The 144179-nt window shown below is 42.2% G+C and overlaps 5 protein-coding genes across 7 annotated transcripts; 3 read left to right on the forward strand and 2 right to left on the reverse strand.

The window, feature by feature from the left end:
* Positions 1-5032: 5032 nt before the first annotated feature.
* On the forward strand, positions 5033-34153 carry itga4 (integrin alpha 4). Its single transcript, XM_070838169.1, has 30 exons — positions 5033-5088; positions 13771-14039; positions 15243-15440; positions 16507-16625; positions 17827-17927; positions 18294-18426; positions 19279-19346; positions 19566-19698; positions 21808-21893; positions 22200-22262; positions 22346-22486; positions 22605-22713; positions 23759-23853; positions 24451-24541; positions 24643-24688; positions 24965-25119; positions 25206-25360; positions 25462-25614; positions 26655-26731; positions 27208-27349; positions 27536-27637; positions 28163-28239; positions 28333-28422; positions 29166-29253; positions 29362-29469; positions 30027-30152; positions 30805-30930; positions 31445-31543; positions 31632-31748; positions 31938-34153. The coding sequence occupies exons 3-30, from the start codon at positions 15256-15258 to the stop codon at positions 32046-32048; spliced, it is 3096 nt and encodes a 1031-aa protein (XP_070694270.1). The 5' UTR covers positions 5033-5088; positions 13771-14039; positions 15243-15255; the 3' UTR covers positions 32049-34153.
* An 892-nt stretch (positions 34154-35045) lies between these two features.
* cerkl (CERK like autophagy regulator) lies at positions 35046-65109 on the reverse strand. Its single transcript, XM_070838530.1, has 14 exons — positions 64955-65109; positions 64198-64307; positions 55618-55848; positions 47944-48075; positions 46362-46425; positions 43405-43535; positions 43199-43273; positions 41002-41179; positions 40556-40612; positions 40295-40326; positions 40101-40209; positions 38868-38964; positions 36271-36500; positions 35046-35124 (listed from the first exon to the last, which is right to left on the reverse strand). The coding sequence occupies exons 1-14, from the start codon at positions 65107-65109 to the stop codon at positions 35046-35048; spliced, it is 1680 nt and encodes a 559-aa protein (XP_070694631.1).
* A 3626-nt stretch (positions 65110-68735) lies between these two features.
* Positions 68736-73992, reverse strand: neurod1 (neuronal differentiation 1). The gene is made up of 4 exons (XM_070838141.1): positions 73901-73992; positions 72247-72513; positions 70878-71107; positions 68736-69799 (listed from the first exon to the last, which is right to left on the reverse strand). Exons 2-4 carry the CDS (start codon positions 72495-72497, stop codon positions 69240-69242), a joined length of 1041 nt encoding a protein of 346 aa, XP_070694242.1. The 5' UTR covers positions 72498-72513; positions 73901-73992; the 3' UTR covers positions 68736-69239.
* Positions 73993-78946: 4954 nt separating this feature from the next.
* Positions 78947-115920, forward strand: itprid2 (ITPR interacting domain containing 2). The gene is made up of 23 exons (XM_070837795.1): positions 78947-79057; positions 86011-86138; positions 87422-87586; positions 89299-89341; positions 92011-92060; positions 92280-92333; positions 96818-96857; positions 96985-97080; positions 100053-100200; positions 100534-100594; positions 105136-105243; positions 106445-106835; positions 107801-107852; positions 107949-108056; positions 108312-108363; positions 109002-109084; positions 109740-111527; positions 112145-112201; positions 112518-112642; positions 113401-113515; positions 114282-114347; positions 114439-114825; positions 115497-115920. Exons 2-23 carry the CDS (start codon positions 86096-86098, stop codon positions 115602-115604), a joined length of 4140 nt encoding a protein of 1379 aa, XP_070693896.1. The 5' UTR covers positions 78947-79057; positions 86011-86095; the 3' UTR covers positions 115605-115920.
* A 4403-nt stretch (positions 115921-120323) lies between these two features.
* Positions 120324-135304, forward strand: cwc22 (CWC22 spliceosome associated protein homolog). Of its 3 annotated transcripts, none has more exons than XM_070838329.1 (21): positions 120324-120405; positions 121343-121399; positions 121486-121709; positions 123095-123168; positions 123217-123378; positions 123587-123826; positions 124697-124825; positions 125201-125369; positions 125494-125547; positions 125630-125765; positions 126411-126617; positions 126707-126769; positions 126862-126957; positions 127961-128042; positions 128396-128456; positions 131243-131320; positions 132258-132410; positions 132535-132662; positions 132807-132908; positions 133495-133688; positions 134530-135304. In XM_070838329.1, the coding sequence occupies exons 2-21, from the start codon at positions 121345-121347 to the stop codon at positions 135063-135065; spliced, it is 2943 nt and encodes a 980-aa protein (XP_070694430.1). In that variant the 5' UTR covers positions 120324-120405; positions 121343-121344; the 3' UTR covers positions 135066-135304. The 3 variants fall into 3 exon arrangements, with proteins under 3 accessions (XP_070694430.1, XP_070694431.1, XP_070694429.1); XM_070838330.1 differs by having other exon boundaries at positions 123095-123114; positions 123169-123378; XM_070838328.1 differs by having other exon boundaries at positions 123095-123378.
* Positions 135305-144179: the final 8875 nt, after the last annotated feature.

A 144179-nucleotide genomic window follows, 5' to 3' on the forward strand; every position in this document is an offset into this window, starting at 1 on the left:
GCGTGATTCAAATTAATTGAAAATCATCATTTTTATCCCCGTTTAACTTAGCGGAGAGCTAGCTGGCTAGTACTGCACGCTCTGTGGGCCCAACAATGCGGAAGATCCGGATACTTCTACACTCAGGAAGTCGAACCTTTTTGAGCCTCATGCACCACTGAGCCGCTCTAAGTAATGACCGTAAGCAGGTGTCTCGCCGCCCGTGCTGTAGTGTTGCCTTGTAAACCGCTCGAATGACGAGCGTAATGTGGACGCGACTTCTCGTGTCGCAACCAAGAGCTCACGAGTTCCATTTAATAGGCAGCTTAATACAAGAGTTGGAGATTCACGGCACAGATGTGAAGGAAAGTCTGTGTGGAATTTGTCAAAGTCAAAACAAATTATCAACCAGCTTTGAGCCAGTTACTGAGAAATGTCTCTATTTTTGTATCGTCTCTTGGATTCATGTGTCTGTGGTCATGAAGGGAGACACACACACACACACACACAGTGACTAAACACCGTCATTGTGTTACATTCATACGTGTTGATGAATCTTCCTGTTGAACGGCAGTATCAGAGTCAGACTGCACCGACCGACCCTCAGAGGGGAAAATGGACCGTGGGCAGGAAGCTCACTTCCCGTGGAGCACAATGGCCGTTGTCCCAGACAGGACGTGACATCATCCTGGAGGACTTCGGGACGGGAAGGAGCTCGTGTGGGTGAAACTCCTGCAGTGAAGTGGAGGACAGAGTCGTATCTGTCAATCCATCATCCATCAGCCGAGGTCAGAGATTCATTGTTGTAGCTCGGCTGATGTTTTGGATCTTTTTGTGTATTCAAATTAATCCTGTTTACATTCTTTTATTCACTGTGTGGACGAGAGGAAGGCTTATGGAAATGGTTTTACAGTTTTTGTAAGGGACTGAACGGCCAATTTTAAATAAATTCTATATTATAAAACAAAGAATGACATGAATAAATGTCTAAATGACTAAAAACAGTACAGTTAAGTCATAAATTATGAAAACAAATCTCATTATTATGAGATTTTCTTAATTTTAACGAGTTCATTTTGATTCAGTTAGAATATTTGGGTTTTTGTACGTTTAATGTTTTGTTTAACACCTTTTTATTTTGTAACGTCGATTTTTAAGATGGTGATGATGTCACCAGTGACCGCCCCTCCTCAGCCAATCGCAGGCCTCCCTCATCTCTTAGCGAACCCGACGTAAAACGAATCATCCAACTACCTGCTAACGTAAATAAATACAGACGGAAAACATCTAACTTCTTCTTTTATTACAGTAGTGAGGATACGGATGCTGCCTTGCTAGCCGGCTAACTAGCTAGCGTGAAGCTAACTGATGTGCTCCCTTAATTAAAAAGTGCAAAAAACTTTCCAGAGAATCAAATTAAATAGATTCTTTTCCTTTTATTCTGTTTTCAGAGTCTAAATTTAGCACAGATTTTTTCCTGTTGTTGCCCATATTCGTTGAAATCAGTCATAACATGAATATTTACATTATATTGGGTAACGTACAATAACAACTTGTTATTGAAATTATAAATTAAACAGCAGAAGGAAGAAAAGTGCTTATCGATACCAGATTTCTTGTGTGAACAGCAGCATTTCTGCTTTTATTACTAAGCAATATTTGATGTTTTCTGTTCTCTTTTTAATGGGAACTACAAAGTAAAAGTTATTTTCTATATTTCAGATTTCTTCCTCTAGATACAAATAGTACTGGAAAAAAAACAGAAGTAAATTAATTGTTTATTCAATATTTATCAGTTTTTGGTCTGTTTAGCCATATAATTTAATTTTTTTTATTTTAAATTCATTATCAGAAGCATGGAGGAGGAAACACAGGCTGACCAATCACAGCTCTCCTGCTCTCCACGAGGTATCCTGCAGCTCTGGTGTGTTGTTACAGGTTTGTGCTGCAGAGTCTCCACACCAGCGTGACACAGTAGGAGCATAAATCCAGCTGCGTTTAGTTAAATGTGTGACGGCTGGTGCATCATTGTCTGAACTGTAAAAATAACCGACAGAAGGCAGAAACACACCAGACTGCACAGTTATCACACTTTAACGACTGAGAAGCTTGTTCGCGATGGTTCCTAAACCTTTTCACACTGTTAAACAAATTTACTTTTCAAATTAGTAGTTTTATCCTGCTGATGGGGCGTGAGATCAGTTTTAGATGGCAGATACAAACGGCACTATTTTGTTGTCAGCTTTCATGGACTTCTCCGTCTCTTCATGTCTGACTAAAGCTGTAACAGACACCTTTTGTCTGAATGGCAGAAAGATACTGAAGCTGGTAGATGAAGCTGATGATATTACAGAGTCGACGCCTGAAAAGAGCTTTTGTTTGGAGCTGGTTGACTTGAACAAGCTGTGATTATGTGACTCAGCTAAATCTCTTTTTTCAAAAATCACATTTTGTTCAATAGATGAACTTATTTGTGAAACTGAGAGCTGTGTTTCACTGTGTGTGTGTGGGGTCACTTCCTCAGTCAGCTGTGTGTGTGTGTCTGTGTCTGTGTGTGTGTGTGTCTGTGTGTGTGTGTGTGTGTGTGTGTGTGTGTCTGTGTCTGTGTGTGTGTCCGAAGGCATCTTCTTCAGTAACAGCTTGTGTTGCCTGTGGGACAACACACATACACACAGTATAACTGCTGCAGGCCTGTAGCTCATTACTGATTCAACATATGGCTACACACACACACACACACACACACACACAGAGTAAACAGTCTAATTCTTCTGATTTTATCGTTAATTACTGTCGTATTGAACGTGAGATGATGTGAACTCTGACCCAGTTTATTTCTGTTGAATTTGGGACTAATTCCTCCTCCATTCTGCGATCAGGTTTCAGTTTTCTGTCAGCAGGAAGCAGAAGGTGCTTCTTCATCTTCTTCATCTATAATAAATTCACCTTATTCAGGATATTGAATGTTTATTGAACAGTTTTCTGTCAACAGCTGCAGGGTTTGCAGTTTTATTCTGGAGGATGTTTTTCTTCTCATCTGAGACGTTTCCTCATTTCTCCAGACTGCTGAGAAGTCCCCGACATTTTAACCTGTTAACTCTATTTATATTTTGGCATTTTGCCACATTTCTGCCCGGTCTGTAACATCCAGTCCTTATCTCTCTAAAGGCCACAACAGAGATGTACAAGGCTCTGTTTACACAGCGCCGCGGGCGGCCATGTTCACATCTGCTGTCGGTGTGTTCGGGCATCTGCAAAATGTCCTTGCAACTCTATGCAGACATGGACACATGACATCATGTGGACCCTCATGGTTATGCAGACATACGTGACATATAATGTGCGCTTAAAGGAATAGTTCAGTAGTTTGGAAAATATGCTAGTTTGCTATCTTGCCAAGAGTTAGATAAGATATTCCTTTATTAGTCCCACGACGGGAAAATGTACAATATTACAGCAGACACGAGGTGATATAAAAGAATATAGATATATAGATAGAGAGATATAGAGATAGAGGAAGTATAAAAAAATAGAAACACTATAGTGTACAAGTGGGAGATATTACAAAGTATTGCACATTGTGAGGTGAGATTGAATAGATGTATTGCACAGTTGGTGTACATTATGGTGCTGTTGTCAGTTTTGGTGCAGATAGCAAGATCAACAGCACTCATATGTGTCTGTTAAATATGAAGCTACAACAGCTTAGCTTATCTTAGCTTAGCTTAGCGTAAAGACTGGAAATGGTGGCAGCTGTATATCCAAATAAAACATATCTTGTTTGTTTGGTCAGAACAGATTTTAAATACTTAAGTAATTTAACTCTATGCTACTTTATACTTCTACTCTCCCGTAGAAGAACTTGTTAAGCTCCCATATGGTTCTTTAGAGGTTCTCTAATGGTTCTTCAGCATCGTTTACTTTAGTTGGGTAACAGTTTTCAGGTGCTCTGTAGCACCTGTGTGTCAGTGCACGACAGGAACCTCGTAAAGCGCTTTAGATAGAAGTGCTGTATATTAGGGACGTGCACCACGAGCGTCTTGATGCTTTGGTCACGATCCGATAAATCAAAGATGCATATGAAGTTGCTACCAATGCGACACTATACGATTGATCCCTATTGTGATGCAATGCGATTTGATACAGTTCGATTCAACACAATGCGTTTCAGTGTGATACTACATGATATAAAACACTTTGCACTTCAACATGATGGAGAGTCTGATTTTAGTTCTTAGACAAACAAATGAAGAACTGACAAAGTTACATTTTACTTGCACGACATGTCTTTAAACACAAATGACCTCATTTTGGAAAACATTTGTGTACAATAAAACATGTTTATAGCTGAGATCTGAACCTTTGATTTGCTGCTGGTTATAATCTTCTAATATAAATGTTGCCAAAGACATTCAAGAGTGAAAACTGTTCCAGCCAACCCCTGCTGTCAACATGCCTATCCATCTCATATCATGCCCGACGTCAGTGCACCAAAGTATAGTAGTCCCTCTTATTGAATTAATTTGCTGATACTCAAACTTTTCTGTGGATATCACTTTTTAAGCGTTGGACAGACGGATGGATGCAGGCACACACACAACCGAACACATGGTTCCCTCTTGGCTTGGCCGCGACTATAAATCGTATTTTATCGATTTGCAAAGATTTTAGAAATGATGTAATGTGAGTTCATCCCAAATTGTATCCAGTCCGGTTTCTACCAGTGTATCGATGCGACTCTTTTTAAACTAACCATTCCTACTGTATAAGTATATAACCATTCCTTTAATTTCTGCTGAGTATGTCTGGTGTGAGTGTTGAGTGAGTGCGGTCACAAGTGAGACAGGTCACGCTGCAGTCGAGCGAATCGAGGTGTGAATTGGCGTGAAGCCACCTGTGGAGGATGTGAGGACACGGTGTCGGACTCTCGCCTTTCCACCACCAGGGTGAACGTCTCTCTCCGCCTGCACCGTCTCCTCTGTGGCCTCGTGTTCACTGACGGCAGCCGATGAGGTTCGACACCACAGCTGCTCGTTTCCTCGCTCGTCTTGTCCACGGGAAACGATGACTTTTGCTTAGAGAAACCCAGAGGAAACATACTTGCAAGCTGTGAGTAATTGTGAGTGTGAGATGGTTCAGCTAGTTATTGCAATCTCACACACACACACACTCACACACACACACACACACAGAGGCCTGATGGAACCAATTAGCAGACGTTATCATGGCCTGGAGACGTCACAAGCTGTTCAGACACCCCCCTTCCTCCCCTCCTCCCCCCTGGGGGTCTCTGTGTGTGTGTGTGTGTGTGTGTGTGTGTCATGGCACATACATCACTGCTAAAATATTTACAGTCCTCTGTGTTTTACAGTTTATATTACTGACCTACATTCATCTGTGTGTGTGTGTGTGTGTGCCTGATGTCATGGCTAACTGTCCGTGAGCTCAGCCGCAGGAACACGTCCATATAAGGCTGCAGACGCACACAGACCTTCTGTGTGTGTGTGTGTGTGTGTGTGTGTGTGTGTGTCCTCATGTTTAAAATGAAACCGTTTTCTCTCCGTGATCTGATCTGTGCGTGTAAATAGCGCCTGTTTACCGCTGTTGCCAGGAAACGACGTCACCATCTGTTTTTTGACGTACGCAGGTAACGTTCAGAGCAGCTTTACCTCCTCAGGAAACTCAGAGGCCTCGGTGTTAGTCAGCGGGTTTCATCAAAAGTGGATAAAACTTTTGTTGAGAACGTTTTAACTTCTCACCGTCCTGATTGGTGCAACAATAAATGATCAGGACTGTATCAATGCTGAGCAAAATAATGGGCGAACCCCAAAAAAGCCCTCGACTCAGGGCAGAGGACGAGTCCCTCTAGCAACGAAATACATATAAAAAGTCATCAATTAAACAGCAATCAATTAAACAACTGCAGCTTGTCCAGAATGCAGCAACCATCACATCTTCTCTTAAGCTTTAAGTATTTATTTGCTTGTGCTTTTATTATCTTTTACATGCAATTTTAGTGTTTTTAAAGTTTCTGAATCTTGTTTTTATAGTGTTTCATTTCCCTGTAAAGCACTTTGAGTGGCCTTGTGTCTGATTGGTGCCTTTCCTAATAATAACACTTTACTCACAGAGTTAATAGCTGAGATCAGCTTCCTGTTCAATGAGAAGTGATTGTAGATATTTTCCAATGTCTTAATTTAGAGTTTGATGTCCGCACACAAAGACGAGACACTCTGGTGACAGTCTGTTGGTTTGTTTACTGTCCGTCTGATCATCTGCTTGCGTGTTTCATGACCCGTCTGACCTCTTTTTGGTGACGTCTTTGTCGGTACAATGTTTTTATTGCTGATAGAAGTGAGCCAAGTTGTAATAAACCAGATTTACACTTTAGAAATTCTCTTTCCTCAGAGAATCTTAAGTTTCTTAACTGAATTTCAGTTGTTTCAACATGAAAGAATGACACTGATGCTGTCGTCGTGTATTATTTTGTTTAGTGACACATCGTGAAGTGTGTAAATACACTCATTAGTGCAGGGATTCCTAAAGTGTGGTGCGTGCTCCCCGGGGAATGCGTGAGCGGCCTGTAGAAGAGAAACATAACGGCGGTGTAACGGCCTGTGCCAATATATCATCTTTTTGTCTTGCAGAGGAGCTCTAGCAGGCGGCTGGGGAGCGCTGGGACGAAGCGCTTGGGCGGTGAGAGGGAAAAAACACCATATGTGGGTTTGGTTTCTATGACAACATAACCATATCCATATCTGTCCTACTGTTAGTAAAAAAAAAAAAAAAAAAAGCAGCGTCAAACAACTTGATAGAAATAGATAGTAAAAAGCAGAGAGCTGCTACTAGTCTGTCATATAATGGTGGTGATATGTTGCCAAAAACACAAATAAAATGTGATGAAGATATGACAGCATTTACTCCATTCATCCTTCTCTCATCTCGGACATGAGCGTGTGTCCTCTCCCGTCCTCTTTGGTCTTTAAAAGCGGCTTGTGTGCGACTTTGTCCCAATTTAGTTTCATTCAGATGTCAAGAGCACATTGTTGTGATCTCATGGGGGTTTTTGCAGTGTGTCCTGATTATTTGTGCTAATTATTGCATATGTACTGTATATAATATGTATATATGTCGTGCTTATAAGACATCTAAGGAAAGTACACAATATTTCAGTCAGTCAGACACCACAGTCAATGCGTTCTTTAGTTCTCTATATACAGATCCCATTCATCAAAATCTGCACATAACTGGCGGAAAGGACTCCTGAAGCCATGGAGTGAACTCTCAGGGTAAATTCCCCTGCAGCTCCACTGGTCTGCCTCTTCTCGGGTAGCCTGTGGATAAACAAAAACACATTCCTCATCAGATGACCCCCCACCACCACCACCACCCGTGGACTACATCTATTTCTATGAAGCCCCAGCAGCTGATTTCACTTGTCAATCAACACAATTATGAAGATGATTTCTTCAAAAAGGGTTTGCTTCTGCTTCTGTGTCTTGATATGTAGCTAATTAGCTAAAGTCGCAACAAGACACGCCGATTTACCAAAGTCTAAAAAAACATCAGATCAACTTATAGTAACATATGGACCTCAGTCGAAAATCATATTTAACAACAAACAAGTCAGAAAAACAGACAAGTACTGATACAAATACAAAATACTGGAACCTGTATATGGTCATCTCATAGTTGTGCTGTGTTAGTGTACTGAGATGAATAGCTATGCTAAGCTAATGGGGATCTTAAACAAACACACAATAATTTAACTTACTATTATAATTTTTTACTACTGTGTGGTTCTTATTCTATCAAGGCAAATTAACAACATATTTCTGACTTTTACCATAAACATGCAGAACCACTTCCAGTTTCCAAACTGGATGAAATTGTACTAAATGCTAAAACGGCGTGACGGCTGGACATCCAAACTTGAGGGTCGCAGCCAGCAGCCAATCACAGACAAGTATTTCCTGTTACAGTGGTACAGCGAGGGATGCTTTACTTAAAGGAAACATGAAGGGACATTTTGAAATATCGTGTAGTCAGTAGGTCTGTGTGTGTGTGTGTGTGTGTGTGTATACAGAGGAATAAACGGTAATTTCCGTCCATTTTCAGTAATGTCAGCAGCCCCGCCCACCTCGTCCATCCTGTCCCTCCCTGTCTCCTCCTGACCCCGATACAGCCTCTTCGTCACACACACACACACACACACACACACACACACACACACACACAGACAAACAACCCCACTCTGAGATCAAAGCCCCGTATCTGATCAGACTGATCTGTGATCATTAGATGTGACTGTAGCAGGGATCAGCTGTGCATTAGCATACCACAGATAACAGACCTGTGATCTGTTTGTTCGTCCGTTTGATGGTTTAAAGATATTCCTTTATTAGTCCCATTTACGACGTCACAGCAGTGCAACAATACAAACAGTAAATAATAACCTAGTGGACAGTGATATAAACAGGAGGAGAAATAAAAATATGTACAGTTTAGACGAGAGGAAGTATAAAATTAGAAACGGTATACACAGGGGGAATATAAAAAAGAAGGGAGATATAAAAAAAAAAAAGTATTATGAAGTGAGGTTTGATTTTGTTTTGGTTTATTTTATTAAATCTTGTAGTCGCACTTGGTTGTAAATTAAATTGTCAATGTGTCACCCCCGACACGTTAGTAACCACTTAACTAACCCAATTTTATAAAATTAGACAACTTTTTTCTTTTGAGTAAACATCAAAACTCTAGAAAAGATAATTAAACAGACGTAAAAATAAACTATACAGCTGACAAACTGCAGCAAACTGGAAGAATTTAAAATCTAAATCTTAATCTAAATTCTGCTAAAGCAAATTAAACAACTACACTGAAGAAAACTAATAATAAATAATAAATGAAACTAAAAATAACAACAGTAACCAACTGATTTACATGGAAAAAATCAATTCTACTAAAGTAAACAACTATAACAAGTAAGTACTCTAGTAAATTAAAATAAGATAAAACACAAACTAAAGTAAATTCATCAACTAAAAGAAACTGACCTTTAGGAGGATAAATAAACTAAAATAAACAAACTACACTAAACCAAACCAGAATATAGATAAACTAAGTTAAACTCTGTTATCTGCAGAAAGGAAACATTTAAAATGTTTAGAAAATCACTGAAGTCCGTTTTGTTGCCTCTAACAGTGTTCAGTGTTTAAATAAATAGAGACTTTACTCTGAAGTAACTTCTGTTGTTTCCTGTTCTCTGATTTTGTCTTTCAGTGTCACATCATATGTGTGTGTGTGTTTGTGTTTCTGTTGTCATGACGACGTCGCCACCATTATAAAAGTATTTGAGAGAAGCTGCTGAACGCTTGGCTGCTGCAGTGAGGAAGTTTGCTTTCTTGATGTCACACATCAGCATTTCAGGAAATCGTTGAACGAGGGAGGAAGAAAAAAAAAAAAGCAGATTCAATGTGCAGCCAAACAGTCGAGTTTTCATATTCGTCTGACTGATCAAATGCATCCCCTCCTGACCTCTGTTGACAACAAAGACCAGCTGATAAAATGCACGTACGCTCAGTGTGTCGTTATTGTTGTTTGTGGTGGTATCCTGGTGTAATGAAGCACAGGGACATGACGAAGACGGCTCATAAACCACCTCTGCAACTGGTTAGAAAACATGAGATGAAAACAATAGCCAATAATCTAGAAAAGAAGAATAAAAAGAGGTGTGGCTCTGAGGAACACGTCTATTATAGTGTGGACGGAGGGCTAAAATCTGAAATGGTTTAGTGTTTAGATGTTCCTCCAGGATGTGTTAACACTTTAGGATCTTAATACTTCCTCCAGTCAGTCTCCTCCTGCTCTCTGTGATCACCACTACTGTGTTTTAATACAGCCGATTTCACAATAAAGCTCTGTTTCCACGTTTACATTTCCACAACTAGTCGAGTATGAAATGGCGTTTTAAAATTCATACTTGTGCTTGACAACCTTTCAGAAAAGCTCAATTTCGCGGGAGGAAAACGCCTATTTAAGTCCGGACGGAGAGGGCTGAGAGATAAACGGGTGATAAAATTTTAACTGGTTTGGTTTGGATGTTTTTCCGTGAGAAAAAGAAAGAGAGAGAGAGAAATGAAAGAGAACAGAGGAAGCGTCAGAGCTGCGGGTTGCCATCTGAAGCAAACATGCACACTCAATTAGCACATGATGAGTGCATGACTGACAATACAGCTGCTGCTTCCTATGTGTGTGATTGATGGAGATGAACCGCTCACACTGGTCTGAACTGGTCTAACTGGCGTCTTTCCGGGATACATTATGCTTTCAATCCTTTTAGAGTGGAAAACAGAGAAAAAAAAATAACTCTGGACTCCCTGCAGCAGTTTATCTGCTTCACATCTCCTGTCCTCCCATCTATCTACTGTCTGCTTTGACCTCTGACCTCCTAATTGCTGGCCGAGCGGAGGTTCACAGTGACCTCAGTGGGACCATCACACAGCTAAAGGGATGCTTTCAGTCATCTCACGAGCTGGACGGCAGTCTGTGTGAACCACAGTATCAACGTTTTAACTTACTATGATGATGTAAATGTTGACTGACAGCGTAATGGGTGTAGAATAAAGACACCATCTGAGTTTAGACTGGTTAACTTTGTAATTTTGTCATGATCTTTGTATCAACCCATTGCTTACTTATTAATACAACCAGATGTTTTACACTGTCTTCATGATGGTACTGAGATCAGGATTTTTTTAGTACAAATTGGGATTTTTAAATTTTTGTTCTTGCTTTGGACAGTTAGCCTGGCTGCTAGCAGTAGCGTTAGCCGTTAGCAACATGGCATTGTTTCTAAATAACACAACCTCCTTACTTACAACAAGATGTTTTACTGTGTTTATTGTAGTACTGAGATCAGACTGTCAAGCACAAGTTGTGTTTTTTCCTTTTGTTCTTGCTTTGGACAGTAGCCAGGCTGCTAGCATTAGCCGTTAGCAACATGGCATTGTTTTTTACTTGATCAGTAAATAATACACCTTTCTTACTTACTAATGCAACCAGGTGTTTCACCTGCCTTTATTGTGGTAATGAGATGAGGCTTTCTGGTTCAAATTGAGATTTTTATGGGTTTTTTTCTTGCTTTTGACATTAGCCAGGCTGCTAACAGTACTGTTAGCCATTAGCAAGATGGCATTCTTTCTACTTGATCCGTAAATCAAGTAGATCTGCAACCAGATGTTTTACTCTGTCTTACTCGTAGCACCTGAGATCAGGGTTTGTAGTTCAAAGTAGGATTTTTACAGGGTATTTTGTTTCTTGCATTGGACAGTAGCCAGGCTGCTGTTAGCCACGGGCCTTTTTCACAGAGGACATTTTGCTTTGGAAAACACAGTTGGAGAATCACAGGTGTCGATAATCAAATGAATGATGGCTGAATTCCATTTAGCTGCTTCAGTTTCGGGATGCTGGCGTTGTGCAGGCCGGCTCACTGTCACAGCTTACTGGGACAGAGCCGTCGTTTAATGTTATTAGCAACACTCGTGCTGTTGCTGTCAAAATGTCTAATGTGAAAAAGGCCACACTGTTTTCTGACACTGAGACAAATACAAAGTCTAAATAGTCTTTCTCTCATCTCTGTTTCTGTTTTAGATATAATGTCACTCATAATGTGTCTAAATACTTGGGAAGTCTCATTAATATTTGCCTCATTAATATTTAGAAATTTAAATTAATACCAGAGCCAAGGAAAAAATCCTGCAGTGTGACTGGATCACAGATTTCCGTTAAAACCATCGTCTCTCAGGATATAATCAGCCAATCTTTGATCCTGTGGTCAGGGAACATGTTATAAGAGACTCCTGGTGTTTTGGTATCACACAATAACGCGCTCAGAGGAGGAAACACGACTCTGTTTGGTGTCGTGGTTTTTTTTTTTAACCACATAAGGACTGTGTGGGAGGGTGGGAACAGTAGCTGGTCAGATTCCAACATAATAACTGCAGGGTCATTAACAGGAAATACCAACAAACACACCAAGTGAATGTTTATGTGTGTGTGTGTAGCACATAGTTCCTGTCCGACATTCGCCCAAACAGTCTGTTGGCTCCACAACTGCCTTTCTGTCTGGACCCATTGTTATCAGAATGGTTAAAGTCTGAATGATACTTCATGTAGAAGATGTTGAAGTATTTTCTCTGCTGATCAGGACAAGCTCAGGACAAACCTGAGTGATGAATCACAGAGTGGTTTGAGTTCCTCAGTGACTCTTCCAGGACAAATTTCCCCTGAACAACTGAACACAGTTAACACAGTAATCACTTCAAGCTCCAAACTACTTCTAAAGTCATTGTTTATAGTAACACTGGATTAAACCAGTCTGATTCAAACAGAGCAGCTCTTCTGTCTTATTCATCTTTGGTGCATATTTACACAGAACCAACTACCAGTACAGAAGAACTGAAGCTCCCTAGTGGACGTGTACGTGTATATGTGCATTACATATTGTTGGTTGTTATTATTTTCACCTTCTTGTATATATTTCATATTTAAATGTTTATTTTTTATCTTCCTTTGTTCAGCTTTATTGTTCTTTGGGCAACTGTAACAATTTTTGGTTTGCTTTTGGTTGTTACTCAAGAACGTCTTGAACTATTTGGATACAAGTAATTTGCATCTGTCCTCTACTTGTAAACAGTCCTCAAATGTTTCTACAAGCTATATTAGTCACGATATTGAATTAAAACACAATCAATCAATCAGTCAAATCTTTATTTATAAAGATCAAATGGAGCAGGTCAGGACCAAACTCCTTAATTAGGTGACACCCAAACATTCCGGAATTCAAAATGAAGGATTCTAGAATCCCTGCGTGAGCAGTAACTAGGCAACGGTGACAGGTAGAACCCTCAGAACACTAGAAGTCAGATGTTAAAAGATTCGCCCGTTGAGTTTGGCTCCAGTTTCCTGCAGAGACGGCTTCAGCGAAAGTGTCTGTGAAGGGGAAGCTCAGCACTGACGGTCTGTGCTCACGTTCCTGACGGTGTTGGATCAAACATGGAGTCACCCAGCCGGAGTCTGGAAGCTCTACGACACGACTCGACGCGCTACACAGAGCTGACTGGTACAGTTTGAGATGTTACAACTGCCCCTTGTTACAGTTGCCCCCAGTCTGCCCCTCTGTCTATTTCTGTGTACTGAGAGCATCTTTGATCAGGAGTCACACTGCCTGTAACGTATATTCATGAAAAGCCAGTTCTGATTCTTAGTGGCTGGTTTTCACATCTGTAACATCTGCAGAGTCGAGCTGAGCTGGTGTTCATGTTGTTTGTGTGTATGTGTGTGTGTGTGTGTGTGTGTTTAGCGTTCAGACAGTTAAAACAAATTACAGTCACACCAACCCCATTCACACTGTAGTGATAACTGAGGAGGAAACACACACACACACACACACACACACACACACACACACACACACACACACACACACACACACACACACTGAAACACACTCACACTCGCCTAAGCGACTTTAAGCGGACATTGCGGAGGTGGAGAGGAAACACCGTTACACACACACACACTGAAACACACACATACACCCAAACACACCCACTCACACACACACACGTACTCGCGCGCAAAGCGAGGGAGGGAGGGTCTCCGCGCGCTCAGCCCTCAGTTTCATTGACTTCACCTCAAACTCAGATGAACTTTAGTTTTTGCTCTTTTTCTTTTTCCCTCCTCGGTTTCTTTCCCTCCTCCGTTTTTCTTTCTCCGGTTTCTTCTCAGCACTTTTCTGTCTGTCCGGAGCCTCGTGCGCTTCCTCTCGAGCCGGTTTTACGCACGAGCTGGTTTAACGGAGCAACAGGAGGTTTCACACCGGGAGCAGGTCGGATTTACCGGGAGACCCGAGAGACTCACCGCGGCCCCATGAGCCCGGCTGCCCGGTACTGATCCAGCATCTGGACGGTACCGACTGGACTCGCTGTCTGACCCGGGATATCTGCGGTCTGTTCCGGGATATCTACCATCTGACCCGGGATATTCATCACTGAACGGTACCGTTAACCATTAGATAATTACTGACCGACAGTTTTCGGTCATAAAAACACTGAATTAAAGTGTTAAATTAATGTTTTAAACTGTATGTTGGTCACATTAAGAAAGAAGATACAAGTAAATATATGGTGATTTTTAAGAATATTTAAACGTCTATTGATGAATCAAGATTAATCCGTTAATATTAATTAATATTAATATTTAGTATAAAAATGGCCCTCAAATCTTTTACTTCACTTAAACTAAACTAAAAATGCCAGTAAATCAAACTTTTAATAGGCTGATTTAAAAATATTAAGAGTTCAGTGGACACAACTGATTTAATGTGACAGTCTGAGATCTTAATAAGCTAAACTGTAGATTAAGTTTTGAATAATGTGTTTCTCTGTATAGAAAGTGCACTTATAGCTCTTATAGGTGCGGCCGAAGTGCTTCTGAAATGAAAAGAAAACTCCACGAAATGTAAAAACAAAATGTTCTATTACAACAAAAAGAAAAAGAAGTTAACTGGTCAGTATTTTGGGTAAAAAAAAAAAAAAGCGTATTTAGCTTTTTCGCTCACATTTAAATAAAGTGTTGTTCGATATGAAGCAGATAGTTAGCTTAGCTTAGCATAAAGAGTGTAAACAAGGGGAAACAGCTAGCATGGCTCTCTCACTAATTAACACAGTTCAACTAATTTTATCACGATTGTTTAACTTAAGTGCAAAGACAACAACTTTTACAGTTTTATCAAGTTTACGTTTCGGGCTATTGGCTAGCATGTGTGGCTAGGAGCTGTTGCCAGGCAACCAGCCAGATCAGGAAGTTGTTTTTATGCTTCATTATTTTTGTACAGAACTTTATTTAACGTCTTCATTAGTGGGTTTTAGAGGGTTTTAGACAGAGCTGAGCTAGCTGCTCCCCCCTGCCTCCATTCTTTATGCTAAGCTAAGCTAAGCTAACCTGTAGCCTTGTGTTTTACCATACAACCGTGAAAGTGTCTTCAATATTCTCATCTAACTTTTGGCAAAAAAGTGAATTAGCGTGTTTCCCCAAAATGTTGAAGCGTCTGACGCTGTATGTTTTTCACTGAAGCGCTGAAGCTTCACTGTCGGACAGATTTGGTCTCATTGGGAACTTAATGTCCACAGCGTTTAAAGTGTATTCTGATCTCATGTGTATTGATTGTTATTGATTTGTGGCTCTCTCGTGTCCTGCAGTGTGTCCTCCATCATGCATCGCTCAGTGAGGTGCAGCCTGACACTGAGCCCTGTCCTGGTTCAGGTCCTGGTCCTGGTCCTGGTCGACCCTGCGGCAGGATACAATCTGGATCAGGACCACAGTCTGGAGTTCAGCGGTCATCCCTCCTCCATGTTTGGATACTCGGTCCTGCTGCATCGTCACGGAGCTCACAGCTGGTCTGGATCTATACTGTTCATCTGATATTGATCTGTGATTGAACCTCTGCCGATCTCCTATGCATCCTTTATCGATCCTGTGTTGATCATATATTGATCCTTTATTGATTTATTGTTAATTTGTTTGTCTTATTTTGATCATCTGTTGGAGCTTGTATTGGTTGTCTATTGAGGTACTATTGATCCTCTCTTCCTCTGCTTTCATTGTAATTTGATACCTTCTTGAACTGTTATTGATCCTTTGTTGATCTATGACTGATCTGTTGATCCTCTATTGATTTCCTATTGAGCCTCAGTCCCCTTGCTATTGATCCTCAACTAAACATCAACTCATCTTCTATTGAACCACTGTTGATCAGTTGTCAGTATTTGATTGACAAATGATCTTCTATTTATCTCCTATTCAGCCTATTTTGGCCTAGTATTGATCTTTTATTGACATTTTGCTGTTGGTCTTCCATTGATCTTCTCTTAATCTACTTTGCTGAACTGTTATTGACCCACTATTAATCCTCTATTGACTGTGTTGATCTTCTTTTGAGCCTCTATAGTTATCTACTCTTGAACCTTAGTGGTTCTGCTATTAATCTGCTGTTGATCCTCTACTGATCTGATCTGATTATCTATTAATCCTCTATTGTTGCGTACACTACACCTTCTGTTTCCTCAGATGTTGGGTGTAGTTATGTATTAAGGTACAGATTATTGGAGTATTTACCAGCTTTTATTAGTGTGTTACATTTAACAACATTTCAAAGCATTTTCTGTGTTAATATTGTTGATGATGAATCTCCTCAGTATTGAACTTTGACCCTTAAATGGTAGAAATGAATGACTGCTGCAGAGATCGGTGCATTTAGATAAATGTAATTACGCTCAATCAGCTGCGATCGTCACAGTAGGACTGTGTGTGTGTGTGTGTGTGTGAGTGTGTGCATGCTAATGAGCCAGCTCTTCTTAATGAGAGGGGCTCTTTGAGGCTTCAAACACAGATGCCATTCAGACACTGAACAGGCAGACAGGCAGATCCTGTCTAACTTTCTCTCTCTCTTTCTTTCTCTCTCAGGTTGGTTGTTGGAGCCCCGACAGCAAACTCGTCCTCCAGTTCATCGGTTCGATCTCCAGGAGCTATTTACCGCTGCAGCATCACCCCTGAGTCCCGCCGCTGCCACCACATGCAAGCTGGTGTGTTTCTGTCCGTCTGCGTGTGTCTGTTAAGTCGTCTCTCCAGTATTTGATACCAACATTGTCCTCACATCAAACATGCAAGCGCACACAGAGCAAAAGATAAAGAGTGTTATCTAAAGCATTACCAGTCTTACAAACTGTGACACAACTAACTACTTCAGCATGTAAGCAATTACAATATTCCTTTTTTGTAGCAAAATCTGCCTCGTCTTGTCCTGCCTGGTCTTCATGCTGAGCCAAGCTAAGAGGCTCCACCTAAATACTCAATGGACTGATAAGATAAGATAAGATAAGATAAACCTTTTACTGATTCTCAGCAGGAAATTCAGTTGCTGCAGCAGCACAAGAACAGAAATAAGTACAGTTAAGTATCAACAGTGAGATAAAGAAATAATAGGAGAGATATAAACTAAAATAAGAATAAAATACAAATAGGAAACTATAAAAGAGCACTTGGAGACAGAATTACAATATAACAAGGTCAACAAGGTTCATTAAGAATCTTTACTGTAAAGTCCTGATGGGAAAGCGGAGTAATGTTACATAACTTTAGGAATTTATTTTTCTTGTATTCTCCTCTACAGAAAAACCAAACATCCGCCATCCATCTTCTGTGGCCTGAAATATGCCGACTCCCACGGCACATTTTAGGTCAAAGTTTCTATCAGAATGGCTTGTGCAGCGGCAAATTACGGCCTTTTCTTTGTGCAGCGCCAGACTTTCACAGTCGGTGTGACAGTCTATTGAAGCTGCGTTCAGACTGACACCAGCATGTCGAGTCGTAGAACACAGCTTCCTTCATTTTCACTGGATTGTTGCTGCGGAAAAGTTGATCCTGGCTCAACTTTTTCCCCAAAGTGTGGCATCGTCATCTGGCAACTTGCTGGATTGGCCACTCAGATATGTTTCTTAAGAAACTGTGGGCACGGAGTGAACAATGACTGATGTGCCTTGTTTTTTTTTTTTTTTGGAGGCAATGCTGTTGGTCTGAACACGACTTTACACAGTCATTGTTCAGACATGTTGGTATTTTCACATCCTGGCCACAGAAGGAGTCTTGTCTTGCTCGTGAGGGGGGCTCAGCTAATCAATATTAATCAGCTGGCGCCTTTAGCAGTAAGACACCACTGAATTACCAGAGAAGGCTGCATGTGTGAAGCATTTGAATTAATGTGTGTGTGTGTGTGTGTGTTTGCAGAGGTGCTGAGCTGTGGGAAGACGTGTGAAGCAGAGAGCGATCACCAGTGGCTGGGAGTCAGTCTGTCTAGACAACCGGGAGACAATGGAGGACACATCCTGGTAACACCAGAGCACATTACGTCAATAGATAGATGAAACCGGCCGTGTTTAAGATTTCCACTTGTGAAAGAGGCTTTTTTTCATTTAGTGATGGAGAAAAACTACTCGTAGCTGTCTCCTCACTGTGGCGGTCTCATTTTGTAAACACTTCAGTAATAAATATACAACAGGGCCGGTGATGCTACACACACACACACACACACACACACACACACACACCACACACACAGTGTCTCAGTGAAGGGTCATGGGAATCACGACACTCTGCTGCTAACTTGTGATTGTGCTGTTGTCAGTAATGAGTCCGTGTCACATGTTGTGTGTGTGTGTGTGTGTGTGTGTGTGTGTGTGTGTGTGTGTGTTCAGGCATGTGCTCACCGCTGGAAGAACGTCTTTCACTCAAAAAAAGACAGTCAGAACCACAAGCTGCCTAATGGAGTCTGTTATCGCTACGGCAGCGACCTAACACACGGTCAACCCATCATCCCCTGCTACAGAGGTACACACACACACACACACACACACACACACACACACATCTGAAAGCAACTGAAGTGGGCAGGGCTTTTTTTCTTTTCTTTTTTTTAATGTAATTTCCACCTACTCAAAATGTAACAATGTCCACCTTATTCCCAACCCCATGATACCTTGTATGAATTATGGGAGTGACTTCTGGTTATGTATCGTACCACTAACTTCGGTGGGAATAAATGATGACTGAGTCCAATTGTAGTTTACACAGAACACAGTATTTCATAACATGTCAGCATTATTCATTAGATGACTAATGTTTTACAAGTGCAGTGAAAACGTTGTTTATTTCTTCTAAACTGGCAGTAACTGATTTTCTTGGTCACGTTGAAGAAGTGAAAACGAGCTGTGACCACAACGTTTACATATTATCACCATTTCATAACTTTTTTTCAAACATTTGTGGGTCCGACATCTAAACAATGAGCTGAAAATCTTGACAAAGCTCTGTAAGGAGATGATTCTCTGTAGGTTCATCGCTACGCATGACATTCACATTGTTGTCACATTGTTGTCACATTGTTATCATAAAAATATGAATGATTGTTTGGTCACTGTTGCTGCTACTACTTCTATATCTCCTCCCGTCCGCTGTGACATTGTAAATCGTGGGACTAATAAAAGGAATATTTTATCTTACTGCTAAAATATAGTCCCCTCGTCATTGTCATGTTTTTGAATGTGGGGTCACATCAGGGCCTCACTTCTTTCATTTCCGTGTGTGTGTGAAAGCAGCAGCTGTCTGTCTGCAGGAGTGAAACGTTTTTATCTCGCTTGTTTACACCTTTTCATCGTGTCTGTCTCTGTTTGCCTCTTGCAGACCACCAGAGGAAGTTCGGTGAGGATTATGGGTCATGTCAGGCTGGTATTTCGAACTTCCTGACGGAGGTCAGTAACACAGACGCAACTTCTTCAAGATCCTGTTTGTCCTCACTGTTTCCACCAGCAGAATGAATGTGATCCATCACTGCTGTCTGATTTAAAGTCTGCTCTTTCTTGCTCCTCCCATTTTGTGATATTTAGAGATATGTTAGATGTATGATGGAGATGTAGGTCACATCGTATCGCACAGACTCAGGATTCTGAATCTGCCTCTCTCTCTGTCAGGATCTGATCATCATGGGAGCTCCGGGGACGTCTTATTGGACGGGTTCAGTTCTGGTCTTCAACACGTCCAGCGGAGGGATGTCGGTGTACCTGGACGACAGCACTGAAGCCGTCAGCTTCGGAAGCTACCTGGGTAACTGACACAGCTGCTACCGCTACTGTGCTTGTACCGCTAATACAATACTAGGGTTTAAGGGAGTTCAGCTTTAGCCGCGGTGTGCCAAACTGAACTTTTCCCGCTTCTGCTGCTGCATCACGATAAAACCTTTCCACCGGTGAACCAGCAGGATGCTTCAAATGTGAACCACCTGTAAGAAAGATTAAGCGTTTCTTGTGAGCCGCATAAATGAAGACATCATCAAGATAAACGTCTCTCACCAGGCCATGCTGTCCTGTGCCAGCGTGACTTGAATGACCGTGGTTCTGTGGTTGCTTATCGCTCTTCTCTACATGAGTATTGCCTTTTGAAAGTAGTTCCCCCATGTGTCATTTATCTCGGTTTCAGGTTAAACTCTCACAGCTTAAAAGGAGAATCTGACCTGCAGGAGTCACACATAAATACACACACACACACACACACACACACACAAACAATATAAATTTAAGATTAGAAATAAATACCAAGTGGCTCCTACAAGGCATACGGAGAGCAGAGATACGGGCTGTCGTCACTCAGTCTATGTGTTGAGGAAAGGAGTTTTTAAGATCTTTTTAATACCACGTAGAATTCCATTTAATACCTAAGAGTATTTAGACACCATGATGCCCTGATGATGTCCTCTCAGTATTAGTGCTGAACAGGAAGCTGAGCAGAAAGGTGTGATGTTCTTCAGATGAGTGTGTTTCTCTGCTCTGATTCTAGAGGAGGAAAACGTCTTCGCTGTTCTCACCGAACACATAACACATAAAAAGACCGACCAGCTAGAGATAGCAAGATATCGTCTGTTCAGTAATGCTGTGAGTTAAAGCTTGTAAGTGTGTGTGTGTGTGTGTGTGTGTGTGTGTGTGTGTGCCTGCAGGAGTTTTAAGTCACTCATCAACACAAATCAGCAGGAAGTAACAACATCTAAGAATGAGGTTTGGTTTGAACACATTTTAAAGCTGTGGTTGTGTTTGTTTGACTTTCTCTCACAGCCAAACACTCATGCTCGCACAAACACACACTCACACACTCACACGCACACACACACACACACACACACACACACACTTGTTTTTGGCATGAACTGATATTCATCACGACCACAACCTCTAACCCTAACCAGAAACCAAGCTTTAACCCTTTGTGATGGAAGTTTATCATTAAACCGGATGTGCGATTTATACTTTTAAAATCTCATTTTGACATTTGACAAACATAATGCACACGAGAGAAGATAAAGAACAAAGAGTAAAAACAACAAAACAAGTTGTGGTGTTACGAGGTGTTATGCCACAGAGGCCAGGCACAGTGAGTCGAGTGGAGGTGGCGTTCATCAGATGGAAACGTGTTCTTGCATGTGAAGTGTTGATCTGTGGTGAAGTCCTACTCATGTGAAAGTATCAAGCATAAAAGTACTTGTTCTGCAGAAAGAAATGTCTCCTTAAATACGTGGTTAATAAGTTTTTGGACTAATCTTTGGTATATATTGGTATAGTATAAAACATTTTAAATTTAGTATTTAAAATGTTTGGTCCTCTAACAGTTATTTAAAGGAAATCATGTTTGAGGTTTGTTAGAGCATCTGCAACATGTCAAGGAGCCCCAGCTCCACTCTGCTTTTTGTAAAGGGTCACAAAAGGGCCAATAAGTTTGTGAATCACTGGTCTGATCATGAGAAGCACTGTTGACTCACAGCAAGAAGCTTCCAGGTTTGAATCTGCTGACCAGCTGGTTTGTGGTTTGAACCTGGAGCCTTTGCATGTTCTCCTCGTGCTTGCGTGGGTTTTCTCCTCCTCCCACAGTCCAAAAACATGCAGGTTGGCTTAATTGGTGACTCTAAATTGAACTGTCAGCCCTCTAATTGGCTGGTGACCAGTCCAATCAGGTCAGCGATGCTCAAAGATAAGCGGTATAGACAACAGATGGATGGTTTAATCACGAACAGTGTGCTGTATAAAAGTATCGTATGTATTTTATGTAAAATCTTAATCTGAAAAGTAACGAGTAGCTATAGCTGCTAAATAAATGTAGTTAATTTCCTCAGTGGAGTAGAAATATGAAGTATTTTGATTTCTGTACTTGTGTGCTGCTGCTGTTCAGGTTACTCTGTCGGAGCAGGTCACTTCCTGAGTCCTGCTACTGTAGAGGTGGTGGGCGGAGCTCCGCAATACAACCAGAAGGGCAAGGTAGGGCCTGTCTGTCTGTCTGTCTGACTGACTTCATGTCTGTCTGTCTGTCTGTCTGCCTGTCTGTCTGTCTGTCTGTCTGTCTGTCTGTCTGTGTAACAACTGCTCTGAAAGTGTGTGTTTGTATTTGTGGACCAGTTTGAGTTACATTGACAGTTTTGTCAGATTTGTGATATAATTTGAGTCATTTTGATGTTTTTGATATTATGTAGTTGTGATGGTTAAAGAGTGTGTGTGTGTGTGTGTGTGTGTGTGTGTGTGTGTGTGTGTGTGTGTGTGTGTGTGTGTGTGTGTGTGTGTGTGTAGGTCTTCATCTTCACGACAGACAACAACATGCTGCGGGTCGTCTCCGAGGTGTCTGGAAAAGAGGTGAGGGGCCACTTAGCATTAGCATCCTCCATTCAGAACAATGGAATACTTAGCACTTAGCTTGTGTGTCTTTGTGTGCCTAGCTGGGGTCTTACTTCGGCTCCAGTGTGTGTGCGGTGGATCTGAACGCCGATGGTTTGTCAGACCTGTTGGTCGGCGCTCCCATGGCAACAGGCGTCACCAGAGAGGAGGGAAGAGTCCATGTGTACATCAACCAGGGTCAGGTGAGCGTGCACACACACACACACACACACACACACACACACACACACACACACACTCTCACTGTCTGTCTTCTGCAAAAAAAGACCTAGTGGGACATGTTTGTCTGTGTTGTCTCAGGCGAAGCTGGTGGAGGCAGAGTTTCAGCTGACTGGCAGTGACGCCTACGCCGCCCGGTTTGGAGAGACCATTGTTGACCTGGGAGACCTGGACGACGACGGTTACCCCGGTAATAACCACACCTGCACAGTCTGACCAATCATCTAGCTGAAAACATTTCAAGTATACACAGCACTGCTAACACTACTGCTGCTAATACCATAACAAATCCTACAATACAGCTTCAGCATTATAATACTACTAGTTCCTTACTCAAGGGCAGCTCATCGGGGGTAATTAGGGATGTGTGGTCTCTTTCTGCTCAGGTTTGCTGCCTCACAATTTACCCTACAATGCTACAAATACTACTACAACACTTTGATGACAGATGCTGCACTGAACAACCAAAAACTGCGTTTTCGTTTTTTCACCAACATCCCCACCAACTCACAACCCCCCACCAACAGCACCAACAGTAACTGCCACTTCCTGATAAGAGAGACAGATCAGATCGGTCGCACGCACGCAGAGTGTGTGTATATATGTGTGTGTGTGTGTGTGTGTGTGTGTGTGTATGTGTGAAGGGTGGAGTGTGTTTTGAGGTTCATTAAAACTGTAATGACAAACTGTTGCAGGCCTGTAACTGAACCTGCCTTCTAATCTGCTACAGCCTTATAAAAGGGTGTGTGTGTGTGTGTGTGTGTGTGTGTGTGTGTGTGTGTGTGTGTGTGTGTGTGTTCCAGTAGCTCCGTCTCTCTGGAGAAGAAATAACTGTTTGACTTTCAGACCTCCACAACTTCAAAAGACTCAGGTTAAATATTAAAGGACCAAGCTGGTGTTTTCTCATGTTTATGTACCAACTACTTTCATCCGGCTGAACATTTTCCAGCTGGTCCGTAGTTTAGAAATACTGAGGTCTCCAACTCACCCTTTACACCCCCCCCCCCCCCCGAGGATCAATTAACAATCGATTTAACAATTTTCAGCAAGTTACAAGTCTCTGAAAGTCTAGTAACTAAAGCAACATAAACCAGTGACTTCCTGCATGAAAGCAAACCAATTTGTATATTAAAGGTTGATGGGTTACTGAATACAGGCAGTAAGGGTCCTCACTAGTGCAGTAATATAAACTTCTATATGTGTGTGTGTGTGTGTGTGTGTGTGTGTGTGTGTAGATGTAGCGGTTGGTGCCCCACAAGAGGACGACCTAAAAGGAGCTGTTTACATTTATAACGGCAGGAAGGAGGGCGTCTCACCAACTCCATCTCAGGTACAAACACCGGCAGCGATCAGACGACCAGTCTGATGATAATACAACACGTCATATCTTGAGCAACATCTCTAATAACTATGATCAATCTCTGTCTGCTCCTCAAGGAGTCTGTGTAGCTGAAAAAGGAGGGGAAAATCAATAAATAGAATATTAGATTCAATATATAGAATAGATAAATATCAGTATTAGTAGATCTAGAAGTTTAGGGATTGAAATGTAGTCGAGAAGAACTCAAAACAAGACCAAATGAACGCTTCCTTTAAGACTCTGATCAAACCGTCATTGTTTATAGGGGACACGGTTCTTGTGTGAGCGTAACCTGTCATTTCTGCCGAACCATGTCATCAAAGTGGGTGTTATTTTTACACTGAAGGTTTTAAATGGCGGGCAGTGAGGACGACGTGGGGCTTTTTCAGGAAACTTATAATACTATCTGATTTAATCCTCTGATTTAATTTTCCTTATGAGGAAAATTAACGTGAAATTTAATCAGGACTGACTTTTTTTCTGATATCCAACATGCTGTGTGTGTGTGTGTGTGTGTGTGTGTGTGTGTGTGTGTGTGTGTGTGTGTGTGTGTGTGTGTGTTTTCAGAGGATTACTGGATCCACACTGGGCCGTGACCTCAGGATGTTCGGCCAGTCGCTGAGCTCTGGCATCGACATGGACGACAATGGCTACCACGGTAAGCTGGGCTGTCAGAGTAACCGCTCCTGTCCCATATTGAACACGTCTGTTCTCCTCAGATGTGCTTTAAACCAGGTTAAACTCCCTCTGTCTCTGCAGACGTGGCGGTCGGTGCGTTCCTCTCGGACGCCGCCGTGGTTCTCAGGTAAAGCTATGCTACATCTTTCTCGTCTAACAGGACCTGCAGATGCTTCAGTTGTAGTTGTCTCCCTTCATAGAAATGCACGGGAACAAAGTTTCCTTATTTAGCTTCCTCATTTTGGCTGATTTGGCAGGAAATAACACGGCAGGGGAAGCAGGACAAGATTGTGAAATCTTTGCTTTGTGGAATAAGATTTCCTAGAAGCAGATTCATGATTGTAAATAATAAAAATCCATCTTCTGTCAGTCAGCGTGCTGTAATAATGTCTCTTAACTGTAGGACCCGTCCGGTGGTTCAGGTGAGAGCATCTCTGACTCTGCCAGAGCAGATCGACCAGCGGGTGGCGCTGTGCCAAGAACACAAGACTCCAACTGTGTGCTTCAATGTAACCGTCTGCTTCAACGTCAGATCCAGACACTTCAAAGGAGCCATAGGTGCTGTAAACCCAGCTGTCCACTGTATGAGGCTCCCGTCTGTGCACGACTTGCGTGCTGACTCTTGATGTTCTTCTCCTCTTCAGATCTTCAATATAACTTGACTTCTGACCTCCTCCATAAGCCATCCTTCCCGCATCGTTTCTATTTCCATGGTAACGGCTCATCCAATAGCACAAGAGGACGTGTGAGAGCACGACCTGGCCAGCTCATATGTAAAACACACGTGGCGTACCAAAAGGTAACACACTCACTCAAAACGGAATAAGGTCACAATGGGTGTAATAGCGAGCTGGATGTGTTAGCCTTAGTGACGCTAACAACTGTTACTTCCTCCTACAGAAAGACGTGAGGGACATTTTTACTCCGGTCCAGTTCGAGGTTTCCTACAGTCACAGAGAAACGAGCTCCCACAAAGCTCCTTCCAAAACCTTCCCTCCACTAAAACCCATTCTGCAGCAGAGCGCAGGACACCAGAACACAATCATCAATCAGGTACCGACCGGCGCCGACACCGACACCACCACACACACCACCACTACCGTGTGCGCTGCGCTGTGGTTCTCTTATTAGAGCAACGAGCTAAATTAAAGCGAGACACGTCAGGCAAGAGCCTTATTTTGCCTCCGTAACAAGTCTTCTTACAGAGTAGTGGAAAGAAAACCTCCAAAATACACACTAAGGTGTTTATTTTACTACACTTTGCCTATTTACTGTAGATTTATCTGTAGATTTTTCCTAAATTCACATCTTAAACGGCAGTTTTTTCTCAAACTCTGAGCCAGAAATCTCCACTTCAGTAACACTTACAGACACCAAACTTTCCAGTTTTATTCCTGTCCATATCCTGAAGGTCGTTACAGAGCGATTTGTTCATATATCATTCAGAGCCTGATTTATATAACATTTTATTCCTAAATATTCTTAATTCCCAATATTTCCTTTGTAAAAACTCTGGCTCACAAAGTGAAACTATACTTCTGAACCTGGCTTTATTCAGTGTTCATATTTCTGTTCAGGAAATGTATGCAAATTAGCGCATGTTTAATTAGGTAATTCTTCGTTTGCATATTTAAACATACAATTTCAGAAAGCTTGTAGCTGGATAGGTTCCATGGTGATAAGATCACTGTCAGGTTTGTCTGTCCATCTCCAAACTGATCTGGTGTCAGGGGAAGGAAACAGCTAATCTCATGTAAACTCCACCACACACGCTGATAATGACTTCCTGCTAATCCAGATGTGTTTACAGCTGCAACACATCATCTGCAGCACATTAACCAACATCAGTCAGCTCGCCCTGTGTCGACGCCGTGTCCCCCTGACTCATAAAAACAGAGCAGGAGGAGTTAACACATAGGAATTTACAGCTGGAGTTATACATCAGAGCATTATTCGTCATCTGCAAGGCCCGGGTCAGGGGTCAGAGGTCACATGAGTCGCCTGCGACGTCTCTAAAGAGGAAAATTATGAGTGTTCAATTCGTTTTTATAACTCACGTCATCCATGAACTCCCCGCCTCTTTGTTCTGTCAGACTCGGTTCGCTCGTTCCTGTTTGCTGGTGAACTGTTCGACCAACATGCAGCTATCAGCTCAACTAGTGCTGCCACAGTAAGAACACACACACACACACACACACACACACACACACACACACACACTTTTCTTTCAACTTCAACAGTTTAAACAATGAAGTCACACTCAAATTGTGCTTTAATTACAAGATAATCTACGACCAGCCATTGACCTCTTTTAAAAAAAACACACATACAACGTTTTTTACGTCACAGCTAACACATGATGCTAATCAGCTGCTGGCTTATTCTGGAGGATCAATTTAGAACAACTTCTGCCAGCAGTAGTGCTCTGGAGGGCTGGGCGATAGGTTAACAACACAATATCAGTATTTTGAGAAGTGGATTGTCCAGCAGTGCTGTTAGCGATGTGCCTTTGTTCCTGTGATGCAAGTGGTTTGCAAGAGTTTTGGATAAATGTTTTTATTAAGTGTTCAAATCTGTCGCTCTAGTGTTCATGTATGTAACATGAATGAAACATGAATGAATGTTTATCTTGTTGTTTGTCATCAGCCAGCAGCAGTACTTTGCTCTTGGCTCTGGACAGACCATCACGTTAAAAACCTCGCTGCTGAACTCTGGAGACGACGCCTTCCTGCCGCGACTGAAGCTGCGTTTCCCCAGCAACATCCAGTACATCAAAGTACTGCAGAATGTGAGTTTACGTCGCGCCGATCGGGTCGTTTGGGTGCTAAACCTTCATTTCAATCCTGGTTGATTTGGCGACACTTGTGGTCTCTGATCACAAGTGTGGGTTGGAAAAAATCATTGGGATTATAACATAAAATAACTCATTAATCAAAGTAACCACAACAGCCTGCCTCTGTGTGTCCGTCTGCAGCAGGACAACCTGGTCAGTTGTGACGTCACACAGGAAGTCAACAGCACAACGGCGGGCGTTGACTGCAGCGTCACCAGCCTCCTCCTCTCAGCCCAGGCCCAGGTAACCCTCAGCCAGTCACACAAAGTGTTTACTAGCATCATGCTAGCTGCTCTGTGGGGCTGCAGACTAGTGATGAATAGGATAAAAAATGGCACCAATCACCAAAGCGGTCGACCGACAGCCTGAAATTACCATCCCTGGAGCTAACGTGGCTAACAAAGACAGCTAATCTTACATAGATCTGCCTGTAGTCCAGAGGTCAAAGGTCAGATCCAGCGTGTTTCTGCTCTCCAGCTTTTGTCCTGTCAGCAGATGTTTCCTGTATTTCCTTCGCCTCAGTTGTTTCTCAGAACAAATATTGTGAAAGAAACTGTTGAAATATCAAAGTTCCTCTCGAGCAGCCGTGGAATTAAGGTGGAACTTCCTTCAGCATGTAAAAGATTTTAGTTCCATGTGAACACAAGTCGACTTTACAAAAGTGGGAAAAAAGATTAAAGTCTAGAGACTGATCATCCTTCATTTGTTAAAACAAACGTATAAACGTAAGACTGAAAATGATTTGATGTGTTTTCTGTTCTGATTTAGTTGAATATCAGCTTCTTATTGGACGTTAATCACAACAGCACACCTGGTGACATCATCATTCAGGCCAGGGCCAGCAGGTAAGGACACACCCACCCGTCAAAGCCTTCACATAAAGTAAAAACAGTCAGATAAATTGTTCAAGTGACGTATTAAATCTGTTTTCTCCTCAGTGATAACTATGAGAGGGAGGAGTATCTCCATGACAACTCCATCAGTCTCCCTCTTCTTCTCAAATATGGAGTCAACGTCAACATTCACGGGTGAGTCTGCGCACATCACCATCACCGTCTGTCTGGATTAATATTAATAATATTCTTTATATGTATGCAATGCACTTGACTGGAGACAGTAAAAGCAAGCTTAATAAATAATTTTTAAATAAATGAGCAATTAATTAGTTTTTATGTTTTAAGCATGTTTATTTTACTTTAATTTCAGTTATTAACTACAAAAAATATTCTATTTTTCATTCTCGTTCCTAATGGGCGTCATCTCAATCAATAAACTCAGACTAATTCAACACAAGCTCAATACATGAATGCTAAAAACCAATAAAACAATGGGATTCACGAGTGAGAACACACAAGGGAAGCTGTTTGTTATGTCTGTCACTCCACTCTTTTAAGAAAGAAAGTATTAAATTACATCAAGGCGTAGTACGGTAGCCTCATTGGACAAACTTATATATTACCACAGTATTAGCCAACAGATGGCGACAACGCAGCAGAAAAGTAGTATATATATATATTTTATTATTATTTTATTATGGAAAACAGGAATGAATCAACGAAAATGTTGAATTTAAATAAATGCAGTTTTTTTCTAAGTTAAAAGTTTGTTTTCTAGAGGATGATGTTAAGATTAAGATTTGTGTTTGCTTTTCTATTTTTGAGTTATTGTATTGTGAGTAAGTAAATAAATGGTAAATAAATAAATAGTGAATAAGTAATTATCAGCCTCCAACTGATCTCTCTGTCTCTCTCTCTGTCTGTCTGTCTTGCAGTTTTGTGACTCCCACCTCATTTGTGTTTGGGGATGAGGACTCGACTCCAGTTGACTGCTACACCGAAAGATTCAACTACACCTACAAGGTAAACGCCGGCCTGCAGCACAATCACATGTGAAGTCAATGGAAAAGATTCATCCTGATCTGAAGTGGCTGCACGTTTTCTAATGTGGCCTCTTCTGTCCGCCTGCAGGTGCTGAACTCTGGTCCCAGCAGGTCCGTGGATACTGTGGTTGACGTCGCTCTGCCGAAGATCCTCACACCTTACCGACACAGACTGCTGCAGGTGGTCGACTGGCAGGTACGTCCAGTCCGAGCAGCGGCAGCAGTGGGAGTAGTAACAGTAGCAGAAGTAGCTCCGTCAGTGTAAAAACTATTTGTGGTGTCTGCGTGGTTCCTCGCAGGTTTCTAAAGACTGAGGGTGCTCCCATCAGGACTTCTGGGTCCGATCACTGATCACTGGAAGCAGTATTGGCTGATAACCAGTCAGATCTATTTGAAGCCATCTATTTACTTCTATTTCAGCCGCAGCTCTAAGTTGCCTGTCAGTCAAACCGGAGCTGCTTTGCTCTTCTGAAAGACCACAGATCAAACTATTCAGAACAAATATTGGCCAATAATTGATCGTAGCATTCTTATTAAAGATACATTTCAGTCGCTGGTGTTGGACTCCAGGTTGAATCAGGTCTCTCTGGCTCCAGTAACTGACAAAGACTTGGGTGATGGTAGCGGTGGTGGCTGAAGCAGCAGTAGGAGCTCAGCAGTGCTTGTTTTGACGATGTTGTTCAGGAGATGTCACGGCTAATTAAAAGCGGCGTGTTTATAATATTGATAATTTTAGATTTTCTCTCTCTGCAGTCGTCGCACGGCGTGTGTTCAATCAGTGACACAACAGTTTCAGTCATCGAGGACTGTGATCCCCCTCAAGCCTCCTTCATCAAACAGCTCATCTTCTTCTTCTCCTCCACGTCCACCCGCAGACTGGTACACACACACACACACACACACACACACACACACACACACACAGAGCCCTACACATTCATTATGCAATGCCTGCCCAACGTGTTCACCTGCAGTTTAATTACAAGAACAAATGCTGTGAAACTGCTGCACTTATTAAAAAGCCAAAGGAGACTTTCCTTTAGGAGAGAAGTCCCTGATCCACTGATGTAAGAAACCTTTAATCAAAGAGCTTTAAATTCTGTCAAACGACTAAGAAAGTTAACAAAGTCCTAGACTTTGGTGATAGATTAATAGATAGATGTCATGCAGCTTAAATAGGGAAAACACCAACACACACAACAGCACATCAGCGGTGACGTGATAGTCTGCCGTCACTGTGATGGAGTAAATGTTGATTAAGGGACTAAACAGGGCAGGAAAGGTGAAAGAAACAGTGCTAGAATAATGATTACTGTAAATAATATGAAATAAAACGTGAACATAAATACAAATGCAGATTATTTATAGAGTCTCACAGCCAGTGACCAGATGTAATGTTTGCCATGTTGGGGAGGCAAATAATTAGAAAATTTGGCAAATCACTTACACATCAACAGTCACTCCACCATCCTGACGGCACGCTGACCTACAGTGTATGAACTTCACGATGTTTCTCTGCGTGTGTGTGTAGTTTTGCGGCCGTGGCGATGAGGTGTGTGAACGGCTGGTGTGTCGTCTCGGTAACCTGGAGATGGGGGTGGAAGCCGTGATCCAGCTGGAGATCAGACTGAACCCTGCTGTGCTACTGCAAGCTCCGGTAAAACACACACACACACACACACACACACACACACCTTAACCATCACAACTAAATGCATAAACTAACCCTTATCCTAACCATAAGTTAAACCTTAACCTTGACGTTATGACGACTGGCCAAAATGTCCTCATTTACTCTGCCGTTAAAATGGTCCTCACTATGTAGCACGTACAGGAACTTACACACACTCGCATAGATTCTTGTCCTCCTATGATTGTGAGGACACTTATTGTGGTATTGCATTTCCGAGCTCTTAACCTTAACCCTCACAACTTAACTTAATTCTAATCTTAACCTTAAAACCAAGTCCTGACCTTCAAACAGCCTTTAGGAGTTGTGAGGAACCCCAAAAAAACAAAATTTGTTCTCATAATCATACAAAGACACACACACACACACACACACACACACACTCTCACACAGATATACACACTGAAAAGTGCTCAGGTGGCCCCACGTTTAGAGAAACAGGTAAAAACACCTGATGTCTGCCTGCTTATCTGTGTCTCAGGGTCGTCATGGTATCATGAGGCTGGAGAGCACGGCGATGATCTCAAATCCCAGAGACGGTCCTCACACCGTCGTCGTGCACCAACAACCCGTAGCGCAGGTAAAACGCCTCAACGCCCGTCACAACCGAGAACCGACGACAACAAACACCGTGGAGTCAAATTAAATCATGTGATCTCATCTTGTAGGTGGTGGAAGCTGTTTTTACCCAGAAACCTTCAACACCGGTGAAGATCTTCATCATCGTGGTCAGTTTAGTTTTGGGTCTGTTGATCCTGGCTGCTCTCATCTGGTGTCTGTGGAAAGTAGGTGTCCTTTTCTTTTATTATTATTATTATTCAACAAAGCCATGTAATAACACAATGTAATGGTGCTGAAAAACCACAGTATGTCATAAAATAATGGCTGCAGTAGCAACACACAACACAGCTTCATTTTTTAAATTTTTTTTTACTTTATGTCTGAGTTAACTCGTCTACCTGTGTGTCTCCCAGGCTGGTTTCTTTAAGCGGGACTTCCAGAAGAAGAAGGAGGAGCAGGAGGAGTTCAAGAGAGACAGCTGGGATTATGTTCCTAAAAACGACAAAAGAGAAAGCACTTCCTAACCCCGACTGTCGAACCTCTGACCCGAGGATGGAGTTCATGAGACGTGTGTGCTGTGGGATGCCGGGGAAGGATGGATGGATGGACGGAGTGCTATGTATGAACATATGGCAGCCCGATTCGTCCCACATAGCAGAACGTTACGCTGTGTCGGACGGTTTGAAGGTTTGACTCCTGACGAGTCGACGCAGACCCGTCGGATGATAAAACGTCTCATCTGAACGCCTCCTGAATCTGACCGTGACTTTTAAACTGTTTTCCTGATGCGCCTTCACAAATTGAGAAAGTTCAAAGACTTGGAGAAAGACTGCAGCGATGGAGGATTCATAAAAAAGGGAAGTGAGCCAGTTGGAGGAGCTTGAGCCTTCCTTGAGCGTCCATTTTGACTCTTTAGGAGGAAACGAACCAAAGGAAGTGACTGAAGTGTCTGAAGACCTTCGATCTCAGGGGACGGAAACCTGACCTCTGATTGGCTCATAACTCTCTGGGAAAACTCCTGTTTAGCTTTTTACAGTTTTACGTACCTGCTGACCAACACTTTATGCACTGGTGAGACACACACACACACACACACACAGCAGACTCACTGGATTGTGTGTTTCACCACTTTACGCCTGTAGCACACAACACATACTGTCCAGATAGAAGTAGTAGTCAGGTGATGGCTGCTGGGATGTGCTGGTACTCAAGACATGCGTAACAGAAGGGGTGCTACTGTCTTTCCTCATAGGATCCACCTGTGGTTCTTCACCGTCGGCCCCCATTTAAACCAGAACTGGACGCTGTGTTGGAGACGAGGCTCCACCACACTAGTGTCCAATTAGCCGTCCGCTAAGACGAATGGGGATAAAATGACTCAATCATGCGGCTCTTCCAGATTTTCCAGATGTTATCGGACCAAATCGATCAAAGTAATTTCACAGGGGTAAAAAAAAATGTATCCACCGTTTTACAGGAATCTCTTTCGCAACAAAAGACTTCAGGCAGAAAGTGTTTTTGGGCACTTTTTTTACGTGACGGATGCCGTTTCACTTCATGGTTTCCATCAAAACCCAGATGGCAGCACTTGGTGTGTTGCTATTTAAAAGGCGGTTTCAGCAGGGTCATGTGGAAAATACTGCGCCATCGACTTTAGACCAGGTTTTTGTTCGTCAGAGGCACATTCGCTTTCTGCTGAGCCAACAATGTGTCTGACCGCACCTCATTTTGGCATCAGCACATGGACACACATGACCACAAGTACTTACACAATGCGGCAGCTGTGGTGGTGTGAAAATACTAACCGCATCAGACGACACCTGCGCTGTGCGTCGCTTCCTGCAGGGTGTAGGACATCCATAGGAAACATAATATTCTGGGACCGAATTTTGCGAAGATGTACGGATGAGTTTTGCTGCGTCATGTTCTGGTGACCGGGGCTTAACCCTGTTAGTCCACTGTGAGGAAACGGTTCACAGGAATGTACCCGAAAAACAAAACTTAGAATTTACTGCCGGGAAGCACGCGGGCAAGACTGGAGAAAACATGGCCGTCTGTAGTTGTCACAAAGAAAACTTCTCTTCCAAGGAACAAACATCATGTGACATCAAGTAGAGACTGAAGGGTTTTTGTTGTTTAGACATCAGTGAGAGATTTTTTTTATCCTAACAATCATGAGAAGTTCACATGAATGTTCTACAATAATAATGGTAATAATAAAGCTAATTTATAGAATGCTTGTCAAGACAACGTACATGACAAATGAAAAGAGCTAAAAACCTGACAGTTTCAGGTGAACCCAGGTGTAGTTTCTTTGTAAAAGTCTTTAGCCAACCGCTCCCAGATTTGACCTAAACTATCAGTGTTAGAGGGCAGTAAATTATGCAACTTGTTGGTTAACACGCACGGGTAACAGTAACAGGGTTGAATGATGGACGACTACTTGAAAACCAGCATTTAAAAAAAAAAAAAGAAAGAAAAGTTAAAAAAAGATATTTAAAATATCCGAAAGCATTGTTTTAACTGTCTGGATTTTGTGAATTTAGACATTTAAAACAGCTCCTACCCTCCCTTCTGTTTGTTTTTAGTAGAAATGCACATCAGACAGAGATGGTTTTTTTTTTATATTTTAATAAATTAGTTTTTATGTTTATGTTGTTCTGCACTGGAGAGTCTCACTGCTTTTATCAACACGTTTCCATTAAAATTAAAAATGTTTCTATTTAAACAACAACTTGTTTGGTCTTTCTCATCATCACAGCTGTTACTCTGCTAATCTGCATCATGTCAGTAAAAAAAGCTTAAAAGAGCTTCTAAATAAAAACAGCCACATGAGGTAAAAATATAAAACTTTTACAGTCTTTGGCTCATCCAGTCTGGTTCTGCTGGACTATCACCAACATAAAAACACTATTAATCTATAATCAATGCACTCAGGACTCCACTAACTTTACTGAGTTTGTTCTGCTTTTCCTCACAGTGTCAGATTCAGTTTATCATCTGTAGCTCACATCTATAGTTCAAACTAACTAAACTAACTGCAGAACCAGAGACTGGACAAGATGAAACAAAATGAAAATTGCAATAAAAAAAATAGGCAACACAAATTAGATTAATGTCATCTCATCTGAGAGGAGTTGGTAATCAAAATATAGTAAAATGTAAACATTCATTTGAATATAAAACATTCATCGTTGAAAGATTTGAAAGATTTTTGTATCATAAAGCAGAGGTAGCAAAGGTGGATTACCGTTCTAGGTTATTAAAGCTGCAGTAATCAATAACAAAATAATCAATTAATGCAGATTTAACGTACTAAGTCCTTAACAGGAAGCTGCAAAGCTTTGTCGCTACTTTTGTGTGTTTTTGCTACTTCGAATGAAACTTTTAAATTAGTTCACGTCGCCATGGAGACAGTCGTGACCCAGAGAGGGTCATCCACTGTGGAGTCACTGCGGTTACCGCGGCGACCGGACTTGGCCCCAACACGGACAGACGCACGGCGGCGCCCTCCGCTGGGCTCAGATGCAGCTGCAGGAGACGGCCGACTCGGCCTCGTCCACCTCCTCCCCGTACAGAGTGATGAGCTGCGGGTGGACCCTGAACGCACCACACACACACACACACACACACACACACACACACACACACACACACACACACACACACACACACACACACAGTCAGATGTTATGGACCGTGGTGGTCTGATGTTCAATATAATGAGATAAAAATATAAAATACTGTCACTTCCCTCAGGTGGCATCTGTCCATGCAGATAGTTTTGTTTTTATTTTTCCACATTTTTAAGAAATCTTCGAGAGATTTCAGGTATTTATAAGACAGTTTCAATTACAGCATTATTGATGAGTATGGACGGCAGGGAGATATTCATCGGGGTTATGGGTTCTTCATAATAAAACAATTTGTTCTGTCAGCATTCAGTCCAAGTTTGAGATGCCGTAGAGACGACTGACAAACAAAGGCCTAAAAAACTGTGTCATCTGCATAAAAATGAATATTTTTTATTTCATTTTTATTTCAGGAACCAGGACAGAACCCTGTGGTGCCCCCTTATTTATAAAGAGAGGTTGTTTGGACAAAAACATCCAAAATCCTCACGCTCTCCGCTCACTGGCTCCGGATGACATCACTGTGACGTCATCAGGGTTACCTTCCCACAGAGGACATGAACCCGATTCACACAACCTCTACGTGATTGTTTCTAACAGGCTGAGTTGAGTTGTGCTGACCGTGATGCGCGAACTGATCGCTGGGTGTGAAGTTGGCGGATTGTCTCTTTAATAATGAAGCAGATGGAGAAAATCTGTTAAAACCAAAACTGTCCACATGGACTCTGACACCACCAGAAGGTCTATTTCAATTTATTTCATAACCTGGGAGAAGAGTCGGGAAAGGAGACCTTCAATATGATGTACAGTGATTATATAATATACGTATATCTGTTAATTACCCAGCGTATTGATTACTTTTGAATATAATCACTTCTTTTATTGCTAGAATCTGTTTGATGACGTCACCTTGAACCTTGAACGTCACTATTTTCTAATATTTTATTGATCAAACGAAATCAAGAAACTTTGTTGGCTGATTAATCAGTAATTAAATTATTTGCAGCCCTGTTTCACTCAGATCAATAACACATTATTAATAATATTTATGATTATTATTATATATATATATATATATATATATATGTTGATGTGTTTTTCACTGATGTCACACCTGATGAGCACTTCGTTGGAGATCTCCACCAGCTCTCCGTCGATGTTCCAGGGGAAGGTGGCTCCCTCTGACTGGAAGATGGCCGACGTTTTGGACTCTCCCTCGCTCTCCTCCTCCTCCTCTTCCTCCTCCACCGCCTCCTCGTCCTCCTCCCTCGACCAGCCAGTCAGCGACCGGGGGCGGATCCTCACCGCTGACACGTCGTGCGTCTCCACGAAGGAGAAGTTGAACTGCGGGACAATTAAGACGGACAATCAGACAGTTAGACTGAGAAACAAGAGAGGAGAGAGTGTGTGTGTGTGTGTGTGTGTGTGTGTGTGTGTGTGTGTGTGTGTCCATGTGGGTCAAAGGTCAGTCAGGGAGGACAGAAAAGATCATTAAGATCCCCTTTTAAGCAGTCTGTTAATCTGTAAGACTCGGTTTCTTCCTGTTCCTGTCCTCTGCCGTCTCTACTGTAAAAGCACGAGGCTCCAACAGGGGGCAGCAAAGACCAGCAGACAGACAGACAGACAGACAGACAGACAGACTGTCTCTCTGTCCAGTCTGTCTGCTTTCTTTCCTCCTCAGGTTTGTTTCTTTTCTCTTAGAATAAATCTGATCCTGGAGGGCAGATTCATTCATAACAGCAGTCTACAGTATGTTGAGTGTAACTAACTACATTCATGTACTTGTACTTTAATTGAGTATTTTCTATTTTAATGGCACTTTCCCACTTCTGCTTCACCATATTTTAGAGGGAGATTTTGCACTTTATCCTCTACAAACTAAGATTTAGTACTCAAAACGTAAGAAAGACTTTAAAAATGTGATGCATTGCATGTCTTGGTTAATTTGGGCTTAAATGAGTAATCACTCATTAATTAATTATCCAAAAAGTACTCAGAAACATTTGTGCATGCAAACATGCAAAAACACCTGAAACATTTAATGTTTTCAGCTTCTCAAATATGATTTGCCGTTTTTCCTTTTCTTAAATTACTTTATCAAACTGAATCATTTGAAGTTTGGACTCTTGGTGAAGAAAATCATTACTTACAGTATTTAGGATACACACTCACAAAGGTTATTTCTCTACTAGTACTTCTACTTCTAATACTTTAAATACATTTTCCTGTTAATATCTGCCTACTTTACTTTGTAAAAGAGTATTTCAGTACTTTACAAGTAAAGGATTTAAATAAAATATTCCCTTGTCCGACATCTGGTTTACTTTATGTTTTTTACAGGACCGACTCAGACCGGGGTTGTCATGGTTACGTGTCGGCTGCTCCACCAGGACGCCGCCGCGGCCCGTCGTGTTGGACGCTGGGCCGCCCTCCTCCTGCATGAGGATGTAGGCTAACAGGATGTAGGTCAGTCTGTAAACAACCTTTTTACTCTGCAGGACAGCGAACGCCACACTGATAGTATATTTAGTAAGTGGGTTAGTGTGCGGTCTCAGTGGCCAGGCCAAGCCGGGCCATGCTGAACCAGGCTAATCTGCTCACTAACTAGTTGTTTGTTGTTGTTTTTTTAACTTGGCCTCAGAATGACAAGGTCAAGTCTGATAGAAACAATCAAAACACGTCAGGGACGGTTTAGGTTAAGTCCTCTTTACTGTTATATCAGCTGTAGCTAATTTAAGTTAATTCAGTAATGCTAAAATTAGAAGTTTGCTTGCTGGTTAATGTGCAGCAGGTGTGTTTTTAGCGTGTTTTTGTAGTTTAACAGGAGTGACGCTGTAGTATCCTACTGTTTAAGCCACCTGGGGGCAGCAGAAACAAGCTGTGAAGAGAACATTAAACATTTTATCACCCTTTGAGTTGATGATTTGGAGCAATGGGCCTTTTTCACAGAGGACGTTTTGCTTTGTCACAAGTGTAGATCATCAGATGAATGATGGCTGAGTTCCATTTAGCTGCTTTAGTTTCAGGGTGCTGGCCTTGTGCACGCTAGCTCAGCTTACTGGGACAGAGCCATCGTTAATGTTATTAACAAGACCTGTGCTTCTCTAGCTAGGACGAGTCAAACTGTGTGCTGTGAAAAGGCCAATATTAGCATCCATCTGGAGTCCCTGTATGACCGCATGACGATTTTAACTCCAAAATTCACTCTCTTTTAGCTCTGTTTTTGGCCTCTACCAACTCTTAGTGGAAGCGGGGGGAGCTGCTCCAGACAAACCATCACAGCCTCATTCACAATAGCATCTATGAAACATGAGGATAGTTAACATTGTTACGGCAGCATCTTATATAATCTTCAATAAATAAACCAGCCATTTAATTTTATAACTCACAGCTTCGCTTTAAAATAATTGAGACCATAAATCAATGTTAAATATTTTATAAATGAGACCAAATAAATACACTTAGGCGGAGTTAACATTTCTGTTTTTTCCTCTCTCATCTGTAGAAATATGCAAATTTTAAAGACTTTATAAGTTATTAAAAAAAATAAGCACATTTAGCCACATTTAACAGGCAATAAGTTACAAAGCAGAGATGCCACAGAGCTTCCTCATGTGGCTGAAAAGTGCAACGCAGAATTAAATCTGAAATAAAACTAATAACTAATTCGTCGAGTTCCTTTTGCCTCCTGTTGGTCCTGAGAGGACTCACCTGTCCACTGGAGCTGCTGTACCTCTTCAGGTGTTTGATGAACTCTGACCTGGTGGTGTTTCCTACAGCGATCAACGCTGCGCTGCCATTGGCCAACCTGCCACAAACAGGAAGTAGAGGAGCGTGTTCAGTTCAAGGTCACGACCACAGGCTGCGGAAAAGAAGCGCTTCAGGGTCGACTCCAAAGAGAAGCCAGAGTGAACTGAAGTCTATGAGAAAATGATTTATTACCTCAGGAAACATTTTCCATTTGCCCGGCCGGTTAAATGACTTTTAGGTCGATTAATTGACTCAGATTTCGTTGTTTTGGTCACTTTGCTGTGATTTTCGTGCTTCTTACATGAGCAAAAAGTCTACGTGTCTTATTTTGTCTGGTTTAAATGTGTTTTTTGTGCGTATTTACTACTTTGTTGTGCTGCAGCTACAGACAGCGGGTTAAAATGTTAGTGCCAGCGTCCAGTTGACGTCACTGATGTGGTCGTGCACTATACGATTGAAAGTCTGCACGGGGACTTTTATTTTGAAAGCTGTTTTTTTTAAACTGACTCACCTTTAAAGATCTAGCTGACGTATTTCGAATTTATGTGATAAATAAACTGCGCTTCCTGAGAAATGACAGTAAAGCAGCGAATGCTTTAGGGTGCGACTACCGTGACACTAACCAGTCAGAGGCCGTCTTTGGCGAGTGAACGTCACCTCTCAGAGGCCGGGCCGGGCCGGGCCATGCTGAGCCGGGCTAATCTGCTCTCTAACTCTCTAACAAGGTCAAGACTGATAACTGAAACAATTCAAACACAACCCATGTTAGGGAAGGTCTAGGCTACATTTAGGAAAATATTCAGCTTCATGACACTAAATAATCTCCAAACAAACTTTATTTTAATCCCTCCTGACTGTTTTTGTTAACAAAAACAAAATGAACTATATTATATAACATCAGATGACGCTAATTAAAGTTAATTCATTAATGCTGGCCACCTGGGAGCAGCAGAAAGAAGCTGCGAGGAAAATATCAACACCTTTTAAGTTGCTAATTTAAACATGGAGCGACATTAGCATCCACGTTTGTGTTCCCTTCATCTCATCTAATAATCAAATCTTCCCCAAATCTTCTTTGTCGAACGAACGTCACTTCTGGCTCCAAAAAAAGATGGCGACATTGACGAAACCAAACTCAGGGTCCACTTGTTATCCACAGTCTGAGGTCACAACATGGCTGACATCAACGCGTACCTGGTGTTGGGAGCCAGTCCTTGAGGCGCGTGTGGACTCAGGCAGGGGATGGACATGATGCTGATGCTCAGATACAGCCCCTGATTGGTCGTCCAGGACTCCTCGCCCTCTGCACCGACCAAAAAAAACATGTAAATGAAACACGTCGGTGGAAATCTGAACCAGCTTTGATCTAAAGAGTAGCCTAGTCTCACCTGACTCTGGGTCCTGGTCCTGGTCCTGGTCTCTGAGAAAAAGGAGCTCAAATTTAGTCTTAAATGTGACCGACAGCTGTGTTTATTGTGAAAGAATCAAAAAACACTGACATTCATAAACACATACATGATATTTCTCTAGTGCTTTCAAATCAATGATAAAATCAGTTGTTAGGACAACTTTTTAAATCACTTATGACAGAATTTAAACACTTAATCAACACGAGCCTGAGTCAATGTGTGTGTGTGTATGTTTCTCACAATAAATCCTTGTTCGACTTCTTCGCTGGTAGGAAAGACAGCTGACAGTCCTCCGGTCTGAGGGACGAGGAAACAGGAAACCAGACTGAGACGTGGACGAATACCAACCTGCTGGTGCTAGAGGAATTCATCCTCTATTCCCTGGGACTTTATCTCAATACGACGCCATCGTGGCTAAATTTTGAATTATGAACATTTCTGTGACAGATTTGAATCTGAATTCAAGTCAACGTTATTTAAAAAGCCCAAAACACTATTTTGTTTCAAAGGGCTTTGAGATCTGAACACATGCCCTCCCATCCTTAGACTGTCATGAATAAATGAACGAATAAATGAATAAATACATAAATATACTAATAAATAAATATACATATAAATAAATAAATACAAATTCAACTCACTCTACATAACTTGAATTTGTGTGTGTGTGTGTGTGTGTGTGTTACCTCAGCCTGGCCAATGACTTCACCAGAGCGTACTCCCGTCGCCGTGACGACGGCATCCACCTCTTCTTCTCCGCCCGTGCTAAGCTCCGCCCGCCGAAGCCGAACATGGCGGTGAAACCGAAACGCACCAACTGGCCGAGAGACGAGAAGCTGCACATGTCCACCTGCTGCAGGTGACCTGGAGACAGACGGACGGATGGACATGGGGGGGTGGAGGATGGAGGGGGGTGGGGGGTATTCATAGGAATGAATATTTATAATACACACACACACACACACACACAGCCTGTAAGGAGGGCAAGTGGTCGTATGGTGAGAAACTTATTAATATTCATGAGGAGCAGCACTCCAAATATGGGCGATGAAAAGAGGTCAGGAGTGTGTGTGTGTGTGTGTGTGTGTACACTACAGTAGACTGACCGGTCTGTGGTTGTTAGTGCTCCAGTCTAGACCTAGATTGATTGATTGATTGACTCTTGGGTGGAATCCTCCTTTAAGTGACTAATGGTGGTAAACATGTGCAGGGCTACGTTCAGGTGCATGTTTGACTAACATTTCTATAAAATAGTTTAACGTGCCTCGAAACTTGAAGCTGCATGAAGATGGTTTAGAGTTTAAGACTGTTTAAGACTCTCTGATTTCCCACAACCTGTGAACGCACCACAAACCATAGAAGTAACTGGAAGAGAAAAATAACCAGATTTCACACACACACACACACACACACACACACACACACACACACACACACACACACACACACACACACACACACACACACACACACACACACACACACACACACACACACACACACACACACACACACACACACACACACACACACAGCGTGCCATCTGCCCACATACCTGTTGTAACCTACTGAACTGCTCTCTCCTCACCTGTCTGTCTGACTGACTGACTGCCTGTCTGTCTCTCTAGATAGAGTCTGATTTCCTCACCATATGGCGTGTTGTCAGTGTGTGTGTGTGTGTGTGTGTGTCTTTAATCCGGTCAGCCTCACAGTCAGTGTGTCAATGAGATCAAACCTGGAGTGCAACCAGTATTTATTCCGACCAGCAGGTAAAATCTTAGACACAGAAACATGGACACCATGTTCGTTCATGTGACCCTAGGTGGCGGCCATATTGGGGAGGTCAAGAGACGCGGACTTCACCACAAAATCAACTCCAACTCAATTAACTCTGGACCAGTTTTCATCAAATGTTGGTTTATAATAAACACGACAAACTGGACGTGATGCTGGTGACATCACCTGAGTGGAGGCGGAGCTAATCAGCTCCCCGCCAAAAAACATTAACCACGAGAATAACCACAGCTCCTATATGAGCCCGAGGTCTGACGTGGAGAATAACGGAGTAATAATGTGTTCACCTCCTTCACTGATTCATCAGGGCGCCATGGCAGACCGCTCAGGTATGTTCACCTGTCGTCACCTGGTGTCCGTGGGAACAGCTTCCTGCCTGGGAGCTTTAACTGTTTTCTGTTGTTCAGTAATTAGACTGATTTATGCCACTGAATACACCCATCTGTCACACACACACACACACACACACACATAATTAGTGCTAATGAACCACAACCCGTCATTCAAACACAGCGGCCTGTCCTGCTGCCAGCTGATTGGTCGACAGGTGTACCTGAGAGGAGGTGAAGGGGGCGGAGCTACAGTGAACCTGTGATTTAGAGTGAAACTGATCCTGCTGTCACACATCTGTGACTGTAGATCTACAATAGATAGAACCCACTCAGGACAACATAAGCATAGATCTACAACAGGTAGAACCCACTCAGGACAACATAAGCATAGATCTACAATAGGTAGAACCCACTCAGGACAATGTGACTATAGATCTAGAATAGGTAGAACCCACTCAGGACAATGCGACTGTAGATCTAGAATAGAGAGAACCCACCCAGGACACCACAAACATAGGTCTACAACAGGTAGAACCCACCCAGGATATGGCTCTAGATCTACAAGAGGTAAAACGCATATAGAGCTAGAATAGGTAGATGCCACGCAGGAGGAACAATATGACTATAGATCTAGAATAGCTAAATCCTAGCCAGGACGATGTGACAATAGATTTAGACCAGGTAGAACCCACCACAGCTAATGTGCCCATAGACCTGCAGCATTGCACCTTATAGATCTACGACAGGTAGAACTTACCCAGGATGATGTGCAGGGCTGCAGTGACTGGATCTCTGACTCCATGAACAGAACAGGAAATCACGTCTGTAGAACCTGTAAAGACAAACGGACGGACAGTCAGATGGTTGATAAAAGTTTGGGAGTTAATGTGGATGTGTATGTGTTTCTGTAAAGTGTTGGTCTATAATGTGTGGATCTACGAGGGTACGCGTCCTCTCTCTCACCAGCAGGAATGATTCCAAGCGGCAGCACTGGTTTTACTGGTTTCTCTGGAGAATCAGCGTCCAGCTGAGCTCTGAGGACCATAGCGTGACACAGCTCGGCCACCGAGCCGTCGCCACCAACACACACCACCCTGACACACAGGTGGAGACAGAACGGCGTGAGGACAGCCAGGTAGAGAGATCTGTGTCAAAATAAAACTACCCTCTGGGCTTTTATTGTGAAGTTGAAGACAGTTTATTTCACTTGCCTTTACTTCGGATCCAGTGACAACGAACACATAGAAAAGTGCTTTATATAATGTTATAATAACATGTTTGTGTTTCTCAAAGTATTGACAGTGGTGCCAATAAAGTGCAACGATAAACAGCCCTAATGATAAATAACTCCAACTTCACAATAAAAGTCCAGTAGATTATTTTACTTTGGGAAAGACACAAACAAAAGACACAAAGTTGATAACAAACTCAACTAAACTCAAATAATCGATGAAGCACAAAGCTTCAGTTTCAGGTTTGAGGTGAGACATTACGGGATTTTATTTGTATTTGTTTGTTGACTCATTTAAAGTCGTTTAAAGATTTTATTCCTAGAAAGTTTGACATATTGTTACATTCATGCTGATAAAGCAATTTGGATTTAATTGATAAAATGTCCTCTTGAACGTTGTTTCTAATATTTCCACAAAATGAAAGAAGTATTTTGAAGCTTTATCCAATGAGATGTAGGCAAATTAGCGCATATTTAAACTTAACATTTCATAAAAGTTGTAATACAAAAAAAATAATTGTCTTAATGTAAATAATCTACTGGAGATGCTTCATGGTGATATCTATTAGTTTATTTGTGTCTCCTCTGGAAACTACATTTAACCATGAATATTTTGATGAGTATGAGTATTTATGAACTGAATCATGTTTCTGTCTGGAAATCTGACCAACCTCCAGTTCTATACGTTAACAGTTGGATGAATACATTAAATATTAGATTTAACACTTTTCCTAAATACTCACAAAAAGAGAAAGTTTAGTTGATGATGTGGAGAAAAAAAACTTTTAAATCACTTTCACTCTGTTTTATATCTGATGTTTGGCTGGTTTTTATAGTTATTGTATTTATACCTCATCACTTCATATTCTGTTTTTCTATCTATAAGCTCTATACATACAGTAGATATATCTTTATTTTATCTGAATAAATACATTCTTTTTTATACACATCTCTCTTTTCTATCATTATATTTCATTTTTGTATGAATATTGTTGTATTTTTGGTGTTACGGGCTCAGTTTTTTCTAGATTTGTGTAGCTTTTGGTTGTGTATTATTATTTTCAGCGGTCGTAGTGGTGTCAGTGGGAGTAAAACACATTAACACTGATCATAACTCGATTGTTTGATGTTTTCGTGGAGCGCACTGAAGAGCGAGAAGGCTCATCCTCAGAGTCTGTGTTTATAGTAAATTTGAGGCAAACAGACTCCGCCCCTCCCCCCTCCCTCCTGAGTACGGGATTACCTGAGCCTCCGGTCGCCACGGTGACAGCCAGCCTAATTGGCAAATGTAGGTTTCAACCAAATCCTCACCAAAGCAGCCTCTCACACACACACACACACACACACGCTGAGCAGCTAACTAGCAACGCTGAGCTAATCTTCTCTAACCACATTAAGCTTCATGAGGGCTGAGCACAAAAGCTGCTTACACACACACACACACACACACACACACACACACACACACACACACCCATAAATAGTGATGAGAGTCTGATCAGTGTTTTTGTACTTGTAGTTGTGGTTATTGTTGTTTTGTAATAATTTCTTTTCAGTATCACTAAATGTTATTTTCACTTTTATCAGCTTAGTAAGAAGTAAGAAGTCACCTGTGTGTGTGTGTGTGTGTGTGTGTGTGTGTGTGTAATCAGTCTGGGTCAGTGTGTTTTTAGTGCCAGCCTCTGACAGTAAACTGATGTGTAACTGTCTGGTTCAGTTCAGTCCGTCATGGAAAGACGAGGTCACGGTCTTAATTATGTCGTGTTAACTTGTATGTAAAGTTTACCCTCCGCTGTTTTATCACCGCTTAGCGCCCATATTTAAAACAAATAGAAGGAAGTTTGGTTTTATTCCAGAAGATATTAGACTTGTGAACAACCGCAGCACGAGGTCTGCCACCTCAAACTGACCCTTGAGCGACAAACAAAACATTTTGACCTTTACCTTTAAACCCTGAGCCTTTATTTATAGCCTCAGATGTATTTTAGAAGTATTAGACTTTATTTTCCACTGTAAACTCAGAGGAGCTTAACAGTTTCATACAACTTGGGTCTTATTTTCACATTTTGTTTGGGGGGGGGGGGCGACAGCCTCCTCGTCTCTTGTTAAAGTGTAACATACAGTTTGACAACACAAATAATTATTTTATCCTGTTTGAATCCCTCCATGAATCACACACACAATGTTTTTCAATTTTAAAGATAATTTTCCAAGTCAAGAAATTTTGTCGTAAAGCTGTTGAAGTATGTTGAAGACGAAGAAGAATTCCTAATTAGTCTTTCGACTGCACACCTACAAGTTGCTCTCTCTCTCTCCCCGTCTCCCTCTCTCCTCCTGTCTCTCTTTCACTCTCTCTCTCCACCTGTCTCCCTCTCTCACACACATATTGCAGCTCTAGCAGCACTGGCTAGCTTGACGCCACTAATGTGAGTTTTGAAGAGGAGGGACTTGGATGCTCTTTACCTTCCGGCATGTTTGTCCAAGTACCAAACAGGTTTATGCTGGGACAACGTTTTAATAGAACTTGGACTTACATGAAATAATGACGTCGTCATTTTATAAATAATGTTTCACAATTTTCCTGAGAAAAGGGTGAAATATTCCCAGCTAAGAAATCAAATTAGTATAAAGGGGGAGGAAGAGGGAGGGAGGTGAGACAGAAAGACAGAAGGGATGAGAGACAACTCACCCGTCAAATTCATCCAGCTTGCATTCCTTCATCACTGAGAGAGCGTGACCCTTCCTCTCCGTCACTGGAGAGAGGGAGACAAGAGGAGAGAGAGACAGGAGGAGAGAGAGAGAGACAGGAGAAAGAGAGGGAGACAAGAGGAGAGAGAGACGGGAGAAGAGAGAGAGAGAGAGAGAGAGAGGAGGAGAGAGAGAGGAAGAGGAGGAGAGAGAGAGAGACAGGAGAAAGAGAGAGAGACGGGAGGAGAGAGAGAGAGACAAGAGGAGAGAGAGACGGGAGGAGAGAGAGAGACAGGAGAAAGAGAGAGAGACAAGAGGAGAGAGAGACAGGAGGAGAGAGAGAGACAGGAGAAAGAGAGGGAGACAGGAGGAGGAGAGAGAGACAGGAGGAGAGAGAGAGAGAGAAAGAGAGGGAGACAGGAGGAGGAGAGAGAGACAGGAGGAGAGAGAGAGAAAGGGGAAAGAGAGGGAGACAGGAGAAAGAGAGGGAGACAGGAGGAGAGAGAGAGAGACAGGAGAAAGAGGGGGAGACAGGAGGAGAGAGAGAGGGGGACAGGAGAAAGAGAGAGGGAGACAGGAGAGAGAGGGAGACAGGAGAAAGAGAGGGAGACAGGAGAGAGAGAGGGAGACAGAGAGGGAGACAGAGAGGGAGACAGGAGAGAGAGAGACAGGAGAAAGAGAGGGAGACAGGAGGAGAGAGAGGGAGACAGGAGAGAGAGAGGGAGACAGGAGAGAGTGAGACAGGAGAAAGAGAGGGAGACAGGAGAAAGAGAGAGTTGTTGATTTCATTCCTTCCTCTTTGTTTGTGTTTTGGCAACACATTTGTGTTAAATGTCTAATAAAGCCCATTGAATATAACTGAACTGACAACAGGAGAGACAGGAGGAGAGAGAGAGACAGGAGGAGGAGAGAGAGACAGGAGGGGAGAGGGAGAGACAGGAGGAGGAGAGAGGGGAAAAGAGGGAAACAGATGGAGAGACATTGAGATCGACGGAGATCGAGTGTTCATGCGGGTGTGTGGTCACTTGTACATAAGTGTGTGTTCGATAGCTGCCAAAAAAAAGTGGGACAACGGATATCACACCATCTGCTGAGAGGAGAGGAGAAGATATGAGGAGGAGGAGGAGGAGGAGGAGGGAAAAACCAGGAGAGGAAGGAAAAACAGGAGAGGATACATGGAGGAGGAAAGAGGGACTGACGAGAACGAGAAAAGAGGAGAAACAGCGAGGAGACAAGGAGACAAGGAGAGGAGGAGGAGGAGGAGGAGGAGGAAGAGGAGGAGGAGGAGGAGCAGGTTGTCTCACTTTGTCACAACAGATGGGCTAAGCTCCGCCCCCTGTATCAGGTTACCTAGCGACCAGAGACTGCCATTAACTCTGACCTTTGGACCTCCCACACACACACACACACACACACACACACACACTTTCTCCTGCCTATGCATAATAATATAATAATATAATTTTTATTATAAATATAATTGTATTACAACAGATGTGAGGTGTGACATCATATCAACATATAATCAGCACTATTTGTCGTAAGGACGATCAATAGATCAATAAAACAGTGGATGGACTGACCGGTGATGTCAGTGCGGACGTCGGCCATCTTGAAGAGCGGAGCCACAAAATCTCTGTAGATGTGGACGGCCTCCTTCTTGTGGCTGCTGGGGTTGATGAACACCTTCAGATACCTGGGACGACTGGTGAAGCCTGCACACACACACACACACACACACACACACACACACACACACACACACACACAGGATGGTCAGACTGAAATATCTCCACTATTAGATGTAGTTTGATGGAACGTTCATGCTCCCCAGAGGATGAATCCTAATGACACTGGACTTTTTCCCTCTAGCGCAGCTTACAGTCGTTAGTTTCAAGTCTTCTTCAACAGAACACAATGTTCATTTAGTAAATTAAGGTCCCATTTAGATGAAAATAGATGATAAAGACGATAACGTCACTTCTGGATCCCCAAAAAAAACCAAGATGGCGACGCCCATAAAGCCCAACTCGAGGCTTCAGAACGGCGGTCCACAAACCAGTGGGTTACATCACGGTGGCTACGTCCACTTCTTTAATACAGTCTGTGGTGTGTAGACTCTTAGGCTGTGTACTTTTGATTGTATAGACGATTAGTTTGATATTGAAGAAAACAAATACGATGACATTCAGGCAAGTTCTGGAAACTTCATACCACAAAACATGTCTCCATAGATACAGAAAGCTAGATGTGACATTATGTCATGACTCATAACGGTCCGCCATCTTACTTGGGTATTATTTACAATCACCATACAGTAGAGTAGATTTGAGTTTTAGTTTTTACATATGGGTCAATTAAAGCAACTGAATTAGGTAACTTCACTGTTAGTTAACTTTATCAAGTAATGGACCAGCGGAGTTCTGCGTCAAAGGATCTTGGCTGCGAGTATCTTCTTATTCTCAAGGACTTGACTTGTAAGCCAGAGTGGATGTTCTTCTCAGGTTTGGGGTTTATTAAAATGCTGCAGTGGTCCGGGCTCACATCATGTTGGTGATCATGAGTCAGGTTGGGGCTGAAGTTTTTTTGGGGACACCGAAAGAGAAGGTTGGAGCTTCTGGTAAATGGGGAGGAGTGAAGACAGGAGGTGCACTGTGTGTGTGTGTGTGTGTGTGTGTGGGGGGGGGGGGGGGGGGGGTTCATTAACAGGGCGAGGTCACAGCCTTTTGAGAGCAGATTATAGTAATGAGCTGGATACTGGAGCTGGTTTGTGTGTGTGTGTATTGATCTGTGCTCGTCTATGGGGATTTATAATACGGTCTCTAAATCTGCCTAATGATGAGCTGTACAGGGGGTCAGTGTGTGTGTGTGTGTGTGTGTGTGTGTGGTCGATACCATGTAAACACACACACACAGTCTCATAGGAGATGATCTCATTCAATTTATTGATGTTTTTTCTAAAAAGAAAGGTAGACAAACAGGTAGATGTGAGGAGATAAAGTATCTATCAGATCATTTACCAGCCTCGGACAGACGCAGGTTGCCATGGCGCTGCTAAAACGCTACCATGGTGAACAATCCCAGCGCCGCCGGAGAGGAGTGTTGAGTTTCTGGCAGAGGACGGGAGACTGAGCTGCTGAACATTGTTGACAAAAACAGATTATATTTTAGCACAGACGCCATCTGAGGTCGGAGGACTGTAGTAATCAATTAAAAGGATTTAAACGTCCATTTTAATCAGATTCCCTGGAATGATACAGACTACAGATGTTTTCCAGACATGAGACTTAAAGGGAAATCCTCGTTTTTTTTTAGAACTGAGATTGTTATTATTACTATTATTATTATTATTATTATTATTATTATGCATCGTTCTCTGGTTCTCCAGTGAGAGAATTCACTGCTTTTTTCTATTTTATGTTGCCGTGAATAGAAAATCTTCAGCAGAATTATTTTTCTCTCGTAAGAAACCTTTGGGTTGCCGGGTTGCGTTAAAGGAGGGTTTGACGTCCTGTATATTAATCGTGTGGGTCAGAGTGAGGTATGAATGCACAATAAAGTTTCCTGACAAACTAATAAAGCCTTCAACCTGAATATGAAAGAGAGACAGAGAGGTAGACAGGTTTCTCTCATTATGTCACTATGGATACACTCGCTGACTTCTCGGGTACACCGGTTAATATGTAACACACACACACACACACACACACTCGGGACCATTAAGCAGTTTACAGAGTCCTCAGGCAGTAAAACCAATATTGTTGTGTTGTGTTTATCACTGCAGTCTTTGTTCTTTCTTTTGCATTTGAAGTTTTGTGAATAAAGTGAGAATATTTCCAGAAATTATTTATTTAACAAACCATTCTCTGGTTCCAGCTTCTCCTTTGTGAAGATTTGCCATTTTTATCTCTTTGGGGTTTTGACTGTCACCTTAGGTTTCAGGGATAACGTGATATTTTTTAACATTTTCTGGCATTTTTAGCGAGTTCTGCTCAACTGCACTGATTTTAGTTGACAGTGCCGTCAAGCTCACGGTATCACGGACACTGATCGCCTATTTAATGTTTCAGAAAACATTAATCAACGTCAGTAAGTCCAAGATGTACCTTCATAGGAAAGATACAACATTAATCTGTATCTACATGCAAAAATATTTGTTGAGTGATTCATCTTTTTTGAAGTATTGCAATATTGGCGAAGCCCATCGGTGTGAAAGATCAGTCTGATTGGTACATGAGGAGAAACGGAGGTGACGAAAGTGTCTCCCACAAACAAAAGACCAAGGGCTGATAATGCCAGTGCTAATCTGCAGCTACATATCTGACGTTTTCTCAACTGGAAGTAGCTGTATTACGAAACCAACCTTGATGAGTGACAGTGGTGTGAAAATGGTAAGCAAGTGCTGCTTTGTTTATGGTTTGTGTTTGTACTTTTTGAGGCAGGTACAGGTGACGTAAGGCGACAGTCTATGTAGCCTACATAGACCCCATGGCCCACACCTTGATGGCCACCCATTATCTGCAGGTTATTTTCTTCCCAATAGTCTAAAATAATGCTGTGCATTGTCAGTCGATTATATTCTATAATGAAGAGGAATACGACTTCCCTGGCCAGGTGCAAGAGACGAGGGGCAATGAGAGGGTTCCTGCAGGTGAACACAGTATTCAGGCTTATCTAAGTGCAAGCAGCTTCACGTCCAAGCTGGGTTAGCTTAGCTCTTAACCGCGCTCTCTTTCGTGTTTCTCCTCCTGCAGTGGTCGCACCACACATGGTGGCATTTGGTGCATCTGGTCCAACAAGGTGGTCGGAAAATGCAATACGCAGTGACGCTCCTCTGTGCTTCCTTTTCTACTGCCTATGAATGTGTCTCTATCATAGAAAATACATGCTTCTGCAATAAATCCCCCAAAAAACAAACAAACGAAGAACCAAAGCTTTGACGAGCTACGGCCTCAGCATCTGAATATGAAGCCTCTCTAGAACTGACAGAAATCTGTCATAGTGACGGAGACCTTTAATCCCTGAGTAAGGAGCTTGTGTACGGTGCACTACGGCTGGCTTCAAAAGGATTTGGATTTGATGAATGTATTTCGATATTGGATTTGAATTTGATAAAATACTATCGAGCCCCATTCCTAATTGACCACGATGTGTTGATGCTGTCATTTTGGCCTCATGACACCTTTACAGTAGCACCGACCGACCCGCTGATATCACCTCGTCACTGTGAACTCAAACTAACAGCTCTGTACACAAGCAGAAAACTGACATCGGATTGACAAGACAATTGATCTGGGAGGAGTCGCAACAGCCCCTGGCGGCGCGGGCGAGCTCAGTCATGCCGTCCCCATGAGCTCCGTCGCCGCCACTGGCCTGTCAGTCTGTTGTGCTGTTAAACAACTGCAGTCAATCCATCCCGCCGTCTGACTGCGTGTATGGAAACAAACTCTATACAGCATCACTTCTCGCCTTTTGTCACTCTGACTGCCATTCACTCTCTGCACGGCGTTCTGCAGCTGCTTCGCACGGCAAACGGTACAGAATAACGCTCAGGGAACAGAAAGTGTCTGCTCTCTGCTCGCCATTGTGCGGCTGAATGTTCGGACCTGAAGGTTAAGAAGTGTCGGTGGAGTCTGCGGCGGCGGGACTGCCCGCTCCGCGACGCCACGATTCACACAACAATGCGCTTTTCACACTGACCTCTGGCTGGAAAATAGGCTTAATGTCCGCACAGCAGCAGAGCAACGCACTGTGTTTACCCTCCACACACACACACACACACAGACTTCTCCGTCGCAGTGTGTAAAGTCACAAAAGCCGTCACAGTTTGATGTGCAGTGTGACCACGCGAGCTGACACACGACCTTTGAGCCATTCATATATATGTGTGTGTGTGTGTGTGTGTGTGTGTGTGTGTGAGAGGCCAAAGAGAAACACTTGAAGAAGTTGTGACTTTGGTGCAGGGCCTCATGGGTAATCTGGTTTGATGGACAGACAGATGGACGGACAGACAGGTGACCAGCGATAACGTGTCAGACCGATGCCATGGTGACAGGATGACGGTAGCGTGTGTGTGTGTGTGTGTGTGTGTGTGTGAGACCTTTGACCTCCTCATTTATGGGCAGCTTGTAACATCTCTGTTGGAGTACACATTGTTGGACAAACACAGGAAACCTGAAATGTAAATTGCGCTTGTGTGAGTTAAATCATACACTCGGCACTCCAACATTTCTATTGTGTGTTAAGTGTCAGCCAGGCACCGCCCACCACGGTGCACCTGGGAAACCAGCGCCTGGGAACTGGGAAACATCCAGAGCGTTGTTAAACGGCTCCTGTCAGGAGGTGGTTGTGCGACTACGGTGCAAGTTGCCTGAATTTATGCCATTTATTTATTTAACATGATGAAATCATACTTAATGGCAGACAACAGCTAGAAAAAAACATAAACTGTACAGACAAAACTAAACCTTATAAAGTTGTTTGTGTCAAATGTGTTGGTTTATTTAACTTAACTATCCAGCAGACACGGAGCAACATTAGCTTTCATTTACAGGCATGTTTGCATCCATGTGATCAATCTAAGTCACTCTAATTTCTTCCTCTTTCTGAGATGCGAAGTTCACCGTGAATCTCATGGGTTCTTGGCTCGGGACCTTCAGGATGAACTGGAATACCGACTGTGAGGCAGACCTCATCATCCAGTGTCAGTGTCAGACCTCACTGATGCTCTAGTGGCTGAATGGACGCAAATCCCTGCAGCCAGGTTCAAATCATTTACATCCAACAGCTCTGATTAGCATTTGGATAGCTAGCCAGGCTCGACCTGTTGCCATTTTTAATCCAAGGCAAAATGGCAGTAGTTTTTGTCGTGTGTGTGTGCAGCCCCTACAGGTGGTCACCTCGCCATACCCACGCTTTATTATATATTAAACTAGCTGATGTGATTAAGAATAAAGTCAAAACAGGTGCAGCCATTTGTGAAACACAATCCCCTTTGTTCACTGTATTTGTAAGGCTGGCTTCAATTGGCACAATAGGGGAGAAAAACCAGTACACATTCATCTAGTTAGCTGGTTGTTAGCCAGACACAGTGTTGCTGCTCAGATTATAATTTCATTGTTTTCTATTAGCCAGTTCGTCACTCAGTTTAATTGGGTGAGTCACAGTTACATCAGACAGTAAAGCTAATCTGCTAATCCACCAGAACAAAGTGATACAGATTACACACACACACACACACACACACACACACACATTCAGCAGTACTCAGTAACGTGCTGTCAGCAGTTGAATCATGTTGTCTGCAAGAGAGATTATCTGAATTACTGTATCCAAATACTCGTTCATGTTGATTCACAATGGAAAACAAGACGTGAACACTACGAGGCTCAAAGGACGCAGACACCTGAACATTACGACTGTATGTGACGGCTGAACATTTGTTAATTAGCACTAAACACAAAGTACATCTGAAGCTGATGGAGTGTCAGTAGTTTTGTAACCTTTCTGCCATAAACCAAAGTATTGGACAAAAGGAGACCACCAGAGTGTTTACGATTTACCAAATTTCATGGCAATCCATCAAATTATTATTATTGATACTCATGAAGACGCTACAGGAAAAGTCAGGTGATCCCCGAAGTCATTAGAATTCATCATCTAGGAACAAACAATGCCTGCACCAAATATCATACCAGTCCATAAAGGTAGATTTTTGAACTACGGTGGCCCGGTTAGTCTGGGACTGTCCAGGTTTGAAGCTCGGTGTCCCACATCCCAACAAATATCTGTAAAACACTAAAATGTCCCGGCTTTCTACATTCCCTCCCAAATTGTTCCAGTTTTCAACACAATTAAACTAATACTTGTTATATTACAATCGTTTTCGATGTCAGTATCAGTTTCTTGCCCGTGGATCCTCTGATTGGTGGAGGACCTGCTCTGCCTCTGAGCCACATCCATGATGTCATTAATACCTAACCTATATAAAAGCATAAGCAATGCACCACACACCTGAATTCAACACTGATTGGTCTGCACGTGTTAGCTGTCAGTGTGCTAACGGTTAGCTGTCAGTGTGCTAACGGTTAGCTGTCATGCCGAGGAGAAAGTCGGTTGTTCCTAAAGAGCTCCAGAAGGCTAAACTTTCTTCATAAAGTACCAGGAAATTAAAATGCTGCGTTCTATCTATCGGACAGGTGAATGCATGCAGCGACTGACAGGTAGTGCTAATAATAACAGCATTACTCAGTGTGTGTGTGTGTGTCTGTGTGTAATCATCTTACAGTGTGACATTCATAGAAGTACTGAGTCATGTTTCCACTGTATCTGAGCTCTTATGTAACACAGACACAGGGTTGATCTTTCCTTGGATCTGGATCACCTCACCTGGATTTGGTTTTGTTTTTAATGCAACATTCAGATCACAATGAAAATACTCTTTATATTCCATTTCACTGATGATAGTTGAGGTTTGATGTGTCAGCGTTTGAGATTTTAGATTGTTATGATACTAAAAGCATCCAAAAGTAGGATTGAATACAAGCTTATGTCTAAAGTGAGTACACAATGTTTTCGGGTCCAGTGTCACTTAAAGGTTCAGTACAAAATGTTGGTAATGATCAATAAACCCTTCCTTTGCCTCCTGCTTGTGCTCCTCATGCCGCCTGAATGAAAACAACCAGTCAGAGCCAGGATGCGTCTCTAACGTAGTGACACAACTGACACAGCGTAAGAATGTAATTTAAAACATCTTATTTCTTATAGATAAATACTTGATGGGCTTTTGAAATTTCATCATGTGAGGGGGCAAAAAATCAGGGGAATCAGAGTTCCAGGAGAACAGATTGCGAGCCAGCAGCTTCGCGGCTCCCGCCTGCTGCCGGCTCGCCATCTGCAGTGCGTACGCCATCGTATACGTGTCCTCCTTCAGTTGATGCTGTTAGCCTATACGTGCATTATAGCCTCCTCTGCAGGGAGGAGCTTTGAAGCACGCTGGAGAGGGAGGGGAGCAACGTGAGGTTGAACTCTTTCAAATTCAGATACCGAGTCCAGTTTCTTCTCAATTTTTTACCAACTTCAGCTTTAAGTAAAAGTGGTAATAGGACAGTGTAAAAATACTCAAATGCTCCGAGTAAAATCCCTGCATTCAAAATCTTACTTAAATATGAAAGTATTAGCATCAAAATATACTTAAAAGTACCAAAAGTAAAAGTTCCTGTTCCTGCTCTTCATGACCGTGTGACTGTGTGTGTTACCTGAGAGCAGCTCCTTCAGGGTGTTGTACCAGGTGTTTGTGTGTTCTGCTGAGGCATTGTTGAGGTGCAGCGTGTCGTCCTCCATCCTCATCCCCCTCCTCCTGCAGCAGAACAGAGCCACGCCGAGCACGGGTCCCCCGGTCTGCTGACTCGCTGCTCGCCGCCGCTTCACCTTCACCGCGAACACGTCCTGCAGCAGCATCACGCCTGGCTGCAGCGCGCACGGCTCAGCTGCACAGAGAGAGGTAGAGTTAACGCAAAGCACCTGAACACAACACACACCTGACTTCTAATAATGTCATTGGGGATGCATCCTCTGGGGACCATGAATGTCTGCATATGCTGAGCCGACATTTGTGAGCCACAAATATAAACCTCATGGTGGCGCTAGAGGAATAGTCGGAGTTCACTGAAGTCATTCGGATTCATCCTCTGGAGAACATGAATGTCTGCACAAAATTTCACATCTATCAAACAGTTGTTGAGATATTTTAGTCAGGACCAGAGTGACGGACGAGCCAACTTCACCATCCTCAGAGCAACGTCGCTGTGGTGGCTAAAAAGATTTTAATCCAAAATCAAGAAGTTAAAATCAAATTACTAATTTCACACAACGAGTCTCCAAACCTCACCGTCTAACTTCAACTCACTTTTAGCCGCTCAGCAGCAGAAACTGAAGTTCTCTGATTGGATGTGTCGCTCACTAGCTTGTTAGTTATCTATTTACACTTTTATCTGTACTGTTTGAACTGTAACACGAACATCAGACAGCTGCGGTGTTGGAAGGCCTTTTTTTTTCCCCTTTGATAGACCTGGACTAGCAGTTTCCCCCTAAGAGAGCTGGAGTTGTCATACTTATATATTATTATCATGTTAGCTGACAGTAGAGCCGTTTCATTCTTAAATATCCAAAACGCTGTGAGGCTCAATGACAGTATGCTATGAAAAGCTCAATCGAAATAGAAATAATAGTTTCTGTCTTGTGAAAAATTAATAAAATATTAATATATATCTGTGAGCAATCATCTTGTTAATAACAATGAACTCTAATAAGTTTAGCTATACGAACATTAGCTGTTTAATGGTACTCAGTCTGTAAAGAGGAGGTGTTCACATTAATTTGTCCACCCCCCCTTGTCAGTCAGTAAAATATGAAGGTAGCGTGCTTCATCTGTATCACGTTACATATTATTATTAACTGTATAAGTCGCTAATCTACCGATCAGCAGAACGTACAATAGCGCCTGTCAATCAGTCAGCGTAATCAGGGAGGAACTCTGAAATCTGATTGGTCCAAGTCAGATTAGGCATCCAATCCTCTGAGGATACTGTCAGCAGAGCTCAGACAGTACACTCAGTTACATCACACACACACACACACACATTTTATCCAGACAATATTTATTAACGGAGTCGCCGGCAGAGCGTTGCCCCACGGTTTGCCCCAGTGGTCGATGACGGTACTGAGAAACCACCTCAAGCCCCAAAAAGTGAAACTGTTGACAGGACACATGTAACTCATTAATAATTTATTGTTTCTTCTTTTGTTTGTGCAGTATGTTTTTGTGTGTGAGGCTGAAACAACAAATCAATTAGTTGATCAATAGAAAATGTGTCAGCTATTTTAATAAAGAGCAGGAGCCTCCGTAACTCACTGCAACACAGTAATGAACTATTAAAGTTCTTCTTCTTACTTTATCATTTTAGAAGTTCAGTTACTCTTGTATAGTTTCTATTTTCTCTATTTACCTGAACTTACTTCTGTCCTTGCAACACTTGAATGTCTCCTTTGTGGACCAATAAAGTCTTATCTTATCAATGCAGTCTCTCATTGAGCATCTCTTCCTTTCATTCTGGGGGACGTCCACTACAGCAGTTCATGTCCTTCATGATTTTAACAAAGTTAAATGATTATTTTGTGAGCACAGAAAAGAACTACAGCTCCCATGAACAAAAAAAACCAACTACAAATCCATAAAACCCACCAGTGCTTACTAAAATAACTTTTCCAGGTTTTTAACTGTAACCTCTGCTGTCTGAAACGGTTCACACACTTCAGTCCTCTCCGTCCTACATGTTTGTCATGGTAGCAGAAGAGGAAGACGACGCTGGAGGGACGGACATACGTCGCAGCGGGTGGACACGAAAAAAACAAACTCTTTATGAGATATTTAATCCACTTTAATCATCAGAGATATTTAAATCCACCCTGATTTGAATCTCTGGTGGAAAATTCAACCTTTTGTTTAAATCAATTTGAAAGAATTCTGTGTTAATTTGAATTCATTGACTTTTTAAATAAGTGACAGTATTTGTATAAAGTTTATAATAGGAACAGCAACAAGCTCAGAGGTTCAAAGAGAAACCTATTTTATGTTTTCTCTGTAACAGCTGTTCACAACTATTTTTAACCATTTTATATTATCATGTCCTCTGGCCATCACCAATGCATAATATTCTTTTCTATTCTACTCTTATATCTCTGTTGTTATAATTCAGTGTTTATTTTCCAAACAGCTACTTTAGATGGATTTTGCTGTAGTTATGAGACACACCCTGGTACTTTAACAATGCTGTTATTGTGGAAAAATGTGTATAGCATTTATATAGCATTCATATTTTAGTGTACATCTGCCTTTTGGTGTCATTTTCACTGTCACTGAGGTCACTGTCGTCTCAAATACTGTTTTTTTTTTTTAAATCTATGTTTGTCTATGCCTATATTACAGACTTAAGCCTAACCAGGGACAAGGACTGCAAATTAGCTGCAGCTAGATACATACATACATACAGCTACGTGCATTGCACCAGTTTCATTTTATTTAAATGTGGCCATGCCTACATGAATGTCACATAAATTAATAATATAAAAAAAATGAATAAAATTAACCATCTATTGATTGTTAACATGTCCAATAATCAAGAACACCGTTTTGCATTTTTTACAACAAACATATCATCAAAGAAATTATCATGCTGCATAAACACGACTTGCATTAAATGTATAAGAGACGTTAAACTGCTCCTCTGCCAACATGACAAACACGATAAACTGAGACGATAATAATGATTCATATCAGCAGGATAAACTATCCAGAAAAAACAGTAAACAGCTCTGAACTACTGGGATCCATCAGGAATATTAAACATATTATATATGGTGATGATGATGATTAACCGCCCCTCTCTGTGAAATGCCCTCCCTGCTGTTATCAGACACCAAATACCCACAACCACCCGCCCCTCTCCCACCAGCCTCCATATGTCAGGCTCTCAGTGTGTCGGGGACGTGGTCTGTCTGTTGTTTTACTCTCCGCACACTCACTTCATTTCAGATTATCCATATTAAAACTCATTTCCAGCTGAGCCACGTGACAAATCAGCTCTTCAAATGAGGAATCTGGTGAAAGTGAAAGTCAAACGGTCAAAAAATGACGGTGAAGCTCAGCCTCGAGTGGAATATCGCCATTACACAACAGACACCAGCAAAACAAGAGATATAATCAACATGTGTTCACATTGTGGGGCGACTCGCTTTCAAAATAAACTTTTTGCCAGTTTGTCCGTTTCCACGGACACGGAGCAACACAATCATTTCTTTGTGTCCACCTGAAAAATGTAAGTTCTCTCTTTTTGCTCTGGTTTGGCCTCCACCATCTTCTGAGAAAAATATCTGGCTCTTTATCCAGCTAAACTTTCTACTTTTGTCTGTCTGCGCTAATCAGAGCTAGTTTAATGAAAACACCACCCACACTTGATGAAAGGTGGAGTAAGGAATCCAAAACATCCGTAAATCCAAAAATGGGCCTTTAAACCAAACTCATGAGCTACAAAATGTTAACGCTGAGATAATTAACTCTGGATTTGACACTTTTTACTAAGAGATCTACCAATCGTCCTTTAATATCGAGTCTCTGGCTGATTCTGTGTCCGATCTGATGCTTAAATCTATAATTACGACGTATCTGTCACATGCAGCTGTAACTACTTAACAAGCTACTGAAGGTCCCGGTTCAACGTCTAATTTCTAATTACTGATATGATATAAATGAATGTGTAACTGGAAGAATATGTCCTGAAACTGACCCGATACAGCAGAGGGGAAGATTTGTTGAACTACAGAAACACTCAGAGCGGCTGCAGAGATATTTTTACCAGATAAAAGACAAGTTTGATTTTGGCCTTAAAACAAGTTACTTATGAAAATAACTTAATCTTAATGTGACGCCACCAGTGTCTGGTTGGAATATCTCTAATGTCTATTCATTGTTTTCTTTCTCTTTATTCTTTGGAAACACAAACGTACTTCATGTCAATTATATAAAGAAAGTGGAAATCTAAAAATAAAATTGAACGAGAGACAAGGAGACAGATTTTTCCATCCTGCCCAATGATGGTTAAATGATAGGCAAAGATGAGTCTGATCTGAGCTGACAGAGCCTGCAGAGAGCACACACACACACACACACACACACACACACACACACACACACACACACACACACACACACACACACACACACACACACACACACACACACACACACACACACACACACACACACACACACACACACAGTATTGCCTGTCACAGGTAGCACGTTGGCTGGTCCCAGATGGAGATGTCCCAGAGTTTCCCAACATGCCCTCACCGTCCCACTGTGCAAACACACAATCACACACACAAAAATACACACAAAAATACACACTCACTGACACACAAGTAAATACATATGTTAGGATGGTTTTATTATAATTGTGAGGACCTTGTACCAACGTCCATTCACTCTGCGGAGGCTTCACATTCCCCTACTTCTAAACTTAAAACTAAAAACATGAGGACATAAATCTTAAGAATAACTGGAGACAGTCCAACAACACACACACACACACACACACACACACACACACACACAGTGTATTGCTCTTCTCAGTGGCCTGATGGTTGGTCGCAGATGGAGATGAGTTTCCCATCATGCCCTCACCGCCCCACTGTGCCAACACACTCTCACACTCACAGATTAATATATAACATGTATGCTACATTGGTTTTATCCAAGTGTGAAGACCTTCTTCTTCTTCACACCTTCTTCTAATTACATTACATTATAACTAAACTGAACACTAAAAACACACTTAAGGCCTAAAAATATTTGGTTAAACCTGTAGGGACGGCAAAAACAGCACACACACACACACACACACAGCGGCACTCCAGTCTCATGGTGACCATGCCATGTGGCTCACTGTGGGGAGTTATGGATCATCATTTACACACACACACACACACACACACACACACACACACACACACACACACACACACACACACACGCACACACACACACACACAGACTGAGGCTGCAGTGCTGCATCAGTGTCAGTGACGACATTGATCATGTACACTGCTCTCCCACTCTGTCATTGTAAACTGCTCAGTTATCGTTCCTTCACACTTCTTACGCCCCTAAAACCCTCCTGAGATACTTTACTGCACGTGGGAATTCTCAGTTTCAACCCAGAAAAAAAAAGGAGAACAGAGTGTCCTCATTCCACACTCACACTAAACCTGTGTGTGGTGACGCTGGTCTATTTAAAGACAGTATGCAGACTAAATTCACTGCTGGCTGTTGATGGACACCATGTCCCACAATGCATTGCATCGTGGTACATATAGGTGCTTGGCATAGATGGAAAAAACGCCTAAAACAAGCTGCAGATTGTTGATGAAAGCTTTACATTGATTTCATTGTTGTAAATTTTAAATTTACTGTATTTCTTTACAAACTATTTCAATTTCTTTAAACAATATCCTGTCACTCAACATACGCCAAGATTACAACCTGATTTTTAGAAAAATTAATGCACATTTCCATCCACTACTGCTATGAGAATGCATCTCCAGTGGTTGTTTAGCTAATGTCACATGTTGGATTTCATTTTCTGTCAAGTCTGTTTCCACTGCGCTTTGCTTATACTGATATGCCAACTCACATTTTTGCAGTATTTTAACATTTTCCAGTGTTTTTCATGTGGAAATTGAAAATGCTCACAAAAACAAGTGGATGGAAACAACATGAGACAACGTAACACTCCCACATGTTTACATTAGGAGTTTAGTAAGCTTAATGATAGGATATTTCTAACTGAAATGCACCTTGGGAGTCGTAGTATACCTCTGCCCTGAACTTTTTAGGAAAGAACCAGATATTTTCTAACACAGTTGTTCTTCTTTTGCACTGACGTGTCAACCAAGAGTGTTCCAGGCTGATCCTGTAGTCACGTAACATCGTCTATGGAGAAACTTAATGAAGTAATTTACTTCTGACATCGCTGCTCCCATTTATTAAATCTATAAAAATCCCTCTGCAGATCAATGTCATGATTTCATGTTATTAAAAAACAGTAAAAGACTAAATTGGGCAGCGTGCCATTTTGAATTCTTTCATACTACAGCGGGTGAGTTTCTTAACCTGCACAAGCACGGCCTGTCTGTCTGTCTGTCTATCTGTCTGTCTGTCTGTCTGACCGCTCAGGTCTCTCCTCCCTGACAACAGTGAGACAGGCTGCTGGGTGATACAGGATGAATTCATGTGCAGAAATAAACAACAACAGCTGATCCATTTATATAGAAATATCTCATCAAGACACACACACACACACACAGAGCATGCTGACAGGCTGACTGTGTGTGTGTGTGTGTGTGTGTGTGTGTGTGTGTGTGTGTGTGTGTGTGTGTGTGTGTGTGTGTGTGTGTTAATCTCCTCACACTGAGAGACTCTAATAACCCCCCATGGGCCGAACCAACTGCTTTATATTACTGCCAACACACACACACACACACACACACACACACACACACACACACACACACACACACACACACACACACACACACACACACACACACACACACACACACACACAGTGCTGGCTTAATGACATTAGCTTGGATGAAATACAGCAAAACAGATTGGCTTCAGCCACACACACACATACACTTTGTATATTTACACCTTCATCCTGCTCCACTAACCAGTTCAGTGTGAATGGATTTCAACCAAAAAATATCACACCACACAGGCCATTACCAAAATAACACCACAACATTACCACAGTATCACCACAACATGACCGCAGCTCAGACTGTGTCGACCTGTACAGGAGCTCTCACAGTCTCAGACCCAAACCGGATCTTCGGACCCTCGTTCAGCCAACTTCTGCTGAGACCAGAGCCGCAGGAGGCCAACATGGCCGAGACACTGCAGACATGGGCGTGTTAGAAGAATTGGTAGAAGAATTGGATACCAGAACCGCCGCCCAGTCGTGCTTCCCGTTTTGCCCAGTGGACACTTACGGTATTGCAACGAAAAAATCCCCTGCGGCCCAAAACGCTTTTTCTCAATAGACCACATTGTTAAAAAAAACATCTGTAAAACTGTTGACAGGACGCCTCCAGCAATTAACGCGCTCAGTTATTCCTCTTTGTATTATTATTTCTAAGCCACGGGGGTTTAATCTTTGTAAAACTTTCCAAAACCCCTGGAAGTCTTTTTTTTTCTGAATGGCGCCACCACTGTGGTACGATCCATTCAGCAGCCCGTCGGGGTCAGAGGCATGCCCCTGAACCTAACCCAGAAACTTTTTTTTTGGCACCAGGCGAGCAGTTCTCATTGGACTGACTAGGCGCCATCTTTGTTTTGGTATCCAGTTCGTGTAATAAATCCATGGTGGTTAGAAAGTCCATGCAGCAGAGATTAAGAAATACAAAATTAAGAAGAAACTTGCATAATAATTGCAATTCTTCCCTCATACGTGTCTGAATCGACTCACAGATTTAAAAAAATCCTTGTGTGTAGGTTGTTAATGACATTATGTTGGCAGAACGGAGAAGGCAGGACAGTGTTGTGAGGTCAACACGCACACTAGAGTCATCTTCACTGTGTCGGACATCACTCATTAATTAGTGCTCCGTTTACGGCTGTGACAACAACTGCATTACCACAATACTGAGTTCATGTGATGACTGCGGCGGGGTTGAGCTCATTATCATAATTCTAACATAATTATTACATATGCGCCCTTTTAATGTTGCAAAATTCAAATCAGGTAAAGCCTAATTGTTATCAAGCGCCTGTACAAACACCAAATCCCAGTGCACTTTAATTTGAGTGCTTTAAGAAACGAGCGAGACAGCAGCCAGGCTAGCAGGTCTGTGGTGCTTTGAGCTAAATCCTAACAGCAGCACATGTAAAAGGTGAAGAATACAGTCTGAACTGGTGATTTAATCATCAAAAAGAAGCAGAAGGAAGTGAGCAACACAAACAAGAAAACTTCAGAAACACTGTGTGTGTGTGTGTGTGTGTGTGTGTGTGTGTGTGTGTGTGTGTGTGTGTGTCCAGATGTCATGTTTCAGGTGGTCTCAACAAGACAAAAGTTCTCCATTACACCACCAGCTGCCCACAACTTCTGCCTGCCTGCCTGTCTGTCATTCTGTCTGACTGACTGTCTGTCTGTCTGTCTGTCTGTCTGCAGCAAGACAGCGGATCACCACGACAACACGTCACTGTGGTAACTGACCTGTCGGGGTCTCCGGGGTGATGGGGGTCCAGGTCAGTCTGGTTCTGGTGAGCAGGACGTCGTGACTCTTCTTCCCCAGTTTGAAGATCCCACGCAGCATAATACACTCACTGACACACGCACACACACACACACACACACACACACAGTTTATTTAAACCAATCGGAGCTCTAAAACTGATATGGATGAAATATTTCGTGATTTACATACTTTTATCTGATGCAGTCAAAGGTTTGTCAATGGGTTTAACAGCACCTGACCTGAGAATCAGCAACTCCAGCACTTCATCTTAATACGTTCAACTCCATATTCCCACAGAATAACTTCAATCTAACCGCTGATTGTTGTTTAACATCAACTAAAATTTGCACAACATTTGGAGAAAAACCTGCCTGGTGAAGAATGCTGGAGGATTCACTGAACCTGAGGAGCATGTGATTCCTCAGCTGGTCTGAAAGCAGTGAAATGCATTTTGGGTATTTTCTCAGCAGTAGCTACATGTTGATGCATCAGTTATTTAAACTTCTTTAAAAAATGATCCATTCTTGCTTATTTTTACTTTGGAAAAGTTTTGACTGTGGCGGGTTTTTACTTTGGACGCGTTTTTTGGGATGTTTGACGCTTTTACTGACGCGCTGGAGTTCTTGGGAGTTCTTTGATGTCGTAAACTCAGCTCAGGTCGTTGTGCGGACCAATCAGAGAGCTCCCTGACGTTCTAGAACGTGGAACAGAAGGAACGTCAGCACCGACACTCACCGCTGCTCCTCTTCCTCCTCCACCTGCTGGCTCCCTTCCTCTTCCCGCCTCTCCTTCTCCTCCTTCTTTCCGCCCCGTTTCTCTTTCTTCTTCTTCTTTTTCCTCTTGGTGCCGTCTCCCTGCTCCCCCTGCAGCTCCTCCTCGGGCTCCGACATCTTTACCGACTCCGCCGACGGACGAGCAAGCAAACAAACAAACAAACGAACCGATGAGTTTTTGAGTTCGTTCTTCTTTGATAAACAAAGCGGCAGATAAACGAGCAGTAATCTGGTCACTACCGGCAGGTCCCGCTGTGTTTCCGGGGTCTGGTCGCTATGGAGACAGGCAGCAGCTTTACCGGACTCACGGCTCGGGCACGCGCCTGATCCACTGGTGTCTTATCAACCGCTGTGCGCGCTCCCGTGTATATACTTTTTCCCCGAGCGGGAGTGCGCACACAGGGAATAAACTTAAAGCAGTTTACGATCATTTTATGATCGATTAAGTCGGGTCTGATTGATTATGAACAGGTGTTTGCAGTCGATAAGACAATTTACTAAAATACAGTTTTCAGTTTTTTTCATTTGATGCTACTTCTTACTTTGCATATTTTGCATGTTGTCATACATGAAATGCATCGTTAAAGTTTACGTTAAGTAGTTTAAGTAGTTTAGAACATTTTCCCTTTTAATGCATATCAACTTCAAGAATTTTCGACAGTCAACTTTTCGCAATTCCAGTGCTTTAAAGTGTTGTTTCAAGACTGTAGAACATTTAAATTAACAAAAGCTTGACGTACTCCAACTGCACTGCAACATAAAATTTTTAGGTCTCAACTACAGGTAGAATTTTTTTTACATGATTGATTTTTTTTTTTTGCAAGTTTAACAACCGAGCGCTTCATAAAGTAACTAAAGTCAGCTCCACCAGCCACAACAAAAATGCTGCACACACATGCGCTGATATCACTTCTGTACTTGTACCCGTGCAGATTTGAATGCAGGACTTTGACTTGTGATGGAGTAGTTTTACATTGTGCTATCACTGCTTTTGTCCACTGGTAATGTGGAAGCTTCTGCTCTGCTCTTTGAATCAGCAGGTTGCCAGGTTGGTTTGAGGGCTGCCAGTTTTATCAGTTTTATTTAATCACAGATAAAAAAAAAACATTACAACTGTTAAGTCTTTTAAAGGCTCTGAGAACTGATGGTCTCAGTTGGCTCCTCACTTTGAGCGATGTGATCCTACATGAACGCATACTGAAGCAAGTTGTGATATAGTTACATGCACTGATCAGCAACAGCCCAATAATGGGGACATTGTGTGAAGCACATTAAGGCCTGATACAGTCAGAAAAGGGGCAGCTGGAAAACTGTGAATATACGAACATTTTTTATTTATTGTGTCTGGACGCCATCTTTGAATCCAGCGGCCAGTTTTTGAAATGCCTTGAAGTGTGTGGAAGAGTTTTTCCATGTAAGCACCCAGTGAGCAGCTTTCATAGGACTAAATCGGCTGCCATCTTGGAATGCAGTTTTTCTTAATATGTGTGTCTTCTCAATGGGAAGCATCTATCATCTGTCCCAAATGGGGCTAAATATGGAGCCAGGAGGTGATTAGCTTAGCGTAACATAATTAATGGAAACAGGGGGAAGCTCTATGAAGAGTTACCTACCAACACCCCTATTTACCCCCCACCACCAATAGTCCTATACAGACCTACTATAAAGACGACTAAACACATAACAATCGCTGTATTTAAAGTGATTCATCTCAAGGTCACCAGATCCAGTATCGTTGTGCAGAGACCAAAACCGAAACACTGTCAGTATCTGGCAACCCGCACTACAGCTTCACATACGGCACAAAGGTAATAGATTTATTTTCACTCATTAAGAATTAGTTTCAACGTGCTACAGTGTGATAATGTAGATTTTCTGCTGCAATAAAAATAATCAAAGTCCATTAGTTTGTCTCCTGATCAAAGGAACAAAGAGAGGCTGTGTTTAAATCCTCCCCTGTGGTTTACGGTGTGTTTCTGGTCAGTTTAGCCCACAGCGAGGTTAGTTTCACCAACTGCTCGTCGAGCCTGAAGCATCAGTGCTGCTGCTCCGGTTACCTGCAGCTTACTTCTACCTTGAGCACTGATTGTTGAAGGTGTCCTCCTACGTGATCTTAACACCTGCCAACCAATCAGAGAGCAGGATGGTTCCTGGCTGTGGTATGAACCATATTATAAGCTACAACTGAAACACGCACATACACACGGCGTGCGCGTTGATGACAGATGGCTCAGTTTAAGCTGCATTAATCAGTGTTATGATCAGCCAACACAAGGCTTCACCGCACTTCTGTGTTTTTGGGCCCATAGCGTGGATGCACCACGAGAACTGGATTCAAAGATGATGTGCGCATCACGTTTATATTAATGATTATAATAAGGAATAAAAAGTCGATCTCGCGGTGAACAAGTCAACTTCTTCAAGCAACGTTCATTTGATTTTTCTGTAAATTTCTTTATTAATCTATGCAGTTTTTAGTCTATGATTTAAAGGCAGATTTGACTAAATAACTTGGTGTTTTTGTTCCAAATATCTTGTAGGTTTTACACTTGAAATAGATCCTTAAAACTGCTTTTGTTGCATCTGACCAGGATGAATCTTTATGCCGCAGTCTGACTTCCTCTCATTATTATTCCACTTTAACGGGGAGGCTAAATGGTGGGATATGGCCACCATATTGTCCCTGTTGACTTCCGAGGTGTGTGTGTGAGATGATGCCTTTTTTATACCCGGGACACACACACACACACACACACACAGCAGGGCAGCAGTGTATATGGATGGGGGCTCTCATGCATAAATGAGATCATTTTCATAAATTAAAATCTTGCCTGCAGAACGAACATCTGTGCCCTTCACACACACACACACACACACACACACACTTAATCCTGGTTTTGTCCTTCAGTCGGTGTGATAATGTTGTTAACGTGTTAACAGGGTTTTCTCTGTAAGGAGATATGTGTTTTCTCCTCATGTGTTATCATACTTGGGGCCTAAAATCCACCGTATATAACACTCGGCCACTGAAGTCACACAACAGCCAGAAACTCCTGCAAGTCCTGTGTAAAATATTTGTTTTTGTCAGTGGAGTCTGGTGGCTGTGAGCCTGCCAATTTAAACAAAAAGGATCTTACAGGTCTGTCTTTGTAGGGATCTACTGGACCAATTCCAAACTATCAGTCATGTCACACCCAGAATATGTAAAAATAGGGTCCAGTAAAATAGTGGAGGCGTCCTTTAAGGCTGACTTAATGTAAAGTGTTTGTTATTAGACTAATTGATTAATCATTTAATCTCTATAAAAGAAATCCATCTAACAGCCAGATGGTTGATTGTTTGGGGAAACTCGGCCTCGTTCTGATTAGTCTTTGCCGACCAGTTCGCAGTTATTGTGTCTTCAGCAGCACTGAGTTGCTCTAAAAGGAGAAAAAAGGGTTTTTATGTGACACCGGCAACATATTTGTGTTTATTAACTGACAGTTTTATCACACAGGTGCTTCTCTGTGTGTTTTATATATAAATGTGTGTTTTAACCATTACGAACAGACTTTGACTTTGACTGGACTGAGCTAAACTAACTTGGAAGAAACTGGAAACGATCCCAGTGAACTGGACTAAAAGAGGTGTTTGTGTTGTCGAGTGATGAACGGAGTCTCTCAGGTGAGTCACATTGAATTCCTTTTAATGAAAGGCCTTTATAAACATCTATCTTATAAAATATGAACAAGAGTCACGTGAAATGTTAACAGAACGCTACAGGAACGTTATAAAAAGCAAAAAGTAAAAACCACATGAACAACATGAACACTTCAGCCCAACGCCGGCTCAACACAGCCTTATACTCCACCCAAAAATAGAGAAATCTTTATTCATTCAACATTTGGAATTATCAGCCGAGCGTCTGCTCAGGTTTTAACAAAATTGCATAGTTTCCTCCTGATTATTGCTTATTGATTATTCGTAAGTGATAATATGGATAGTAACGAGACATTCAGAGAGCGTCTCCTGCAGGATGAAGTGCTACAAAGGACGTGACATCGGCATCGATATCATCGTCCTCATGACCGAAGTGATGAGGGGTCGTAGAGCCTGACGCTGACAGAAAAAAGAAAAGAAAGAAGGAAAGACAGATAGACAGCTATGAAATGATAGTAATACACAGAACTGTCTGTCTCTCTGTTTAACTGTCTCTCTGTTCGTCTCTCCGTCGTCATCAGTCTCTTAGTCCTTCGTCCTCCTTGCCCTCAGGAGTCGTGGAAGATGGCGTTCAGCTGGGCGTTCATCAGCCGCTCGTGGTGCGAGTGTCCATCAAAGGCCATCAGCCCGTCCACCTGCAGGTCCCCGCACCGTGGGTTGGGCCCCCCTCCACCATAGATGGCAGGGTGTCCCCCAGCCCCTCCTCCCCCATAGTGCACGCTGAAGGAGAAATTCTTGTCGTATTCGGCAGCTGCGACGGTCTCATGCTTGAAGGAGGAGAAGTTCCCGTTGATGCTGAGCGGTGGGCTGAGGGGCGGGTCGAACGCCGGGCCGTCCGACACCAGCACGCCATCAAAGAAGGGCTCCAGTGGGCCGTAGGGCTGACCTTTGACCTGGTGGAAGATGTGGGAGGGCTCCATGGTGCCGTAGGGTGGGCTGGGCAGGCCGGCCGTCAGCCCGGGGCTCTGGTAGGAGAAGTGTCCAGGATAGGCGACGGTGCCGGCGGGGGGAAGGTGAGCCGGCAGGTCGGGCGTCTGCTCCGGAAGGAAAGTCCGAGGATTCAGCTGAAGGCAGCCTGCCACCAGGTTAGTGGTCGGCTGAGACAAACCTGAGAACAGAGAGACACTAATCAGTCAAGACTGCCAATAAATGTAACGTCAATACCTCCTGTTAATGCTTATCAATAGTGTCAATACCTGCTAATAGACAGGCAAAGTCCCACCGCTTCTATTGAGTTCAATGGGATGTTGTTCCAGGAAAATTATGTGCAGTAGTCAACGACAAGAGACAAATAATTTCTTCGAGAGTCTATTTGCACCCAGTCCGTCCAGGTAGAATAAAGATTAATAAATTCCTATTCAGACTGATGTGGGTGTGGCTGCTGAGTGGTCACAGGACTGTCGCCCAGGAGAATCAGTTTTCAGTAGCAGCTTGGTTAGGTTTAGGAAAAGATCATAATTTGGATTAAAATAGTGAGTCGAATACAAATATAAAAGGCAGGGTTCATTGAACACAAAATATCTTCTAGCTACCAGGCTAGCTAGCTAGCTAATTCTGCTAATGTTGTGTTTTATCCAGTGACTCCTGATCCTTTTATCAGCCACAGAATGAGTAAACCCCTCTACCTGCTCTGTGACTACATCCCAATTCTAAACATACAACAAACATCGTAGCTTTAGCGGCGCTGGGTAGCTTGACGCTTGACTCGTGCGACTTTTGGGTGTGAAGTCTTATACTTCAGCAGTTTTACAACAAACTAAGACTTTCTTTACTTGCACGGTTGTCTTTTAAATTGACAAAAATCATGTGTGTGATTCATTCGAAGGGCATTAAAAAATCATTTGTCTCCCGCTGTCGACTACTGTACATACTGTTTCCAAAATACAGCGCCATGGCGACCAACCAGAATGGGCGGGACTTTGCCTCTGAACACTATTTAAGTAATATTAATATATTTTAATCAGCATGCTAGCCTTGTCAATGTGCTGACGTTAGCATGGTGACACATAACGACAAATTTTCTTGGAGTTAAAAAATGTTGGTTCAGATTTAGGTCGAAAATATAAATATAAAACAAATGCACTCATTCTAACTTTGGCACTAGGGGGCGCTGTAAGAGGCTACATGCTCGTAGTTTTTAGAGATTGGACTCCAGGTCCAGTCTGATGCTGTCAGGTGACGTTTACCTTTGCAGAGCGCCTGGACGAAGCTCATCAGGTCGGGGGCCTTGCCGGAGCGCAGGACCTCGCTTAGCGCCCAAATGTAGTTCTTGGCGAGGCGGAGCGTCTCGATCTTGGACAGTTTCTGGGTTTTGGAGTAACAAGGAACGACTTTCCGCAGACTCTCCAGAGCGTCGTTCAGCCCGTGCATACGGTTCCTCTCGCGGGCGTTAGCCTTCATCCGGCGGACCTTAAACCTGCAGAAACACAAAGGCGACATATGAGCATAGCTGCATCTTTAGCCGTTGCTCTTCTCCCATCTGCAGTATGTGAGCCGGACGATACTTAGAGAGACCTTAATGAGATTTGGAGGTCTTTGAATGTTTTCCAAAGCTGCACTTAAAAGCAAGACCATGTGCACGAGGTTCTCGCCTCTGAAGATGCTGCTGAATACAGTTTAAAGTAATTTTGTAAGCTGTAATTAAAACCACATAAATCACAGCTCGAGTTGTTCAGTATGACGCCTAAATGTGAATGTGCTGGCCATCTATTGAGGATGTCATTCTGTACTAAATTTCCTTTGTTTTAATATGAGGCAAACATAGAAATTTAAAGGAAAACAGACGGTGGAGCCAGAAAATATTCAATCAGGAAATAGATATAACATGTAAGAGGAGCACAGTGACAGAATCTGGCCATTTTATTCTATTGTTTTATAATTTCAGACTCATTTGGCATAAAGGGTCATTTAACGCAGAACATCTGTGTTTGAAGAGACAAAAAACTTTAATGAAACACTAGTTTTTGTTTCTTCCTCTGCAGAATCTTCAGTTAGCCGAGGCTACTTGAAGCGAACGTGTGACTTCAGTTTTGATGCTGATCCTGAGATATTTAATGATGATTTTAGTTTTAAGATGATTTTAAGAAGCGAGGTCCAGTCTGAGAAACCTTCGAAATTTAGATTTTAGACTCTGACTGTGAGAGCAGGGCGGCTGCTTTTCTCTTTTTCTGGTTGGACAAGAACGCTGAGGCTTCTGGGTAATGAAGTTCTGGTCCGATGTTAGACTAAGCAGGTGGTTCAGCACAGACAAATAAAGATCCACAAAAAAAAAAGCTTGTCCTTCAAAAATCTGATGGTTCTGGTTTCTAATTTTCACAAAATTACGACGACTTTGCCGACTGTTTATAGAAAAAAGTTTCATCCAGATGATGTTAGTCCGTCCAACACTTTGGTCCATAAAGTGTCCTGACCGCAGTCCCGCTCCTCAGAGGATGAACCCTGCAGTTTTTAATGACCTTCCCTCTAGCGCCACCCGCAGGACAAACTATAAATTCTCTCAACCTTAGTTACAATCAGAAAACAAGCAAGAGTTAACAACAAATCAGCCTCCTTCACCTCTGCAAACGAGCCTTCGTCATCTTCTTCTTCTTCGGCCCTCGCCTCTTGGGCTTGTTCTCGCCATCCTCGTCCTCCTCCTCCTCTTCCTCGTCGTCGTCATCCTCCTCGTCCTCCTCCAGGCGGTGGAGGTGGACGTTGTCCTCCTCCTCCTCCTCCTCCTCCTCCTCTCCTCTTCCTCCGGGGCTGTGGAGCTCCTGCTGCTCCTCCGAGTCCACTGACTCCTGCTCTTCCCGCACTGACCTGGTCATGATGCTGATTCTCTGACTGACAAAGAGACCAAACAGCGGAAATGTGCTCATTAGAAAACAATAAAACACCCTGCAGAGAGCTCGTTATCAAACTCACGCTCCTTACACACGCGTGGAGGGAAAAGCCTTATTGATAGGAAATAATTAAACTGCCTGATTATGATGTAAAGCTACGAATAATCACCTAATTTTATAATCTGTTAGATTTTCAGGAACAGGTGGTGTTTTATTTTGCTCCACACTTCTGCTGCCTTTTGGGATTAAAACAGGTCTTGATTTTACATTTTTTTTGTGATCATATAATGATGAAAATATTGATTCCCAAGAGATCAGACTGCTTCATTTCTACGTGTTGAACAGGATCAGCGGGTTTTCTTTTTAAATAACCATCAGCTGGAGCTTCTGAGATTCTTCATTTGTTTGAGCTCAAACAGAAAAACAAATAAATGCTTTATTTCTCATTCTGATCTCGTCCCGATTTAAATCTACACACATATTAGAAATGCTTTAAATGATTCGGGGAATTAATTCATATTAAAAGGGGAAAAACTTGCAGGAGAAATTAAAAGTACGGAGCTAAATTGATCTGCTGCGGACGGAGACTGAAGAAAACTAATAATTACAGAAAACTCTTTACATGAAGCTGAAACTTTAATAAAGGACATTTATATTTATTAAGGCCGACTCATACATTTGTCACAGAAGATATTTAAATTCATTTTCAGGGGTTTCAGCTCTTTATTCGCTTCACTTATTGATAAACTGTTCAAATCGCAGCTTTGCTCAATGAATTTAATAGTTTTTTTTATGTGTTTTACTATGTTTTAATTTAAAGTAACAATCAGGAGAAAATATTAAAAACCGAAGCGGGAGATTCGTCTTAAACTATAAATCTACTTTTTGATTTAAAGCAGTAAAAAGATCCTCTTATATGATAATAAATAATAATAGATTCCTAATCGGCTCTGTATTGATGCTTTAAATCCTTTTTCCATTCATTCCCGTTTCCCGGTGATTAATTTATCAGACAGCGGACACAAGCAAACAAAATAAAACAAACAACTGAATAAAAGACAAAAAAAGTTATTTTTATTCTAATTTGAAAAAGATATTTTAGAGGTGAAATATCTGCCGTGAAACGAGTGAGGGCAAAAACAAATCGATCATAAGAATAAAACAGATAAATCGAGTTTGATGAGATAAAAACTGAGAAATAGAATAAAATCCGATGTGATTTATTTCGATAAGAGACGGTTCACTTATTGAGTCACAGTTAAATCAGCAATCATTGATTATTAATTTGGCGCAAATTAAATTAGTAAATAATCACATTTTATCCCTCCGAAGGCCGATCAGAGGAGTGAATCGATCAGATATTGGTTATCAATGTGAAAGAAACCTACCTGTTGTAACAAACCGCCGTCCCTCAGATCTCACTCATCCCGCGCGCCCTGTGTGCGTGTCTGTGCGTGACTGTGCGGGTCTGGTCCGAGCCTTCTGAGGTGTGTGTGTGAGATGATGCCCTTTTTATACCCGGGACACACACACACACACTCACACTCAGGCACTTGGGGGTAATTAGCATATCGAGGCCACGCCCTCCCGGCACGCGCCATATGGTGCGTACGTCATTAAAACGGCCCCGGGGATCACGTGACAAATCTTCCATTTGTATCAGCTAAAGAGTCTCTCTCTCTCTCTCTCTTTTTCTCTCTCCCTCTCTCTCCTCTCTCTCTCCCTCTTTATCTCTCTCTCTCTCTGTCCCACCTTTCTCTCTCCTCTCTCTCTCTCTTTCTCTCTCCTCTCTCTCTCCCACCTCTCTCTCTCTCCCTCTCCCCCCTCTCCCCATCTTTCTCTCCCTCTCTTTCCCTCCCACCCTTTCTCTCCCCCCTCTCTCTTTGTGAGGAAAGTTGACCATCTGTCGCCACACTCCAGTGCGCATGCTCACAGCAAACATCACGCTCATCATGAAGGTGTGTGTAGTGATGAAGATGATATCTGAGAATACATCAACGCTTTATTAATATTATTATTATTATTATTATTAGGGAGAAGGTGGTGGACCAGATTCACAGATCAGATCATTTGTTTTGACCTCAATAATAATAATAATAATAAGATAAGATAAGATGACACCCAGGTAAGATGGCCTCCGCAGGGTTCCATTCCGGAATGCCAAGTCATTATGACACGTTGCATCATTTGCAGTTCAAAGTCCACATCAAGCCAAGTTCGGTCCAAATGCCCGGGTGTGTTCTTGCTCCGCCCACTTTACAGTCACGTATCCCAGAATGCTTTTTGCACCAACCAGCGGAAATGGCGGACAAAGCACATCTTAAGTTTTAATTTTGGAAAAAACTACGATTGTTGTCTTATGGGATGTAGTTTAAAGACTTTTATGTGAATATAAAGTTTTTAAACTTCAAATCTACGGTGGATTTGTGAAGATAGACCCTACTTGAAAATGTTAGTGTGGTTTTTAAAATGGAAACAAAAGAGGCAGAGTTGTGTTCACTACTATATTTAGTTTTAGTGTAAATGTATATTTTAATGACGAGCTGAGGTGGTGACTTGGTGACTCCCGAGTCAAACTTGCCGAGTCCGAACTACCAAGAACGCAAGTCTTAACTTGGTGTACTTGGTATTGAGGCCTTTTGCCTTTTGGGCTCTGTTCACTCCCATAGAAATGTTGTTCGGCGGTCCATCGTCCCACATGTTCCACATTGTTGAGCATCTCAGGCCTGACTTCCTGTTAGCCCCGATTCCACAGACCGTATAAAAGAAGTGGGCGAATCTTCTCGGTCTGAAATGTGAAGCCAGTGTGGAAGTGCTTTAAACCATTTCATTTTAATGGCCACCAGGGGGCGACTGTGCTGGATGCAAAAAGAAGTCTGAATGAATGGAAGTCAATGAGAAAATGGGCCAATTTCTCACTTGACTTACTTCAGCAAACATTTTCCAGATGAGTTTATGGTCTCAGTAACTAGTTTACAGTCTTCGTCAACACAGCAGGATGTTTATTTAGTAAATCAGGGTCCCATTTAGCTTCAGGTCTTTGTGCAATGGACGTCCCTTCTGGCTTAAAAACAAGACGTCCATCCAATCAAGGTGGCGATGCTTGTAAAGTGAAACTTGTGGCTTCAAAATGGCGGTCCACAAACCACCGGGTAACGTCACGGTGGCTACGTCCACTTCTTATATGCAGTCTACGGTCGATTGAAACAATATATATGATTCTTTTCAGGACTTTCAAGACAGTCGGGGTAATATCTCAAGAATAAGTTCAGAAATGTGCATTTAGTCTGTTTTACATCCCCCATTATTTTCCTGAAAGGAGAAATATGGGTTAAAGCAGCTATAATTGAATAAAAACACCAGATGACAATATAATGTATATGTACAATATAATAAACTTGATCCCCTGAATCCGTCTCAAACGTTCTACACATTATCTCGTATCTCGTATGTAGCTTTTCACATGATTTAGTGTCATTACAACTCGTATTCTGCTGTTACAACCACAAGTTTAAAAGAAAAAGGTCAGCAGAGAGAGGAGGAGGAGGAAGAGGAGGAGGAGGAGGAGGAGCGGCGGCTCTTCGGCTGCATCGGCTCCGACCAATAGGAAAGAAGCTGTGGACTTTGGACCAGCCTGCTTCCCGATGAGGATGTCGCCATGGTGACGGTGAACTGGTTGCCAGGAGGTTACCGGGCAACTCTGGAGTGCGTCCATCAGTGTGGATCCTCTGACAGCTAATGGTTAACGCAGAGTCAACCTTCCTGTCTGCTCACTTCAGGATTCATTTATTCATCAACTCTGAGAAAAACCTGAAACTTTTTATTCTTTCTCTCCACAGCTTCAAGAATAAAATCACAGAATTTCCTTTCAGATTTGATGAGTCATGACTGATGTTTGTGTTTGGTTTTTTTTAAACATCCAGAAATTCTATAAGTTTACAGACATTTTATCAGATAAAAATGAGAGGAGAGTTTGAAAATGCAAAATTTAGACAAAACCACCTGCAAAGTGACAAAAATTCAGACGACAGAAATCTTCTTTTGCTATTTAAAGCAAAGTGAACAAACAACAAAGCGACCTGTTGAATATCAAGTATTATTCTACACTGCAGGCTGTGTGTGTGTGTGTGTGTGTGTGTGTGTGTGTGTGTGTGTGTGCTGAATTTTCATTGGTTAATTCGACCTTTTGTATAAATAAGGTAATCTGACCTTCACAAACACACACACACACACAATCACTGTTTTATAACCATATTAACTTTTTGATCATTTGGATTTACAGTCAAATCATTAAATCAGTCAGATTAGTTCACTTTAACCAACTCAGCATTTATAAGCAGTTTATAAACCTTTTTTTTTTTTCCCACTTTATTTATAGAACATTTTGAACATTTTAGACAGGCAGTGTGATGCACAGCACAAGAAACAAAAATACAGCATAAACGTGGATTGGCACATCTGACTGTCACCCTTCTTCCCCCCACCCACTGCCAGGCCAGACACTTCGAACACAAAGAGAGAAAATAATAATAATAATATAAAACAAAATACAAAAAATGAATAAATAATAAAAATAATTAAATAAATAGCAATTTATAAACTCTTAATTTAATAAAACGCCCTATAATGCTTTTGTAAGAAGAAATACATGAAGTGTTTATGAAAGGGTAGATAACTCATAAGGAAACATTTTATATTGTTACAACTGTGTTTTTCTTTTGTTCTATATTGTTCATTATCTTTTATACAGCAGCCTCCTCCATATGGTGGATAAAGTTATTGATAAATACATTAATAAACACTCACATGTTGGATATAACCACGTGTGTGATATATGAACTGTTTCTTCCATGTTAAGAAGCTGCATCCGAACAGTGACAGTGTTTTATGGGTTTCATTTAAGGTGAGAGAGTAAAGCATTTAGAAAAAGATAAACATGTGCAGGTAAATTATCAACGTCAGAAGGAAATGAAATGAATGCATTTAAAAATAAGATATATCACCAATGAAAAAGGTAATATATAATATATAGAATCATTAAAGTCATTAAATGCATATATAAAAGCAGAATGTTATAAAATGTGTGAATAAATAATGATAACAGTTATTAAAGAGATTAAAATGAATAAAAGTTATTGCACAGATAAAATATTTTGCACAGTCTAAGACGTGTACATGTTAAAATCTGTGCAGCAGAGTTGATTAAGGGTATCAATTCTGTTTATCAGCATTTTGATTAACAGTTTAATCCAGTAAAGGTTTGTTTCTGACCGTAAACATGAATAAATAAATGGATGAATGAATGTGTGGGGTGATGCAGGCCGTCAGGACCAAAACTGGATCTGGATTAGTTGGTTTTCTTTGCTGGTTGAAGCTGCAGTTTGTTGAAACTTTGCGTGTTTTTCATCAGGAGAGTTTCACCTGCTGCGATCCTCAGCTCAATGGTTCCCCCTAGAGGTGACATGTAGCTGCTGCAGCTAGAAACACAGGCTGTTTCTATTTTTATCTGTTTACATGCAGGTCGTAGAAAGTGTATTTATGTCATTTATATTTTTGATCTAAAAGATATAATATTATATTGTAAAATGTAATATTTTATTTTCTTATACTCTTTGTTTCACTATTGATCTGCTGGGACAAGTGAATCTTATCTTATCGGATCTTAAAACTTAATTTGTCTGCACGTTTGGTTGCATTCAGGTACTTTTATTGCAGTAACAGAAAGTTCAAAAAGATCAAAAATCAGTTCCCAGAAAGTCAGTTTAAGTGTGAGATCTGTGTGTGTGTGTGTGTGTGTGTGTGTGTCACACCACCTGATTCTTGATACTTGGGGGTCCGATGACCTCTGACCTCCACATACTCAGATTCAGATTCTGAATACTTTATTAATCCTGCAGGGAAATTTTAATTTTACAGTCAACCAATCTGTAAATAAATAAATAAATAGAAGAGAATCAAATTGTCCAAACACATGCAGGTTAGTTGGTGACTCTAAACGGCTCGTAGGTGTGAGTGTGAGCGGTTTCTGGATGGATGATCGATGGATCAACATGTTTTATGTCTTTATTTAGTCAAATTTGATGAAAAACATGTCAGATTTTTGTATTTCTTAAAAACATGTGGCACAGGATCAATACCTTTATCAATTCTACTGGTTTACTGACTTATATAAACCTTTTAGCTGAGGTTGGACAGATTTTTTTCCTCTAAAAAAATGAAGTCCCAATCAGCAGAAAGACCAGCGTGGACACACTGACGGACCATTTACGTTCAGTTCTCAGTGTTTTCACACCTCCAGCAGTGCCGGGCTGTGTGTGTGGACGCAGGCCGGCAGGAGTCGCCGTTTCTCGGCTGCAGCCCGCCGGAGACCCGCCTCCTCCTGCTCCTCCTCCTCCTCCTCCTCCTCCTCTTCCTCTCCCTCCACGCTGCTGCTGCTGCTGCTGCTTTCAGGAAGCGGAAGCAGGAATGTTGGAGTGTTTTCAGAAAAGTTTGGGACAAGTTTGACAGTCTGGGAGCAGAGACACGAGCAGCGGAGGACCATGACGGTGAGTCCGGATCAGACACCGCAGACAGGCCGGTGGTTTCCTGCTGGAGGTCAGGGGACCGCTGGAGGTTCACTGTCTGTGTGTCTGATTGCCTGTCTATCTGTCTATCTGTCTGTCTCTGTCTATCTGCCTGTGTCACAGCAGGAACCAGTGAACTGGACAAACGAGTTAGTCTCATCTGAATAAGAAAAGAAAAGTTTAGTAACACATGGAGGACTTCTTCTTCTTCTTCTTCTTCTTCTTCTTCTTCCTCTTCTTCTTTTTCTTTTTCTTCTTTATGTTTTGAGCTTCTTGTACTTTGCCTGTTTCCACTTTGTGCTGCTTCATTCTTCTGCTCCACTGCATCTCAAATATTTCACTTTCTACTTATTTGACAGCAGAAACTCACTTTGCAGCTTCAGAGTATTAAATCAGAATAATGAAGAGTTCTAATATTAACCAAGCGAATGCATCAATAACTGTAATCCAGTAATATAATATAGAAATATATGATGAAATGTACTCAGCATCAGGAGTGCTTTTACTTTTAGCTACTTATTAGTGTATTTAGATGCCAATACTTGTGAAAGTATTTCTACTTTCACTGAAGTTCTTCTTCCAGCGCTGGCTGTTGCTTCTTGACAAACGAGTTGTTTCTGATGATGTTTTAGGAGAGTTTTGCACAGATGTGGTCAAAAAGTGCTTCCTGCAACTAATGTTTGTTTTCGTAATCGATGAATCAGCAGATTCTTTTCATAATCAATAATAAACTGTGCTGGACTGAGTTCTCAGATCCTTTTTATTTAAGTAAGAGTAAGTTCACCGCACCGGAAAAATACTCCATTACAAGTAAAGTCCTGCATTCAAACTCCTGCTGAAGTAGAAATGAAATTAGTGGTACCAGCAAAACCACATGGTTAAAGGGAAAGTACACAGTTTTTCTTAAAACAACAGTCAGGTGCCTGTGAATGTTCAAACAAGTTTTGTTTGCTGGGAACGTGTCCCTGGTGGTGTTCTATTTAAATGTCGGTATGTTTAATACAACTAATGCTACAACTAACTAACTCATTAGTTTTTAGCATCAATTAATGTTAATCATTTACTTTTTTAGGCAAAAATAGCAATTATAATTTCCCAGAACTCTTATTGAAGTCGTCAAACAGCTCCAAGAAGCAAATGAACCCAAATATATTCATATTCTGTCGCCATGCGTGACTAAAGAAAAGCTTCATCACACATTCACGCTTGAAGAAGCTTGAAGAAGCTTGAAGAAGACAATTTCTGGCATTTCTTGGTTGAGAAATTAATGAAGCGATTCCTAAAAACTCAAATTTTCTGTCAATCGTTTCATCTTTGCTGCTGCTGAGGTGACACTGCTTGGTAACACTTCGCTGAAGGAAACCCGCCCACAAGTGGAGCAGAACAGGCAGCCTTATACGACCATTCAGAGGCATTAATTCTGCAAATGATCAGGTCTCATGAACAGGTGGAATTCATCATCATCATCATCATCTTCATCTTCATCATCATTAGGCTGAAATAAGCGATTTACAACAAGTTGACTCCGACTTTTGGGACATTTTTAGATTTAGAGAGATGAAGATGCTCTTGCAGTGTTTCCTTCAGAAATGTGGAGTTGAGCTGTAAAGAAAAATGAAATGTGAATACTGAAGCACATATGAATTTCATCATCATCATCATCATCATCATCAGTGATGTGTCCCCTCGCTGCTGTTTAACTCTGTCTGAGACGGAGGTTAAAGCGCTCGCTGCGTTCAGGTCGAATGAGATTTGGCTCGTACAGCCGTGACCTCGTAGTCTGCTTTCTGTCCGGATCCTCACACAGTCAGTGTGTCACCTTCCGGCTCAAAGACTTTCAGCTCACAAGGAGATTTTTTTTTAATGTACTTTACTGTACTTGAGTGCGTGACGTAGATTTACACTTGGTTACGCAAGGTAATATCCCTAATTCTGTTTATTTTCCAGTGGAAGAGGAAACCACCGAAGAATAAACACACATGGAAGGAAAGAGAAAACGAATAATGATAATATAGAAAGAGGGAAGAGATACAAAAAGACAGAAACTCAAATAATCATTTTGGCCGTCAGTGAAACACTATTTATCACAGCTGTACTTTATCACACTACCTCTGCCGTCCTCTAATGATAAAAATAATAATAATAATAATAATAATACATTCCTCTGTATTATTCAGTTATGGGCCTCATATTTCGCCCATTTACTTCGGTGTTACAGTTCTTGATTGCTGATTCTTCCACAGTTTCACTCATTGAATGTCTCCTTTTCTGTTTCATATCTTGCACAGTTATGTGCCAAGTTTAGATGGCGATAGACTTAAAATAATAGGCGTGATAAAGAATCTTGTTAACGGTATATTTCCCATGTGATTTGTGATTTTTAAGAAATCATCAGGTTTGAAAAGCTGGAATCAAAACGTTTGGTGTTTTTGGATAAATGACCTTGAATGTTTATCGATAATCTAAACGGCTGTTGATTGATTTTCTGGCTGATAGTTTCGGCACTGATTTGGTGATCTGGAAGTCAAAAGACGGTGACGTTGAACTGAGTTTGGTTAGAAATGATTTCAGATGTTTATGTTACAGGTCAGCTGTTTAACCGTGACGAAGGTTTTTACTACACTTTGATGAACTAGTTGGTAAAATGTTCGGTGTGGTTTATATTTATAAGATAACTGAGACGATGGGATCAACAGAGAATAAACCTTCTGCTGTTTAGATAATTAAAAGATGGATGTTATAAATCATAGTTGCCATTTTTTAAGCAACAGTGACTTGAAATTAGTTCCAGTTTCTCAGTTGTGACGATTTGCTGCTTTTCTTTGTCTGTAGATTAAATTAGTGTGTGATTTGGACTGATAGTGGAAGACAACACGTATGGGGAAAATGTCGCCTCAGGCTCATTAAATTGTGAATATTTTATAAGCTAAATGATAAAAGAAGAATATAATGAATGAATCGTCGCTGTAAACCTGCTAAAACCATTTTACTTTGAACAGATTTCACCCTGTTTGACCTAAAAATTGATGAAATCTGCGCTCGCTGTGACGCAACTGTGTAACGAGTAGCGTCCCTGTTGTCATGACGACTGCATCTCTGATTTGATGGATGCGTCTTCATTTGTGTCCGACCTGCATCCTCCCATATCTCGTGTCTCGGATGGACATAAAGTCGATTTTTTTATAGTGAAATCTTGATTTCAAACAATCTTTCTCCGCAACTTGACATTTGTAAGCGTAGACACTGAAGAGCCTTAAACCTGCATTCTTTCCTCTGACTCAGATTGGATGGAAGTCAATGAGAGAATGAGCCGACTTCTCTCTTGATTTATCAGCTCAGTGAACATTTTCCTGATGAGTTTCTGGTCTCAGTCGCTAGTTTGCAGTCTGCTTCAACACAGCAGGACGTTCATTTAGTAAATTAAGGTCCCGTTTAGAGGAAAATGGACGATAAAACAGGAGATGTTATGGGGCGGGACTACGTTGGGGAAAGAATTCCTGCGTCATTTGTGGCCCCAAAACCAGGATGAGGATTTTGAAAAAGCCAAACTCTTCAAAAGGCTTCAAAATGGCATCACGGTGGCTTCGTCCACTTTCCTACAGGCAGTCTATGATTTTATCTCTGCTGTTTTTCTGCATCAGTATCAGTTCCTCATCCAGAGACAACACGTCACGTCTGTTTGCCTGTCTGTCTCTCTGTCTGTTTGCCTGTCTGTCTGTCTGTCTGTCTTTGGTTTAGACTGAAATGTGTCAACAGCTATTGTGTGCATTGCCGTGAAGATCATTCATGGTCCCCAGAGGACGGATCCTACTGACTGTGGTGATCCCTCTTCCTCTTCCTCTAGCGCTTTGTTTCCCGATCATATAGACCCGAGATTTAAAGTTTGCAGATGCAGACACATTTAATTAGATTAACGTTAAATTAAACTTTAAACTTTTTTGTTTAATGTGCTTAAATATCATCTTAAATATTGGTAAAATGAGACCCGATAGGTGGATTTAAGTGGAGATAACAGTTTGTGTCATTGCTTTTATTTCCTCTCATCACTAAAATAAGACACATTTCAAAGGCTTTATAAATGAGAGAAACATCAGTGTGTGTTGGCACAGTTAACGGGAACTCGTCTGCAGGACGACGGCTGCAGAAACCGTGAAAAATACCAATCAGTGGCTCTCAAGCGCCTCCTCTGTAGCGCTCATGTTAAACACTGTTGTTGTTGTTGTTTTGCATTTACTAGAGGAATCTGAAAATCTCTCTCTCTCAGTTCCTCGGACAGGAAGTTGTTCTGTTCTTTATTCTAAACACTCATTTCCTGTTTCACACGTCCTTATTTAGATCTGGCTGCACGACGCTCTTTTGTTGTTTTTTTTTTTCTCTCCCTCTTCCTCTCCGTCCTTCTCCTCCACTCTCATACGGATTATTATTCCACATTTACCTCTGTGCTTTTCGGTGTCACCGTCCTCACATCTTCTCGCTGTGTTGATCTCATTTGGAGTTTTGTTTGAATGCCTGACTTTGTGTCTATTCTTAGCAGCTATTTGGGCATAACCAAATGACCTTTTGTTAGGTTTCTCTTTGTAAACAGCGTCAGGTTAAAGACTTCCTCTGTAGTAAGCTGCCCTCATTCCTGCTGGTGTCAACGGTCGCCTGTGAGGCTGAGCTGAGGGAGTTAGCACCAAAATAAATGGAACAGCTGCTACTCACATTTATTTCTATCAATGATTAATATGTTGATTATGTTTACAAGTGACCTGTTAATCATTTAGTTTGTTGGATGTCAGGAAGGGGAGAGAAATGTCCGTCGAGGTGACGTATTCGTTTGTCTAGATGAGTGTTTGCAGGTTTTACATGTTTCCCTCCTCCAACGCACCTGATTCATAATAATGTGTCGTTGTCAGGCTTCTGCAGAGCTGAACGATGAGCAGGGAAACATCTGAAACACTCAGGGAAAGGCAGCTTGATTTATAGAGCACGAGTGATTACAGAGAAACTCAAAGTGCTTCACGTTTAAAAAGAGACATAAAAGAGACATCAAGCATATTAAAGACAGAAAGACAATAAAGAAAACAACTTGTAGATACGTTTTTTTTTTATTGATTGACATTAAAGTGGTCACCAAAGTCATTAGAATTGATCCTGAGGGGAAAAACCTCCGATCCGTCCAACACTTGTTGAGATATTTCAGTCTAGACTAAAGTTGTGGACTAAAACATGATGTTTTCATCCTTCACACGTCGAGCACAGCTGCAAATATGATCCGCATTAACCACGCCCACATCAAATGTCTGATCGATCTCAAAATTGGTCTCGGACACCAAACGAGAAAAAAGTTCTGCCCAGATGATGTGTTGAGAGCAAGCTGCAAGAACTCCCAAACCAGGGCTGCGAGAGAGAGAACAAATTTCTCTGTTCTTGCTGAGTATGTTCAGGCCTTAAGGTCGATCCTGTAACTACTTAACCTTAAATTTCCCTCACGTTTGCCCCGAAAACACATTCAGAGTGGCCTCTGTCTCGCCTCCTGCTGTCTAGTGTTAATAAGTTAGGATTTCTGTTCGTTCTTATGGCTGGTTGTTGTTTATTTTACTGTTTTTATGATTTTATAGATTTATATAGATATGTATTTCTGGATAAACAGAATATATATTATTATTACAAAGCAATATTACTAATTATATTTTAGTTTTGTCATAATTGTTTTTTTATCTACTTCCTTCTGTGAAAAGTACTAAATGAACGTTCCTCATTTACTTAACTAACATCAGCAGAACTGGTTTCAGGGATCATTCGACTTTTAAATGGAACAAACAATCTGCTGTCACACATTTAAAACCTCATTAGCTGAAGCTGTCTATGATTCTTGTAACTTTTCCTTTAATGCTTGTTTATCTTGTGGTCGTGTTGTTTCTGTTTTACTCTCCTTTGCAAAAGAGATCTTAATCTCAGTGAGACGATCAATGTCTCTGCTTTATAAGATGGTATGTAAATATGTTTGTTATACTGAGTACCACACTTTTACTTAAGTAAGATTCTGTATTGTGGTACAACTACTTTTACTGAAGTAAAACAAAAGTCTGACAGCCAAGTTTAGTGTCTCCAACCATCAGGCTCCTCACAGAATGAATGTTAATTAGTGACACCTGATATGATCAAACACCTGTAAGGTTTATTCTGTAAATGTTACCTGAATATTTTCTACACTGAGAGACACTGAAGAAGATTTAATGACAACTTGGTTCAGTTCAGAGCTTATTTAATTTATATTTTGACAATTCGGGTGTCTGAACTCACTCATACTGTTTCACACTCTTATTTTTATTCTCTGTGTGAGTGTGAGTGTGAGTGTGAGTGTGAGTGTGAGTGTGAGTGTGTGTGTGTGTGTGTGTGTGTGTGTAATCTCATCTGGCCTCAGTGTGGGTAACTCATCATCAATAATAAAGTCCACCGCTCAGCTTCTCCTCTCACCACTAAACGTCTTTAGGAACACAGACTGTTTATTCAGTTTGCACCATTTAAAGAAATTAAACTATTATAATAGTTAATTAGTGGTCGGCTTTCTCAGTTTTAGAAATTAGCACAATGTTAACATAGTATGACGTTAACTTTAATCCCATTTTATTGCTCTGCATGTTTTATATGGTTCTGTGTTTAAATGTTTATCTCCTTTATGATATATTTTTATTTTTCTCTGTTTGTTATTGATTTGATTTGCATGCTTAGAAATGGTTGCAATTCTTATTTTATTCTTTTAAAAATTATTTTCTTTTTTTTTTTCTTTCATTGCGACCTTTAAACATCTGTCCCGGGATGAAAAATAACCTTTTGACAATTCTTTTTTGGACACATTTTTATTAATGTGCACTGTCCCTGTTACATAAACCAATGAATAAATGAATAGATAAGAGTCTCTCTCTCTCTCTCTCTCTCCCTCCCTCCAGGTGTGTTACCTGTTGCTGAGGTTGCTGTAGAGTCGTCAGTCTTGTCTGACTGACTGACCCCAAACAGACACACAGACAAGCAGATATGGAGAGTGGAGCTCTGGGAGTGGACGCCAGTACTGCCCCAGGTGGGTCTTACTTAAACAGCTCACATAGTTTGCCAAAACTAATGGACAAACAGTTGATGTCCGCTGCAGTGGTGGTAGTACGAAGGCATACTTGAGGAAAGAAAATCACTTTTTTGAAAAAATATATGTCTGTAATGTTATTTAAAGGATGATTTTTAAACCTTGGCCCTGTTTTTAGGATGAAAACAAGTGGTAGGTACAAAAACGTGGGATTGGTGCAGCGGATCACCGTGAAATATGCTATAAAAGGCTGCGATGTAATCCTTTGAATCGAAACACATCCGCTATAAGTACTTGTTTTGCCGCTGACAGGCTCAGATTGTTATTCTAAGTGTCGGACAACATTACAGAAAGGATCCCTACAGAGACAGACCTGTAGGATCCTTTTTGTTTAACCAGAAACAGCTGTTGTATCGCGCTATTCATAGCCACCATACTCCATTAACAAAAACAGTAATTTTACTGTGCAGAACATGAGTGTCTGATCAGCTGCTGCTAGTATGTTTGTGTTATTGTGTGTTACGCAAATGTTGTGTTGGATCCAAACTAACAATTTAAAACTCCAAAGTGACATAGAAACACAAATAAAGTAACTGATGGAGACAGCAGTAGACCAGCAACTCCTTTCTAAAATGACTGTTTTTGTCAATGGAGTTTGGTAGCTTTAAACCTATTGATAGAATGGATATTTCTGGTTAAACAAAAAGGATCTTCCAGGTCTGTCTCTGTAGGGATCCTTTCTGTGATGCTGTCAGACACTTAGAATAACAATCTGATCCTGCCAGTGACAAAAACAAGCACTTTTAGTTTACGTGCTTTGATCTGGTGCAATTTCCCCAAAGGATTACATTACAGCCATTATAGCCCGTTTGCTGCGTGTTCTTGGCTGCCAGTGGACATTTTATCTATATTTATTATATACATCTATATTGTTTATAGCCACTCATCATTTTGAACACTTAAATATGTAGAAATAAAGCACAGGTTTACTTTAAAATCTCTTGAAATGAACACGTAAGGTTTTATTACATGGTTTTTGTAACGCTGGGCCCTTAGCCATGCTGTCTTTGTTTCTTATCAAACTGGCGGCTGAAAACAACAGTTATATGGCCGAGATATGCCGTGCGAGGACTGACGAGAGTGTGATCGCTCAGCTCGACTCACCTGCTGCGTGTGTTTGTATTCAATCAGTTGTAGTTTCTGTTTTTCCAGCTGAATACCTGCCAGACCTGATTGATGGCTTCCCAGCAGTCAGACGTATTGTTTGCTTGATTGATCCTCAGATCCCGCGGCGCGGTCAGACCGCAACGTAGCCTGTCTGCGGCGCCGGGCATGGGCCCAGAGCAGAGACTCGGAATGGCAGGAATCGGAACAAGAGGCCTGTGGCCCCCAGGGGCCCCGGCAGAGCCAGAGGGACGGGGACGAACAGAGACCCTCAGAAGAACCAGGTTAGACTTAACTAAACAATGCTTCTACTGGGAATGTGTTGGCCCCCTTTTCTGCTACAATATCCAATAATCATTCAATATTCATTACCTGCTGATTTGGAGCCACTTTAGCTGAGTGCCAAAGTCAGTGCAGGTTGAATATTATCGCTGTCGCTGCAGAACCACAAGGCCAATGTTTCAGTGGAGTTGAGGTAACTTGTGTCTTTATCATGTTTATCTAGTATATGTGTAGTATATGTTTGTTTTTTACAGGTTAAAACAAATATGGGCAGGTATATTGTTTTCTTTTTTAATTTATTTCACCTTCTGCACTTTCAAATATTGACATATGTACATTGGTATAGATCAGACGGGCAATACGTCATCCAGAGTAGCTCTCATCACCACTAAACAATCCCTTATTCCACACTTGAACAAACCAATTTACATTTAAAAAGTTAATGCCGTGGAGCTGGCTGCATCAGGATTAATTCCCATATCGCTGATCTCTGATTTGTTCCATGTCCTGAAAAATAAGGGTTTTCTAGGATAGAAGGGTTTTATGGCTCCAAGCAGCGCTAAATGCTCGTGTGTTAGTTGTAACGTGTGAAATGAGTCACCTGAGTTTATTTGACTATCCTCTTTGAGGGTTGTAAAGCCAAACAAATTTTTACCTTCGTCATAAATGTAATATTAAAGCTGTAGACTAATGCAGGTCAGGACAGCAGCAGAGTACGGTGGCTGGGAGGTGCAAAACAATTTTACAATACGAGAAACACTTTTACAAAGCTGGAGACAAATTTACATTTTAGAAAACAAATTTACAAGATGTGAAACACTTTTACAAACGCAGAGACAAATTTACAAGTAACTTTTTCAACTGGAAAGGGAATGTACCGCGTTAATCGGCTCATATGTTCGCCACAAAATGGGCAAAAGACCGCTTGACTGCCGTCCATCGTGGGCCGCCATGAACTCCTTATCACTTCCGGTTCTACTCGACAGTTGGTACATTCCCTTCCCGGTTGAAAAAGTTACTTGTAAATTTGTCTCGGCGTTTGTAAAAATGTTTCACGTCTTGTAAATTTGTTTTCTCAGATGTAAATGTAAATGTGTTATGGCAATGTAATTTTGTTTTTGTAAAAATGTTTTCTAAAATGTAAATTTGTCTCCAGCTTTGTAAAAGTGTTTCTCGTATTGTAAAATTGTTTTGCACCTCCCGGCCACCGTACTACACTGACCAGGCTAATGTGAGTTAACTTATACACTATAACGTTATTGTTTCTCTCATATTTTCATATTTGCATTTATTTTCATATTTTATTACATCCCTTGTTTTTTGTCTTCATTTTCTGCACCTTTTCTGTCTCCTCTCTTGCTGTAACAAGTGAATTGATGAATAAAAATCCCTGATTCTATTGAAATGAATGGGGGAAAAAACACAACTTCTTCCTAGAAACACTTTATTTTCTACATGAAGATTTAAAAGCTGAAAAATGTGCAGGGTACAACTGACAAATTAAATATCAATGACAAATGATCATTAGCTGCAGCGGTGTTTACAGGAAATGTGGATGTGGGTCATTTAGGTGTAAACAGTGGCGGCCTGCTGGCACCACGACTACAATCAGCTGAGATGTTGAGCGTTGGTTTTATAGCACGTTGTAATCGCTGTTGCACACGGCGTCACCTGGCTTATTGATTTAACCTGCTCATCTGTCTCTTCTTGTCAGGGCAAGTTCCCAACAAGATCACCAGCTGGCTGATTGAGTGCAGGTACAGTATCCATTCATCACTTCATTGATAAGGAACATGGCAGATTAGTTAATGTCCCATTTAGACCTGTTTGCAAACAGCATTTGTTAAAACATTTTTTTTAGAGATCAGTATCATCCCCTCAAACCCATTTTAGTTCAGGGGCCACATGCAGCCCAATTTGATCTCAAGTGGGCCGGACCAGTAAAATCACAGCTTAATAACCTATAAATAACGACAACTCCAATTTTTCCCCTTTGTTTTAGTGCAAAAAAGTACAAGTACATTCTGAAAATGTTAAAATTTTTACAAAACATTACGACCTGTCTTTGCAAAGTCATCCCGTGGGCCGGATTGGACCCTCTGGCGGGCTGGTTTTGGCCCGCGGGCCGTATGTTTGACACCCCTGGCCTAGAGGGAGGAAAATCAGTCAAACACTGATGGATGGTTAGAAAATGATCAGCAGGAAAGTACAGTCAACAAACTTGGTTGTCCTGAGTGACAGACTGGCTAACTGGTTTTTCCTGCTTACTGATTTATTAATATGCGTTCCCAGAGTCTCTGGAGGTGTGTGTGTGTGTGTGTGTGTGTGTGTGTGTGTGTGTTTTAGGAGCTGTGTTATCAGCTGCTGACGTAGAACCGACACTCGGCCGCGCCTAGACATACAACACGCAGAGCGCATACACGCAAAAGGAGCAGACCAACGCCCAGAGATAGGCCTCATAGAGCAGTTCAGGAACAGAAAGATGCAGGAAGAAGCTGACAGAAGACGGAAAGAAAGGCAGAAAAAAGGGAGAGTAAACAGAGGAGGGGTTCCTCCTGCTGAGTCAACACTGTTATCTCACACACACACACACACACTGTTCGCTGCTGTCACTCAACCATCTGGCTGCACAGCGCAACTCTAACGTGGCCTCTGTAGCGTCACCGTGGTAACCTGACCGGCAGAATCAGAATCACAGGTTACCACAGCAACAGGCGCATGGCAGGGGCCCAAGGCCAACATGGCTGCCGGTGGAAAGTGGGAGGGCTAACGAGCACTGCGGCTGCGCACTGTTACGCAACCATCCGTGTGTGTGTGTTGTGTGTGTGTGTGTGTGTGTGTGTGTGTGTGTGTGTGTGTGTGTGTGTGTGTGTGTGTGTGTGTGTGTGTGTGTGTGTGTGTGTGTGTGTGTGTGTGTGTGTGTTAAATGGTGGCATGAAGTTTGTCCCATTGATAAGAGCTGCAGGTTGTGTAACAGCCCAGTGTTTCCAGAGTCTGGCTGCAGACAGCACCTCAGACCTGCTAGCTTACTGCTGCTGTCAACTAGTTAGCGAGGGACAGCTAGTCTGGTCAGTAGAACACCTAGTATAGGTACCAAAAACAGGACTTAGCCTAGGACACTTAGTCTAGACTGGTCAGTCGTTGACTACAACAGATAGCCAGGGATAGTTAGCCTTAGCCTGAGAGACAGTTAGCCCGTTTAACTTAGACTTAGCCTGACAGGCAGTGAGCCCATCTTACTTAGCCTTAGCCTGACAGGAAGTTAGCTCGTCTAACTTAGACTTAGCCTGACAGGAAGTTAGCCCGTCTAACTTAGACTTAGCCTGACAGGCAGGTAGCCCGTCTGACGTAGCCTTAGCCTGACAGGCAGTTAGCCCATCTGACTTAGACTTAGCCTGACAGGCAGTTAGCCCGTCTGACTTAGCCTTAGCCTGACAGGCAGTTAGCCTGTGTTACGTAGCCTCACAAGTGGCTAACCTGCATTACTTAGTCTTAGCCAGACAGGCAGTATGCTTGCGTTACTAAATCTTAGTCTGATGGGCAGCAAGTCTGCTTTACTAAGCTTTAGGCTGACAGACAGTTAGCTTGTGCTACTTAGCCTTAGCCTGACAGACATTTGGCCTACGCAGCTTAGCTTTGGCTTATTTAGTATTAGTTCGACAATCAGCCCGTGTTACTTAGCTTTTGTCTGAAAGACAGTTATCCTGCATTACTTAGCCTGACAGGCACTTAGTGCTCGGTTAGTTAGCCTTCTCCTGACAGACAGTTGGTCTATGTTACATAGCCTTAGGCTACCAGGCATTTAACCTGTCGTGTTTAGGCTTAGTTAGACAGACTTTTAGCCTGTGCTACTTAGCCTGAGCCTGACAGACAGTTAGCCTGGTTTACTGAGCCTTTGGCTGACAGTGCTGGGTTAGTATGCCGGCGTCTGACGTACAGTTAATGCTGTAATAGTTAGTCTTAATTATCTTGACAGGCAGTGAGCAGTGGAATATTTAGCCTTAGCCTGACAGGCAGTTAGCCTGAATTATTTATCCTTAGCCTGACAGGAAGTGAGCGATCAACTTTGAACTTTAAAGTTTGGTCGATGGGCAGTTAGCCCGGGGTAGATAGTGTTAACTTGGTTTGGTGTTAGCTGGTGTAGCCTGGTTAGGACTGAGCCTTACCAGTCAGGCAAAGGGAATTTTAGCCTAGCCTGATGTAGCAGTAAGGAAACAGTAGATGATGCTGTGGCTACCAGTAGATGCTCATCGTTGTGGATTAATGCTTGTTGCTCATGCGTGATGGGCGTCACATAATATGATGCACACTGTGCATTAATAGGAGCTGACCTGACCTCATCGATCGATCAGTTTGTCGGATCTTTATGTTTTTAATGGTTAGTTTATCGTTGGCGCTGATCTGTACCCCTCTGTCTCTTGTCCAGGACTCCGCTCGGGGCCTCTCTAGATGATCAGAGTGCTTCTCCCAGCAAAGGTAATCCACATTTTCTGTGTGTTTTGTTTATGTATTAAGTTGTTAGGACCCCAGCCTGTTACTGACACTGACCCTCATCTGGGGACTTTATGACTCAACACTAATTGTTTTTAAAGTTAAAATGTGGGTCTTAGCCTATGTAACCATGGATATGTTACCAAAGGGATTTCATAACCTTACTGCTTTGCCCGTCCTGTGTGTGTGTATGTGTGAGAACAGGACCGGTGAGGAACGGCTGCAGCTTTGAAGATGACCTTTCACTGGGAGCTGAAGGTCAGTGCAGAGAAAAACTCACAATACAAGCAAGATTACAGGTCTGCTCATTGTTACCAGTTTCCCCCCAGTGTTCTGCTAATTCTGTATTTTCACTGGCGCCACCAACTTAAGGAGCACTTTGACATTTTGGTAGATCCTCCTGTTCTCCATCTAACCCTGATGAGAAGATGGATGTTTGTGGGGCTTTCCTCCAAATATCAATGATTTGAATCGTTAGTCGAGAAAGATGGACTCTAACTATTGCTTATATGTCACTACGATTTTAGATTTGGACAATTTAGATTGATAATTCCGCTGTTGAACATCTTTATCTTCTTAAATCGGACTAATTTTCCATGAATCTTTGGTAGATTAGGATTTCAAACTAAAAAACCACATCAAACCGCTGAACTTGACTCCAGCAGAAAATGTTCCCAGCAACAGCAATAAGGATATTTTATATTTAGTTTGTGTCCCGTGTTGTTTGTTATAGCCAAGCATCTGTAGGTTTTTAGATATGATACCTGCTGGCTTCTTATCGTTGAACACACTGAACAACTCACTTATATAAGATGTCATTTTCCCCCATAAATCTTTAACCTTGTCATATGGCATGTGCACTGTTGTTTCTTATGATAGCCACGTTTAGGATTTTATAGTTGAACTATGAGCAGGAGTGTGTCCCGATTACTTTTTACTTCTTGGCTTGTGTGTAAATTTGATGTTTTCACAACACAGAGGTGATAAAAGACTTGAGCCTTAGAGGTGAAATACGAGACTTTACATATTGGTTGTCAAAGGAGTTAAGTCTGGAACGGACTGTAGTGTGACTGGGCAGAGGCTATGAATAATGTGTTTATAGTGTTTCAGTTTTTACTATTATTTTTGGGCATTTTATGCCTTTATTTGATAATAATACGGGAAAGCGAGATAGGAAATGTGGGGAAACAGATAAGGGGAGGCCAGAAGCGGAGATACAAAGCAACCCAGCACATAAAGCTTGAAAGCTCTGCATTGGAACGCCCTCTTCGGAGGCAACTTTGGCTGCAAGTGGTTCTGCAAGGCTTTGAAGTGGAAAGGAGGCGTCAAAGGAGGAAGATGGTCGCTGCAGCCCAAAACTAACCCTGGCTACATAAAACCTCCCTGCAATCATAGACTTACATACAAGAAGTTCATGCGGCCACTGTGACGACACCCAGTGATCGACTTTGGCGTTTTTGGCGTCGCCATCTTGATTTTGGAGCCAGAGGATTGGTTAGGTTTAGGCATGACCCACCTCTGATTGGTCACAATGTCATCCCACCCTGAACCATATCTTGATATATGGTCTCTTTAACTCTAAATGGAACTATAATTTACTAAATAAACATCATGACTTAAAACTGAGACCATAAACTCATTAGGAAAATGTTTACTGAGGTAAAAAAAAAAAACTTCCATCCAATCAGACTTCTGTTTGGAGCTGGTGGAGTCGCTCTGTGCTGCATTAGAAAGTATACAGGTTTATGGTGTTCTGCTTCACTTTTCAGACCTGAAAGCTACGTCCACCTCTCTTTAACAGTCTGTGTGTGCAATAGATCATGTGGCTCTCATATGGGACTGTACAGTCACACCATAAATCACCAAATAACATAGAAGTAGAAGTCATAATTTAACAAAATGGACTACCATCAGCAAGCAAGTAAGGCTATCATAAAAATAAAAAAAAATAACGACGAGTAGGAATCAGATGCACAAAATTTTAGTCAGCCAACTTTCGTGTGTACGGTCAAGGCTTCGACCTCGATGAAACTCAGAACAGCTTTAACTGGGAAAGACGATAAAAACCTCTCCCAGCGGATCGGGGAGTAGTCTGCGCACTTACTGGGCAAACGCACTAGAGTTTGTTCTACCTGAACCACATTTGTTGGATGTGAAAACACCTCCAGAGGCTGCAGGTGGATGCTGGGGTGGATTGCGTTGCTATTTGAATAGCAGCTAGTAACGGCGTAGCTTTTAGGTGAGTGATGTGGCAGCGGACACGACTTGCCCCCCTGAATTAACACTAACTCGCAGGTTTCATTTGAAAATAAAGAGGCTGTTTCACCCTCAGCAGCAGCTCTGGTGATGTGAGTCAAGAGTTTTATTTAAAAAAAGTCGTCCCAGAGTGTTTTACAAATGGCCTTTTAATATAATGAGATGGCAGCTTTATCGCATGTGTGTACATGAAGGACAGACGTCTGACAAACACAGCAGTGTGATACACCGCTCCATCCTCATTCCTCAGTCCTGTTTCTTCATGAGCCAAAAGTCAACAGTCACAGAGGTGTGGAAACACACTGCATCACGCATGACTGAACTCTGAGTGAGTGTGTGTGAGTGTGTGTTTTCATTCCTCTGATCTGCTGTGAATACATCAGTAACCGCTCCGATAGCGAGAGGGTGTGTGTGTGTGTTGTTGTTGAGTGAACAAGAGACTGTAATGACTTTATGTTTAAGCACTGAACACTGACATGAGTGTGTGTGTGTTGTGTGTGTGTGTGTGTGTGTGTGGGGGGGGGCGAAGGGTCAGCTGGTGGAATCTGGGACTGAATAGATACTAATGAGTTGATGCGAAGAGGTCGGAGGTTGTGTAGATTTGATCAGACGCGTCTTGTTCAGCAGCCTCTCATACAGTTTAGTTGCTTTATAGTTACAGCGAACTTCATTTAATTTCACACACAGTAAAAATGGACCACAACAGCTGCTCTTGTAGTTGATAATTGATTATATAGTAATTCCATCTCTTATTAATAATCTGCTAAACTGGTCCTCCGGCTTTATTTACATATTTCTGGATTGAAACACCTTGCTGGAGTTCTGGAAAAGTATATTCGGTCTTGCAAAACTTCTATTGTTTTCTGGTCTTGTGCAACCGCTGTTGAGGCTAAAACCCACCGGTAGTGTCTGCGTCACGTTACGGCTGTGATGCGACTGCCGGATCAGATCACGGCCGCTCTAGTTAATGCTTCAAATCCCACCAGAAGCGCCGTGGTGCGTTTCAGAAGCATCCCAGAAGTGACTCAGCGCTCCGTCTGCTAAAAATATACACGTCAAGCAACACGGAACTGATGAGACAGACAGGAAGTCAGACGAACAAACGGCAACGAGAATACGATTAATTTTTCAGTTTAAACACCTTGTGCACACTTTTCATGGTTGGGTTTTGGGTTCATGCGCTCTGACAGTCAAGCCATCGGCGTGCCAGCATGCAATCCTGAAGGATATTGATTATAAGGGCGACCTGATAGCTGAGCGATTAGGTGGCATACCACATGGGTGACTCATCATTGCCCCTAAATTCCCCCACATTTCCTGTGTCTGTTGCCCAAAATACAATCTTTAGAAAATGACTGTAGCTGCTTGTGTAACTTCTCCTCTGTTAGTGGCTCTTGGACTTAACATGCATCCGATTGCCTGTGTCTGAGTTTCTATACAGTCCTGCTGACTTTTGTGTCATGTTTAATCTGCACACACCACCTCATAAGCTCTGAGTGCCTCTTTCTACTTCTTGTATCAGCCTAAATCTCACCTCTTGTTACCTCCTGACAGTAAGAGCCTTAATAATATTGATACTGACATGCGTAAGAGGACGTTTATGTCCTTAGTGGTGCAGGAGACTTTGTAGATGTCATGTGTGAACAGATCCTAATGGACTGTAATGATGACAAACATTATAAGGGCAGGATGTGAGGGGATTAAAGTGTTAACGGGTGAACAGGATGGAAGTGAATTAGTTAATTAAAGGATTCGTGGTGAATGGGATGGAAGTGAGTCAATGAATAAGAGTAAGGAGGCGAGTTGTTTTCAGGTTTGGCTCCTTTTATGCGGTTTTTCCATCAGAGAAGAAAACGCTGCGGATTCAAAGAAATTCAGCTGAAATGAAGTGGAAAAGACAGAGAGAGAGACACAGTCAGACAGACAGTGGCAGGGCGACAGGTCCCAACAGGTTCTTTTGAACGGGAAAAGAAAACAACAGTCATGCCTTCAGCTGGTGATGACAGAGTGAAGGTTTCTAACCAGGAACCCCGTAGCTATGCGCTTTCTCCGCACATACATTCACGCTGAAAGACTAGAAAAAGGTCAGCATCATTACCAGTTGATGAAGTGTGCAGAAAGACATAGAAAAGTCTGAAAAAGAAACATTGCATTGCATTGAAACAGAGCGTGTCAGTCCTATTACTGCAAGTATGATGAGGAATAATGTAAGATCAAGAATTTTAAAACCTAATCTGCACCCCCACAAACTCAAAAATCCTAAATTTATGTTTTTATGATTGCTAAGCTACGACAGGACAATCACTGTATGATCAGTCTAATCTGATTATCATGTGGTTGTTGGTCGGACAAAAGAAGTTAGTTTGATTCCTAAGAAATATTAAATTATAGTAAATGATAATGTAAATAAAACACGGCTTCAGTCTGATCAACACAGTATTGTTTGTAATGTTGATGTATGTTAATTTCTTTGTTTTTCTCTGCAGCCAACCATCTTCAGTCCAGTAACAATAAACCTGAATCCTGGTTAGTTCACTTTTGTTTTATTCTATACGTTCAGTAAATTACGCTCCAGTGGGTGGATAAGTCATTTTCTCCTCTCTGTACCTCGTGTACGTGTGTTAATGTTTAATTAATGTTTACGTGTGTGCAGTTTTGGCCTCGCGGCGGATCAGAAGAGGAGTCAGTTCAAAGAGAGAGGAAGAAGTATGAACTCCACGGGATCGGGGAAGAGCAGCACGGTGTCCAGGTCAGTTCACCTCGCCGGTCGTCGGTCAGACTCGTGGAGGTTTCTGCAGAAAGTAACGCAGTGATTTGAGGTGGAGAAGGGCGGAGGCACAGAGGGCTGTTATCAGACTTCAAACCAATCAAACGACACTACAGAGAAGTTTGAACCAAACCTAAAGAGACTCCACAGACATGGAGAGCAGAGGGTCTTAGTCAAGGCCTCCCAATATGAAATCAGATGAATAACAACATGATTAAATTAAATTACACAGAATTACTTTTACTTTAATTACTTTTTTATTATTATTTTACACCTCCCCAGCTGACTTTGGGTGAGACACCCTGGACCTAAGTCAGGAGAAACAACAGGAGAAGAAAATGTTTTGTTTTAAAGAAGATATTATTTTTGGTCAGCTATATACCATATCTCAGCAACAGCCACTCTGTGTGCTTACATTCTGTAATTACTAATTATCCATAATTATATATTTATATTTATATAAGAAATATCTTTATTGTCAGTGGCAGAGGTTTTAAATTGCCATCAACGCTCTCTCCATTACAGAGTTTGTCCCTCTGACATGTTTAGTTTTCTACAATAAAATGTCCCACTCAGTGCATATCTTGGCTGTAATTCTCTTGAAAAAAGTCTAATTATTATAAAACGTATTATTCATTCAAAAGTCCAGCAATGATCAGTTTAGAGTCAGAGGTGGACATTTCTTCTTCATTTTTAGGAGTCACAAGCAAAAACACAATGGGTAACACTAATCTGAGACTATGTAAGAAGTACTTAAGACATTAACTCAGTTGGTTTGAGCCATTTTGGTTAGTTTTTCCCTTAGTAGCTAACTGAAGCTTCTTTCTCATATCACCTACAACAGTAAAGACATGATGCAGGCTTTTGTCAGAGCTCCTCTAGTGAAATTTGACTGGTTTGAATGATATTAACAGCTCACAGTGTCGCTGCTCTGTCAGAAGATTTGGGGTTTAAACATTTCCTGATCCCCACTGAAGATTTGTGTTTTGAGGGTTTATGAACTGTTTGTGGTGGAAATTAGTCTTCTGAAGGCTGATCTGTTGGTGGTGGGCGGGGCAAGGTGATGAGGTCGGAGCAGGGGGGGCGTGGCTGACGGCGCTGGGGTTTGGGCGTTGCTCCGGCCGTTGGAGGTGAATGGGGTATTGTGTTTCATAATGGCTTTGGGTGTCGCATCACGGGTCCATCCTCTGTTCTGTGTTGCTGATAAACTCTTTGTCCGGTGTGAAGGAAACTAAACAATTCATGGTGAAAAGCAACAGAGCAGCAAAGTCAGCGACCTGACTATTGTTTTTCAGACACATCGTAATAGTATATTTCACTGTAAAGTAGTGAACTAATCCTCTAAATGTACATTTAAACGCTCTCCACCAGCGGAGGAGGACAAACAAGCTGAATTTATTCACTAGCTGCTACATAATAGCAGTTACATGATACAGGACCTTCAATGTAATATTGTTAAAAGACAAGTTTTATGTTATTTTAAGAGCTGAATGCTAATATGGTTTACTCCAACACACAGTCCCTCCAGGAATCTGTGATCTTATGATCACAAGAATTAATTAAACCAATCCCTGCAAGCTGTGAAGTATCTTGCGATTTTGTTTTCAACCCACAGAAATGACCAAAGTCAATGTTTGCCAATTTTACCAACCAAAGCAAAACAATTATTTAAAGCAAATTAAACCTAATCCTTCCTCGTGTATCGTAACTATGGTGGGGAGGTCGTTTTTTGAGAACTTGTGCTTAAACGCCACCCAGACTCGTGACCAGGCCTCTTTAAGTGACCATCTTATGCCCTAAAATGAAGGGTTTGTAAGATGGAGCCCTTCACATCATTACATGAAGCACTACGGTCAGTTTACAGCCTCAATTTGGGAGAAAACCAAGTCCCAGAAGCTTTATCTAGCTAGCTAACTTCAGGCTAGCAGCTAGCCGCCCATTAAAGCCCATTAACAGGATCCCTGTAATCAGAGACCTTCCTAAACTGAACTTATTCCAACTCTCACTGGACCCTTTTATGCAGAAATATTTTCTTTCAAATGAACAACAATGTTATTCCACAATGTTTGGCAGCGAGAATAATCACACAAACACTGTCGACACATTTTTATTACGTAAGCCTCCAAATCCTTCGACAGCTTTCTGTTTTTTGTCTCTGATCCTTCCTCTGCATGCAGAGTTTCTTTTTTATCCAGAGCATCAGAAACTTTTCTTGGACGCCTCTTAGGTTTGTCCGCCACACTCCCAGACGTTTGCTCCACCCTTCAGCCTTTTTTAAAACTTTATTTAGACAATGGAAAATAAAAGAACAATCATTGCTAGTTGACGTCAAATACATCCGCACAGGAATGTTTGAGAGAGATTTACCTGGTGATGACGGGCTTAATCAGCTTTGTGTGAACTTGTTTGGCGAAGGCTCGCATGTAACAGACGTTCATTTATATGTAAATGTCCCACATTCCAGCTCTAAGGCAAAATACCCAGCAATGGTAGCAGATTGTTTTGTAAAGCTGCTGCAAAATCATCCCCACGTGGGTCCTTTTGTAGCACAGCAGTCACAAAACTACTTTGCAAGATCCTGGAGGGGCCGATCCTCTGCTGCTGGTCAGGTTTCTCCTGGTGTCTGCCTCCTCTGGATGGGGCTGTCGGGGAGGTTGGGTCTCCAGCAACTGCTAACTAGCTCACTAACTAAATAATTAACCAACCGCCTCACTAACAGACTAACCCACTAAAAGCAAGCAGTGTGTGAGAAGTACTAACTGGCTGTCTGTGTTTTCGTAGTGTTTCAGAGGTGTTGGAGAAGTCAGAGGAGCACCCAGAGGAGATCCTCCTTACCCTGCGGTTAGATTAACTAAACTAACCAGCAGACTAACTCACCAGCTAACTGGCTGGCTGACTGACTGACTGACTGACTTACTGCCGGAGTGACTGACCACCTGTGTGTGTGTCCACAGTGTGTCAGAGCTGCTGGACCTGTACGAGGAGGACCCCGAGGAAATCCTCTTAAATCTTGGTTTTGGTCGAGAAGAACCCGACTTGGGCTCCAAGGTTCCCTCCAGGTTCTTCAACAACTCCTCGGTAGCACGAGGCATCGACATCAAGGTACCGATGACAGCAGTGTGAAAACAAACTTGTGTGTTTTCAGAGCTGCTGGTGAGAGCAGCACGATATCAGTGTGTTCCTCGTGACTCTGTTCATTTAAGCTGCTCACCCTGACCAGCTGTCTCACACACTTTCAGTCCAGACTTCTGCTAAAAAAACACCAAACTCCATTCAAAAATCTTGTGTTTTAGTTTAGCTTTGCCTCACTGTGGGAAAAAACACCTGCTTTTTGGTCATAAATGTGTCATTTTACCTGTGAAAACACAGCAGTGCCCTTCAGCACTGATAATGTTTGATAATACTGTTTTATCACTTCCGGTGGTTCACCTGCAGGTCTACCTGGGAGCTCAGCTGCAGCGCATGGAACTGGAGAACCCCAACTACGCTCTGACCAGTATGTACCTCCATACCGCCTGCAGTACTCCTGCATCTGTCTTTGTTTGTTTGCTCCGTCAGTCAGTCTGAGAAGGGCAACAGCACCCGAACGCCTCAGCACTGCACACTGAAGGTTAAACATGTTAGTGATCGGAGGCTCACAGGTTCATGTCCTGAAAATGTAGACAGAGGAAGTGAAGCTCAGAGACTCTGTGTGTGTGTGTGTGTGTGTGTGTGTGTGTGTTTTTGTGTGTGTGTGTCCTGTTCCCAGTGTTATTGTGGTGTCTTGTGGGGTCCTTCAGCTCTTTTAGCTGTTCTGCCAACTGCCTGGACAACGCCGGCAGCAAGGACAAAGATCTGTTTGTTCTAGACACACACACACACACACATGGATACGAGCGCACACACACACACACACACACATGGATACGAGCGCGCGCAAACACACACACACAGAGATCTGCTCCGCTAACATCCTGGCCTCTTTTTGTTTTCAAACTTGTGTTTGTTTGAAGGTAATTTCTCCCTAATTGGGCACATAGGCACGCATGCAAACACACACACGCGCGCACACACACACACACACACACACACACACACACACACACACACACACACACACACACACACACACACACACACACACAGGTCTGATTCTCTTCTTCTTGACAGTTGACCTGTCTTGGTGCTGTAAAAAAGGATCCAACCAAAGATCCTCTATGTGTGGGAGGATTAATACTCCAGAGCATTGATGGCACTGGAGATGCTCCTTACAAATAAAATCTGGTATCTGGTATTATTATTATTATTATTATTATTATTATTATTATATAAGTACTTCAGGTCTGCAGAGGTTTTGCACTTTGATGCCTGTTTGACCAGTTTGAAAATGAGCTAACAAGACAGAAACAGCTTTGTTTAGCTGAGTCTTCTTAATATTTGCACTTCTACGAGGAGTAAATAGGTTTTGACTAGAATTTGTCACTCTGCTCTTTTATTGTGTGTTTTTTAATGTTCAGTGCCACAGTTTCACATTTTATCCACTGTGCACCAGTTTTCCAAGACAATTTTTTCATTTGTTCTATTTCCAGTTTTGTCTCTTAGCTTTCGTTTGCTATCGTTGGCTTTATTAAATACAAGTAAGAGAGTTGGAGTCCAGCTCTGCCTGACATAGTTTCCAAATGTCAGATTGAAAAGACTTTGCAGCGTTAACTAGCCTACAGCTAGCTCAACGAGCTCTGTGATGTTTCTACAGTGAGGAATTTTAAGAGCTCTGATGATAACTAGTTGCAGGTTATTAAGTTATTCACATTATTTACATTCTTCACAAACCAGATGATCTTTACACCCGACTATTTGATAAATAATACATGTTGTATGAGTATCATTTGGAATCAGCCCGTTTCATTAAAAACTGAACTGTGCGTCGTCGGAGCACTTCCTTGTTGCTTAGACATGATCAATATTCTGGCTGCTGATTAGCTTTTGTGATTATTTTGTGTGGTTGTTTAAATAATTAGTGGCACCACCAGATAAATTAATTAGACTTTTATCTGACGATGGTAATCATCCTCTCAATCAGTTGGTTAAAGGTCACCAGAAGTATTAATTTGGATTGTTGGATTTCTAAAACGACCTAACGCAGCTTTCTAAGAGCAGCCATGACTGCTCGAACACATACTGCTTCTATCTGCTTATCTCACGATCACGACCCAATTTTCGGCTAAATGAGTCACAAGCCGTTTGGCGTCACACACACTGAAACTCGACGAGCTGAGACAGAAGAGTCTGACGTACAGAAAGACAACTCATGATGACAAAATACACATTAAACCATCTGCTGTGAGAGCGTGACAGACTTCAAAAGACGCTTGTTCGCTGCCAGAATGCGTCCCTGTCACACTATTAGAAAAGATTTCAAACTTTGGCGCCCCTCGGTGGTCGTATCAAAAGAGGACAAAGAGGCGCAGGATCCTACAGCGGCACTGAGCACCGCTTTCACACTTCACCTCTTTTGGTTGCGTTTGGTTATGTTTGTTTTGAAAGCTGTCAGTCGACGCTCTAGTTTAACAACTTGGAGCGGCAGAGAAGGAGGTCTGGTGTGGTTTATTAGTGGTGTGAAAGCAGAGCAGACCAGTCACAGGACTCAGTCATGGCGTAGTCACATTATTTCAGTGCTTAAGTGTACATTCGTGCTCTCAGGTGCCACAAAGAGACACTGAAATAACTAATTCTAAGCATCATTAATGTTATGAGGCTGCAGATGGGCCGTTTGTAATGAATCATGACAAAGACGCATCTTTAATAGTAGTTTAGGGTCTTTTTGTTTGGTTCACAGCTTTCACACGAGCCAAAATGAATCCCAGTAAGTGATGTATACATGCAGAACAGAACGAGGCAGGTAAAGGTGTAAAAACCAGTTTTCACCTGGATTGTTTAATTTTTTTTTTTTTTTCTATGGTCAGACCAGCTTCAGACACCCTGGATTGTTTTCTCCTTGGGTGTCACTTTGTAGCTGAATATATTAACTAAAAATATGTTTTCAGAAAACAATTAGTTCGTACACTTGGTGCCCGTCCACGCCTGAGGACTACAGTGGTTATAGTTATAGTTGTAATAATACCCGTTCACACTCAAAGGCAGGATGAAAAGCCTATAAAATGTCCACGACTTCACTCTGGATCAGAGGAGTCTGATCTAATAATGATTAGATTCCAAACCAACTCATTCATCTAATGAATTATACGAAAAGCTGTTGTCAGATCTGTTTTTTTTAAGTGAACTGCTCCTTTAACAGTCTCTGGTCTGTCTGTGGTTCCTGGAAGCTTTCTTCTTTTCCAGAACATTCCCGTACTGTTCCTCCGGTTCCCTGGATCCCAGACGTGTGTGTGTGTGTGTGTGTGTGTGTGTGTGTGTGTGTGTGTGTGTGTGTTGTTGTTGTTTGTTATGTAAGCTCTGTTCTCACCATCAGAAAGAATCTCTTGGGATGAAGAGAGAGAGAGAGAGAGAGAGAGAGAGGGAGAGAAAAAAAAAAGAGGGAGTACGTGTCGTTTTCGCTTATTCCTCACTTCCTGTTTTAGGATCCGCAGAATGAGCATTAGTGCGGAGTCAGCGCTCGGCAGGAAACACACTCACACAGTATTACTATCATCACTCACAGCTGCCGTAGTAAGAGCTTCATGTCCTGCAGTCGTGTCCAGATGTGACTGAAATTACTGAACTCTATTAACTTGAAGGCTTTCTGTTCTTTCTATTTATTTAAAGGTGCATTGATGTCATATTATGGATGTATAGTCGTAAACAGCTGCCTGTTTCCACATCTAGCAGACACAGAGACACATAATCATGAAACATTTACAGCGGAACCTTATCGATAATATGTATTGATGGTTTTTGCAGTAAGACATTTGCTTTTGTTAAAGGTCGATCCCAACAATTCCACGCAGTAAGGTGTTAAACAGTACAAGAGAGCAGTAAAGTCAAAGTGTAAGTCACACTGAATGTGTATCATAGACAGATAGACAGATAGACAGACAGAAAAACTTTATTGATCCCCGGGGGGAAATTCAGGTGTTCCAGTAGTAGCATAGAAAGTTAAAGTGACCACCACTACGAATACAGTAGTATTCATACCAGTATCATGTCTGTGAGTTCAGATGTGACCGGGTTCTGAGTCCGATTTCTGGCTCAAATTTTTAGACACTAAGGTATCAAAGCTATGAGTTGTGTGTCACAGATGCTGCTGCAGCTCTAATTGCAAACTGTGTTGATAAGCAGGCCAAACTACAACGTGCACCTGCCATTTTCCCCTCACGCGGTACCTTATCCTCACCGCCGTCCCTCCACGCCTGCTGCTTAGCGGTAAAGATGCATATGTGCAAATCTCTAATTTGCTTCCTGCTGGGGGTCGTCGTGGTGTTTGATTCTCCGCATGTCTGTCGGTCTGAAATACAAAAATAATCACCTTTTTGAAAATGTGGTGATTTTAGTTCATGTCGCTCTTTTTAGTTTTGATTGCGTTCGTCAGTGTTAACAAAAGTTTCAGGACGTTTCAGGACTTCATCCGAGATTAAATAACAACGAGTTGGTTGGGAGATTTTCACAAGACAAAAGTGATGTAACATCTTTTTTTTTTTTTTTAAAGGAGAATAAGAGCCTGCGCTGTATGTGATCATGTGATGACATCAGAGAGAGTTATTTATGAGGCATTTACAGAGTGACGGACAAAAGACAGAAGTCTGTATTTCATAACAGACTGACATGTATTTAGACAGCGAGGGATGGCGAGATGGAGAAGGAGGGACGAGTACGGAAGGAAGGAATGTATGCAAGTCATCATCCTGTTTGACACCGACAGCTCGACTTACACAACCACAGAAGAAGAAGGAGGAGGAAGTGTGACATGAAGTCATTTATTGCAGATAGTTCCTGCATACCAAACTCTTATTTCTGTAAAACAAATATAAGAATCCACGTTCTACTTTATTCTGGCTGAACTCTTATATAATTAACTCTTTCCCCTGTTTTCTGTAACCGTTGTGGTGTTTCTGTCTCTCTCAGGTCGTTTCCGTCAGATCGAGGTTTTGACGTCAGTAGCTAACGAGTTCTTCCAGCTGTACAGTCAGGTTTCCGGCCAGCCTGTCCCACGCATCAGCTCCAGAGACCAAGGTAACCACGGCAACCACGCCAAACTGGCCACCGACTCCACTGATGGATAATTTTTCTGTAATCCACGTGATGAATAATGTCTATTTTTGTATTTAGTCATAGTCTTAGTCCAACTAAACCAACTAAAACTCTCGATGTTTTGTCGTAGTCCAAGAAAAATAGGAACATTTCATTCTTATTAGATGATGGACGCACGATTTAGTTGCCGAAATCACATTTTTGTCCAGTTTTTTTGGAGAGAGGGGACATATGATGCAAAATATATATTTTTAATGTCTTTTCAACATAAATATGTTTCCCCCTGGTGTCTCTAGAGACCCTCTCTTAAAAACAAACAATTGAATAAATAAATAAATGAATACATACATACATACAAACATACATGCTTAAACCCTGAATCCCCCCCTCGCTGTCCGCCATTTTTGTTATCTTGCTTATGTGAAGATATTGATGGTACAAGCAAAGCAGCAGATTGTTCTGTTGAGGATTTCCTGTATTTTGGGTAAAGATCTGGCAGAAATGGCCCCAAAAGTACTGGAGAACTTGAATGAGGATCAGTACCGGCTGTCCATGACCCCACTTCAGACTTGGGAGCTGTTTTATGCTACAGGTTATCCTGTTGTTGGCGTTAGCATGTCGCTCGGCTAATGTGTTTTCCCTTCGGAGACGGCAGAGCTGATGCGGGGGGTCGGTGGGCGGTGCCTGCTGTGGGAGCTGACCAATCAGAGCAGACTTTAAGGGCCTTAAAGAGACAGGAGCTAAAACTGAGCGTTACGGAAGAGGCTGAAAAGAGCAATATGCACAGTATGAGGAGAATAATGTGTGTTTTAGACACTTACAGCAGATAAAAGTAAAAGATTAAACCTGATAACGAGCTTAATGTGTCTCCTACAAAACCAAGTTTGATAGTTTTAATCAAACATAAGCAAACTGCCTCCATTAATTTCTATTTAACTGATTGAAAAGTGTCTTCTTTACTTGTCAACATGTTATGGAAAAGCTTTTATTGTCAGATTCTATTTTTATTACTTGTCAAAAATATTCAGCAGTAATTTAGTGGCAGTCTATTTCGTCTCAATGTCTCGTCTTCACCATGGACAAGAAGTTAGTTCATGAATATATTAGTTCATATTAACAAAATAAACGCTACTCCAGGCTGATGTTTCTTTATTCTAATCTGTTCATCTTGTGTCTTTTTAAGGAGGAGACGGAGTGGAGGGAGGAGGAGGAGGAGGAGGAGGAGATGAGCCGACTCCTCCTCTGAAAAAGAGCAACTCGGCTCTCAACGTCGCCAAACTCCTCAAGAAAACCTTCAGCAAAGCCAACTTGCATGCGGGCGTCTCGCAGTCGCCTGAAGCGCCAACGCCAAACCAGCACACGCAGCTGAACGGACACGCCCCCTCCGATCACGCACACACCAACGGTCACGCCCACACCGGTCCAGAACAGGACGGCTGCAGCACCGATCCCGACCACCAGGCGGAGACGGTCAACCAGAAACACAACCGCAAGAAAGACAGCTGTTCCCTGGCGACGGTTACCGAGGAAACCAACTGGGATGGAGAGACAGACAGGTACTGCCGGACAGACCGGTAACGGCAGCTAATCTAAGATAGCTAATATTCAAACCAGTTTTCAGTGGAAGCACTCAGATTCTTTACTTAAAGTAACAGTACAAGAATGTGAAAATCTTCCATTACAAGCAAAAACATGATTTCAAAATCATTTTTGTTGGACCTCAAACCTCAAACAACTCATAGACGTCTGAAACTGAGAAGCTGTTTTAGTTTTTAACAATACAATGTATTTAATTTATGTTGTTTTATATACAATCTTTACTTATAAAGTAACTAGTAAGTAAAAAGTACCAAATTTCCCCCCTGAAAGTAGTGGATTAGAAACATAAGGTAGTATACAATAGAAATACTCTTTAATATTATGCAGAATTAACTGTTTAATGTCTTTTCAACATAAATATGTGTCCCCAGTGTGCTACAGACTGCTAAGCTATAAGAAAAGTCCTCTCTCTTTTTCTCCAGCTCCATTTTTCAGTAAATGTGCGTGAAAACGCTCTGTTTAGATTTTGCTCCGCTTATGACGTCATTAAGGGGGTCTGTTGATCATGTGACCTCCTCCAGCCCTTCAGCAGGCCGACTGTCCCCGCCCAGTAAAAACCCCCTGAATCCACCTCGCTGTCCGCCATTGTTTTATCCTCGCTAACACGAGATGTCGAATGCGAGGGCGAAGCAGCAGATTGTTTCTGTTGTTCTAAAACGAAGCGTTCAGACGGAGGCTGAAAACAGCTGCAGCAGCCACGTCTGTTATGGAAAAAATACGTTTGTTTTTTTAAATTAAACCATGTAAACTTGTTCTAGTAGGAGCTCCAAATACAAGCATGAACTGGAGAAACAGCAGAATGTGGGACCTTTTAATAAGTAGAGCACAAGTACATCAGACCTGCACTGACTCACTCACAGTTTGAGTAAATGTACTTTATTACTTTCCACCTCTGCCAGTCTGTATAATCAGTTTACTGTAACATCTCACCTCCCGTCAGTCCTGAAGAGAGCAGCAACGTACCGGCAGCAATTGGAGAGCATCAGCCAGAGGTGGCTGACAATCAGAGAACAAAGGAGGGAACCCAGGCGGTGAAAGAGGAGGAGGAGGAGGAGAAGGAGAAGAAGGAGAAGAAGGAGGAGGAGGAGGAGGAGAAGAACCTGACCTCAACTCCAGAGAAAGATCCTCCCACGCTGGCTCCGCCCCAGCTGGCCCAGCTTCGCACCGAAAACGCAGACTCGTTCGATATGGAGGAGGTACGGTTTGGGTTCTCCTGGGTTCTCCTGGGTTCTCCTGGGTTCTCCGTATGTGTAATTGATCATGTCTGGACCTCCATCTCAGAGTTCTCCAACTTCCCCCGACTCAGACGAAGAGTAACCGATGCCTTCTTAGTAATTTCTTATCATTCAAATCACTGCCCCACATTAACAACAGTATAGTTTAGTCTCTGACCCTCAGCTGCTCTTTGTGGGGTTTTTATTTTTCTCATAAATCTGTTTTTTGTCGTTCAGATTCAGTGTAACGAAGATGAGGCTCTGCCACCCAGAACCTCCAGAGCCAGCGGTGAGTTCACCTCCACCTCTGATTCCAACTTCTGACCTTAACGTTTGCGTCTTTGAAGTCACAAAAACATGTCAAACTCATCACCTTCTTCACAAAACATTTGGTGCAGCCAGTTTTTTGGGTTTTTTTTTTTACATTTTAAAACCTCAATTTGTTCACATCTGTAGTGCCTTTTGTTGTATTAGCCCAAATCCTGGCTACAGTATTTCTATTTGACTGTAATTTTCATTTAGATTAGCTTTGGGTCAATAAAAATTTAATTACACTGCTCTAAACGACTCGTATTCTGAGTTAGAAATAGTATAAGTCTGACATGTCTTTGTGACTTTGTTCAAATGAGTTTAAAATATGTAACAAGCCAGCCAGATCTTTTAAATATGTGTCTGTAGGATTGAGGAGTATCAGTGTTTTCTGTCCTATCCAGTGTATTTATGACACAGTTTGTTTCTGAATGCAATAAATATGTTTCCTGTGTCTCAGTTCATTCAGATCTCTCTGAGAACAGACTGTCCTGTCTCTTCATGCATTATGTGTTTATGCTCTGCGCTCGGTGTAAATGATTTCGCTCTGCCACCAGCTGGCCAGGCGGCGTACTGCATCAATACTCTTTAACGTTTCCCTGCCTGTGTCTCTCTCAGACCTGCTGAGGACAGGCAGTCAGCAGTCAGACAGCAGTGGCTTCGCCGAGGAGCCGTCCGTCGACTCCAGCAGCTACCTGAAGGTCCGTTTTGTGTGTTTAACTCAAAGTCTCTCTCGTCCGTCTCTCAGTTAAAGTCGCCAACTTTGACCTTGAAGGTATTTGAAGTGACTCAGATGATTCCAGTCAGAGCTTATCTCAGCAGGAGGAGAAACACCGAGGCAGATAAATCACATGTGAGCGGGAAGAAGGTTATTTAATGAGGTGCAGTGAGGCTTTTTTAGGCAGTTTGGAACATTTATATCTAAGAAAAAAAACTTTCTTTCTGCGTCATGTTGTTTTTTTTTTAAGCCAAAACTTCATTAACGACATTAATCTCATGGTGACCTCAATGCTGCTGCTACATCTTAATTAATCTGTCTATGCTGAGGTTTGTATTATGGTACCAAACAATTACTAAGTAACTGTGATGCAAAGTAAAGTAAAGTACTTTATTTTACAGACATAGTTGCTTGTTTTCAGAGGAACATTTTAAATACAAAAATGTGATAAGATTATCAAATATAATGCACTAGTGAAGCAGTCATTTTGCTATTTAAGACACATTTTGCTGATAAAACTCCTCCTGTGCTCTGACTTTAGTAGTTTGGAGTATTTTTACAGTTAAATTGCTAAATGTACTTTATATAAGGAGTGTTCTTCCTCCACTTCTGATTAATTGCTAATTAATTGTTATTAGGTACAAGACAGTAGTGACAGCTGTGACAGCGAGACCACTGTGACATCACACCCTTCGCAAGATGTGGCCACGCCCCTCGCACTGGACCAGCCGGCGTTTGAACTGCCAGATGGCACAGAGGAAGCGGCGCGGCCCGGTGGTGCTGCAAAGGCTGATGGGAGGAGTAGTTCCAGGGGAGACTCAGAAGAGCACCATGGGAGTTCAGAGCAGGTTCCGCAGTATTCGGCCCACCAGCTCCCCAAAAACAGACCAATGAGAACGCAGCAGGACGAGACACGGGACGGGGAGCAAGTTGAGAGTGAGGACCGGACTGATCCCAAACCAGAGCCAGAGCTAGAACCGGAGATTACCCAGAGTATGTCCGGCACAGAACAAGAACCGCAATTAGAGTTAGAATACAACCAGAATCAGCCCCCTTCAAGTGAGGAGCCACAACACACTCAGACTGAGACCGCTGCGGACTCAGAGCCACCGTCAGAGGGAGTGGGTGCCGACGACGAGGCCCAAGAAGACCACGCAGTCTCGGATGATTCTGATTCACTTTTTCCAGTTCTCAGTGCTCTGAACCGAGCCAAACAGAACCGGCTGAGCCGGGCTGGGCAGTGGGTTGATCCCCAGTTCGGCGATATCGCCCCAAGTCCGGGGAGAGGACGAGGACGAGGGAGAGGACGAGGCGGGGTCCCCCTGCAGAGGTCCTCCTCCCTGCCCTCCTCGCTTCTCTCGCCCTCCAGGGTTGTGTCTTCTGTCAGGATCCAGTTTGGGCGAGGCCAAGCGTCCTGCACCCGGCCCAGGTTCTCCTTCAGATACACCCAAGAGGACGGCGGGGACAAGGAAGAAGAGAAAGAGGAGGAGGAGGAGGAGAAAGAGGAGGAGAAAGAGGAGGAAGGACAAACCAACTGTCTCTCTACTCTGATCATAAACCCTGCTTCCTCTTCTGACTTTAACAACCAGCCACCACAGCTGCATACAGAAGTTCCCGTCCCACCTAAACCCATCCCACGCCACTTGTTGCGGTCGTCCTATTCCCTGCAGAGCTCTAGCCCTCCTCCTGATTGGTCACCAGGAGGCCACGCCCACTCCTGGAGCACCCAGAGCGTCCCTGACCTCTCGTCCAATCAGCAGCAGCCGGGCCAACGGTACCAACAGAACATGAGCGCAAACCAAAACCAGCAAAGTTGGACTCCGGGGCCGATGATGTTCCCGTATCCTAACCCTAATCTCAACCCTACAGATCAGTACTTAAACCCAAGCCCCAGTCCTAGTCCCCGCCTCGACCCCGGCCCGTACCCCTTCAGTCCGAACCCTCTTCCTCAGTACCCCTCCACTCTCCATCCGTACGCCAGTCTTCCCAACCTCCATCACCACCACAACCCCTCCTTGAGTCTGGCCAGTCTCCACCAACCTACAACTCCCACAATCCCTCAGCACGGCAGCCTCTCCAACTTGCACCAGCCCTTAACCTCCACGGCTCCTCATCACGGCAGTCTGGGCATCCTGCATCCAGGAACTCCATCAATGCACCACCAGGGCTACAACCATCCATACAGCCTTCAGTCGCCCTACCACGCCACTCCTCACGGCTCGCACCTGGCCTCGCCCTACCTCGGTTACCTCGGCTACAACCTGAACCCACACCTGCCGTACCCCCACCTCGTCCCCCAGTGTCCGCCACTGCCCCCGGAGCACAGCCTCCACCCGGCGTTCGCCTCTCCTGCTCCGACCAGCACGGAGATGCAGCTGAGGAGAGTCCTGCACGACATCAGAGGAACCGTTCAGAGTCTGAGTCAGGTCAGTGCTCCTCAGCAAGAGCTACTCTCTTTAAACTAAAACTGTGGTGTATCACAACTGTATATAATATAATAATAATATAGCTGTAGAGCTCTAAACGTGCCTGGTAGGTGGATTTTCTTAGCTTTGGTTTCCCCCAGTTTTTATGCCAAGCTAACTTCATATTTACATTATAACATATAATATTTAACAGATATCAATCTTCTCATCTCACTCTTGGCTAGAAAGTGAGCAGGCATATTATCCTAAATGCCAAGTGTCCTCCTGAAATCTAAAGGTGGACGTTTACAGCACACAGTCTGGGTTACAATTTTGTTTTCTCTCCCACAAAAATTTAAATTGTGTTTGAAATCTCTACGATCGTCTGGCTGCTCAATCTTGTTGCTCCATTCGACATATTTTCGTGTTGTTGCTGCGTCCAAGATTAACTTGGTGGGCAAAACACACCGGAGTTGTATAATGCAGATAAAAACTCCCAGCAGCACTTTCTCTTGAGATCTAGTTTCTTTAGTTTGGGCGTCTTCAGTCAACTTTTGACTAGATAAGCTCTAAATTATCCTTTTGTGAGTTTGCTGTGTTCTGGTTTCCATCCTGACGTCACTTTCCTCTCTATGCAGAACCGAGCCGACACTCCAGCGTTCGGCGAGCGCAGAGCATCTCTGTCCAGCCACCAGGTACCACCATCCTTCCCTCATCACTCCTTCTTTTTGTGCTGGAGAAGTCAAGTAGTGACATTTTTGGGTCCAATCCAGCAACAATACTTGCTGTAGTTTAAGTCTATTTACCTATTTATTTATTAATCTATTAATCTACCTCACCATGTATAGCTCTTACCGGACTTACTGGCAGATATGTTCTCTGTCTGGGCCGTTACAGAGGACATAACATTCGAGGATCATCATCATATTTCCCACTACTCTGTATTCAAAGTCATGTAATAACTATATACATATTACCTTAGTGTGTTTGACTTTGTCTCTCTGTTTTCAGTCTTTGGCAGAGTTTCAGCGGAAGAAGCAGAGTCTAAACTTGTTCCGCAGTCAGATGATGGATCTGGAGCTGTCAATCATCCGACAGCAGGCTCTGGTCTACAAACACCTGAGTCCCGCCGACAGGTGAGTCACGACAGCAAACAGATGCATGTTCTGCAATGATCCAAGGGCTGTATCATGAAGGGAGATTAGTGGGTTAGCGAGATATGTTTGGCCTAAAGCCAGAGTTTTCAGTGTCACAGAGGTGGCTGTCTTTTAACCTGGCTGGATCACCATGGTAACTTCACCTCTGGAGCAGCTTATTTCTAGAGTTTGGGTTTAAATCGGCTGTAAAAAAACGCCGCAATTTCACTGATCACCTCCTTTGGAAATGATTAAGGAGCACTACACATTTTCATCTGAAGGAATACGTTATATATGCAAACTCCTTAAGCCGTATGTTGATAATCCCACCAAAGGAAGTCGTGCATGTGGAGTAGTGCAAACCTTCGTGTTGCCATGGGAACCTGCATGTGTTCAGTTGGTTATCTGTAACATTAACACACACTAACATACATTTCCATACATGCGCTAAAAGACTGATGAAGGCACAGCAATTGTTTTAAGTTTAAGAGCTCTGAATGTGCAGCTGCCACGTCAGAAATAAACAGGAGGCACAGTGGTAAAATAGATATAGTCGCTTATTCTGCAGATATTCCTCTCGCCTTATTTGCAGTCTTTAAGTCTCTATAGCTCTCCATTATGATCGGCCCTTTTTGTGCCAAAAACTACCTTTGAAACCTGTCTTTCATGTGAGCGTGCACAGAGCCTGAAGAAGAAAATCCTGCTTTATCAAAGACCGTTAATAACCACCGGTGTGATGCCTGTTTTTGTGTGTGCAGGCTGGAGGTGGAGCAGCTTCAGGCTCTGAGGTCGGAGGTCAGAGAGGAACTGCAGGAGCTGGAACAACAGCTGGAAGACCGACTGATGGAGCTGACACGCCCCACACAACACAGGGTACACACACTAAAACACACAACACAGGGTACACACACTAAAACACACAACACGGGGTACACACAGTAAAACACACAACACGGGGTACACACACTAAAAACACACAACACGGGGTACACACACTAAAACACACAACACGGGGTACACACACTAAAAACACACAACACGGGGTACACACACTAACACACACAACACGGGGTACACACACTAAAACACACACACACACACACACACACACACACCTCCTGAGACCAGAAACAAAACAGGTTTTAATGTTTAGACTCTTTTTATGTACGAAATACATCACGAAGATCTTTTTTCTCAAAAGTGTTTATTTTCTATCACATGTCCCTGAAAACTGAAGATAATATCTTAAAAAAATGAAAATAAATCAAATACATCTAAAAATAAGAGGTCAGTCTATGGTTCCTCACAGGACTCGGCCCCCGCTGTCCTTCATCCTCTCCACTATTCAGCCTTTGTTGCTCTTTGTACTTCCCCACTGGTGTAAACAGCCGATCAGGTGCAAATAGACACTGCGTATTATTATTATTTACTCACACAACACACACGTTATGGCAAATATACACATAACACACAGTTTACACAACAAATGCTAAAGGGGGTTTAAACACGGTGGACACATCGGTACTGACGCAGCTTTTTAAAACTCCCTCAAGCCAAGTTTTGTGATTTCAGTCTGAGTCGATAAAGCTGCCGTGCGGTGATGGTGTAGTAACGCCGTCCGTCTTGCTCTCCTCCTCAGGGTCTCCATAGAGACAGCAGCGTTGACAGTCTGTCCACCACCTCTGCGCTGAGAGCCATGGAGCCGGTCAGCACACACACACACACACACGTTTGTTAGATTAATCTAATGATGCTAAATGTTTGTCCTAATGTTCGAACCTTTCCCGTCTGTCCAGGTGTCGGACCTCCTCAGAGAGCAGCTCTTCCTCCAGTCGGAGCTCAGCTACGACGGCCGCGCTCCCTCCACCGACCCCTCCACCCGGTCTTCCAGTCCGGTCCGAGGAGATCACGAACCGAGGCGAGGCGTGTACCGGGCGTCGATTAACATAAACCCCGTCCCACCTCCTCGACCGATCACTCACACGGAGGAAGAGGAAGAGGAGGAGGAGGAGAAGGGAGAGAGAGACGACAGAGGAGGAGGAGGAGGAGGAGGAGGAGGAGGAGGAGGAGGAGGAGGAGGAGGAGGAGGAGGAGGAGGAGGAGGAGGAGGAGGAGGACCACCAGAGGAGGAGGGAGCAGCAGGAGGAGGCAGAGTGGACAACCTGCAGCAGCTCATTAGAGAGGTAACAACACTTTGTTTATTTTTATTTCTTACAGCCTTCATGTTTGTTGCTGTCTTGATGTAAATGTCTCATGTTAAGTCGAAAATTCTGTCGTTTTGACCGTCACCTTGATATTACAGATACAGGTGAAGACGCTGCTCCTCCTCTACCTCCATGTTCCCTTAACTTCCCTCCAAACCATTGGTGACGCTCACATTTAGACAGACAGGGACGGTAACGGACAGACAGATGATTAGACAGACAGGTAGACAGGTAGACAGGTCAGAGGTCAGGAAAAATGCAATGAAAAAATAGTAATAGATGAATGATTAAGAAAATAAAAACAGATGAAATCAGACAGGAGAGGGAAAGAATGTGGTGTGTTGGCTGAATGGTTTAGTTACAGGAGATCTGTGTGGGATCAGCTGTAAAAAATAGATTAATTTATTTGTAGGCTTAGATAACTAATATATTTCAGTTTTCAGACAGCAAAACTACTTTGTTGGGTTCAGGAAAAGATCATTTGGTTTAAAATAATAGGTCAAATACAAATATGAAGGCATAAACACAAAATAAACTCTTTCCAACATGAAGCCACATTGTTTATTTACACCCAGGTGCAAACAGCATCTGTCTGAATAAGGAAAACGAAGAATGAGTAACTACTGGGTTCTTCTTCTCTTGTCTTCTAGATTCGAGAGAGCGTGGCGCAGGAGGTCCGTCGGGAGATCTACAGCGAGCTGCTAGCTACGGTGTCGCCACGGCGATCGCCCCTGCCGGCCAGGCACAACCCCCTCTAGCCGAGCCGAGCTCCGCCCCTTTGACTTTCAACCGTAGTAACCACGTCCTGAGCAGCAACACTGTCCGTCTGTAACACTGTACAGCTGAGTAACACTGTCTGCGTGGAGCACTATGTGTCTGTAACACTGTATGTCCGTAACACTGATGGTGACGCCAACGCATCGTCTACACCCGGAAAGCCCCGCCCAAACGACCCCTGCTGTTAATGAGCACGTGACGAGGATTTGGTCGATTCTAGTGTGCTGGTGTGATGCATGCTGGGAACGCCAGTCCGGACCAGCCTTTTCCCTTCGACCAATCAGCTGTGATGTCCCGTCTTTTCGTCACTACCTGTTTCCTTTTTATCAAACTGTTTTGATCAAAGTCAAGCGTCCTACTACTACCACTAATACTACCAGTACTACTAGTACTACTAACACTACTCCACCAGCACCACCACCTCGTCCTGTCCAGTCCTTGTTACCAGTCTGACATCAGACATTAGCAGAAGTCCAGATGTCCTAATTTAAATAATAATAATAATTATTATAATAACTGTGGATTAAACTGTCTATAAGAAAATCACAAACTGATCAGAGTTCAATGTAGCTGATAGGTTCACCCTAATTAGAAAAATCTGCTGTCTGATAGATTTCTGCCTACACCCCAGTACAAAGAAGGGGGATTGAATTTAGTTTGTGCTGCTCAAAACAATGAAAGATGATATTTGTCGGGAAAAAAAGTGTCTCTGTTCTTCTGAAGAATCCATAGAATGAATTATTAATTAATTATTAATCTCACAGGAAATATTTCCTCTTTATCTGAATTACAACAGACACTTTCTGGAAATATTACTGTAGATTGTTTTTTATTTCCATCCTGGTTAATTTGTCCATGTTAGAAATTGATCTGTTTGTAGATACGGTTTCCTGTGGATGCTTCACAATAAAAGCCCCATGTTTTGCCAGTCGAATGCTTTTAATGTGAAGCAGCAGCAGTAGCAGGAAGAGACACAGAGGCGAAGTGTTTGGCCACATGGGACCTTATTTCTGGAGAAATGTGTGCAGTAGTTAACGTTTGATCCTGTTTGAGTTGAGCCATGAGTCACACACGTGCTGTTTGTCTGTCTAATAGCTGATTTTTGTCTTCGTGCTTCAGCAGTTTTTACGACAAACTGCAACTTTCCTGACAAAATTATCTTTTAAATTGACGAGCATCATGTGTGTGATTCATAGTTCACAGTTCAAAAGCGATTATAAATATAATTTGTCTCTCGCTGTCGACTTCTGTGCATATTTTTACGGTTTTATGACGGTCCACTGGAAGGAGGAGGAACTTCGCCTCTCTGACTTTAATGAGTAAAAACAAAACTACCTGCAGAGAGGGATGCCACTATAGGGAAGAAAGAAAAGTTTTTTTTGTTGGGCTGAATTGAGCCTTTAACTTGTTGTCAACACACAGGGGACCAACTTCCCTTAAAAATACTGAAAATGCGCTAAAAGTCTCTTGATTCTTTTGCTCTTTTATTAAGTGGTTACATTCCTACATCTTCAAAAAGAGTCTGCTGAGTGTCAAACTGAGCTTTTACTGCTTCCATGCACATTTCACCTTAACGTTAAAGATTCTTTAATGTATATAAATAAGGGATTATAATCCCACAGCTGTCAGCATTCCTTCATCATCATCATCACCATCATCGTCATTGTCATTGTGCTTCTGTTCGTCTCGCCTCCGTCGCTTTTCTCCGATGTGACGTTGCCCCCCTGCTCACCAGACATCTGCTTCATGGATGAAAGTCACGGCTCCTTGCAAACATACATTACATTACTTTATTCAACATTTTAAGTTGATGAGAGTTAGATTTTGTTTGTTAAAGCTAAAAACCTGCTGAGGTTGCTAATATTACATTTTTTTTCATAGCAGATCTGTAGAACAAATGGCTCCAACGCTAATTATTTCTACATCTGCACAATAAACAAGGTACAACATGTAAATCAGACCCCCTTGGAGTTTCTGTTGTCTGGTTTGAGCTAGGCTAGCAGTTTCCCTTTGCTTCCAGTCTTTGTGCTAAGCTAGGCTAAACCCGTCCAGAGTGAACAAAATGTTGGACTGCTCCTTTAACACTTTATTGTCTTTATTTTGTGCGTTTTCTGGTTGTTACAGAGCAGGTGATGATGTTTGTGTGTGATGTCTTGATGGTTTTTGGTAAGTTGCCATAGCGACAGTGATGATGATGATGATGATGATGATGATGTTGACGATGATGTAATGACGGTCAGAGGGAGGAGGGCTGTGTGAACCTGAGGCAAAATGTTTTTTTTCCTCTGATGGCGAGGTCACGGGAACATCAAATGCGTCTGATGATTGGTTAGGTTTAGACATGACCTCTGATTGGTTAGGCTTAAACATGACCTCTGATTGGTTAGGTTTAGACATGACCTCTGATTGGTTAGGCTTAGACATGACCTCTGATTGGTTAGGTTTAGGCACAACGTAGTCCCGTCCTAAAACATACCCTGATTTATCGTCTATTTTCTGTAAACTAGAAACTCAGACCATAAACTCACCAGGTTGAAAATGTTTACTGAGCTGATAAATCAAGTGAGAAGTCATCGGCTTTTCAGACCCTGATGTCTTTTATACAGTCGATGTGTCCGAGCCAATCAGAGGCAGAGCAGGGCGGGACTTGACTTTGCCATCCGAGGAAAAATAAATAAATATCGCTAACCTTAGCTGCGTTAGCGTGTTAGCTGCGTTAGCGTGTTAGCTTCACACTGTCAGATGACAAATTTGTGTGCAATAACGGGAACATTTATACTGATAACTGAGACTGTTGTGAATAAATTCTCAGTAAATCACTGCTAACATTTCAGATGTGATCAGTCAACTGTCTACTTTGTATATTTGATACGCAGCTTACAGGTTTCACACAGGACCGATTGATCGCTGATCATTTAATCTCTAATCACTGAACACCCACTTTCTTCAGCATTAGAGCCTGTGAGTCGTGTCTATGTGACAAATGTGCTCCTGAATAGCTATTTTTTATTTTTTTTAAATCTTCTTCATGGATCAATAATTCTGAAAATTTCCACACAGACTCGCATTACAATTTATTTTATCTACTGAAAGCTGAACTTTTGGGAAACTTTTTTTTTTTTATTGACTTTGTGTTTTGTGGATGTTTCTTCTTGATCTTTGGGAACAATATGTGGGGAAGAGAATCTCGGCTCAAAGGTCCTCTTACTGTATTAACGATTGCGAGCTTTCAGCCCCGTCAGGATCAGTTGTCTTCATGTCACCTGAATGTAAACTTTAAATCACGTGAAAGCTCTAAATCGTCATTAACTGGACTTTTGACCTTCGATTCTCCGCACCAGCTTTCGTCTTTGTGTGTGTGTAGAAAAGTTTTATCAACTTTCACCGATCACAAACTTCTCTGGTGGACCAACAGTCACTTTATGCTTTTGTCATTTTTTATTTTTTACTGATCAAGAATCCTTCACACACGTCTAATTACTCTTCACTGTCTGACTGTTGGTGTCTATTAATTTCCATTGATGTCTATTAATGATGACGTATGTTTTGTATTGATGTCGTGTCAGCGGGTTTGCAGGGGAGGGATCACTCTGTAGAAATGAGAATAATAAAGATGTATTTATTTTCAGTACAGACGAGTGCTGCCTCGCTTCTCCTTCACTTGAGTACATTAATTTTATGCCATATTATAGTATATAATATAGTTTTTTATTGTATATAATATAGTTCTATTCCTCTACATTTCAGATGGATATATTACACTTTTCACTCCACTGTGTTTATCTTACATCTTACAATAATCGGTTTCTACAGAATAAACTACACTTTGACTTAAACTTCACCATTTTGTAGGATTTAATTGCTGTTTCATGTACAATTTTAGTATTTTGACTATTTTGCAAGCACACAAACACTTTTATAGTTAATATAATAGATAATTAAGTTATTATACAAACCTTCTACTGTTTTCCTTCCATCATAACAGCATGTGTTTCTATCAAATTCACTGTAATTGTACAAGTTATTTTAATTTTATGCAGCATTATACTTCAACTCCACTACATCTCAGAGGAAAATCAGGATACTTTTTACTCCTCTAGTTACTTTTCAGATAACAAAAGACCCTTCATGTATGATGAACAACGTGTATATATTCAAATGTGGTGATGTTGAATTATTCAGATAATTTGAAGGATCACGTGTTACTGTATGGATATAGAAAATTATCATACTTCTAAAACTAAATAATTCATTTTCACAATACCTTGTAGAATACGACGCTTTGCTGTAGATTAAATTACCCAGCAGTTTAAAAAGTAATTAAATTTAGCTCATACTTAAACATCTACGGTAGTAAAAATGCAACACACACATGAATGCAGCAGTAAAATTAATCCAGAAACATCAGATGTAATAAGAAAACAAGGACCATTTTACTGCAGAATAAGTAATTTTTTCATTAGTAAGGTTTTAAATGCATCATATTTTCTCAGGATGGCTTTATTACTTTTACTTAAAGGATCTGAAATAATTCTTCCACTGCTTTCAAACTTAGGAAATAAGGGACTACACTTTTTAGTAAAAATTCTTGGAGGTTGTTATTATAATTATCCCCACTAGGGGCGACACCAAAACAGCCTCTCCCTTCGAGTCTGCGGACTTTTATTGTGAAAGCCGGAAGCGCTCTCTGACCCGGAAGTATTTCGGTTAGTGATTGTGGGAACTTTTCCGCCACAAGAGCGACTCTGATTTAACGCAGGAAAAACGTGGGAAAACAGAAAGGTGAGACGATAATAAAGTCCGCAGACAGAGTTTCTTTTCAAATACGGAAAAAGAAGAAGAAGTCTGGTGATTTCAGGCTAGCTAACTAGCTAAAGCTAAAGCGGGGTTAGCAGAGTAGCTAACTTTAGCTAATCCAAACACACACATGGCGATAAAACTGAGATGTTCGTTAGAAAGCTAGAGATAATCTTACTTTAAAAACCTGACTAAAGTAGCTTAAATGACTAATTATGTAGACATACGGACTAAATATACTTAGCCTGGTTATATCCTCACTTAGCTTAGCCCAGTTCGTTAGCTAACTTAATTTACCGGCAAATCTAAACTTCTCTTATAAGCGATAACTTCATTATTAAGCTCCTAAAAACTCTCCAGACACTTTACATAAACTTGTAAGTGTCTGTTAATGAGCTCAAATAACAAATGATGGGTAAATCTGTTGATCTCCCATTGAGACCGCACAGAAAAACAACTTGATGGATAGATATTAAACTTTCTGAAACTCATTTGATTTTATTTCTCAAGCACATAAAAACTATATTGATGAGCAGCATTTTAAATGTGAGAATTTCCTCTTTGTATATTACAGTAAATTGATTAGCTTTTGGGTTTTCGACTAAATAAAATCAATTTGAATACGTCATCGTGGGCTTCAGGTGTATTTGCTAGTGTTTTACAGGTAAAATGATTAACAGAGAAAGTAACTAACTATTTTTAAAATATTTTTCAAAGCTTTAAGTTTATCAGGAGCAGGTTGTTGTCGGTGCAACATGTATGTTAAGTTAATCCTAAATTAGAGAAATTATGTAATATTGCTGATATAAATACTTCTTTCTGCTTTTCTTTCTTCATGAGCTGATTTGTTGGCTGTTACATATTTATTTATTTATTTATTATAGTCATGAATGTGTATTTGTGATTTTCTTGTTTGTTTTAGGTATGGACTCTCCAGGCAGAAGTCGAAGTCCCAGTCCTGCGCAGAGAGAACACAGTGGTGAATAAAGCCTGCTGTCACTATGTAATGTTGATGTAGTAACATTAACAGCAGTTGATAACGTCGATCACTTTCTCCGTCTTCAGGACCTTCGGAGGGCGAGTCCAGTCCAGCGGCAGAGAAGCCTGAAAAGGCCGGCTCGGCTGAAGGAAGCCCCAAAGAGAGGCCGTCCTCTCAGGCCAGTCCTGCGGACGGTTCGCCCTCCAGGAGCTCCTCCTCCTCCAGCGGCTCAGACAGCAGCGACAGCAGTGATGAGGATGAACATCAAGGGGCTTTGAGGAGGATCAGGAGCAGCGTGGCTCAGATCAAAGTAAGCAAACCCTAATGTGAATGTTACGTGAAGTTCATTTCTTTACATGCAGTGATTGCTGTCGGCTTCCTACAGATGTTGTGAGTGTGATGTGTAGATATCAGTCTGTTCAATTTGTTTGATTGATGATTCAGTTACATCAGATAAATACTGATGTTGCATGAAGAGCTTCTCTGAATTTATCCATCCACCCATTTTCTGCCTCTTATCCGGTGCTGGGTTGCACTCAGCGCTCGAGCAGAGGGTGAAGTCACACTCACTCACTCTGTGTGAACTTTTAAGGCAAAGTATACAGCAGTTAATTTGTGTAAAGGATAAGTAACTCTTTGATTTGTACAATTACAACCAATGAGTTAAGAGCAGTAGTTAGAAAATTAATATTTTTAGCAGACTTCCGTGTTCACTTGCTATTGTCTGCCTTTTTCTCGTTGTTTTATTGCATCGACTGTGTTTCCTTTCTTACATATTAAATGCTTTGCTTCCGTCAGAGGTGTTGCTCACTGAGTGAAAAGTTTCCAGCATGCGTCTTCGCCATTTCAGCGTTAGTAAATCTGTGATTGGCCTCTCATGGTTTTGCCGGAGAAATCTGAATTACTTACCGCTGGCTTCACCTAGTCGCACCTCCTCAACCCAGTTTGGCCAACGTTAAACAAACAAAGCTGTGATGCGCTGACTAGATCAGGTCAAGCCTCACTTTTTCTGTTATCTTGGATCTCTGAAGTCTGATTTCGTGGAATATCCCTCAGGACTCTTTAGCTCACACTGTGGATTTAGCTTATTCTGGCTCTTTGAGATGCTTTGCTGTCAAACTCTGCTGGTCTGCGGTGTTTTAATTCCCTGGCAAGAGACATCAAGACATCTTTGTGAGACAGACAGACCGCAGACTAGTGACGTAAATGCTGAAAACATGTCTAGCAAATAAAAACTTGTTGAGTGACAGAATCACAAATTGAAGAGAACTGTGTGTCTTTTACTGTCATCTCACACAGTCATGGACAGATTCTCCCCAGGTACCGACAAGCTTTTACTTAAAGTAGAAACTGACCCAGACTGAACTGGAGCCTCTGTGTTTCCCTTTTATATTCAGCTAAAGTCTCTTTAAAACTGCAGCGTGATTTTGTCACAAATGCCATCATTGATTCTGCTTATCGGTCTGATTCTGATCAGTTTAGGCAGGATTTTCTCTGAGTGTGTCTGTTATCATCTAAAATTGATGAATATTTGTACAGCATTCGTTTTTCATTTAGGCTTTTCGAATAATTTGGAGCCGGTTCTTGATTCCCATCCCTAGTTTTGTCCAGTGTTCACCCTCAAGTAATATTCAGATCGTTTTAACAAGTGAAGACTGAAAGAAAAACTGCTGACACTCTTTGTTTGTTGTCCAGAGATCAAGATCCAAGTCCAAGTCCAGTGAGCAAGACAGATCCAGATCCAGGGAACGAGACAGATCCAGATCCAGGTCCAGAGAGCGAGACAGATCCAGAGAGCGAGACAGATCCAGAGAGAGAGATGGATCCAGAGGACGAGACCGATCCAGATCCAGGTCCAGAGGACGAGACCGAGATAGGTCTAGGTCAAGGGGAAGAGACAGGTCCAGGTCAAGAGGACGGGACCGATCCAGGTCCAGAGAGAGAGACTGGGAGCGATACGACAGAGGACGCTACACACGGTAACAGACAGACACACATTCCCCAAACCACGATATCAGCAGAGAGTAATATTACTGCTCCATTACAATACTCCAATACTACATCAGTAAACATGGAGGCTCAGAAACCTTCACTCTGTCTTTATATTACAAAATTCAGTGAAATAAAATAAAAAGGTAACAACTTATTATTTTTGTGTGTGTGTGTTGTCTTCTCTGCTCTGCCCAGGGATCGCTATGACGACCGGCGTGATGACAGGGGTGGGCGTTTTGACCGCCGGCCCAATCGGGATGCGGAGAGGCGAGGCCGCTCGGGCTCCCCGACAGAGGAGCAGCCGGTGGCGGCCGCCGAGCCGCCGGTCAAGAAGAGGAAGGAGGAGCTCGACCCGATCCTGACGAGGACCGGTGGCGCTTACATCCCCCCTGCCAAGCTCCGCTTGATGCAGCAGCAAATCACTGACAAGAGCAGGTAAGACTGCTTTTAATTATTTCTTTTATCGATACGAGAATCAGAAACCATTTAGTGTTGCTTCATTAACCTCAAACATACTTAAAATTCCTGCTGGTCACAATCATCCATCATTTACGTCGTTGCAAACGCCTTGAGTTGTCATTGCTTTGTAAGACAGTCGGGCGTGGTGCATTCAGTGAAACTCTGACAGCTGAGATTTGAGTGTCAGCTGTGATTAAGCTCTGTCATAAAATCTAGAGGAACGAATTAAAATGTGGTAATAAAATAGAGTAATTTGTTGGGCCAGGACACACTGAGATGGGACGTGTGCGTCGTTGAATCTGTTGTTTTTGTCGGTGTGAGTATTAACAGGTCAGAGCAGTGCGGCAGTGTGACATTTAGAAAGTCAGCAACACATTCACGGTTCACAGCAAGACTATGATCTGTCATTGTCATTTTGACATCATACTAGCAACATCAGACACCTTTCACTACAGTTTCAACGGCAGAATATGATACAGACATGAAAAAACGTAGACTTTTTTTGTAAATCAATTCCTTAATCGGTTTCAGATTAAAAGCTCTTTAGCATTTCTGTGGACAAATCCCTTCATTTGTTAAGAAGGTTTTTATTTGATGGTCATTATCAAAGGCAAACTGTGTAGAAAGAGGCAGGCAGTGTGGTATCCAAACATGCTGCCAACACTTGAACGCACCACCCTGGCAGACTGTAAAACAGTCGGTGCACCCACTTTTTTAGTTTTAGTTGACCTTCAAGCTTCTCTGTTCCAACTCTAAACTTTAGATGTGTTTCTGAAATCTCGGCTCCATATATTATATATGTGTGTGTGTGTGTGTGTGGTCACTGACGCTCCGCCCTCTGTGCAGCCTGGCCTATCAGAGGATGAGCTGGGAGGCTCTGAAGAAGTCCATCAATGGTCTGATCAACAAAGTCAATGTGTCGAACATCGTCAACATCATCCAGGAGCTGCTGCAGGAGAACATCGTCAGGGGGAGGTGACGATAATACACACTAACTAACAGCTTCACATCAACACTCAGTGTTCAAGGATTAATCATTTCTTGGCTGCTACTTACTAACAAACACACACGGGTGAAGTGTTAGAAGTTCATGGGACACTTTCAGATGAGAGGGAATGTATGCAAATGATGTAAGTTTAGTTTCCAATAAAGTGTCCAAATAAATCTGATGATGATGATGATTCATCATCATCATCATCATCAGATATATTTGGACACTTATCAGCTGATTTGTTGGTTTTGTTAAAATCACACGTCCTCGTTAGAGCAGATGATTTAATGGAGTGAACATGGAGTTTACTTCTCTGCTGTCTCCCTGACTGTCTGTCTCCCTGCCCGTCTGTCTGACAGGGGTCTGCTCGCTCGCTCGGTGCTGCAGGCTCAGGCCGCGTCTCCGATCTTTACTCATGTCTACGCCGCCCTCGTCGCCATCATCAACTCCAAGTTCCCTCAGATTGGAGAGCTGATCCTCAAGCGGCTCATCCTCGCTTTCAGGAAGAGTTACCGCCGCAACCTCAAGGTACCTGTCTGTCTGCCTGTCTGTCTGTCTGTCTGTCTGTTGATTAGTGGCTCAGCAGAAAATATCAGTGCTGTTGTAGATGTCAGATTACTGTGTTAAAACCAGTCTGTCTTTTGTTTTCCAGCTTCAGTGCCTGACAGCCTCAAAGTTTGTGGCACATCTCATCAACCAGAACGTGGTACGTCCTGCTGTCTGACTGATTCTGTTAATGGAAAGTTTGAGTGTCGGTGTTCGGCTCTAATGACGTCTGTCGCCTTCAGGCCCATGAGGTTTTGTGTCTGGAGATGCTCACTCTGCTGCTGGAGCGTCCGACCGACGACAGCGTGGAGGTCTCCATCTCCTTCCTGAAGGAGTGTGGACTCAAGCTGACGGAGGTGTCCCCGCGAGGAATCAACGGTACGCTGAAAACTCATTACCATCACTGTCCTCGCAGTTTGAGATGATGACAGCGGGTAATCATCTCAGTTTAGAGCTGAGATGTTGATCGATTTTAATCTGAGAAATTAAGAAGCAAAAATGAGGAACGTTCTTTGGTCGTAGCTTCTCAAATCAGAGTATTTGCTGCTTCTGCTTTTGTTATGATATTACAAATCTGATATCTTTATCTAACTGACGTCCAGCGAAGGACATTTAATCATGACTTGAATTTCATTTAATTTTAATTTCCACAAGGAATCTGGGGGAAAATGATTTAAATTTGACCAATCACTGATTGTTAAATGTGGAGCAGCGGTGACCTGAACGCTGGACACTTGTGACCATAAAGTTTCCGCTTCAGTCCCCACAATCTGGATTAACTGGCTGCGACAACACAGACCGGTAGTCTGTGAGACTGTCCTGGATAAACTCAGTAAAAGAAATGTAATAATCCACTTCTGTTAAATAAAAAAAAAAAAAACAGTAACACTTAAGGGACTTGGTTTCCCCTGAAGGTTTCCTCTCAGGCAGAGCTTCTTCTCAGACTGCATGCCAAAACATTTCCAGAAAGAGGTCTAAAAATAGATTACAAATCGTAGCTGTTGTGCCCGTCTCTCTTTTCAGCCATATTTGAGCGCCTCAGGAACGTCCTCCACGAGTCGGCCATCGACAAGCGGGTCCAGTACATGATCGAGGTGATGTTTGCCATCAGGAAGGACGGCTTCAAAGATCACCCGGTGATCCCAGAGGGCCTTGACCTGGTAGACGAGGAAGACCAGTTCACCCACATGCTGCCGCTGGACGACGAGTACAACATAGAGGACATCCTCAGTGAGCACCGGAGAGGGGGAGGGGGCGGGACTCTACCTGGCTCCAGGTGTGTTTATGTCGCCCTAACGTGTGTCTGTGTGTTCACTCAGATGTGTTCAAGATGGACCCAGACTTCCAGGAGAACGAGGAGAAATACAAAACAATTAAAAGAGGTGGGAGTGCAAACACAAACGTCACACTCGAACTGTCCAATCAGGTGTCACTTCCCTCTCGGTTTAACCAATCGGCTGTCACCTCCCGACAGACATCCTGGACGAGGGCAGCAGCGATTCGGGGGAGGAGGGAGACGGCAGCGATGACGATGAAGATGATGAAAATGAGAACGAGGAAGAGGGAGAAGGTGAGACAGATGGGCTTTATCTCTCAAATTAAAGGGACATTCAACAGATTTTACTGCTACGCCTGCGATGAACTGTTTTATGAGGAGGGAAACGGCTACAAACACATTTGTTAAAGCTCAGAGTGTTTGGAGTAACACTGAATGTAAACATAACTCTTGTTCGTCTACGAGAAAACTCCACAGAAGAAGGTACAAAACCTTTATATCTTGTTCTGGCTGGGAAATATCACCTACAATTTACCTTGATAAAGATTAATAAGTCAAATCTTGTGCTAAAGATTCTCTGCCCCCACCGTCCAGCTCTTTATTCATTATTTGTACTGAACAACAGGTATGTGTAATTAAATCGCTTATAAGAGCTACATGGAGCAAAGCTGTCTTAACTTCTGAAGTTTGGTTGTCATCTAAAGTGTTGAGAAGTTCATTGTGGTGGTTTTACACCACAGAGGAAGGCCCAATATTTATTGTATTATAGTGTTATGAATTGCTTGAGTAAGTCATTACCAACGATAATAAAAAAAAAAGAGTTCATGCTTCTGCATTTGTTTGGTGCTCGAAGCATCGGCACTTGCCAACAACGACTGTAGACAGATGTGGAAGAATTTTGATAATGATAATGTCATGAAATGTGATGGCAGACATTTGAAGAATCATTTGAAAACCTCAACTGAAGCTTTGAGTTTTAAAATAACATAAATAACATAAATAACATGTATAAGTAGTGTGTTAATTAGTGAGCGTATGATGTAGGCAGAGTCTGTCGCCTGTGGACGGAGACAGGCTAGCTGTTCCCCTTTGTTTCCAGTCTTTATGCTAAGCTAAGCTAACCATGCCGTGCAGATACCAGAGTGGGATAAATCTCCACAGAAAATAAGTGCATTTCCCTGAATGTTAAGTAGTTAAATGGAGGGAAAGTCCAGTGTTAAAGCCTGTGTGGATAGATGGAGGTTAACGGACGCCTCACTGACCTTAAAGACGACCTCCCTCTCTCTCTGTTTCTCAGATGAGAAAGTCACCATCTTTGACCAGACAGAAGTCAACCTGGTGGCTTTCAGGAGAACCATCTACCTCGCTATTCAGTCCAGGTACACACACACACACACACACACACACACACAGTCAGTGACTCAGTTGTCTCTCAGGGTTTTGGTAGTTATTTACAGCTCCTTCTATATTTGATGGGCTTGGACTAATATTTAAAGCTGTGTGTGTGTGTGTGTGTGTGTGTGTGTGTGTGTATTAGTGTGTGCGTGTGTGTGTGTGTGTGTGTGGCCTAGTTACCATGGTTTCCTTGAAGAACAGTTCACAGGTTTGGAGAATAGGATGAAGCACTGAGACAGACTGTGAAAATTACACACACACACAGTTACACACATGAAGTCACTGAGGGACAGTTGATTTACTTATTACTTATTTTATGAACTGATTGTTTCTGCAGTTTGGACTTTGAGGAGTGCGCTCACAAACTGATCAAAATGGATTTTCCTGATAGCCAGACGGTGAGTCCACACACACACACACACACACACACTCACACTTGGCCAATGTAAAGAGGCTTCAGTAGCACACACACACACACATTTATGAGGTTAAATATGAAAACTCGTCTCTTTTTTTTGTTTGTTTTCCACCCAAGAGGACTGCGTTCCTCAACTGAGGATGAATCTGAAATTACGAATGACTGAATTATGGACGAATAAACAAGCTGACACACAGTTTTCAGTCGTTAACTAGAAGCGTTGGAACGACAGCAGCTGGACATAAAATCTAGAGCTGAGATAATTAGACGATGGAGATAATTTATCATCGTTTTACTCACTTATTAAGCAGAAAACGGCCAAAATGGTTCCATCATCTGAATCAAACACTCCGCTGACCACACAGAGGCGCCGATTAACAAGATAACAAGTGGAAAACTGAAGTAGGGATACTGGAATCGGACATCAGACTCATACTGACTCATGTTCAGGACTGAAACGTTGCGATTTAACGGTTTCTTGTAATGCTTCTAATGCTAACATAACTTAGCATCACTCCAGATGAGCAGGTGGGAGGAGGAAGAGGTCTGAACGATGGTGAAATACCGGCGTGGCCTCCAAAACCTCCGGTAACTGCACCAACAACCAGAGGGCAGACGACGCCTGAGCAGAGCAGCTCCTTACTCCGCTGTCGAGAGCCATTTTGATGGTCTTATCCACAAAGTAATATCACAAAAACGCTGTTATTAAACAAAAGAAACACAAAACTGCACAAGAACACAGAACATCTGAACAGACAAACAACCAATAGAGTGAAAGTCAACAGTCTTTTAAAGGGTTTGAACACTTTAACTGGTGCATGAATAATTATTATTCCAATAATGAATAACAGGTCAGTACATTTATATCCATGCATTTATTTGTAAAGCTTTGTTTTACAATGTTAGGAAAGCAATATTTAAGTCCGGCCTGATGTTGCCTCACATATAAAACAATGATCCCAGTCATTTCAGCACAGGGAGGCATTAATCAATCGCTGTAATCGGATTGGTAGTTTAGGCACTCAGATACCGAGTACCGGTTTGATACCCAAACCCCCGGTTTTGGACTTGTGTCTGAAGAAGTCGGATCGGTGTGTCCCTGAATTAAAGAACGCAGTAGAGGAAAGTGTCTGTGTGTCTGTGTGTCTGTGTGTCTGTGTGTGTGTGTGTCTGTGTGTCTGTGTGTCTGTGTGTCTGTGTCTGTGTCTGTGTGTGTGTGTGTGTGTGTCTGTGTGTCTGTGTGTCTGTGTGTGTGGTCCTGAGGCCAGATTGTTGGGACAGTAATAGTTGCCTTCAGACGTTGACAGTTGCTGGTCAGCTGTGTGTGTGTGTGTGTGTCTGTGTGTGTGTGTGACAAACATTATGCGTCAGAGGACAATCAGCTCTGTGTGTTGCAGTTTTTTGTATCTCTGTGAGGACCAGTTTGACCTTCACACTGATGACGTGCGGCTCCGCGACACCTCTCCAGACAATCAGCGTCTCGTTTATAGCCGCTGATCCTTGTTTGTTGTTTTTTTTTTTCTTCCTCGGCTGAAACGACAACTTCTGTCTGACAGATTTCCTCAGAAATGTTAGAGTTCCACTTTTTAATATTTGACCAGTGAACTGATGATGGTTCATGTTTGAGGCTTTTTCACGTCCATATTTTAGTGACATGAATCGTAATTGTGGCTGAATCTCACACAGTGTGACAGTGTACTTGTGTGTGTGTGTGTGTGTGTGTGTGTGTGAGAGAGGTCAGAGCTGATGACCTTGTCAGCCAGAGTTTCATCAGCATCAGGACTGAATCACTCAACACAACAGCTGGAAAACACAAACACACACACACACAGATGCTTGTCCTTGTCCACACTCGTCCTCACGCGCTCAGCAGCCGCACTGACTGAGGTGTTTGTTGAAGAAAACCCCATTTCCATCTAATCACAAAGCATTTACATCAAAATCAACAAGTCTTAAAGCTTCTCATGTTCACCAATTTAACCAAAAACACTTCTCAGCCGACCTTGACTCGCTTTTTCCCAACAGCCGATCTCAGAAGTCGACTGTTTCCTGGATTAAACCTCAAACGTTTACACATGATGATGATTGACGCATGCTCAAAACGCTGATTTCACCAGATTTCTTAGTTTTGTCCATAAACTCATCAGGAAAATGTTTACTGACGTAATAAATCAAGTCAGGCGTCGGCTCATTTTCTCATAGACTTCCATTCATTCAGACTTCTTTTCTGAGCTGACGGATGCACATTTAAAGCACTTCCACACTGGCTTCACTTTTCAGACCCGAAAGCTACGTTCACTCCCTTTTATACAGTCTGTTGTCTGTTAGTGAGTTATTTTTTTATTTTGATCATCATTGAGCGTCTCCTCACAGCGTCAGTGGTCACGATGAACTAGAAACATCAGCGAAACATGTTTTGTTTTTTTCCCTCCTCTTATGAGCTGGAAAAAGGTGTTAATCCATGACCATTTCTCAGAGCGTCTGAGGCTACGATGCGTTCAGGGAACACCTCTAGAGATTCATGAGAAAACGTCTCTGCCTTGAGATGTTTTCGGGGGGAAGGAGGCCCTGGTCGGCGTTGACGGCGACATCTGAGGATGTGTCATCACAGCTGCTCCAGCCGCTGTTTCTCCTCTCAGATTGAGCGATGATGCAGAGTCTCACCGAGGCTCCAGACGACAGCTGATGAACGTGATCTGAGCGTTAAAGCGTGATTTTGTTGTTAGTTCCCTGTTTGAATAAGTTGTTTTATGTGTGTGTGAACAGAAGGAGCTGTGTAACATGATCCTGGACTGCTGCGCTCAACAGAGGACCTACGAGAAGTTCTTTGGTCTGCTGGCCGGGGTGAGACACACACACACTAATATTATCAAACATGACACCTTTAAAGGTTAATTCACCCAAATTTACAAAAAAACAACTTATTTTCTGTCGATAGCTTTGATTTTGTGTGTCCACGATTTGAGATTTGAGAGTTTAGTTTAGCTTGTGGTGCTCTCAGTATTGAGAAATCACATTTAGAAAATTCATCATCAGCAGCATCTTGTTCCAGACACGGTTTACTCGTTACTGTGGATCATCCAGAACACAGATTACATTAACATGCACAGAATATTACAGGTTTTGCCCTTATTCTGAAAAAGACAATATTCCTACCAAACTGATTACATGGCTAACGAAAAAGAAATGTTTTCGTTTGCATGCACACTTTGATTAATTTGCATCAAGTCAAAATATGGAGAGGTGGAAAAGCTGGTGCTTCTTTACTTCTTTAGGTAAAAATAGGATTTTCTCAGACTTTTCCACTGATTGTGTTCCTGTTTGACCATGCAAACACAGCCTCCCCCTCTCATATGTGCTCGTATCCGAAAACCTGTTGATATCCAAGTCTTTCAATAAAACCAGGCGACAGAAATTTGGGCTTTTCTTTCCACCCAGGCCTCCTGCAAACTGTTGCCTAATTAGTTTGTCTCCAAAGCACCGAGCTGATTTTAAACAGACAGGAGGTCGTGGGTCCTGTACAGTAAAAACCCCGACTGAGACGCATATTCTAAATGTGCTGTAAACCTGTTCAAAGAATTATCCCAAACATGTCCTTCATGTCTTTAATCAGAAAATTCTGCACTCAGAATAAAGCCTAATTGAGAAAATCCAAACAGAATATTCTACGTCAGGTTATTGTCATATTTGGAATAATAGTGGAGCATTAGAGTGCATGTAAACACAGTCATTTACATGTCCAGAAAAATGTAGTGATTGTTTTGTGTGTGTGTGTGTTTAGAGGTTCTGTCTGCTGAAGAAGGAGTACATGGAGAGTTTTGAGGGGATTTTTTCAGAGCAGTACGACACAATTCACCGTCTGGAGACCAACAAACTGAGGAACGTGGCTCGGCTGTTCGCTCACCTGCTCTACACCGACTCTGTGCCCTGGAGTGTAAGGACACACACACACACACACACACACGGAGACATTAAATCCAAGGTGTTTGCTCTGTGTGGTTGATTCATTCTCTCTCTCTCTCTTTCTGTGCTGTGCCTGGTGAATGTCTCTCGACCAGGTTCTGGAGTCGATCAAGATGAGCGAGGAGACCACGACGTCGTCCAGCAGGATCTTTGTGAAGATCCTTTTCCAGGAGCTTTGTGCCTACATGGGCCTCCCCAGACTCAACCAGAGGCTCAAAGACACGTACGAGCTCACACACACACACACACACACACACACACACCTATATTTAAAGATAGATACGTCTCTAATGCTGCTATGGACAATAAAATATGAACAGTATATTTAAACAAAGATGTAATGGCAGATATTTTGTGTGTGTTTCAGGACTCTGCAGCCGTTTTTTGAAGGGCTTTTTCCTCGCGATAATCCCAGAAACACTCGCTTCGCCATCAACTTCTTCACCTCTATTGGACTGGGAGGCCTGACGTAAGGGACGCACACAAACACATCGTATATATATATATATATATATATACACACACACACACACACACATCCTGTGTATACACAACATGGCCAGAAACCTTGTACTTTACCTCCAAATGTGACTGTTGAACATCCAAATCAATGGGCGATAATCTGCTGCTATAACAGGATATCTTCAGGTGTTATAATGTCTTTAAAACATTTAGTCTCTTGTAAAAAGGCCAGACTATATTTTAAAAAGTCTGCTTGATGCCTCTAGAGCAGGGGTGCCCACACTTTTTCGGCTTGCGAGCTACTTTTAAAATGATCTACCTACATTAAAAACGCTAAACATATATTTATTTATAGATATACAAAAGGGAGACAAGAACAACAAAGCTGAGCAAAGTAAACACACATTTAACTCAAACATAGACATCTAACTTCTATGTACGATGTAAATATAAAAGTGTTGATGTAAAAACTAGGACAGAAATGTGTAAAGACATTAGTGCAAAGATGGCGGAATAAATATTGAATGTTGACTGTACTCCATATATTCCATTATATACATACATGTCCCATACTGATATTCTTTCTCTCTCAGGGATGAGTTGAGGGAACATTTGAAGAACGCTCCCAAGATGATCATGACTCAGAACCAGGACGTGGAATCCTCTGACTCGTCGTCCTCGTCGTCCTCCTCTTCCTCGTCTGACTCCTCCTCCTCAGACTCCTCCAGCGACTCAGATTCAGACTCCTCAGACTCGGACTCCTCCTCCAGCAGCAGCAGCAGCTCAGGTACATACATACTTACGTGTTACAGCCGTGTGCCGTCTGCTCTGTACACCGTGACCTCTGTTCTCCTTTGAGGAGAAAAAAAAAAAAAAACTCAGAAAGAACAAACTCACAACAAAAAAGCAGAAAATAACTGTTTTATCGTTAATCTTATTGTTATACGGTTGATTAAAACGACTGAAGGATCACATGGTGCAAATAAAAGTGCAAAAACAAATGTTGAATGCAAGTACTAACGTTAAAGTAAAAAAATATTGACGCACGGCCACACAGTTGTGCAGAAAGGATGCAGTTATGAGTTCAAAGGACACAAATAGATCCAAGTGTCAGAGCTCCGGTTTCCCACAGAGGCGGCCTCAGTGAATGTATCGTGACGTCCTGGCGTTATGACGTTTAGTCTGTGGTGATAATGCAGCTTTCTGTGGACACCTAGAGCTCTATGACGCTTTACACGCAAACAGGGAGTGGGCTTGGAGGAGAGGGTTGGACTACCTGTTAAATTTTTTGAAAACGTGTTTCCGTTACTTGATTCTAGCTTTCAGTTGTGCTTTACTATGAAACAAGTTAGCACCAGCATGACCCCCAACAACCGACTCTGCCGTCACTGTGTTTACTCGTGAGTGGAACGCAAATAAACGCAAAGGCGAGTATTCCTGTCACGTTTTATGAATCTGAAAATGAGCAGAAAACGTCTCCTTCAAGGCCTCAGAGGTCCCGAACAGTTTCTGTTCTGTGGCATCAGGAGTTAAAGTTTGCTGCCTCTTTAAGAAGAAATGGACAGGTGAATGGATGAGTGATTGATGGATTAATAGATGATTTCTTTTTTTTTCTTTTTGTCCTCCAGACTCAGACAACAAACACCGTAAGAAGAAGAGGAGAAAAGAAAAAAGTGAAGAGAAGAAGAAGAGGAAGACGAAAGAAAGGAGCAAGAAGAAGAAGACGAATGACAAACCGTCGGACAAGAAGCGAGGCGGGCGGAAGGATCACGACAAGGACGACGACAGAGACGACGAGAAGCAGGCGAGGAAGGACAGGAAAGGCCGCGCACGTGAGTCGGAGGAGCGTGAGCGCGCACGTGACGGCGCCCGCCGGGGCAGGCGAGACGAAAGAGTACAAGAAGAAGAAGAAGAACAGGAGGGGAGGAGACGAAAAATGGACGTTCAAGGCAGACAAAGGGACGGGGAGAGAGAGAGGGAGAGGGAGAGGGAGAGGGACGGGGAGAGAGAGCGGGAGAGAGACAGGGAGAGGGAGCGAGGGAGAGAGAGGGAGACTGAGGAGAAGAGGGAGAGCGAGAGGGACCGAGAGAGGCAGAGGGATAGAGAGAGGAATAAAGAGAACAGAGACAGGAACAGAGAGAGAGAGGAGAGGAGGAGGAGATAAAACTCTTCATCCCTCCGTCCTGAAGCAGCAGTGATGGACTGATGACTGACAGACGAGCGACGCCTCCGTCTTGTCTCCTCCTGTCTCCCCCTCTTCTTTACCTCATCCTGGTGTCATGGATTTGGGACCCATCTCTCTCTCTCTTTCTCTCTTTTTGTCTGTATTTTCTATTATTGATTTTTGTTGTCGATGAAATCCCCCCAAAAAAAGATTAAAGGTGTTTCAGATGTTTTTTTTAATCTGTTTCTGTTTCAAGCTCTCAACCGTTTGCACAATATATTTTTTCCCGTTCTGCCGTGACGTTTGTGGACCGCCGCTCTGAAGCCTCGAGTCTGGCTTTAAGGACGTCGCCATCTTGGTTTTTTTTAGAGCCAGAAGTGACATTTGTTCCATAAAGACGGCCCCTGATTGGTTAGTCACAACGTAGTCCCGCCCTAAAGCGTCTTGCTTCCTGGTCTATTTTCCTCTAAATGGGACCAACTACTTTTTTACTTTTTTTTTTTTTTTTATATGAGTGAACACAAGAAAATCATCTTGAGGACATACCAAAAAAAAAAGAAATAAAAAAACAATTCTAAGAAAGAAACAACAAAATAAATGTAAAGTGCCTAAAAAATGTTAAAGGCAACAGTTAAACAAACACAATGTACCAACTAGGAGGAGCGAGAAGCATCAAAAACCTTCCTGTAAATTTGGTTGAGTGCATTTTTTTTAATTGATAAGAAAAACCATTAAAATCATTGATGAACCAAGCAGAGGAGCCCTTTAATTTCTCCAGCAGATCCGGCAGGTTGAACTGGTGGTGCAGACACTCACTTCCTCTCACACGGGTGCAGAGCGAACGCGCTCTTTGGCCGTCGTCCGAGTCTTTGTGGTGCGTTCAGGTGCAACTTTTTGGACCAGACGTGAGGCGATGCAGCAGTTCGCCTTTGCTGTGCTGCTTCTCTGGTGTGTCACGGCCTTAAAGGAGTAGTTCACCCCATCTAGAACCTCTCATACTGCCTACCAGCATCTCTAAAGCTCTCTAGTTACCCTGTTTTATCTTTATTTAATTCTTACAAAAGTGGATAACATCAAGTTGTGGTTTTACTGGGTCTATTTGCTGGACTGTGTTTTGTCCAGGACCAGTAACTCCCTCTGCACACGGCCAGGCTTCATATTTACTGTACAGACACGAGCGTGATATCAAGCCTCTCATCTCAACTTGCAGCAAAACAAGAAAATCCAAAAAAGATTTCCAGAAATAGCTTCCTACTTCTTTAACAGAACAGAAAATGACCTACAGAGTGGAACAGGTGGAGGCGGCTGTTTGAAATGTCCAAACACGTCTTAACTCGGTTGAAACCAGAGCACAGTATGACTAAGCAGCCCTGTTGTCAACACACACACACACACACACACACACACACACTGAGAATTAGCTGCTACAGTAAACACACCAAAACTGTTTCTCAGCAAACTTAAATAGAAGAACATCTTGTGGTGTTAAAGCCAGAGGAGGAACACAGAACATGAGCTTCACGACAAATCAAACGTTCACCTTAAAACATTTCACATGAGGATTATTGTCCTTTTTTTGTCCTTATTTTTACTGGACTACATTTATTTTACATCAGTTTCTTTAAAAACGATGATTCAACATCTCAGATGTGATGTTTTGCTGCTTAATCTAACGTGTCGTGACGGCGTTTGTCACTTTTATTTTGGATTTTACAAGTTAAGTCAGAATAAATAGATTCATCTAATTGTTAGTTGCAGCCTGACTATAAGAATTATTATTAATACAGATAATACATAGATAGATAGTAGATTAAGTTCTTTTACTTTTGTACTCAATATTTTTTACAGTGAAGAACGACTGCTTCAGAAAAGGATCTGGATTCTCTGGAGTCTCCAGCAGCAGAACCAACAGAACCAGTACGTCCTCTGGGTTCTGCAGGTACACACAGGATGTTGTTGTGTGCTGTGGCTCATGCGGGCTCTCCAGTTTCAGGTGTCACCGCTTCAAGGTAAAAAATATTGTTGAAAGTTGTTGAAAGCAGTTTTTTTTGTTTACAGTCAACAGTCTCCTCTGGTGGCGTCAGCTCAGAATATGTTGATGTCAGGTTTCGTCTTGTTTCTCCGTGCTGCGTCTCCGTCTATTTCCTGGACTGATGTGGATCATCTGTCTCCTAAAACAATGTCGTATCACCACACACCAAAAGTCACACTCGGCTGATAAGAGCACTTCACCTCGGTGAGGAAGATGAACTGTGAGACACTGTGGACGCTGACAGAGACGTCCGTCTTACTCAGCTGTTGTTTAATGTGCTTTTGTTTTTGTGAAACTGAGATAAGATAAGATCTGATACATAATTTATTGATCCGTAATCACACAGCAGTAAAGCGATCCTCCAGACCTATGATAGAGTAAATGTTTAGGAAGTGTAAATATAAAGTACTTAACAGGGCAGGAAGTGGGAATGTAAGGTGCAAGAATATTGATTTCTGTGCATAATATAATAAAATACAGATAAAAATGTAAGATAAACACAGACAGGATGCAGGTGAGAGAGGAGATTTGTTTATATTCTTTCTGATCAATGACTGAGGGAGTTTGATGAGAAGGTGGTGGAAGGTTTCACCGTCCACTTCTGCTCCCTTGTTGCTGATTTGATACCAAAAAAACCACCAGATCCTTATGAAATAAGGGGGAAACCTTATTGCTCTTGTAGTTTAACAAACATTTTTCCATGATTTATTCAGTCAAAGGCTTCAGAAACATCCTGGTGCAGAGACTTCCTGGAGTTCCTGTACAAATTAAACGGTAGGCTTCAAAGACATTGAGCCCAGTGCATTCTGGTAGTTGTAGGTTTTCTACCTTTTGAGCAGAAACAAATTCCATAACCTCTTCTCTCTGTTTTTTCCTCTAATGGCTGCGTTAGACAGCCCAGATGAGAAGATCTATGAGAAGATCATGCTTCTTTGATCGCTGAGCTTTGGAGGTGCTGGTCTCTGGGTTTCTTCACCTCGTGGACGGAGCTGTTTTCCTTCAACTCTCAGAAACACTCAGCAAGTAAGAAAAAACAGACAATTAACCCCCAACTGGAATCGTTTTTTAAATGTGTGTGTGTCCATGGATTTTTATCGTCTTTGTGTGAGTGTGTGTGTGTTTGTACTGGTCTGACTATAGCGTTTTTACACACACTCACTCACACTGAGACTCTCTGCTGTGTCCTTGTCCAACCTTGATGTGATGCTCAAGGTGAGAGGGGGAGATGCCTGTGTGTGTAAGTGGGTCGCTGCGGTGCTGGACTGTGATTGGCTGGATATCTTGAGGTGTAGTTGGTTTGCTGCGGCAGCAAATGGAGGAGCAGATCCACTGGGAGCTGCGAGGAACTCTGGGAAACCATAGCGAGGCCCTCTGCAGAGAGAGAGAGGGGGAGGGGAGGAGAGGAGGTGGAGGTGAGACATGGACTCGTCTTTCTCCATCTTCTGAATATATCTGAGGATATCTGGAATTTAATTCTTTGGTTTGAATATTTCACTCTGTAAACATCATACGGTTTCAAAGAAGAGCCGCAACAAGATAAAACACATGTGTGCTGAAACAGATTTTTTGGCTATTTGGAGATTTGCGATCACAACACTGATGTATTATCACCTTGTACACTTGATATAGAGGACGTGTTAGCAAACATTTACTTTATTACACATCCAGCAGACACGGAGAAACATTATTGTCCATTTGCAGGCATTTCTGTCCAATATTCAGTCTGTTTTAGCTCCGTTTTTGGTCTCCACCAACATCTCTGGTAAACAGGTAGTTTATAGTGAGCTTTGAAATATAATACATAATATAATTTATAAGCTACTGCTGATCACTCACCCAGCTCTCCTCAGGTTCTTCTCACACCACAGCTCCATTCTTCTTCTCTGATCCTTATTCCTTCCAACCCTCGTCTGTTCCTGATCTCTTGGACGACTAACAGGCTCATGATCGTACGGCTTTGGTCCCTCTTAACTGTATGAATAAACATTTACAACCTCCTCAGTATCAAAATTAGCTTCAGATTCATCTCTGCTGTGTAAATCCACTGCTCTCCCTGATGTTACGTCACTTCTGGTTTGGCTTTTTCACAAGCAGAAGTAAAAATCTTCCACGAAAACAACTCCAGGAGTCTCTGTAGGGAATATATGGTTATATTTTTATGAAAATCTAGTTCCCTGATCACTTTCCTACACGTTGATTGGATGGAGTCTCCAACCTGCTAGCTGTTCTTTAAGGGCTTATCACTTTCCCATCATGCTCTGGGTTGGCCGGGTTGGAGGCAGACAGGCGGAGGCGTCTCTCTCTCGGAGCAGGAGTGTGAAATGTCTCAGCTCTCTGACACCATGTTACCTGTGTGTCTGAACTCTGGTACCAAACAATCACCAAAATCTCTCCACACAAAGTCTTCACATCGTCCAGAAGTCCAGAAGACAGAAGAGAGCACGTTAATAATCATATTGATCGAACATCTGCGCCACTTTTTACTCTATTTTATTCTATTTTGTCCTCCCAGACACTGCAGATGCTACTCAGGCTGGTTGGTTAAATGTCTGCATGTTATTAGTTATTGTCAGTATTCTCCTAAAAAGATGATACCCGACATCAGATAAGATGAGGCAGTAAAGGACGGAAGCAAAAACAATATTTATCCTAAAGAATCGCTTTAATTAACGTTAGTGCATGAGTTAAACTTTTAAACGTTTACACACCTCACACTTAGTCAATTATTCTACTTCTATCAAATGTTATTTGCCAAACTGATGTAATTAGAGTAGAATAGAGTTTATTGCTATTTGGACGAGTACGAACAGGTACGTTGGAATTCTTTGTGCGTTTGACTGGTCTGTTCAAACACTTCAGGAATAATCCCAAAATTAAAGGATCCTTTTTGTTGAACTAGGATTAGCTTTTGGATGCCTTAGTCCAAAGCCACCAGACTCCATTGACAAAAATGTTAATTTAACACGGGACTTGCTGGTATGCCGCTGTCTCAGTCGATTTGTTTGTTCGTATTGTTGTGTGACTTTGGTGTTTTAATGGGTTGTGGTTCAGATCTAAAACAATATTTGTGTAACACACGACGACACAAACAAACACCTGTAGGTTTGAGAATCGCTGTTTTGAAGCCTCGACTTTGGCATTTTCAAATTCGCCATCTTGATTTTGGAGCCAGAAGTGAGTTTGTCTCCCCTGCGTCTGATTGGTTAGGTTTAGACATGACCCACCTCTGATTGGTTATTCACGATGGAGTCCCGCCCTAAATCGTACCCTGTTTTATCGTTTATTTTCCTCTAAACTGGACCATAATTTACTAAATGAAGGTCCTGCTGTGTTGAAGACGACTGTAAACTAGCGACTGAGACCATAAACTCATCAGGAAAAAACCTTCGGCAGGTGACAGGTGGTTAACCTGCTGACCGGAGCTCAAATGCAGCTCTGCTATTTATTATTTTATAATATTTTTATTTTTTCAGCAAGAAACTCTAAATAAACGACACCTAAAGATGAAAGATGAATAGTTATCTTTAATAACTTATAATCTTATATGAATAGAAATAATCTTTTTAGTCATGAGTGTTCAAGGTTGTGGAGAAACACTATTTGAAACAGTTTCAGCTGTGGCTGCACGAAAAACTGCGAAATGATCCTTTAACCTGACACCTCCTGACCAGGTGAGTTAACAGTAAACAGAGGGAGAGACAGACAGGGAGAGAGAGAGACAGACAGACGGACAGACAGACCTGTGTGCTGCAGCCAGTATTTACAGTTTGAAAATAGATTTTATTCTCTTTATGCCAACAACAAAACCTGGAAATAATTCAGAACCTGCTGTTCACACACACACACACACACACACACACACATACACACACACACACACACACACACACACACACACACACACACACACACACACACACACACACACACACACACACAGGTATCATGCTGGTTTGATCCAAAATCCTTTTTTTTTTATAATTGGATACAATTTATGTCCCTCTCTCTCTCTCTTCCTCCCTCCCCCCCCCCCTCGCTCTATGGCGCATGCGCAGTCCCTCCGCCCTGCTCTCGGTGCAGCGCAGAGCGCGCGGCTCTCCGCTGCTCCCTCAGAGTTGGATAGTGTCCGGATACCTGAGGGATGGATGATCGATGATGACCGATCAATCAAACAGGCGGCAGACCCAGTGCCAGATCAGTATCGATTATTGATTAATGACCGGCAGCTGGTAGTGTGTGTGTGAGTGTGTGAGTGTGTGTGTGTGTGTGTGTGTGAGCGGAGTTCAGCGCTTCAAGCCCACAGGACTCTACTTTCTTCATCCATCACCTCCTCCTCCTCCTCCGGTAAGTCACCTTCCTCCTTCTCCTCCTCCTCCTCTTCTTTTTACTCTTCTTCTCGTGTCTCCTCCTCCTCCTCCTCCTCCTCCTCCTCCTCCTCCTCCTCCTCCTCCTCTTCTCTCTGTGAGTTGAAGGTTATGAAACGGACCGACCGCGGAGGTGTTTAACTGTCTGTCCGTCTGTCCGCTGGTCTTTGTCCGGATCACTTTCAGGCCGCTTCAGTCACTTCAACTTTTCTAATTTATCCTTTTTACTGTCCGTCTGTCGGTCTTTTCCTTTATTTTATGGCACCTGTCTGTCTGTCTGTCTGTCTGTCTGTCTGTACTTTGTGTCTGCTGATTTTTGACAGGATGGTGGAAGAAGTTCCCAGCTCTTAAAACATTAGAAAATAGTCCAATAAAATGTGCAGGTGTCTCATTAGATGCAGATTATTAGTGGTGAAGGTGCTACAGCTGTAAAAAGTGCAACATTTTCCCTCTGAAATGTAGAATAAAGTATAAGATAATGGAAATAATCAAGTAAAGAAGCTTAAAATTGCACTAAACAACAGTGGAAGAAGAATTCACATCTGCTGAAATAATAATAATAATAATAATAATAATAATAATAAACTCCATTGTAAATCAAGCACATCACATTATCACACTGATATTATTAGTAAGATATGTTTAGGTTTCAAAAGTAAAAGTACTCATTCTGCAGTACAGAGTCCCGTCTAAGTGCTTTATTATGACGTATTTTTAGATAATTAATACCAAACAAGTGGAGTTGTACTTTATATACTGTTGGGAAGTCAAAGCTTTAATAATGTTATTATATATAAAGTAACCAGGAGTGAATCTGGAGTAAAAAGTAGTGATATATATATAAATGTAGTGCAGTAGTAGTATTATAAAGTAGAACTGGAAATAGTTAATGGACCGTTATCACTAAAGTGCATAATGATGAAATGTGGCAAATGTTGTATTTAGATAATAATAGTAACAAAAGAAAACCAGACAAGACGGTTAAAATAAGAGTACAAGCAACGTTCATCAGCACACAGTGAAGTAAAACCAATGAAAAGAATAAAAGTAAGATAAACAGCAGCAGTTTAAATAAAAACATATCAGACCTTTTTTACACTGTGATGCTTTGTTTCAGGTTATAGTGAATTAACTCCACTGTGACCTGCTGCAACATGAAGATACACCTTAATGCATCAGTGATAATAATCCAGTATTATAATAAATTAGAATATCACCAACAAATCAGCACCTTTGATTTAACAAGCAGGTTATCGGCTGGATGTTGGTGCAGCTGTACAGACGCAGACCATCGGCTAAAACAACAACTTATTAATCTTATACAAATACACCACTCCATCACAGCCGGGCTAACTGTTCCCTCCTGTTTCCAGCCTTTATGCTAAGCTAAGCTAAGCTAACTTCAAGCTTCAGGTTCATGACACATGGCTAACTAAAGGCACTTCTTTAATTTATAAGATATTCCTTTATTAGTCCCAGCAGACGGGAGGAGATATAAAAGAATCTTGACATCTTTACGGTAGAGGAAGTATAAAAAATATGACCAATGTAGGATACAAGTGGGAGATATTAGAAAGTATTGCACTTACAGTGTGTGGTGAGATAAAGAGATGAATAGATATATTGAACATTTGGTGAACGTTACAGTGCTGTTATTGGACCTTCACACACTGAGTGTAATGAGTGCTAATAATCTATAATATATGATGATATGTGACACTCTGGACAATGAGCACTTTTACTTTTAATACTTTAGTATTGTTTTGTGTTTTGTTGAATGGACCTGATTTGTACTTAAATGATTTTACAGCGACGTATTCTTACTTTTACTTTGTACCTAATTTACCTTCTGTAGTCTTTCAGTTTTCTTTTCACGAGTTGGTTTGAGGTGCGTCATTTAAAAAAACTGCTCAAAACCAAATCAGGGCTAAAGGACTCACCAGACAGACAGTATAATCTTGTGTGTATTGAAAATGCTTCATTATTGTCAGATAATCCCTTACAAAGCCCATTCACACACACACACACACGCACACACAAACACACACACACACGCACACACACACACACACACACACACACACACAAACACACACACACAGTCGTCCAGAGTTGTTGTCCCGTCTCTCTTTCTGCCACAGAGATGTTGTTAATTTTCACATAGGTGAAAGTATGGCAGTCTGTGTGTGTGTGTGTGTGTGTGTGTGTGTGTGTGTGTGTGTGTGTGTGTGTGTGTGTGTGTGTGTAAGGGTTAAGACTTAGCTTTAAGGTTAGGGTCAAAGTTGGGGCATGTACTATGTCAAGAAGCACCTTTACAACTACAGAAAGACAAGTGTGTGTGTGTGTGTGTGTGTGTGTGTGTGTGTGTGTGTGTGTGTGTGTGTGTGTTGATCGGTCTGATAACGACACCTGATCAGCTGCACTGTAGCGCCCCCTTTAGCTCAAACAGAAACAGAAACCTTGACATTGATTTTCCTTCCTTTCCCCCTTCAACCCCTCCTTCCTTCCCTCCTCTCCCCTTATCTCCTTTCCTATCTCCTCCCTCCCTCCCTTCCTCCCTTCCTTCCTAACCCCCTCTCCTCTCCTCCTTTACCTGCTTCCTCTCCTCTCCACCTCCATCTTTTCCTACTTCTCCTGCGTGGCCTGGAGTTTTCTCTCTCTCTCTCGGCTCTTTGTTTGGATGTTTGGAGCTCGAGTGTCTCGGCCTCTGAGAGTCTA

Source organism: Pempheris klunzingeri, chromosome 10 (genome assembly GCF_042242105.1).
Source record: "Pempheris klunzingeri isolate RE-2024b chromosome 10, fPemKlu1.hap1, whole genome shotgun sequence".
Classification (NCBI taxonomy): domain Eukaryota; kingdom Metazoa; phylum Chordata; class Actinopteri; order Acropomatiformes; family Pempheridae; genus Pempheris; species Pempheris klunzingeri.

Coding starts and splice junctions, on each gene's coding strand:
- cwc22 (XM_070838328.1), top strand. CDS start 121,345: ATGGACTCTCCAGGCAGAAGTCGAAGTCCCAGTCCTGCGCAGAGAGAA. Junction 125,548..125,629: donor ATCTCATCAACCAGAACGTG/GTACGTCCTGCT, acceptor TGTCGCCTTCAG/GCCCATGAGGTTTTGTGTCT. Junction 126,770..126,861: donor ATACAAAACAATTAAAAGAG/GTGGGAGTGCAA, acceptor ACCTCCCGACAG/ACATCCTGGACGAGGGCAGC.
- itprid2 (XM_070837795.1), top strand. CDS start 86,096: ATGGAGAGTGGAGCTCTGGGAGTGGACGCCAGTACTGCCCCAG. Junction 87,587..89,298: donor GAGACCCTCAGAAGAACCAG/GTTAGACTTAAC, acceptor TCTTCTTGTCAG/GGCAAGTTCCCAACAAGATC. Junction 105,244..106,444: donor CATCAGCTCCAGAGACCAAG/GTAACCACGGCA, acceptor TGTCTTTTTAAG/GAGGAGACGGAGTGGAGGGA.
- cerkl (XM_070838530.1), bottom strand. CDS start 65,109: ATGTCGGAGCCCGAGGAGGAGCTGCAGGGGGAGCAGGGAGACGGCACC. Junction 64,308..64,954: donor GAGGAGGAAGAGGAGCAGCG/GTGAGTGTCGGT, acceptor TGCGTGTGTCAG/TGAGTGTATTATGCTGCGTG. Junction 40,327..40,555: donor AAGTCGAACAAGGATTTATT/GTGAGAAACATA, acceptor CCTTTTTCTCAG/AGACCAGGACCAGGACCAGG.
- itga4 (XM_070838169.1), top strand. CDS start 15,256: ATGCATCGCTCAGTGAGGTGCAGCCTGACACTGAGCCCTGTCCTGGTT. Junction 15,441..16,506: donor CGTCACGGAGCTCACAGCTG/GTCTGGATCTAT, acceptor TTTCTCTCTCAG/GTTGGTTGTTGGAGCCCCGA. Junction 25,615..26,654: donor AGAACACAATCATCAATCAG/GTACCGACCGGC, acceptor TTGTTCTGTCAG/ACTCGGTTCGCTCGTTCCTG.
- neurod1 (XM_070838141.1), bottom strand. CDS start 72,497: ATGACCAGGTCAGTGCGGGAAGAGCAGGAGTCAGTGGACTCGGAGGAG. Junction 71,108..72,246: donor ACGAAGGCTCGTTTGCAGAG/GTGAAGGAGGCT, acceptor GTGTTTCTGCAG/GTTTAAGGTCCGCCGGATGA. Junction 69,800..70,877: donor CGTCCAGGCGCTCTGCAAAG/GTAAACGTCACC, acceptor CTCTGTTCTCAG/GTTTGTCTCAGCCGACCACT.